Source organism: Rhinoraja longicauda, chromosome 1 (assembly GCF_053455715.1).
Source record: "Rhinoraja longicauda isolate Sanriku21f chromosome 1, sRhiLon1.1, whole genome shotgun sequence".
Classification (NCBI taxonomy): Eukaryota; Metazoa; Chordata; class Chondrichthyes; order Rajiformes; family Arhynchobatidae; genus Rhinoraja; species Rhinoraja longicauda.
The window spans coordinates 51935978-52080156 of NC_135953.1; the positions used below are offsets into that span (position 1 = coordinate 51935978).

A 144179-nucleotide genomic window follows, 5' to 3' on the forward strand; every position below is an offset into this window, starting at 1 on the left:
AGTTAGGTCAGCCATGATTGAATGGCAGAGTATACTTGATGGGCCGAATTACCTTATTATGCTCCTATCACTCATGAACTTATGAACTTACAGGTGTGTTTCCTAAAAGTGACAAGTCACGTGAACAGTGTGATGAAGAAGGCATTTGGCACACTTGCCTTCATTGGAAAGGGTATTGAGTACAATAGTTGGGACATCATCGTACAAGGCATTGATAAGACCACACCTGGAGTACTGTGTGTAGATCTGGTCACCCAACTATAGGAAGGATATCATTCAGTTGGAAAGGGCACACAAGTGATTCATCAGGATGTTATGTGGACTTGCGGGCTTGAGTTATATGGAGTGGTTGTAGAGGCTGGGACTTTTTTCTTTGGAATGTAGGAACTCAGGGGTGACCTTATTGAGGTGTATACAACCTTGAGAGACATGGAAAAAGTGATCGCTCACCGTCTTTTTCGCAGGATGGAGGATTCTAAAACTAGAGGGCATCTGCTTAATGTGAGAGGGGAGATATTAAAAAGGAAGCTCAAGGGCAACTTTTTCAATCAGTGGGTGGTCCGTACCAGGAATGAGCTGCCAGAGGAGGCTATAAATGCAGTTACAACTCACAAATTAAAAATACACTTGGACATATATATGGATAGGAAGGTTTAGAGAGGTAAGGGCCAAATGCAGACAAATGGTTGGTATGGAAGAGGTGGCCCAAAGAACCTTGTTTCCTTGCTGTAGAGCTGTAGACTCTATGACACTATTACCATCTGCCCATTCTCAGCCCATTGCACCAACACATTGATATTAGCTTGAGTGGCACGGGAGGACAGTGGTAGAGATGCTGCCTTACAGTGCCGGAAACCCGGGTTCGATCCTGACTACGGGTGCTGTCTGTATGGAGTTTGTATCTTCTCCCCATGACCTGTGTGGGTTTCCTCCGGGATCTTTGGTTTCCTCCCGCACTCCAAAGATGTACAGGTTTGTAAGTTAATGCAAATTGGTATAAATGCAAATTGTCCCGAGCGCGTGTAGGATAGTGTTAATGTGCGCGGATTTGATGGGCTGAAGATGCGCTGTTTTTGCACTGTATCTCTAAACTAAACTAAACTAAAGATAGACACAAAATGCTGGAGTAACTCAGCAGGACAGGCAGCATCTCTGGATAGAAGGAATGGGTGATGTTTCGGGTCAAGGCCTTTCTACAGATTGTCTGAAGAAGGGTCTCCATCCAAAACTTCACATATTCATTCCATACTGAGATACTGCCTGCCCCGCTGAGTTATTCCAGCTTTTTGTGTCTATCTTTGGTGTAAACTAGCATCTTCAATTCCTTCCTACACATACAGTAAACTAAACCAAAAGTAAACTAGTTTGGGGAAATTGGGAGGGGCATGTGGATGAAGTGCTCGTGGATGAGCCTTTTAGGACCAGCGACCACTGTTCTATTAGGTTTAAGATAGTTCTAGAGATAGGGCAGGCCCACAAGTTAAAATTCTAAATTGGGGCATGACCAACTTTGCTCAAGTTGATTAGAACAGGTTGTTTGAAGGGTAAGGAACATTAGGAAAGTGGGATGTTTTTAAAAATGTTCTGACAAGAGTCCAGGATATGTATGTTCCTTTTAGAGTGTAGGGCAAAGCAGGTGAGCTTACAGAAGCTTGGACACGAGAAATTGAGGCTCTGGTCAAGAGTAAGAAGGAGGCATGGGGCAGGTATAAGCAGCTGGGATCAAGGGTATCCCTGGAGGAGTTTCGGGAACAGAGGAGCAAGCTAAAAATGGAAATCAAGAGGGCAAAAAGGGGACAGGATGGGTTTGGCAGATAACATTAAGGAAAATCCCAAAAGATTTTAGGTACCTAAAGGGAAAAAGGGTAACCAGAGAGAGAATGGAACCCTTCAGGAATCAAAGCAGTCAACTCTGTGTTGAGCCACAAGAGATGGGTCAGGTAGTTCTCCCCTGTATTTATTGTGGAAAAAGACCAAGGAACCTGGGGCAGTCAATGGAAGTGTCAAGAGCAGTCAGTATTATGGTCAAGGAGGTGCTGAAGGTCCTGACATGTATGAAGGTAGACAAATCTCTCTGGCCCGATTATATATATCTGAGAATACTGTGGAAAGCTAGAGAGGAAATTGCAGGAGCCCTGGCTGAGATTTACGAAAAGGGAAAAGCCTGGGAACTACAGGCCAGTGATCCTGTAGTTCCCAGTGGTCAGAAAGTTACTAGCATTTACTGAGGGATAAGATATACATGCATTTAGATGAACTAGGGCTGATTAGGGATAGTCAGCATGGTTTTGTATGTGGGAGGTCGTGTCTCATGAATCTAATTGAGTTTTTGAAGATGGGACCAAAAAGGTTAATGAGGCCAGAACTGTAGATACATAAGGATTTCAGTAAGGCATTTGACATGTTTCTGCATGGTAGGCTGCTTTAGAAGGGATCCAAGGAGAGATTGCTGAATGGATATAAAATTGGCTTAATGGAAGGAAGCAGGTAGTGATGGTGGAAGGTTGCTTCTCGGACTGGAGGCTTGTGACTAGTGGTGTGCCTCAGGGTTCGGTGCTGTGCCCAGTGCTGTTTGTCATCTACATCAATGATTTGGATGAGAATGTACAAGGCCTGATTAGCAAGTTTTCAGTTGACACTAAAGTGGGTGATGTTGTAGATAGTGAAGATGGTTGTCAAAAACTACAGCAGGATCTTGATCGGGTGGGACAGGTATGCTGAGGAATGGTTGGTGGAATGCAATACAGAGAAATGTGAGGTTTTGGATGAAGTCTAACAATGGCAGGGCCTACACATTGAATGGTAGGGCTCTGGGAAGTGTTGTAAAGCAGAGGGATCTAGGAGTGCATGTACATAGTTCCTTGAAAGTTGTGTCACAGATAGATAGGGTGGTCAAAAAGGAGTATAGAAGTTGGGAGGTGATCTTACAGTTTTATAAGACAATGGTGAGGATACGTTCAGAGTATTGTGATCAGTTTTGGTCACCATGTTATAGGAAAGATTTGTCAAGTTGGAAAGGGTGCAGAAAATACTTACAAGGATGTTGCCAGGACTCCAGGGGCATGATCTATAGAACGAGGTTGAGCAGGCTGGGACATTATTCCTTGGAGTGCAGGAGGATGAGGGATGATCTTATAGAGGTGTGTAAAATCATAAGAGGAATAGATTGGGTAAATGCACAGACTCTTTTGCCCAAATTAGGGGAATCGAGAAGCAGAGGACTATATAAATGTAATGTATTATTATTATTATTATAGGTTTAAGGTGAGGGGGGAAAGATTTAATAGGAACTGAGGGGTAACTTTTTTACACAAAGGGTGGTGAAACAAGCGTCCAAAAGAGGTGGTTGAGGCAGTTTTTTATTAAATTACCAATATTTAATAAACATTTAGATAGGTACATGGATAGGATTGGTTTAGAGGGATATTGGCTAAATGCAGGCGGGTGGGACTAGTGTAGATGGGGCATGTTGGTCGTAGTGGGAAAGTTGGGCCGAAGGGCCTGTTTCCATGCTGTGTGACTCGATGACTCTATTAGCCTGTAGCCTAAGAGTACTCTCCATACTGACAAGAACTTCACCAATTTAGTATCATCTGTGAACTTATGGAATGGACTACTTTATTGTCACATGTGACAAGACACAGTGAAAATCTTTGCTTGCATACCCAAGGTATGCAAATAGTCGCCACATACAGTGCTGACAAAGTAACAAAGTACGCCCCCCGGCTCCTCCTTTGTTCTCTTCCCCTCCCCCGCTATGGGTCCTCTATGGTTCCCCACACCCCCCTCTCTCCCTCCAGGTCCTCCATTGTTCATTGTTCTTTCCCCCTCCCTCACGGTGGTCCCACCATGCTAGGTCCTCCATTGTTCTTCCCCCTCAAGGTGGTTCCCCCGTGCCCTCACCGACCGCCGGTCGACCCGCGAGACTTCACCGCCGGAGGCTCCGACGGCATTGATTATCTCTTTACTTATGGAGACTTGCACCAGTATTTCACCTTCCCCTTCACTGAACCCTCCCCAACTACAAATTATGTTTCTTTTGTGAATATTCATTTAGGACAAACTTCTACCTTCCGGCTTCAAACACAGATTGCCCCTGTTGTCCCCAATGGGTCCCGGTTATTCTTTTCCTTGGAATATACTTATAAAACACTTTCAGATTTACCTTAATCCTGTCTGCCAGTGATATTTTGTGACTACACTTTGCCTTCCTAATTTCCTTTTTTACCCTTGACTTGCCTTCCCCATTAACTGCCTTATGCTTCCTTTTACTCTTTATTCAATCCTTAATACTCCCTTTCATACAAGGTTCCCTATACCTGTTACCCCATGCTTTTACCCGCACAGGAACATGTTAACCCTGAACTTTCTTCTTTAAGTGTTTACCACTTGCTTTGGTAGTAAATGGTCCCAGTCTACCATTTCCAGGTCCCATTTTATTTTAATGAAATTGGCCTTCCCCCAATTTAAGACCTTTATTCCTAATCTCCCCTTTTGGTTGCAATATCTCTTTTAATTAATTTTTTTAAATGATGATGAGCTCCAACACAGGACACTTTTGGTCCATGTTTCTGATGTAACATTGAAACGTGCAACTGCCATCGTTGATAAAATATCAACTTAGGGATCAAACCTCATATCTTCCTTGTCTTGGTAAGAACGTAACTTAGTGCTGTAGTTAATTATGTTCTATTTGGGAAATTGCCTGTTGTTAAAAAGTGCAGCATTTTACATATAATGTCTCCTTTATATAATTGAAATAGGCTGGCACATTCCGACATCCACTATAGAAATATTTTTGTTGATGCAAATATAATTCAAAAAGCAATTCATAACAATACAAGTTTGATTTTTCTATTTATTAAATTAACTGAAATGGTATTTAACAGAATATATACACTTAATGTGCATAAATTTATATTTCAACCCCAATTGTCAAATCTTTTGAATTGAAAATATTTTTTGTTAAACACTTATGCTTCTTTTGTCATGTAAGATAATCTTTTCCAATAATTTATAGTAATTATGAATTGAACTTTTCAGACTCCTCAATGTCAGTGAACTGCATTTTACCAGCCTTCATTACACAGTTATGAATCTTACTGTAAAATACAACAGACAATAAAGTATCTACTGATAAGTAGCAAATCAAACACTGAAGATCAAACATATATACAGCAATAAACTTCAGTGTTCTTATACTCATCTGTCAAATCCATGTGTTCTTAACAATCATCTGAACACAAATTAGTTGTAACAAATTAAAATAAATTGCAGTTGTTTAAACTGTAGATCAGGTATATACATCTTTGTGCATGTGTTTCTGGGACAGAGGCTACTTGGGAGTGTTCAGTCTTGTTATTAATTCAAACCAAGAATATTCAACCTGGGAATTATACTGTGTTGAGAACCCATTTAAATCATTAAAGATGATCAGTCTCAAAAAAAGTTTAAAATTTAACATAAAAGAAATATTTTTGAGTACTTTGTATGCCAAATTAATTTGAGTTTTTAAATCTTCATCTCTTCACAGCTGATTAAAACCACCTTTACATTTCTATGACCTGTCAGAACTAGTTCTTGTTCCTGTAATATTTAATCAGCTTTCTGTACCTCTATCGTGTGTAAATTTGTATGTGAACTTAGGCAGAGAGCATACTGTTGACTGTGGGTTGACAATTATCTGAACAAAGGCACTTTCTTGTGCGGATATCTGGACAGTGATACCAATTGGAACCAAGCAATTTTTTTTCTGACCTGGTGGACTGATCAAATTGATGGACTCAATGGCCTCCAGATAGGCACAAAATGATGGGGTAACTCAGTGGGTCAGGCAGCAACCCTGGAGAACATGGACAGGTAACGTGTCATGTCGGAACCCATCCGATTGACTCAACCAGTTCCCTGAACTGAGGACAGTTTCATCAGATCAGCCATGTAATTAATCAGGGTCTGCGTATCTTAGCAATATAATAGACAATGCATATATCAAAGAAGTCATTATAAATCTTAGCTCCATCATTTAAACTGTATGTTTTAGCAGTGTAATGAAGATTTTCACCATACTCAATGTTTGGACAATTGTGAACAGTTGTACTGACTGACATGTTGAAATCATTTTCTTTTGTCCCAAAGAACAAAATGAAATTCAGTTTTCATTATCACTGCTGCTCCATTCATCTTGGAAGATGCCAGTTTGAGAAGTTCTGGCTTCACACTGCAAAACATAACATTAATTGTCACTAGAAATTGATATTTTATTTTAAATTGTTCAAATATATTATTTACCAAATAAAATATACATAGGTTAGATCTTTCTAAGTATTAATTAATTGTTACTTTTTTTAAAAGCTTTTGGTCGCATGAAATCAAATCAAATGATCGTAAATCATTATGGAGTTCGATTGGTTAGAGTATACAAATAACAAAAAACTTTCCTTCCCCTTTTACAAAAACCTGTTTCATTCCTTAGTCAGCTGATAGAGCAACTTAAGGATGTCCTAAATTAAACCATATCCAGTATCTATGATGGAGAAGGTGCAGAAGTAATTCCTTCATGTATCGGGCTTTTCTCCATCACAACAAAAACTCAAAATATCGAACCTGACATGAACTATGAACACAAATGCCATGTTGAGCCGGAACATTCAGGAAAGTTTATCCAGGAATGCAATATGTCCTAATTGTAAAATATAGTCCATTTGTAAAAAAGTAGATTGCAGCTTTTCATGAACCAGTGATTCCAACTAAAAATGACTAGCTTTATCTAAACTAGTTATTTTTTGGTATCAAATTTTGCACATTTTTTAATAAAAAGGAGCGATTTTAATACTGGGAATCGAGTACACACAAATGTTTAACAAGTACAGCTTCTTGAATTTAGTCCCAATAATGTGCCTCAGTCCTAACCATAAAATAAGCAGTTCAATGTGACAATTGCATTTCATATTACAGCAATTCTATTCTAGTGCTTTATGAAGAGTGAAGGCCCCATAGCAGAGGCGTCCATGTACTGGAAGTGTCCCGAGCTAATTCTGCTACCACCATCATCTACTGTACAAGTGGTGCTCCCACTGATTGCGCCCTTTTCAGGACGGGTGATGACAGTAATGTAACATTTGAATGATGGACACGAAAGAAGAAGATGAAGAGTGAGCATCAATCGGAAAATTATATTCCTGTGTTTGGAGTCATATTTTCAAACATCCATTCCTTTTCGTAGTTGTAAAGGAAATTGCCAATTACAGGCTAATTTTGCACCATGGCAGTGCCCTGAACTCATCTAGTCTAGAAATGAACCCTGATTTTAAATATGAAAGCCCATAGCCCATGTGCCACCCAAATGTGTCCAGCCCTGTAATATTTATGAGCTCACCAATCTCCGTTTGCTTTAAAATTGAACAAACGACCAAAGTTAAGAGCACAGTAAAAAAAAAATTGTTTAATTTCCTTTTGAGTTGGCTTAGTTGACTCTGTAAAATCCTCGGCACAAACATCCAGGATGTGCCAAAAGTGGGTGGATGATATTTACAGTAGTCAAGCAACAACGTGATATAGTCATACAGTTAAACAATTCAGCTAACATCTCAGAATCTTCCATTACCATCCACAAATGTCCATGTTTCACCAACAAGACAAGAGATTCAACACTGGTTTTGATGGGAGGAAATGATGTTGGAAGATCTCAACATTGACTCCAGACCCCACGAAGTCTCACGGCATCAGATCAAGTACAGCAAGTCAACCTGCCTCCTGGTTCCCACTGTAGCACAACCCACCAGCTGTGGAATGAGTATTAAGGCCCCAATGACCCTCGGCAATGTTGTGCAGACTACTTTAATCGTCTAAACAGCAACAACAGACAGCCGAAACAGCCACCCTATTCTGGGTAAATGGTAGAAAAATCATAATGCTGAATTTATATAAATCAAGACACAAAGTGCTGGAGTAACTCAGCGAGTTAGGCAACATCTCTCTGAAGTATTCTGACAGATAAGATATACATGCATTTAGATCGACAAGGGCTGATCAGGGATAGTCACCATGGTTTTGTATGTGGGAGATTGTGTCTCACGAATCTGATTGAGTTTTTTGAAAATGTGACCATAAAGGTTGATGAGGGGAGCTGTAAATCCATTGTAAATATGGATTTCAGCAAGGTATTTGACAAGGTTCTGCATGGTAGGCTGCCCTGGAAGGTTTGATCGCTTGGGATCCAAGGAGAGATAGCCAACTGGATAGAAAATTGGCTTCGTGGAAGGAAGCAAAGAGTGATGGTGGAAGGATGTTTATCGGACTAGTGGTGTGCCTCAGACTCTGGTATTATACAAAACATTGGCCATGATGCAGATCTATGTATTTTTAGAAAAGGCCAAAGGAAGTGTAAAATTTAGATTCACAGTAATGTGTGGATAGGAGCTTATTGTTTTGAGGTATATTTGAAATAATGGATCTATTTTATTGAACACCTTCGGTAGATGTAATACAGATTTTTGAAATTAAGGTGATGACTTCCTAAAGATAGCCTGCCATTTATGAGAGGAAGCAGTTATATTGAATTGTTACAGAAAAGATGAGTAAACTGTAAAAAACTCTACAGTTCGAGCCAGAAGCAATTAATGTGACCAATGTGCATGAGAAATTTCAATGAAGAATTGAAGATACAAAGCAGAGAAAGCAGCAACTTTAGACGTGATTAGTGATTAGTTTCATTTGATTAGAGAAGACATTACAATATCATGTACTATAGAGATAAGGTATTATGAATAAATTCCTCACCTCATTAGGTTCATCATTTTCCACACCTATCCGACCAAGATCTGGAATCCATGCTAAAATATTAACATCACTGCCACCACTATAGAGCTCCTGCAAATTAAGAAATCCATTTAAAACATATTCGAAGACCAGATCTCAATTGTATCTGGTCTTTCAAAGCACAACATATTTCCCCAACACATTTTTTAAAAAGTAAAAACAAATAGAGAAGAGCAATTTAAATTGAAAGTTATCATTTCATCTTCCTCACACAAAAGAACTGGCATTTTCCTTTCAACAGAGTGTAGATTGCATCGCATTTCTCCCAGTGATGTAATCCATATTCTGTTTAAACGGAAATGCCAGTTCTTTTGTGTAAGGAAATGCCAACTTTAAATTCTAATTGCTCTACTCTATTTGTTTTTAATTTTTTTTAATGTGTTAGCTGAAGATCTTTTAAATGTAGCAATGAAAATAAAGACCCATCAATTTACTTACTTGAAAGTGAGATTGGAATGTGCAGCAGTTTACATAATTATAATGCCCCCTGAGTTCGGTTAGCAGCTGACCTGCGTAGATATCATAAACGGCAATACAGCTATCAACAGGAACAAAGGCAAAATCTGGACTGCAGCCATGGGACACCGCCAACTTGAGATTCTTTCGGCTTCTATTGCATACTCTTCCATAGTTCACCTGTAAAGCATCAATCTGCAGTTACTTATTCAATTATTCCAGTTTTCCTCTGTAATTTTTCTCATTTTAATTATCTTGCACAGTCTAAGTTGCAAAACCTGCTGTTCTAGATAAAGAATACATTCTCCCAAACCAAGATGTGTTATAATTTTGCACACATTTATTTTATGAGACCAGGTCAAAAACCTAAGGAAAGTCCATGGTTATTGAGTCTTCTTATCAATCCTCAAATGTATTTACCCACTATTCTCACCATTATTTATTATGACAATTGTTATCCAGACTGAATTAATTTGTAAAGGACATTGCTAAAATATTGAGACTGAGGCAGACACTGAGGGAACAAAAATAAGGATAAAATCCGATTTGATTTCTTCCAAACTAATCCAGCAGTTGCAATTATATTTAGTCACAGTTATATTTGCAAAAATGACCATTGCAAGGCCCTTGAGAAGATGAACTTATATCTTCATGCTAACAATATCGTTTGTCTAACTATGTGGCACTATTATCAAACTAAATGAGATGGCTCAGAACAAATGTGGCAACTGAACACTGGATGTCCCTTGTGGTCCTATGGACCTTCAGCAACAATGGATCTATGTTCCACCAGAACATTCACTTCATGATTCAGCATTGGCATCAAGCCAGGGCACGTCCTGGTTCAATGAAAACAGTTGAAAAGTATCTCAGGATCAATATTTTAAAACCCAGACATTTGACCACATGCTATCCAGATGAAGCAGTAGTCCATATAAAGAGTTAAGAAATAAGACAAGAATCATCAGGAAAGCAATGGGTTTGCATAGCATTTGAACTATCCTCAATCTGTAGTATCAAGTCATTAAAGCACCTCTGCCTCCTGCTATACTGTCAAGTGGTAGTTACTTACAAATAACCAACTCATGGATGCTCAGTTTGGTTATTTCCAAAATTACTTTAATTCAGACCTCTGAACCTTATGCTTTCGTCTTACAGTGGAATAAAACATTCAACCCATTGGAAAAGAAAATGTCTCCATTGGAACAAAATGAGTCAATGTCATTGCATGGCATCAAGAAGCACCTTAGCCCTGGGCAAGTCACGATGCAGGATCGTTTCCATGGCTGCACAAACTACAGCTGCTGCATCAATAACCTGCCTCATCAGTACCCTCCATAATGTTTGGGAGAAAGACCAATAATTTATTTATTTAACTCTGTACTCTACAATTTGAGATTTGTAATAGAAAAAAATCACATGTGGTTCAAGTGCACATTGTCAGATTTTATTAAAGGCCATTTTTATACATTTTGGTTTCACCATGTAGAACTTACAACAGTGTTTATACATAGTCCTCCCATTTTAGGACACCATAATGTTTGGGACACATGACTTAACAGGAGTTTGTAATTGCTCGGGTGTGTTCAATTGCCTCCTCAATGCAGGTACAAGAGAGCTCTCAACACCTAGTCTTTCCTCCAGTCTTTCCATCACCTTTGGAAACGTTTATTGCTGTTTGTCAACATGAGGACCAACGGTGTGCCAATGAAAGCCAAAGAAGCCAGTATGAGACTGAGAAACAAGAATAAAACTGTTAGAGACATGAGCCACACCTTAGGCTTACCAAAATCAATGATGTTTGGAACATCATTAAGAAGAAAGAGAGCACTGGGGAGCTTACTAATCGCAAAGGGATTGGCAGGCCAAGGAAGACCCCCACAGCTGATGACAGAAGAATTCTCTCGATCATAAAGAAAAATCCCCAAACGCCTGTCCGACAGATCAGAAACACTCTGCAGGAGTCAGGTGTGGAATTGTCAATGACCACTGTCCGCAGAAGACTTCATGAACAGAAATACAGAGGCTACACTCCAAGATGCAGACCACTGGTTAATGGCAAAAATAGGATGGCCAGGTTACAGTTTGCCAAGAAGTACTTAAAAGAGCAACCACAGTTCTGGAAAAAAGATCTTGTGGACAGATGAGACAAAGATTGACTTATATCAGAGTGATGGCAAGGGCAAAGTATGGAGGAGAGAAGGAACTGCCCAAGATCCAAAGCATTCCACCTCATCTGTGAAACACGGTGGTGGGGGTGTTATGGCCTGGGCATGTGTGGCTGCTGAAGGTACTGGCTCATGTATCGTCATAGATGATACAACTGCTGATGGCAGTAGCATAATGAATTCTGAAGTGTATAGACACATCCTATCTGCTCAAGTTCAAACAAATGCCTCAAAACTCATTGGCCGGCGGTTCATTCAACAGCTAGGCAATGATCCCAAACATACTGCTAAAGCAACAAAGGAGTTTTTCCAAGCTAAAAATTGGTAAATTCTTGAGTGGCCGTCAATCACCCGAACTAAACCCAATTGAGCATGCCTTTTATATGCTGAAGAGAAAACTGAAGGGCACCAACCCCCAAAACAAGCATAAGCTAAAGATGGCTACCATAGAGGCCTGGCAGAGCATCACCAGAGAAGACACCCAGCAACTGGTGATGTCCATGAATCGCAGACTTCAAGCAGTCATTGCATGCAAAGGATATGCAACAAAATACCAAGCATGACTAATTTCATTTACATGACATTGCTGTGTCCCAAACATTATGGTGCCCTGAAATGGGGGGACTATGTATAAACACTGCTGTAATTTCTACATGGTGAAACCAAATGTATAAAAATGGCCTTGTGACAATGTGCACTTTGACCACATGTGATTTTTTTTTTACTACAAATCTCAAATTGTGAAGCACAGAGGCAAATAAATAAATGATGAGTCTTTGTCCCAAACATTAACGAGGGCACTGTGTCTCAACTTTAGAAATGGGATGGTTCACTTGTTGTGTATATTTCTATTCATAACTTCTCATATCAAGGTGCAGCATGACCTAGATGGCACTCAGGCTTGAATGATATGTGGCGTAATGTTTGGGTCACACAAGTGCTGAGCAGTAACCATCTCCAGCAAGAGAATATAACCAAAAATAAAAACAGAAATTGCTGTAAATACCATGCAGGTCAGCCAGGCTTTGTGAAGAGATTAACAGAGTTAATATTTCCACTCAATGACCTTCCATTGGAATAGCATTTCAGGAATCTAATCACCTCTCCTTGACAATAGACAATAGGTGCAGGAGTAGGCCATTCGGCCCTTCGAGCCAGCACCGCCATTCAATGTGATCATGGCTGATCATTCTCAATCAGTACCCCGTTCCTGCTTTCTCCCCATACCCCCTGACTCCGCTATCCTTAAGAGCTCTATCTAGCTCTCTCTTGAATGTATTCAGAGAATTGGCCTCCACTGCCCTCTGAGGCAGAGAATTCCACAGATTCACAACTCTCTGACTAAAAAAGTTTTTCCACATCTCTGTTCTAAATGGCCTACTCCTTATTCTTAAACTGTAGCCCCTGGTTCTGGACTCCCCCAACATTGGGAACATGTTTCCTGCCTCTAACATGTCCAACCCCTTAATAATCTTATACGTTTCGATAAGATCCCCTCTCATCCTTCTAAATTCCAGTGTATACAAACCTAGTCGCTCCAGTCTTTCAACATATGACAGTCCCGCCATTCCGGGAATTAACCTAGTAAACCTACGCTGCACGCCCTCAATAGCAAGAATATCCTTCCTCAAATTTGGAGACCAAAACTGCACACAGTACTCCAGGTGCGGTCTCACTAGGGCCCTGTACAACTGCAGAAGGACCTCTTTGCTCTTATACTTAACTCCTCTTGTTATGAATGCCAACATTCCATTTGCTTTCTTCACTGCCTGCTGTACCTGCATGCTTCCTTTCAGTGACTGATGCACTAAGACACCCAGATCACGTTGTACGTCCCCTTTTCCTAACTTGACACCATTCAAATAATAATCTGCCTTCCTATTCTTACCACCAAAGTGGATAACCTCACACTTATCCACATTAAACTGCATCTGCCATGCATCCGCCCACTCACACAACCTGTCCAAGTCACCCTGCAACCTCATAGCATCTTGCTCACAGCTCACACTGCCACCTAGCTTTGTATCATCGGCAAATTTGCTAATGGTACTTTTAATCCCTTCATCCAAGTCATTGATGTATATTGTAAATAGCTGCGGTCCCAACACCGAGCCTTGCGGTACCCCACTAGTCACTGCCTGCCATTGACATTTAATATCTTCACCATTCCTGAGTGTTCCAATGCAAACTCCCTCGTGGTTACCATTAACCAAAGTACTTAACTGGACCAGCCCCATAAATATATTAACTGCAGAGCCAGGTCAGAGGCAGGGTATTTAGTTTAGTTTTGTTAGGTTTAGTTTAGTTATACAGTGCGCCGACCAGAGATCCCCGCACACTAACACTATCTGACACACACTAGGGACAATTTACATTTACACCAAGCCAATTAACGTACAAACCTCTTTGGAGTGTGGTACGAAACCGGAGTTTCCTGGATACCCCCGCAGGTCATGGGGAGAACATACAAACTCCGTACAGACAGCACCCGTAGTCAGGATCGAACCCAGGTCTCTGGAGCTATAAGGCAGCCACTCTACCATGGCACCACCATGCTGCCCGTACTCTTGTAGCAAATTACATATTTCCTGACTTCCCATCAACTTCATTTTCTACAATGTACAAACTAAATGAATGATGGAATTATGCACCACTTTCTAACAATAATCCACAACCTATGTGCCTATCATGCTAATGTCTCCTCTGCCGACTTTACTTTCCTCCAACATATGTACAGTATTTCCCCAATAACTATATATATACTCTGTCCTATTCCCCAGTCAAATTACCACATAACCAGTGACTCATAAGCACAAGCTCAAGGGCACGATTAGGTTGAGCAAAACTGCTGGCCTTGCCTAGAATCCATGAATAAAAATCCATTCAAATTTGATCAAGAGTTCATAATATATCAAATCTTTGCAGATGCAAGTTGACGTGCATTTCTAGCATGCTTTGGTTTCAATAATTTGGCGTTTCGCATTGAAATTTTGTTACTTTACCAGTTATATTACAGCAAAATCCACTAATCCACAATACTCAATAACTAAATTACAATTGAAATCTTTTCAATTTAGGTTTATGATGTGTAGAAAATAGAAAATACCAGTGTATTTTCCCCTGTGGAACTATTCCAGAGTCTCATTCGATCATCTGTACCAATAGTTAAAAGATGAAGCCCATCACTAGTAAAGCAGAGGCCATTAACACGTCCATTATGAGCAGTGTTTGCTGTTAAAGAAGAAAATAAATTAATGAAAATTTATTAATATTTCTCCAATAATTAACAGTAGAAATCATTATAAAATCAGCACCATGTCACATAAGTAAAAAATTGATGAATATCTATAACTGAATCCTTGACACATATTTTTATTTTCAGAAGGGTCTCGACCCGAAACCTCACCCATTCCCTCTCTCCTAGATGCTGCCTGACCTGCTGAGTTACTCCAGCATTTTGTGATGCCTTTTATTTTCAGGAGGAATGATTTTCAGCACCTTTCAATAATTTACCAAATTTACTTGAGATTTCTACCATTTGCAATAATTTTTACTTGTTTATCCAAATGTCCCAAGAGAATTAGGTGATCCCACTTTGAGATGTGATAAGGTTGCTGAAGCAGTGAGGGGGAAATTGAGGCAACCTATCACAACTGACCACGAGTGATCACTAGTGAAAAGTCCATGTGCAAATATTCAGCAAGATATAATAGACTCCAATTATGCTGACTCATGTTATTAGACTGTGAACAGAGTCCAAATCATAAATATAGCATAGCAACATGCAAAAGCCTTTATGTTTACAGTGAGATTTAACAATAAGCAAGAGTGACTCATTACCACAAAGAAAGGGTAGTACAATTTAAAAGTATTGGGATACCATTCGGCCCCACAGATGTAACAAAATATATACTAATTTGTGTTCTAGATTAAGTTTGCAGGGGAAATAAAATTAAATATGAGATGGCTTGTATTAAAATGACAAATATATCTGATGGAGAAAAATGTTATAAGTTTATTACCTGACTCTGAAGATGATTTGGCAATTTCACCATTGTGCTGGTCAAGTACAATTAAACTTCCAGAAGCATTCCGTACATCCCATATCCTAACTTTGCTGTCGGCACTAAGAGAAAGATAATTTGAAAAAAAAAACCTTTAGAAATGTATGTCAACAGTCTCCGTGGAATAATTTGCAGCATGTTAGGAAAGTACATAGGAATACCCATAAAATGGTGCAGTCAAAGTCTCCTGAATATTTCCTGCAAGAAGTTGAATCTACTAAGTTTACACAAGTAAAGAATCTTGTAATCTCTTTCCAAATTTAGGATCAGTGAAGCCAATTACATAATTTCACTGCAGAATCAACCAAAACTGAATAACTCATCATGTCACGTGTTCTGGCTTGCAGGTTTTTTTAATCACTGAATTAAATAACCGAACTGTGATAGGAATTCTCTCCTGCTTTTCAAGACAACGTGTAAATAATTTGAGCCATCCTGGAAATTTCAAGGAGGGTGTGTTAAGTACTTAAGACGGGTCATTAATACGTTTATGAAAACAGGTTAGTATATATTGGAAACTGCAGAGAATATTGTAAATTTTAAGAAAAATCTTAAAAAGGTTAGGATAATTATAGTTTAAAGTAGAAACAAGAAACTGCAGATGCTGGTTTACAAAAAAAGGTACAATATGCTGGAGTAGCTTAGCGGCTTAGGCAGCATCTTTGAAGGATATGGATAGGTGACATTTCGTGTCAGAACCCTTCTTCAGATTGAGAATTATACTTCATCTTTAACTAATCTGTTTGAACTTTAAATGTCACAGGAACAGGTGTAACTATATAACTTATTTTCTAAAGCTCCTTCGAGTGATCAAGGGAATGCTGCTAATAAATCACATGTGGAAAGTTCTGTGCAAAGTTGCAAAGTTTAAGTAGTAACCTATGGTTACAACAAAAGGAGACACCAGAAAGGTCTGGACTGAATTTGTTTTTGGCAACAAGGTTCTTCCCAGGTTAATAAAAGCTGACAATGTTTTAAACACCCAGAAGATCAGGAAGTATCTGTGGAAAGAGAAAATAATTATTGTATTAGGTCGGAAACCCTCATGAGAAATGGAAAGGAAAATAAATTAATTTTAGTTAGAGAAGCTGGAAAAGGGATGAGTAGAAAAAAGGGAACAACTTTCATAGGGTGTGACCAAATGTGTACATATGGTAGTTAGAGGCAGAATCTATTTCATGTATGGCTAATACTAGGGCTGTGGGACATGCCCGGCAGGCCAAGATGTAGTGGTTGTGAGAGGAAAAAAAACTGAGGCAGAATCCCAGAACTCTCTCTCCTTGTATAGTCTGGCAAGCTCGGCACATCCCACAGCACCACACTTCAAAGTACATTATCAAATGCTTTAGGCCCTCCAGAGATGGCGATAGATGCTAAATACCTACATGTCCTTTCCTTTTCTTGGAAGGTGCCAAATTTAATCAATGGTCATGAAGTGTTAAGCAATCTAAACTAAAAGATTTACCATAACATCTGGAAGCTGCAACGGATCGTTCGCTCAGCTGAGAAGGTTGTTGGTTGCAACCTTCCCCCCATTGACGAACTGTACACTGTAAGGGCCAGGAAGCGAGCGGGCAAGATCATCTCTGACCCCTCTCACCCTGGCCACAAAATCTTTGAAGCACTTCCCTCTGGAAGGCGACTCCAGACTGTCAAAGTAGCCACAGCCAGACATATAAACAGCTTTTTTCCACGAGTAGTAGTTCTACTCAGTAACCAAAGTCTGTAGTCTCTTTTTTGCTCTGGTTTATTTTCACCCACACGTTTAGACGGTAATGTTGTATCCTTATTGTTTTGATGTGGTTATGGTTTATTCTTAATTGTTAACTGTATGTTTGTGTTGTCATTTGTGAACGGAGCACCAAGGCACATTCCTTGTATATGCACGTGCTTGGCCAATAAACCTAATCATTCATTCATTCATTTATTCATTCATTCATTCATTCATTCATTCATTCATTCATTCATTCATGACTGGTGTCAGCTCTATTGTTTAAGAGATACAAACAAAATAAAGTCAAAGTTTGCCATTGTATTCCCTGTTTCTCACCATGAACTGTGGTGGTAGTTTGTAGATATCAGCTGATTAGGATAGCTGGTGCTTTGCTCAGATTCTAAGATGAACAATGAAATACCTTTCTTTGGTTCATCATTAAAAATCACAGAACGACTTTGGCCTATTGAACTAAGGTACCGGAGGCTGTTTATGTGAAGAAGGGTCTTGACCCATTCCTTCCAGCATTTTGTGCCTATCTTCTATATATATATATAGAAGTGATACAAAATGATAACAGAGATAACTTTGATGATGGAGTAAAAAGGATGAAGGCCTTTTACATTCCCAGATTTTTTTCATTTAACTCAACTGAAAAAAAAGCAAGAGAATCAAGAATCAAAAATCAAGGTTTGTTTGACATATATATAAATGCAATGGCAAAAAAAATCTGGGAGATATAAAAGGCCTTCACCCTTTTTACATTACTGCACCATCAAAGTTATCTCTGTTATCATTTCGAGAAAATTGGAATGGAGAAAGTTGTCCGAGAAGCTGGAAAAACATGAGTTATTAATTTTGAGAATTTACTCATAACTTTAAGGAATTTTTCACACAATATCAGGAATAGGTGGGAATGCTAGATATAAACAGATAATGAATAAGAAAATTTACCTTGCTGTTACTAGTATATGTTCATGACGTGGTGACCATTTCACAGATAACACCTCACCTCTGTGGCCTAAGGGAGAACATGGGTTTGGTAGTTGGGGGAGAAAATAATTAAGGAGCACATAAATCACTCATATGGTCAAATAGATACAGTACAAAAACAATCTCTTCTCCTCATTGGGTCGATGCGAACAATCCATTTACACTGATCCTACATTAACCTCATTTTTTATCCTCCCCATATTCTAATCAACTATTCCGTGATTCTACCACTCACTTACACACTATCGAGAATTTACAATGCCAATTAGCCTACCAACCCACAGGTTTTGGGGATATGGGAAGAAACTAGTGCGTCCAGTTGAAATCAATGCGGACACAGAGAGAACATGCAAACTCCACACACACAGCACCCGATGTCAGGATTGACGTCAACTGGCAGTGACTCTACTAGGTACACCACTGTGCTGCCTTACAGAAGTACTTATTTTTAATGTTGATGTTTATTAAATAAAATAAGACGTTCTATGTTGCAATCTGAAAGAAAACCAATGAATTATTTTGTGTAGGAAAGAACTGCAGATGCAGGTTTACACTGTAGACACAAAATGCTGCAGTAACTCAGTGGGATAGGCAGCATCTCTGGACAGAAGGAATGGGTGCCATTTTGGGTTAAGACCCTTCTTCAGACTGAGAATAAGGGGAGAGGGAGACATAGGGAAATAAAAGGTAAGGTGTGAAAACACAGATCAAAGGATGATCAAGAAAATGTAGAATGGTACAATGTAGGCTATGGGGAAGGTGGCAACGAGGCACACAATCAATATTATTTAATCAGGACAACAAGGAGACGAGTCAGAGAACTAGGATGGGGGAGGGACAGAGAGATAGGGAAAGCAAGGGTTACTTGAAGTTAGAGAAATCAATATTCATGGGTTGTAAGCTGCCCAAGCGAAATATGAGGTGTTGTTCCTCCACTTTGCATTGGGCCTCACTTTGAAAGTGGAGGAGGCCCTGAACAGAAATGGGAGAGGGAATTAAAGTGTTTAGCAACCGGGAGATCGGATAGGCCTAGGCGGACTGAACGGAGGAGTTCAGCGAAACGATCACCAAGCCTGCGGTTAGTCTCGTCGATATATAGGAGTCCACGCCTGGATGAGGTGCGTGAATCTCAGCCTCACCTGAAAGGACTAGAGGGGTCGGAACCTTGGACGGAAACGAGGGAGGAGGTATAGGGACAGGTGTTACATCTCCTGCGGTTGCAGCGGAAAGTACCTAGGTAGGAAGCGGTTTGAGTGGGAAGGGATGAGTTAACCAGGGAGTTGTGCAGGGAACGGTGTCTGGAGAAAGCAGAAAGGGGTGGAGATAGGATGATGGATCCCGTAGGAGGTGGTGATTTATTTTGATTTGATAATTAACTGCCTCTTCAATTTTATCATTACATTCATCTTTGTTTAATACTTTGTAGAACCATGGCCTTCACCCAAAGAGTTTGCCGCTACCTTATGTCCTACTAGCATTTGGTTTTTACTGCATCAAAATATTGTTGCAATTTGATTTTCAGGCTGTGGCATTAAACATTTCGGATAAAGAACTATGCTTTAATTTTCAGACTCCTTTTTCTTCAGTGCCAGAAGCATATAAATCCTAATGCCAAAAGCATTTTGTCAAAAATATTTTGCTAGTATCTACCTTATGTTATGAACTTTTACTTTTACTGGTTTCAGTAAATCTTGCGAATAGGCTACAATAATAAAGTGCATTGAAATCACGTGCAACATTAACTCTTTCTCTCTCTCCACAGATGCTCCCCGACATGAGAAATATTTTTAGCGTTTGGTTTTTGTAAACGACAAAAGTCAGATTTCATTAACTCTGTATAAGGAACTAATTTAAATCTGATTATCAATTCTTAGATTTCTGGTCAAATACTTACCCTGCAGAATGTGTGTGCAGGATCCAGATTTAAGATCACACAGCTGTACTTTAGGATTCTTGGTACCAACTGAAACAAAGAAAGCTATAAGCCATTTGTTTAAAAGAGAGTAATCATATATTAATTCTTGTCACCGAATATTTCAAGTCCAATATCAATTAATAAATACATGACCTGAATGTTCTCTTCAATATCTCCCTTGTCTCCCTTTAATATCTCCCACGATTGAATGGCGGAGTAGACTTGATGGGCCGAATGGCTAATTCTGCTCCTATTACTTATGAACTTATAACATGATTCACTCTTCAGAATGAATGTCTGAGCATTATTTAATTTCCGATCAAGTCATTGGTGAGTAAATGTCACTTGATAGCACCCTCGACGACAAAATCAATCATTTTTGATATTGATTCAAAGACAACAAATGGTACAACTGACCAGATTTATTTGTTATGGCAAGGCCAACCTGGCCAAGTTTCCATTTTGTCAGGTAGATGTCTGTGTCATAACTGTAATGCAACGACTTAGTTACAGTGAAAAAGGGAGTTCTCTGGTTAGGATGTTGACAATGTACTGCTAGTTCTTTCCCAGCTGTCTCATCCCACAATTCCATTGACTCCATCTACACTTCTCACTGCCTCGGCAAGGCCACTAGCATAATCAAGTACCAGTCTCACCCCGGTCACTCCCTCTTCTCCCCTCTCCCATCCGGCAAGAGGTACAGGAGTTTGAAAACACATACCATCAGATTCAGGGACAGCTTCTTCCCTGCTGTTATCAGGCAACAGAACTATCCTCTCACCAACTAAAGAGCAGTCCTGACTTTCCATCTAACTTATTGGAGACCTTCGAACTATCTTTCATCAGACATTACTGGACTTATTGCACTAAATGTTATTCCCTTTATCCTGTATCTGTACACGGTGATCAGCTTGATTGTAATCATGTATAATCTTTCCGTTGACTGGATAGCACGAAACACAAATATTTTTACTGTACCTCGGTACACGTGACAATAAAAAACTAAACTAAACTAAAGTTCCATCATAGCTTTCATCCTAGCTTGAGGTTCCTCAATAAATCTCTGGGGAGCACTTAGTAGATTATTTTAATTGAAAAAAACTAACATTGCAAACTACCTTGCTGTATTATCCAACAACATTTTCTTCCCAGGCAAATGAAATTCCTCCGATGAAGCAAAACATACTTGGCTAATAAAATATGATTATGATTATGATAATTATACTAACCAGCTATCAGACAGTGTTTGGTTGCAATTGGTGACATATGATGACAGTAGACTGTTCCTTCAAAGGTAAACACTTCAGCAGGCTGTAAAATAAAAGGTGTTTTTTAAATTTTCTCTCAACAAATTCACTCAACTCTTCACAAAGGGCATTGAAGCAATTTTAGATTATGTGAAAAAAATTGCAGTTGTTGCAAACAGTATTTCACAATTTCATTTAATTATCATACAAAACAGTACTGAGATACTTCTATAATGGGAAACAAGTTCCATGCTTTAAAAACCGAATAGGATTTTGTGATTTTAAGGGCTGCAATACTGTCAGAGTTTGCCTTCAATTCACCATTAAAGTGAAAGCAACTTCTAGACTATTGATGTGCTATGGAAATGTGGGAATCCAGAGCTTGCTGTAGTTCACTGCTTCTCTGCAGAACCTGCTGCATTGCCAATCCATTACATTTAAAATCCAATATTCCAAAATCAGTGACAACATTTGTTTACAAATTATTATTAGAATAAAATTCTCCAACTACATTATGGCTTACAATATGATGTCTAAATAAGCTTTTCATCAAAGTGCATAAAACATTGCTATTTCAGAAAAACTACTTTTATAAGTACTTAATATTTCATTAAATAATATGAAAAGAATGATGGTGATGAACACTGTGCTGTAGTTGATAAATAACAGCCTGGTGTATGCATTGCTGATGTCCTAGTGGTCCAGTACAGATTGGAGAAGCAGTTAGGCTGCATCTGCTAGAATTGTGCCGATAGGCAAATTGAAGTGGATCCATGTCAATATTGAAGCAGGAGCTGATTTGTACCATAACCAACTCTCGAAGCACTTCATCATAATGTTCGTGAGTGCTAGTGGTCGGTAGTCGTTAAAGCCTGTCACCTGGTTCTCCAGTATTGAGAACATAGCCAGGTAAACCATTAAGGTTCACCCTCGAGAAGGATCTTTTTACATCGACCTCGGGGACTGAGATCACAGGGTCGTTAGGTTCTGTGGAGGCCTCATGTTACATTGTTGTTCTTCTTTTCGAACCAAGCGTAGAAAGTATTGAGCTCATCTGGGAGTGATGCTTTGCTGTCACTTGAGCTGCTTGGTTTCACCTCAAGCAAGTCCTGCCACAGTTGTCGAGCTCGAATTGCCTGAACCTCCAGTTTAATCCGAAAGTGTCTCTTTGCATTTTTGATGGCCTTCTGGAGATTGTACCTGGACATGTTGTATGACTCTGGATTGCCTGACTTGAAAGCTGCAGATCTGGTCCTCAGTACAGTAGGTCCACAGAACCTAACGGATCTCCTGGGTCAACCAAGGCTAAAAACTCTGGAACAATCACATGGTTTTGGTACCAACGCACTCCTCCACACATTTCTTTATGAAGTCGGTAATAGTGTGGCATCTACTACCCACTGATTCTCCTGCCGTACACCCACTACCCACCATTAGACTTGAAGTTCTGTTTATCTGTTAATTACATGATCAATCTGTACTCAGTATATTGATGGAGACAACATAATAGAACAACAAATCAAAAAGACAGAATTAAGATTTATCACCATATATTCTTGTTCATAGAATATCCTTGTAGAAAATTAAATGGAAATTTTGCCTGTAAAGAGCAAAGACGAAGGAAATAAGACAGTTAATCACAACCTTTGGATGGGCTAGCACTTTTCCTGTTTAATAGCTACAAATGAATGGTCTGACTGGAAACAAATAATCTGAAATTGCTTTGTACTGGATAGATTTCCTGTATGTTCTCCCACATTCTCTCAAACAACACCAAAATACAGAAGCTTTCAACAGTCACATAGAATTATATCACTATCATTGCACTGAATGCTATGGAAGTCATCATAAGGGCCTCCAAGTGGGTGGTGGGAGGCGAGCGGCTGAAGTCTGGAGTCCGTCTACCACCCATCAGGGCCTACATGGATGACATGACAATCATAACAACAACAGCACTTTGCACCAGGCGCCTTTTAGGGAAGCTTCAAGAGAACATCACTGGGGTTAGAATGAAATTTAAGCCATCCAAATCAAGAAGCATTTCGATAATCAAAGGCAAACTGACGGATCAAAGGTTTTTCATTGATCAAGAACCAATCCCAACTGTGTCAGAGAAGCCAATCAAAAGTCTGGGGAGATGGTATGACTCTAAACTGAAGGACACTGATCAGGCAAATGAGCTGAGGCAAGAAATCATCAAAGGTCTAGTAAACATCGACCGATCCATGTTGCCTGGAAAGCTGAAAATCTGGTGCCTGCAGTTTGGGTTACTACCTCGCCTTATGTGGCCACTAACCATGTATGACATCACCCTCACAAGAGTCGAGAAGATGGAAAGAACAATCAGCTCTTTTGTGAGAAAGTGGTTAGGTGTTCCTCGATGCCTGAGCAACGTAGGCCTGTACGGTCAGGGGGTACTTCAGCTGCCTCTCTCTAGCCTCACAGAGGAGTTCAAGTGCACTAAAGTTAGACTAGAGATGACCCTGGCAGAATCGAGGGACACTGTCATCCGAGCTGCTGCCCCAACCCTGGCAACAGGAAGGAAGTGGACGGCTAAGAATGCGACACAGCAGGCAAAATCTGCTCTCCACCAAGGCGACATGATTGGGCAAGTCCAACACAGACGAAGTGGCTTGGGGCTTGGTGAAAAGCGACCTTGCTGGAACAAGGCATCCTCACTGGAGCGCCGGAAGTTGGTCACGGCCGAAGTCCGCCGACAGGAGGAGTCGAGTAGGTGTGCCAAGGCTGTGTCGCAAGCTAAACAGGGCCAGTGGATGAGATGGGAGAGTGTGGAAAAGCGGAAGATCAGCTGGAAGGACATGTGGGAGATGGAGGCGAGCAGGATAAGCTTCCTCATTCGGGCAACCTATGATGTCCTTCCTAGCCCAAAAAATCTCAACCAATGGCTGGGCGAAGATCCATCATGCCCCCTGTGTTCAACACCAGCCACGCTTAAGCACATCCTCACTGGGTGTAAAGTAAGCCTCTCCCAAGGACGGTACACCTGGAGACATAATCAAGTGCTCAAATGCCTGGCAGCGACTCTGGAAAGCAGGAGAACAACCAACAATGCCCTGCCGCCCAGAACAACCAACCCAGTTATGCCAATTGCCTTTGTTCGGGAGGGAGAACAAAAGCAACGGAAAATTCCACCAAGGACAAGGTTTGGACAGCTGGAGGCAGCCCGGGACTGGCAGATGCTGGTGGATGTGGACCAACGGCTTACAGTTCCACCAGAGATAGCCATCACCAACTTGAGGCCTGATCTTGTCCTCTGGTTCAACTCTCAGCGCATGGTGTATTTTGTGGCGCTCACAGTCCCTTGGGAGGATGCTGTGCAGGAAGCCTTTGAAAGAAAGAAACTGCGCTACACAGACCTTGCAGCGGAGGCAGAACAGCGGGGCTGGAGAGCAAAGATCTGCCCGGTAGAAGTTGGATGTCGAGGATTTGTGGCAACATCTACCGTAAGACTGATGAAGGACTTGGGGATCAGCGGACAAGCCCTACGCCAGGCTATCAAGGAAACATCACAGGTGGCAGAGCGGAGTAGCCAGTGGCTCTGGCTGAAGAGGAAAGACCCAATCTGGTCTCCCAAATAAGCCGGCTAGGCAGATGCCGATGGGGGTGGTTCTGGGACGCCAGAATGCACTGCTGAGCCTACTGGAGACGTCGTGGGTCCAATCAGCGAAACGTCGATGAAAGTGGGTGCCCACTTGATAACCCCAATGACGTGTCTGCCTAGCCTTTCTCAACATCGGAGGAGAATAGGTGAGTGCATAAGCCTCCCATCACCACCGGGAGCAAATTGACATTTGGCACTTTGGATTTCTAACATCTTGTCCTGTGTATTTGGAAACAGCCAACTAGCATGGAGCAGAGGCCAAATCTGAGTTCTACCTGATTTGAATATCTCAGTACGAGATGGAGTGTATACAAACAAGATCTTTCTGGGGTGATGTTACATGCAAATTGCTGTGTGTGTAGAACACAAAGATCATTTCTTGTTTTTTCATTCCTCCCTCTTCACCAATTTCAACATCCCTTTGTATATTAGACCCAACATACAACCTCTTTTCTTCACAATTTGGTTGGATGATGTGCAATTGTCTCATTCAATTCATTCGCTGCTACAGAATCTTTAAAAATGGCTCGTTTTCCTACTCCTCCATTGTGTCTTTGGAATCCTCCACTGATTTATTCCTGCCCTCCTACCTACTCACTACTCGATAGTAATGAGAATGAAAATACATGTTTTATGACGTCATTCAGCTCCACCATAACAGCCCTTGATTCTTCCATGGAGCCTAAATTGTCAGACTCTAACATCCAATAGTTCCCTAGTAAAAATTTTAGGAAGATCAAAGCTAATAACCTCATTCCCCATCATAAACTCCATTCTCAAATGCCTTTTCCAATGCATCTCTGTCACCTCGTATGGCTGTTTGAGATCTCTGTGACATTTAATGCATCTCTAATTTTAGTTGCTCCATCTTTGACAACTATGCTCACTGCTGGCAAAGCCCCAAGATCAGGAATTCCATCTCCTGCTCCCCCTTTCCCCATTGTTCCTAATTTAAATGGTGCTTTAGAATGACTCCCTTGACCAAGAGTTTGCTCATCTGCTCCGTTATTTCCTTCTTTTGTTTGATAACATTAGAACAAAACGCCTTGGGATGTTCAATAACAATGAAAGATGCTTAGTAAATACAATTTACTGGTGTTGCTGTTTTATTTTCAAGACTTGAAAATCACTCATTTCCTGTACTTCCAAAAATCTCTCCAGTTTATTGTATCTCTGATATGTAACTTCTGAATGCAGAATCCCTGAAAGCTCTCCTTCCTCATTGGTATCTGATGACCCCTACTGGTTCTATTTGTATTGACAATGCATATCAACAGGGAAAATATCACACCTATCATACCAACCAAATCCACCTGTAGTTCATTGCACCACATAATCTAATACCCACTGGCTTGGGGGGCCGACATACCAGAAACCTATCGGCAATCATGAAAGGAATCGGGTAGATGCACAGAATCTCTGGTCCAGAGTAGGGGAATCAAGGACCAGAGGACATAGAAACCTAGAAACATAGAAAATAGGTGCAGAAGGCCATTCGGCCCTTCGAGCCAGTACCGCTATTTATTGTGATCGTGGCTGATCATCCCCAATCAGTAACCCATGCCTGCCTTCTCCCCATACCCCTTGATTCTGCTAGCCCCAAGAGCTCTATCTAACTCTCTTTTAAATTCATCTAGTGAATTGGCCTCCACTGCTTTCCGTGGCCTCCACTGCCTTCCGTGACATAGGTTCAAGGTGAAGGGGAAAAGATTTAATAGGAATCTGAGGGGTAGCTTTTTCACACAAAGGGTGGTGGGTGTATGGAACAAGCTGCCAGAGGAGGTAGTTGAGGCTGGAACTATCCCAACATCTAAGAAACAGTTGGACAGGTACATGGATAGGACAAGTTTGGAGGGATATGGACCAAACGCAGGCAGGTGGGACTAATGTAGCTGGGACGTGTTGGCCGGTGTGGACAAGTTGGGCCAAAGGGCCTGTTTCCACACTATATCATTCTATGACTCTAATCAGAATACTGCACTGCAAATTGGCAATTATAGAGTATTTAAACTAAATCTATTGCATAAATCCAAAACAATCAGATAGTATATCTGGCCTTTGGAAATAATTTTATTATATATCTTGAGAATTACTTTCTATTTATACTTACCAGCAGCCTATTTGTATCCCATATTTTCAAGGTTTTATCGAAAGAGCTTGATGTAAACATGCCGGTATCGCAAGGATACCACTGAACAGTCTCCACGCTAAATTTGTGCGCATGACCATGGGACCTTTTAACATATAATTGCATATGTATTATTTTTATATCAACAGTCACATTTAAAATGGCAAGGTTAGCACATTATTGATAAAATGAAAAAATGTTCTTACCTGCCCACTGTACAGATTGCCTTGCAGGTATACTGTAGCTTTTTTGTGGCATTCTCCAAATCATATATTGCAATAACACCATCTGATCCACCAGACAACATGCTAAAAGTGGAGAGAAAAATTAGTGATGCATTTTCAATGGACTCTTTTTGAGTTCTTCATGCTTTTTCCACGATTTAATGTAACAGGGGGAGAAAAGAGTTTTAAAAATTGTAGTTTAGTTTAGTTTAGAGATGCAGCGCGGAAACAGGCTCTTCGGCCCACCGGGTCCATGCCGACCAACGATCCCCGCCTATTAACACTATCATACACCCACTAGGGACAATTTTTACATTTACCAAACCAATTAACCTACAAACCTGTACATCTTTGGAGTGTGGGAAGAAACTGAAAATGTCAGAGAAAACCCACGCAGGTCTTGGGGAGAACGTACAAACTCCGTACCGACAGCACCCATATCCGGCGCTGCATTCGCTGTAAACAGCAACTCTACCGCTGCGCCACTGTGCCGCCGTCAAAGGTTAAGAAATTAAGTTATGCTTATATTCTTTAATAAATTAAAAAGGGCTTTGAATACACAATTATTTCTACTCTCCGATAGGAGAGAAGCAAAAAATTTTCAAAGATTAAGGTTTGATAGTTACTCATAACTCCATTGAAGTCAATGCTTAAAGGAATTTGTGCCTATTGATTCCTGAGCAGTAAATAGAAATTATGAAGAAATTTTAATTTTATTAGAGATATGCAGTACATCGATAGTTATACTCACTACTTTTGCTCAACAGGATCAATATCAAGACTATTAATTCCACTTCCATGGATTCGCTGTACATCCCTGTCGTTGTTTAATTCCAGATTTAACACTCTGGATAATAAAATAAAGAAATAAATATTTACACATTATGTTTTCAAAATAAATATATATTTTCGTTCACGTAAGTTTAAAAGGAAAATCACTGGGCCTCTCAGTCTTGAGTTGCACTGGACATCTCCACTTTCTAGTTGCACTTTTCCAATTCTAACATATCACTTTGCCAGAGAACGGACATTTACCACAAATCCTCTCATGCATTCATAATCCTGAGGGAGGACCGAAGCTCTCTTTTCAGATGCAACATGCCTCAAGCGATTAACTCCAATCAAGCCCCAAATGAAAAGAAAATCTAATCTCAAGAAAATCAATATTCAGAAAGTTTGTGTTTACCTTCATCAACACTGATTTATTTTTAACAATATTCATTTTCAATTAATTCTTTTTGTTTGAATTATTTGTTGCCTTGTGAACAAATTACCAAATGTATAAATAATTATAACAATAAAGTGATGCAAAACAATACTGAGATTAAATGACAGTGCGGAATACATAAATATTTCTCCTCTAAGAGAAAGAAACTCAGGAATTGGCAGGATTGAGCTATGACAATTAATGATAACTCCTTAGAACTTCAGTGTCCTTTGTTTCCTCCATCACCCAGTTGGACGAGACTGCCCTCTCTTGGTTTCATTAATATCTCTATAATTGTAGCCAGATTCAGTTCTGTAATGATCTCTTTTCCTGCCATGATATTGTTAACTCCTGAGTTGTCAAATCTCTTCAATCTCTTCCTCTTCTTCCTCTTCTTCCTTTACACGTGTCTCGTGGTTAGATTAACAGTAAACAATGTGAGATAACACATATACACTAATAACACTGCAGGTCTATCTCATCTAAGTACATTTTGTTTGTCACACTGCTTGATTGATATGCAATGCTTGATGAGCTGAAAATTTGGGATTGAATATTGGGAAGTTATAAACCAATATATTTAGTCTCTATCACCTAGTTAATCCCTCTCCCCTACTTCATCCCTCTCCCCATACTCTGTAAATAAATTAGAACATTTGTAACTTTGGCCTCTAACCTCACTTTTTTTTTTGCATCATCCAGTCAGAAGAGTGAACCAGGGAGTTGCCAAGGGAATGGTCCCTTCAAAATGCTGAATGGAGGGGTGGAAAGGTGAAGAGCTCAGAATTCTGGACACAGAATGAACAACTCCTTCAATGCTCACCATCTCCAGACCAAAGACATAGCTATGGAAATTTGCCAAGTTTCCCAAGCTACTCCTGTCTTTTTGTGGGATGCATGCAAAGTATTTTTTTCAGTTAGGCCCACTCCCTTAACTCTTCCTCCAGTACATTGATGACTGCAGTAATATTGCTTCTTGCACACAAACAGGACTCGAAAATGTTGTTTGTTCTGCTGCCAATTTCCACTCTGCTCGAACCTACACATGGCCCATTTCTGACTCTTCTCTTCCTTTGACTTAATTTCTTCCCACCCTGCTTCCTGTAGGAACTCCATTCCACTTGCCCAGCTCTTACATTACAGTTGAATTTGCTTCAATAATGACACTTCCTGAAAAGTGCCTCTGAAATGTCTTCCTTCTTCCTGAACCATGGCCTCCCTTCCACCAGCAGACACATATTACTGATATATTAGTTATCCCAACAGCATTGTGGGAGCATCTTCACAAGCAAGACTGCAGCATTTCAAGAAGATGACTCAACACCACATTTTCAAGAGCAGTAGAGCATGGGCAATAAATGCTGGCTTTACTTGGGGTTGCCCAAATTCCAGAAAATGTAAAAGGGGGAAAAAAGACCATAAACTAAGCACCATAGCAGAATCTGAAGCATGATAATCCATGTTGATATTCCGATGCAGTACTGTGGAATTGAAAGGAGGGATTAGATGAGATATTAATCAAATGTCTATGTCTGTCCACCAGGGGGTGCCACACGATGGCTGCCTCGCCTCACCTACAGTCTGTCTGTCCTTTTCAAAATTATTTTTGTTATTTTTGGTACGTTTTTAAAGTTTGAGTAAATGTTCTCTGGTTTGTTTTATGTGGAGGGTGGGAGAGGGGGTCGGGGGAAACTTTTTTTCAATCTCTTACGTTGCCGGAGATGCGATTGTTTTCCAGATCGTATCTCTGGTCGCTCTGCGGCCTAACATCACGGAGCTGGAGGTCTTGCCTGGGACTGACCTTGAGTCCCTGCGGGGGCAGGGGCGTGGACTTATCATCTGAGCCTGCGATCCCTTGCCTGGGATCGACGCTCCAATGCAGCCTGCGGACTTTAACGTCAGGAGCTCGCAGTCTCGGGATGAGACTGGTCGGGAGCTCCAAAAGCTGCACGAGATTCGACTGGTCCCGACCCGGGGTAGATCGCCGGTGCGGGGGAGCTGAGATCCCCCCCCGATGAAGGAGCTTGATCGCCCCGACAAGGAAGGCTCACTGCCGGCTACGGGATTAAGATCATCCCGTCAACGGAAGGTTAGACCTCCCGATCGCTGGAGGACAAAGAAGGGAGAGATTGATCTTTTTTTTCACCTTCTATCACAGTGAGGAATGTGGAGGAGTCACTGTGGTGGATGTTCAAGTTAAAATGTATTTTGTGTGTCTTGTTGCTTTTCATTGTTATGACTGTATGGCAAATGAAGTTCTTCGTATGTTGCAAAACATACTTGGCTAATAAAGTTTTATTGTGATTGTGATTGTGCGATTGTGATGTTATTTTGGGCTATTTACCATCTTAAATTATATTAAAAATAATGCTGATGCTGGAAATTTCAACTAAAAACGGAAAATCTTGGAAATACGAGAAAGTTACCTGTAGAAGGAGAAAATGAGAATTTGTTTTAGGTGAAGCAGCCAAGACTAAGCATAGACTAGGAGACCATTTTGCCGAACACGTGCTCTGTCCGCCAAGGCTTGCTGGAGCTCCCAGTTGCAGAAGGGTCTCGACCTGAAACGTCATCCATTCCTTCTCTCCAAAGATGCTGCCTGCCCCACTGAGTTACTCCAGCTTTTTGTATCTATTCACAGTTGCTGATCATTTTTAACTACCCTTCCCATTCCCCTTCTGAGCTTCTTGCTCTGGGCTTTCTCCATTGTCAGAGTGAGGCCAGAAGCAAACTGGAAAAACAGCATCTCATATCCCACCTGGGTGGCTTGCAACCTAATGGCTTGAACACTGAATTTTAAGTAGTACCTGTCCCCCACCCCCCCCCCAACAACCCCTCCCTTTCCTGTTTCCTCACCCCATGCCCACCCATCCCTTTCACCATCCCCCACCACCCCAGTCACTTTGTTTATTTTTCTCTTTGGCACTCCTCTCCCATCCTCTAGTCACATATATATTTTTACCCCTCTTTCCCCTCCCACTTCCATCATATTCCTCATTCCAGCTTTCCACTTCACTGCTCCATTTCTTTCCATATTACATACACCCTTTTGTATCTTTTCCACCTCCAGCCCTATTCACTATCTCCACCCATCTGCCAATTACCCACCTCATCCATATCCACATGTAATTTGTCTGGGTTTGCTTCACTCCACCTCTCTTTTCCAGCTTTCTCTCCCCTGCTCCATATGTCTGAAGAAAGCTTGACACAAAATGTTGTCTGTCCATTCCCTCCACAAATGCTGACTAGCTGTGTTCCACCAACAGTTTGTGTTTTGCTTACCCATTAAGCATTTAATTTATTTTGCGTAGAAGACAGAGCTTTCCATAAGTTAGGGTACTGCCCAATTCACCTCTAACTTATTGAAGATATTGGACGTTATCTGATACTTTACTATACTTTACTATACTTTACTTTACTCTGATACTTTACTATGCGCTACAATGCTGAGGGCAATATTCTGCACTTTGTATCTTCGCATTTGCTCTATCCATCGTACTTTAGTTTAATTTGATTGTATTTGGATAGTATCTCTGATCTGTTTGGCAAGCATACAGAACAAAGCTTTCCATTGTACCTCAGTACACGTGAAAATAATAAACCTAAACCGAACCTAAACATAAGACAGACACAAAAACCTGGAGTAACACAGCGGGACAGGCAGCATCTCTGGAGAGAAGGAATAGGTGACGTTTCGGGTCAACACCCTTCTTCAGACAGAAAGTCATGGGAAAGGGAAACGAGTGATATAGGCGATGATGTAGAGAGATAAAGAACAATGAATGAAAGATAAGCAAAAAAGTAACGATGATAAAGGAAACAGGCCATTGTTAGCTGTTTGTTGGGTGAAAACGAGAAGTTGGTGCGACTTGGGTAGGGGAGGGATAGAGAGTGAGAGGGAATGCCAGGGTTACTTGAAGTTAGAGAAATCAATAATCATACCACTGGGCTGTAAGCTGCCCAAGCGAAATATGAGATACTGTTCCTCCAATTTGCATTTAGCCTCACTCTGACAATGGAGGAGACCTAGGACAGAAAGGTCAGTGTGGGAATGGGTAAGAGAATTAAAGTGTTTAGCAACCGGGAGATCAGGTAGGTTCAGGCGGACTGAATGAAGGTGTTCAGCGAAACGATCGCCCAGTCTACTTTTGGTCTTGCCGATGTATAATAGTCTACATCTGAACAACGGATACAGTGGGTGAGGTTGGAGAAGGTGCAAGTGAACCTCTGCCTAACCTGAAAGGACTGTCGGGGTCCCTGGACAGAGTCGAGGGAGGAGGTATAGGGACAAGTGTTAGGGAGTCATAGAGTGACGATATGGAAACAGGCCCTTTGGCCCAACTTGCCAACATCGGCCAATATGTCCCAGCTACACTAGTCCCACCTACCTGCGCTTGGTCCATATCCCTCCAAACCTGTCCTATCCCTGTACCTGTCTAACTGTTTCTTAAACATTGGGATAGTCCCAGCCTCAACTACTTCATCTGGCAGCTTGTTCCATACTCCTATCACCCTTTGTGTGAAAAAGTTACCCCTCAGATTCCTATTAAATCTTTTCCCCTTCACCTTGAACCTATGTTCCCTGGTCCTCGGTTCCCCTACTCTGGGCAAGAGACTCTGTGCACTTACCCGATCTATTCCTCTCTTGATTTTGTACACATCTTTAAGATCACCCCTCATCCTCCTACGCTCCAAGGAATAGAGACCCAGCCTACTCAACCTCTCCCTATAGCTCACACCCTCTAGTCCTGGCAATATCCTCACAAATCTTCTTTGAACCCTTTCAAGCTTGACAATATCTTTCCTTTAACATGGTGCCCAGAACTGAATACAATATTCTAAATGTGGTCTCACCAACGTCTTATACAATTGCAACATGACCTCCCAACTTCTATACTCTGTACTCTGACTGATGAAGGTTAATGTGCCAAAAGCTTGTTTGACCACTTTATCTACCTGCAACTCGACCTTCAAGGAACCATGCACCTGCACACCAAGATCCCTCTGCTCTACAACACTCCGCAGTGGCCTACCATTCACTGTGTAGGTCCTGCCCTTGTTAGACGTCCCACAATGCAACACCTCACACTTCTCTGTTTTAAATTGCATCAACCATTCCACAGCGCATCTGGCCAATCGATCCAGATCCTGCTGCAATCTTTCACAACCATCTTCACTATCTCCAAACCACCTACTTTTGTATCATCAGCAAACTTGCTAATCTTGCCGTGTATGGCATCATCCAAATTATTGTTGTAGATGACTGTGACGGGCCCAGCACCGAACTCTGAGGTACACCACTAATCACATTCCTCCAGTCTAAGAAGCAACCTTCCTTCCATGGTGCCAATTTGCTATCCATTCAGCTATCTCTCCTTGGATCGTGTTGTATGCGACAGCTGGGGGTGAAAGGTAAGGACGAGGGGAACTCTATCTCTGTTATGACTAGGGGGAGGGGTAGCTTGGGCGGAGCTGCGGGGTACCAAGGAGACACAAGTGAGGGCCTCATCTATGATGGGAGAGGGGAACCCCCATTCCTTGAAGAATGAGGACATCTCGGATGTCCTGGTATGGAACACCTCATCTTGGGTGCAAATGGGGTATGGACGGAGGAATTGGGAGGAGGGGATAGAGTCTTTGCAGGAAGCATTGTGGGAAGAAGTGTAAACCTAAGAGAGACACAAAAAGCTGGAGTAACTCAGCGGGACAGGCAGCATCTCTGGAGAGAAAGAATGGGTGACGTTTCAGGTCGAGACCCTTCTTCAAACCGAAGAGACTACATTGCGAATGCTGAATGCAAAACGTAACAGTGGAAGAAGTGCCAGTGAATTGTTGGTTCACACAGAAGGACTATTTGGATCTCCGGATCTTTCGACTAAAATAATCTTTATTGACTCTGGTGAAAACGTTTTGATTTGTAACTCTCTCTGTCTCCACTGTCGCTACTTCATCAGCTGCGCGTTTCCAACATTATCCGTTTAGTTTACATCAAAAGCAAACTGCTGATGTTACAGTCGTTCACTCATGGAAGAAAACGGTTGCAGAGATGTTCCTGCGTGGTGCCAGGTGATGATTGCAAGAGCGAGCGCTCACTCCATCACTAACCTTCGGGTGGACTCGGCTCGCTTCACTCTCAGCGGCTCATCGCAGCCGCTCCGCCGAGCTGCCAAAAGGGCGAGCATCCCCGTGAAGCCCCGACCAACCGCATCGAACCTGAGCCCGTTTTATTGGCCAACCGAAGGATGCGAGGGTGGCGACCAGAAACCGGGGATCCCCCGCCAGCAATGCAAGGCCGAGTGCGGGGCGTTCACATGACAACGGCCTCCACAGCCGCCATGTTGAGAGAGGCGGGCGGGCGGGCGGGCGGGGGCAAAGAGAGAGGAGGCCGTTGGCTGCCGCCGCGCAGCGCACCAATGGGCGGCTTCAATGCTGAGCGGGTGCAGGGAAAGTGCCAGACTGTGAAGAGTCTGCGTTGTGGCGCTGCTCCGGCTATGAATCCAATCCGGACTCTACTAACACGCATGTTTGGGCTTGTGAAGCATCATGTGGGCACCGATCAGTTCGGGAACAAGTATTATTACGTGCCCCAGCAGAAGACGTGGACGGGTGAGTGGACGTTGACATAACTTATGTCATAAGTCATAATAAGGAATAGGAGTAGAATTAGCCCATTCGGCCCTTCAAGTCTACTCCGCCATTCACTCATGGCTGATCTATCTCTCCATCCTAACCCAATTCTCCTGCCTCCTCCCCATAACCTCTGTTCTGAAATCTCTACTGTACTGTACTGTACTGTGGGCGCCGCCTCTCCCCGAGACTTTGGGCTGGAGGAGAAAGAGCGAATATGTCGCCCCAATACAGCGTTGTGACAGCCGGCGTTAACTTGCTTGTAATGTTCAGCATCTCGGTTTCTGGTATTCGGCACCACCAGCCAAGAACCGATGACGTTTGAACTTTAGAAGGTTAAAATGTCAGTCACATATTTAACTGACAAGCCGAGGTCCTTGAATTTTAGATAGACACAAAATGCTGGAGTAACTCAGCGGGTCAGGCAGCATCTCTGGAGAGAAGGAATGGGTGACCCTTCTTCAGACTGATTATTTTACTTCTGCAAACCCGAGATTATCAAGAGAGTTTTAATTGTCATATGTACCGAAACTGAACTATTAAATTCTTCCTTGCAGCAGCACAATAGGGTTGTAAACACAGTACTCAATGGATAACATAATAAACAAACAAAAACGTTCAATAAATTTTAAAAAGCATAGTACAAATCAAAGTAAAGCCGAAGTCTTAAGTGCAACCAGGACAGTTTGGAGTTTAGTTGTTCATCGTGTTCATTATCTGATGATTGTTGGGAAGAAACTGTTCCTGAACCTGGACTTCACAGTTTTCAGATTCCCATGCAGTAAACCCTCACGATTACGGACCTCTAAATAACGAATTTCAGTTATACCGGACAGAGGCGCCCATATGTGGCAGTAGTTGGTGGGCAGTGTTGTAATGCAGCGTTGGGTGGTGGAACAGCTGGAGGCACAGAGAGAGAGCGAGCATTAAAACACTCTCAAGAGCATTGCATTGGGCATTGGTTTGCAGCAACTGCCACAAAGTGTGAATCTGTGGAATTCTCTGCCTCAGAAGGCAGTGGAGGCCAATTCTCTGAATGCATTCAAGAGAGAGCTAGATAGAGCTCTTAAGGATAGCGGAGTCAGGGGGTATGGGGAGAAGGCAGGAACGGGGTACTGATAGAGAATGATCAGCCATGATCACATTGAATGGCGGTGCTGGCTCGAAGGGCCGAATGGCCTACTCCACCTATTGTCTATTGTCTATAAAGTGAGGTCCTGGGATGTTAGATGCAAAAGCAGCGTGCGCCACTACACCTATGTTACCCTGGCAACGTGTGCCTCAGTTGCCTGGTGATGGCGCGAGGCTGCTGTTGCACCGCCCTCACTTTGGTGTTGGGGAAGATGCTGGAGTCAATTATTAAAGACGTAATAACGGCACGTTTGGATTGCGGTAAAAGGATTGGTCCAAGTCAGCATGGATTTATGAAGAGGAAATCCTGCTTGACTAATCTTCTGGAATTTTTTGAGGATGTGACAAGTAAAATGGATGAAGGAGAGCCAGTGGATGTAGTGTATCTAGACTTTCAGAAAGCCTTTGATAAGGTCCCGCACGGGAGGTTGGTGAGCAAAATTAGAGCACATGGTATTGGGGGTAGGGTATTGACATGGATAGAGAATTGGTTGGCAGACAGGAAGCAAAGAGTAGGAATAAACGGGTCCTTTTCAGAATGGCAGGCAGTGGAGAGTGGAGTACCGCAATGCTCAGTGCTGGGGCCGCAACTATTTACAATATATATTAATGATTTGGATGATGGAATTAGAAGTAACACTAGCAAGTTTGCAGATGACACAAAGCTGGGTGGCAGTGTGAACTGTGAAGAGGATGTTAGGAGGTTGCAGGGTGACCTGGACAGGTTGAGTGAGTGGGCAGATGCATGGCAGATGCAGTCTTATGTAGATAACTGTGATGTTATCCACTTTGGCGGCAAAAATAACGAGGCAGATTATTATCTCAATGGTCAGATTCGGTAAAGGGGAAGTGCAACGAGACCTTGGTGTCTGAAGTCCGCCATAATCATCCCACTGCCGAAAAAGTCTGTCATCAGCGGTCTTAACGACTACCGTCCGGTAGCACTCACACCGGTCATCACAAAGTGCTTCGAGAGACTGGTCCTGCAGCACATCAAAGCCAGCCTCCCACCCACCTTCGACCCACACCAGTTTGCCTACAGAGCAAATAGGTCTACAGGGGATGCCATCGACACTGCTCTTCACACTGCACTGACCCACCTTGAACACCAGGGGAGCTATGTGAGGATGCTCTTCCTCGACTTCAGCTCTGCCTTTAACACGGTCATCCCGAGCAGACTGGTCACCAAACTTTCAGACCTTGGATTTTCCCAAACCATCTGCCAATGGATCAAGGACTTCCTGACCAACCGCCCCCAGACCGTCAAAATAGGCCCTCACCTCTCCTCCACCATTACACTGAGCACCGGCTCACCACAGGGCTGTGTGTTGAGCCCCATCCTTTACTCCCTCTACACTCACGACTGCGCCCCCACCCATCCCACCAACACCATCATCAAGTTCCCGGATGACACGACTGTGGTTGGACTCATCTCAGAAGGAGATGAGACAGCCTATAGGGATGAAATCCAAAGGCTGGCAGCATGGTGTTCAGTGAACAATCTGGTCCTGAACTCCTCCAAAACAAAGGAACTTATAATTGACTTTAGAAAAACCAGTGGAGATTACGACCCACTCTACATCAATGGGGTCTGTGTGGAAAGGGTACCAGCTTTCAGGTTCCTGGGTACGCACATCGCAGAGGATCTTACCTGGTCTACCAACACCATCACCACAGTAAAGAAGGCACAGCAGAGACTCCACTTCCTGAGGATCCTCAGGAAAACCAACCTGCAGGAGAAGCTCATGTTGTCCTTCTATCGCTGCTCCATCGAGAGTGTGCTGGCATACTGTATAACCACATGGTATGCCAGCTGCTCAGAAAAGGACAGGAAGGCCCTTCAGAGGGTCATCACGACGGCCCAGAAGATCATCGGCTGCTCACTGCCCTCCCTGGAGCACCTGTTCAGCCTACGCTGCCTCAGTAGAGCAGGCAAAATAATAAAAGATCCATCCCACCCCGGCCACCGTCTGTTTGTTCATCTGCCCTCTGGTCGACGTTACAGGTCGATCAAATCCCGAACAAACAGACTTAAAAACAGTTTTTACCCCAGGGCCATACGAGAACTGAACACTACCTTTGCACTAGGCAACACCGTTAAAAAATCTTGTACTTAATATAATTGTATTTAATTGTATTTATGTATTTATTTGTTTTTGCATTTATTGCATATATGTTTGTACGCACCGTCAGGATTGGCTATTTTTTAATTTCGTTGTACTCGTTGCAATGACAATAAATGAATATTATTATTATTATTATTATTATTATTGTACACCAGTCACTGAAAGTAAGCGTGCAGGTACAGCAGGCCGTGAAGAAAGCTAATGTCATGTTGGCCTTCATAACGAGAGGATTTGAGTACAGGAGCAAAGAGGTTGTATAGGGCCCTGATGAGACCACATCTGGAGTATTGTGTGCAGTTTTGGTCTCCTAATTTGAGGAAGGACATCCTTGCTATTGAGGCAGTGCAGCGTAGGTTCACGAGGTTAATCCCTGGGATGGAGGGACTGTCATATGAGGAAAGATTGGAAAGACTGGGCTTGTAATCACTGAGGTTTAGAAGGGTGAGAGGGGATCTTATAGAGACATATAAAATTATAAAAGGACTAGATAAGCTAGATGCTGGAAAAATGTTCCCAATGTTGGGGGAGTCCAGAACCAGGGGACACAATCTAAGAATAAAGGGGAGGCCATTTAAAACTGAGGTGAGAAGAAACTTTTTCACCCAGAGAGTTGTGAATTTGTGGAATTCTCTGTCACAGAGGCAGTGGAGGCCAATTCACTGGATGAATTTAAAAGAGAGTTAGATAGAGCTCTCGGGACTAGTGGAATCAAGGGATATGGGGAGAAGGCAGGCACAGGTTACTGATTGTAGATGATCAGCCATGATCACAATGAATAGCGCTGCTGGCTCAAAGGGCCAAATGGCCTCCTCCTGCAGCTATTTTCTATGTTTCGCTGTTACCCAACGAGCTGGCGCCACATGGCATGCTTCCGGGTTGTATGAGTGTAGAGAGCGAGCAACGTGAAGTTGGTTTGACTACCAGGCCCATCACTGGAGCACCACATGTGGGGCCAGAGTCTGTAGGGGAAGTCACAGTGAAGTGTGAATTCCCGCTGGTTTAATCCTCCTCCCCCTCTTGCTCCGTGTTTCTTCCTACTCGGCCTTGAGTTAAACTACTTAATATTTCCCCCCCTGACTCGGTTTTAGTGGACAATCAACAATAAAGGACACCATTCCTTCCCCCCTGTGGTCCATTATAGCAAGGGTTTACTGTGCCTTTTTCCCGATCACAGGGATGAAATGTGAATGTTCTTGAGAATGCTGGCTGTCTTTTTGGGACAGTGTCTCCTATCGATTCCCTCATGGTTGGGGAGGTCAGCACTCGTGATGGACGGTAGAGTTCACCATTTTGTTGGAATCTCCTTTGTTCCTGGGCATTTGACTTGCTGAACTAAGCTGTAATGCAACCAGTCAATATGCTCTCTACCTGGAGAAGTTCAAGAGAGTATTTGTCGAGATAGTGAATCTCTTCAATCTTCTAATGAAGAAGAGGCGTTGATGGGCTTTCTTTATGATTGCATCAGTATGCTGTGTCGAGGATATCTGCACTGTTTGGCTCGTTGTAATTGCTTCCGATGAGATGCATGGTCAGTCAGGTCTGTTGCACACAGCGTCCCAATTTTAAAATGGACAGTGTGCTCCAAGCACAAGATATCCACCTGTCAATCTGTGTCCATCATATTCTCCGTTACCAGTATAAAAGCAGTGTAATTTGCTCCAAGTAGGAATGGAATTTGAAAGCTTCCACCTTAACAGCCTCAAGAAACATTCAGGCATCATTCAGAACAAATAGATTTCTATCGTCAAGTTTCATGAGAAATTTATCTTGCAGTCAATGTAAGTTCTGCTGGATGCTTTTTTTTGTCAGAGAAGAGTGGAGTGCACACTTCAAAGGCTGTGTTCAATGACCAACTTAAGGATTGCATGTAAATTAGTGAAAGGCCAAAATTTTGATATGACAACATGATTCAAGAAATTCAGTCGTCTTATCGTTATCTACAAGAAATGTACACCTGTTCAGCTTAGAGTAACAGGCCAAAGCTGGTGCATTTCTTGCAGAGTCCAGGATGAGATCATCAAGAAACAATGTGTGCTGTAAACTTCATCTGGCCAAACAGTTTTTATGCACTCACAGGAAGGTTTGCGGCTTATGCATGAGACACTCTTCCCAGATTCCTGCCACTGATTGACTAAATCAAAATATGGTTATGAAAAGTAGTCATTATTGTAATGTGGTAAATACAGCAGCCATTGTGCCCACAATAACCAGATTTTTTTTAAAAATTGTATTAGTTTAATGATAAATATTAGCCTGTTCTCTTTTTTGATAGTGTCATAGGATCTTGAACACCCATCAAGAGGGCAAATGGGGATCAGTTTGGTGTTTCATTCAAAATACATCACTGGACAGTATTCAGTTGTTATTGAGGCATGCACTCCACGTATCTTTGACAAAAAAACATTAAAAAAAACAAAAAATTACATTGCACGTAGACTAGGTTTCTCATGAAACTTGCTGATTTTTTTTTGATAACATTTACTTTTTTTCTAATCAAAGAGTCTTGATACTAATTGTAAAGAAAACAGATATATTTAAGTTATTTGGCATTTTTCATGACCTCAGGATTTTAATCCTGTCTGAACCAAGTGATTAATCCATACTTTATTTTATAGTTCCTCATGCGGTATCCTTTTACACCAAGGCAGTACAGTTCCTCAACGAAGTCTTAACCAATTGAATACGTAATGAATACTTTTTTTATTCTAAAGAGTGTGTTGCTAGTATTATTATGCCATGAGTAATAATGTTGTGGCAAGGAGTAGAGGGGAATATTTTTCAGTAATTATTTAATTGCAGCTTTCTTTTTCTCCAGGATAGGAAATGGTAGAAGAGTAATGAACCTGAGTACTGTTTCACTACAGCAGACTGGCCAGGAGATGGCAGAATTTAAAAAAATCCAAAACCACGTTAAAAAGTATGTACAGTAAACCAAGACAAAATATTTGATGCTGGGAATTGGAAGCATATTAGAAAAAGTTGGTTATTTCCTTTTAAGGTAGCTTTTCACTGTTTGACACTGCTGTAGACCTTCTGGCGAGGGTGCCACAGCAATGCTACTAGATAGAATGTTTCAAATTCATACCCAGCAAAGATTTTGATTTTAGAGATACAGCGCAGAAACAGGCCCTTCGGCCCACCGAGTCCGCGCCGCCCAGCGATCCCCGCACATTAACACTATCCTACACACACTAGGGACAATTTTTACATTTACCCAGTCAATTAACCTACATACCTGTACGTCTTTGGAGTGTGGGAGGAAACCGAAGATCTCGGAGAAAACCCACGCAGGTCAGGAGAACCTGAGTCTCCGGCGCTTCATTCGCTGTAAGGCAGCAACTCTACCGCTGTGTCACCGTGCCCCGATAATGGAACAACAATCTATATTTCTATTAGTATAAGAAAATAACTGCAGATGCTGGTACAAATCGATTTATTCACAAAATGCTGGAGTAACTCAGCAGGTCAGGCAGCATCTCGGGAGAGAAGGAATGGGTGACGTTTTGGGTCGAGACCCTTCTTCAGACTGATGTCGGGGGTGGGACAAAGGAAGGATATAGGTGGAGACAGGAAGATAGAGGGAGATCTGGGAAGGAGGAGGGGAAGGGAGGGACAGAGGAGCTATCTGAAGTTGGAGAAGTCGACGTTCATACCACCGGGCTGCAAACTGCCCAGGCGAAATATGAGGTGCTGCTCCTCCAATTTCCGGCGGGCCTCACTATGGCACTGGAGGAGGCCCATGACAGAGAGGTCAGACTGGGAATGGGAGGGGGAGTTAAAGTGCTGGGCCACCGGGAGATCAGTTGCGTTAATGCGGACCGAGCGCAGGTGTTCAGCGAAGCGATCGCCGAGCCTGCGCTTGGTTTCGCCGATATAAATAAGTTGACATCTAGAGCAGCGGATGCAATAGATGAGGTTGGAGGAGGTGCAGGTGAACCTCTGTCTCACCTGGAAAGACTGTTTGGGTCCTTTGATGGAGTTGAGGGGGGAGGTAAAGGGACAGGTGTTGCATCTCGTGCGGTTGCAAGGGAAAGTGCCCGGGGTTGGGGTGGTTTGGGTAGGAAGGGACGAGTGGACCAGGGAGTTACGGAGGGAACGGTCTGCGGAACGCAGAGAGGGGAGGGGATGGGAAGATATGGCCAGTGGTGGGGTCCCGTTGTAGGTGACGGAAATGTTGGTGGATGATATGTTGGATCCGCTGGCTGGTGGGGTGGAAGGTGAGAACGAGGGGGATCCTGTCCTTGTTGCGAGTGGGGGGAGGGGGAGCAAGAGCGGAGCTGCGGGATGTAGAAGAGACCCTAGTGAGAGCCTCATCTATAATGGAGGAGGGGAAGCCCCGTTTTCTGAAGAACGAGGACATCTCGGAAGCCCTAGTCTGAAACACCTCATCCCGGGCGCAGATGCGGCGTAGACGGAGGAATTGGGAGTAGGGGATAGACTTTTTGCAGGGGACCGGGTGGGAAGAAGTGTAGTCCAGATAGCTGTGCGAGTCGGTGGGCTTGTAGTAAATGTCCGTCACTAGTCTGTCTCCTGTGATGGAGATGGTGAGGTCCAGAAACGGGAGGGAGATGTCAGAGATAGTCCAGGTATATTTAAGGGTGTATCCAGGTGTATCTATATTTCTAAGTCAGAATGGTATATTATTTGGAATGAACCAACATGCGGTGATATTTTAATGAGCCTTAGCTTTGGGGTGATGTCTGCGGAGCTGATGCGCTGCAATGCCGAGAACTAAATTCTGCACTGTGTATCCTCCCCTTTGCTCTACCTATTGTAGCTTGGCTTGATTGTATTTATGTATTGTGTTATCTGATTAGATAGCATGCATAACAAAGCTTTTCACTGTACCTCAGTACACGTGACAATAATAAACCTAAATCTAATAACAAAAGAGATGCTGTTGTCATAATGGCCTTGGTGAGTAACTGCAGAATGGATTGTCGGTGGTGCAAGCAGCAATCGTGGGGTGACAATGGTGGAGGGAGTAAATGTTTAGAATTGTGACAGAGGTAACAATAAATGGACTGCTTTGCCTTGGATGATGCTGGGCTTCTTGAATTGTTGCAGCCAAATTATTCCAGTACAGATTATGAACACCTGACATTAGGACACCCCTACATGCAAACATGCTCGCATAAATATTTTTTAAATTCAAATGAGAAACCAGTCTTTAAAAAAAGAACTGTTAACATGTAACATCCCTTCAGTAATCACTTCCCATTGTCTCTTAACAACGCAGGCTGCTAGTTTGACTGTGGCAGGCCACTTCTGAGAGTTGTTCTGGAAATTGACAAGCTATCTCTTCGATTGATGTTTGGACAACAATACATTGTCACCAAACAGCTTTTGATACTTCACACCCATCGAAGCAAGACATTGACCACTGGATAATCCTGAATCTGTACCATTGTAACCAGACAGTGGAGATCATTAAATAAATGTTCATATTAATTGGCCCTCATCAAAACCATTCATTACAATGCCATGGAGGTATGGTTGCCGTATTGAGTGATTTTGTATATTTTCTGACTTGTGGACAAGGTCACCTTATGGATGCCTGTAAAAATGGAATCCATTTGTAAAGTGGAAATTCCAGACGTTGTGGAAAAGCTATGGGGAATTAGTAACTGATTCACCTGCCACAAGATACCCAGCCTGTGTTAAGATAACTGGCTCATCGAGTAATATTGCAGGGAAATAGGCTCTTTGCTCACCCGGGTCCATGCCGACCATCGAGTATCCATTTATACTAATCCCACTTTATTCTCCCCACATTTACACCCACTCTTCACCACCCTACCTCTTATCACTTCTATCACTCACTATAAAAATCAAATAATTTTAAAATTATTTATAAATCATATAAATCTGGTACATTTAAGCCAGAGTTTGTCCAATTTGTCTACATATGAAAATATACAATAATAGAAGTTACAGAGCCAGCAATCATGTAAAAAAAATGATAGAGTTCAAATCTCATCTTAGCAGCTTGTGAATTTAAATTATTTTTAATTAAATATATCATGGAACTAGTCTCTGTAATGGTGAACAAAAATTCCTTCAAATACTTGAGGGTAGGGCTTTATCTGATTCAAGATCCACAACATGGCAATCAACTTTTTTATTACTTTCTGAAATAACCACAGTTCCAAGATAATAAAAAGAGAAAAAAATCAAATTCCTACTGACAAATCTATCTAGCACCTGACCCGAAGGGCTGTAATAGTTCACATCCCGTTATTGAGGTGTGATAGGGGTGGGCAGTAAATGCTGATCTTGTCAATACTCACATGAAAGATGGATATGTAGATTTTTTTGTTCTTTGTTATTCACGGAAGAAAATCATTTGAAGTTGTACTGCGACACATTATTTGAGCAGAAATATATATGATTGACTTTTCTGTTTGCATGCAGTGAAGAAAGCCAATGGAATGTTGGCCTTCATAACAAGAGGAGTTGCGTATAGGAGCAAAGAGGTCCTTCTGCAGTTGTACAGGGCCCAAGTGAGACCGCACCTGGAGTACTGTGTGCAGTTTTGGTCTCCAAATTTGAGGAAGGATATTCTTGCTATTGAGGGCGTGCAGCGTAGGTTCACTAGGTTAATTCCCGGAATGGCGGGACTGTCGTATGTTGAAAGACTGGAGCGACTAGGCTTGTATACACTGGAATTTAGAAGGATGAGAGGGGATCTTATTGAAACATATAAGATTATTAAGGGATTGGACACGTTAGAGGCAGGAAACATGTTCCCAATGTTGGGGGAGTCCAGAACCAGGGGCCACAGTTTAAGAATAAGGGGGAGGAAAACTTTTTCAGTCAGAGACTTGTAAATCTGTGGAATTTGCTGCCTCAGAAGGCAGTGGAGGCCAATTCTCTGGATGTTTTCAAGAGAGAGTTAGATAGAGTTCTTAATGATAGCGGAGTCAGGGGGTATGGGGAGAGGGCAGGAACAGGGTACTGATTGTAGATGATCAGCCATGATCACATTGATCCCTCAATTCCCTTCATTTATCTCAATCTATAACCCTTTCTTTGAATGAATGACGACTGAGCCTACAGAGGCATGTGACGTAGGGAGTTTCAAAGATTCTCCACCTTGACAGTGAAGAAGTTTCTCTTCTTCAATTTCTTCATGGCGTACCCCTAATTGTGAGGTTGTGACCTCTGGTTCAAGGTTACTCAACATCGGAAACATGCTCCCTGCATTCACACTGCAAGAATTTTGAAAATCTCAATAAAATCATCGCACTCTTCTAAACCCAAGAGAATACTGGCTAAGTCTTGTGGCATTTAAAAGACTTTTGAATAGGCATATTGATATGGAGGGCCTTGGCATCCTGTTCGGCACATTCATTGTGGGCCGAAGGACACATTCTTGAACAGTACTGTTCTATTTTATAATCTCTCCTTTTATCGTTCAGTTCTATTCAGTTTAGTTTATTGTCATGTATACCGAGGTACAATGAAAAGCTGATGTTGCGTGCTAACCAGTCAGTGGAAAGACAATACATGATTGCAATCGAGTCATTCACAGTGTACAGGTACATGATAAGGGAATAATGTTTAATGCAAGATAAAGCCAGTAAAGTCTGATCAGAGATCGTCCGCGGGTCACTAATGACGTAGATAGTAGTTCAGGACTGCTTTCATATTGCGGTAGGATGGTTCAGTTGCCTGGTAACAGCTGGAAAGAAACTGTACCTGAATCTGGAGGTGTGCGTTTCATACTTCTATATCTTTTGCCCGATGGAAGAGGAGAGAAGAGGCAGTGTGTGACTCGTCCTTGATTAGGCCGCTGTCCTTGGCGAGGCAGAGAGAGGTATAAATGGAGTCAATGGAAGGGAGGTTGGTTTGTGTGATGGCCTGGGCTGCGTCCACAATTTGCTGTAATTTCTTGCTGTATTGGATGGAGCTGTTCCCAAATCAAGTCGTGCTGCATCCCGATAAATTCCCGGAACTGGAGGTAAGAAAAGGTCGGAACAAAGCAGGACCAGCAACAAATGACCAAGGAAGGGTGAAGCCTATAATGACCCTCTGCTGGCTGGGGAAGAGGTGATAATGAAGGGATACAAGGATGGGAACAGTGGAAGTAGTAAGATTGGGGGGGGGGGGGGGGGGGGGGGTGTTGGGGGTAGGGAATGCAAGGGTTATAAAAATTAGTAAAATCAACATTCATTACACTGGGTTGTAAGTCACTTACCTTAAAGCATTGAAAGGAAATGAAATTACAATAATTAGAAAGGAGTGATGCTGATGGATGTCATTGTTTTCTGCTTTTTTTAATTTCCCCATTATGACAATTTGTTTCCATTAATTTCAATTTAATTCCATTAATTGCACTCTTATTAAATTTTGCAGTCAAAGCGGTTATCTTCAGCAATGACCTTACAAATTCTATGATATGGCTCATAATGGATTATTTGAAGAGATAAAATAATATTATTTTATGTACATTTCTGTGATATATTGTGGAAAAACATTCAGAAAATTACAATGTATGTTCCATATTTTGTGACAGAATAAACATTACTGCCAAGACCAGCAGTTGTTGTTCCTTCTGAATTCCCTCACTGCGCACTAATGTACTCTGGAGTCAGCCATATTGGAACAGGAAGTGTAAAAATGAAGGAGTTTCTTCCCCAAAGGACATCAGTGAACCAGAAAGATTTTCACCATCACCATTATTAATACTTCTTTTCATGATCATCATTATTTATACTTCTTCTCATTTCAGACTTAATACCTAAATTTAAGTTCCTGAGTGTTATGGAGGGAATGGAATTAATATCACCCAATCATTGATCTGGTTTCTGGATTATTGTTTTTATTTTAATCAGTTGTTTGGACAGATCAACTAAAATTTGATACATATGGATTATTTAGCATATTTTCAACTGAAAACTCAAAATAGTTTTTCGTAAGTTGTTCGGCAGTTTTCATGAATAAAACTGATTTAATTCTGAATCATATCTGATATGAAGATGAAACTAGAAACACAGGAAACTACAGAGCAAAAAACAAATTGATGGAAGAATTCAGCAGGTGAGACAGCATCTATTGAGGTAATGGACAGATTATGTTTTGGGTTGGAACCTTTCTTAAGAGTTATTGGAATAGAGGGGAGAAAGCTTGGAAAGAGAGGTGGTATAAAGTCTGGCAAGTTTTAGGTGAGCTATTGTTAAATCTTTTTTTTAAATAAATGTGTGGCTGATAGAGGATTAGATAAAGCTTAAGCAATGGAAAGGATAACACAACACTACAATTGTTTGCAATGCTAAATTACATGCTCAGGGTGATTTCTAAAAACAGTCAATTATTATTATTTTTTTGCAAAAACCTTGAACTAAAAATGGTAATTGTGCTTCTAGTGTATATAATGTTAAATGGAACCTTATAACTGAATACTAGAATGATATGATTTGTGTCCTGGAGATGGCATGTCAAAGTGCACATAAATTTTGACCAACACATGCTGACACAGTCAACAGTCAAAAGGCATTCCAAAACACAAGCAGGACAAGATAAGGAAAAGGCCTTCACAGCAAAGTTCTGGGAAAAGCGCATATGTGTGCAGTTGATGCATTGGTCAACACAAAGGCAAGACTTTGTAGTTGCCAATAGTTGTCGCAAGTTATGTCAATAGGCCAACGTTGATGGGCAAAAAATTGGCTCCTGTGGTGGGCTGAGCCACTTTGGTACGAACCTTCGTTTGTCGGACTCGAACTCGCGTGTGGACCGGGCGTGATCTGGGCCGACCAATCACGCGGTCAGGGGGGTGGCCGTCGTGTGCCAGGAGAACAAAGGATTTGGCAGTTGGGATTTGAACTCGGGCACGCGTGGGTGAGCGACGTAACTGTATTCGGTTATTGATTAAACAGAGTGTTTACACGACGTGTGGACCTCCTCACTCCGCTTATTGAAACTGGATTGGAAATCTGTATTCCAAGTCGAAGCATAAACACAACTGGATCAGTTGTCGCAGAAATCATACCATTCTAGTACTCAGTTCTTAAAGTTACAGTTACCATTATGTACACTACAGTGCTTTAACGGCGTTTGAATGGGTTTATGATTGGATATATGCTAAATAGACTTGTTCTACTCAATCATCCCTAAATTGAAATCTTGAAATGTTAATGAAAAACAAAAAAGCTGCAGATGCAGGAAATCTAAAATGAAAACCAAAATTATTGGGAATACTCAGCAGGTTAGGAAACATTTATGGAGAGAGTTCATATTTCAGTTCAATGGTCTTTCATCCAAACTTTGATCACTTCAAGTCATCTGCCGAGTGAGTATCTTCAGCATTTTCTATTTTCATTTTACCTTTCAGCAAAATTTTTACTACCTTTTGGAAAATTATATTCCTAGCTCAGTTCAAGCAGAACAGTTAAGCTCAGACATCTTAAAGTTTCTTAAGATTTAATCAGATAACATGTTCAGAATGAAACCTATTATTCATAATGCTGCTTTAAACAGAAGAGTATTTCTGAAATATAGTAGGTTGTGCAGTTTGCAAAGGTGCAACATTCTGACCAGATCTCTTTCAGTTTTATATGTGAACTATTTATGGGGAAGTAGTGCTATGATTGCTTCAAATTGAATGTACTGTATTTGGTGTTCACAATGCAGTCTCCTCTATGTTGAAGAAACCAAATGCAGATTGGGCATCACTTTATGGAACACTTGCGTTCAGACAGCAGGAGTAATCCTGAGTGATTCTGAGCTTGTCTGTTGTCGACCAGTCTATTTCTCCGATCCCACTCTGATCTATCACTCACAGTTCTATACCTCTGCATCTTCCTGCTCAGCACTTTATAGCTCCTACATTCATTTTTCTCTGTTATTTTGTCAATGTTCACCCATTGACCAGATATTTTTTTTACAGTTTATCCCCATGGTCACCCTAGTTTTACCTTATCAGTGAAATTTCTCCCCTCCCCTGCCTTTTCTGCAGTTTTACCAGCTTATTTTTTTTCTCCTCTTTATTCTGTCAAAGGATCTTTGAGCTGCTAAGTATTCTCATTTTTTCTTTTTTTTAAATTTAGATTTCCAGTGTCTGCAGTTTTTTTTCACTGTCCTTATTCTGAACAAACTGAATATTTTTAGTAACATTTCACAGCTACTCTACCTTCCCTGTTAGCTTGATTACACCACGTTGTGGCATGTGGTTTGATGATTCAAGCACAGCAGTGATCCTTAATGGTCACAGTGTGAAGCATTTTGTTTGATGTAGCAGTGTCTGTTTATTTCCTTCATTCCAGGTCCCCTCAGTTGAAATTCAAATGTTAGAGGAATTGTGGAAATTTGCAATTCAATATGTATTTTATCAGAGGAGAATTCATGACTTGCTTTGACACATTGATGGAAATTCAGCATGAAGATAGACATCTCGTGAAATTTGCAATTGCTGATTGAATTTATATTTTCATCATCAAATGCCATTGCCTGCAGGGGAGGCGAAATGATAAAATCTGTGGTTCTTCCATCTTTTGAGGTACTGCCGTTACCATTTCTTTTTAAATGTTCTGCGATATAAATGGATAAATGTACAATTCCCAGAGGGATAAAAGCTTATCACTGCATTTGGCAAAAGGAAATTGATTTAAGATCAAATTATGAAAACTATATTATAAACTATGTTTTAGTAACTTACTCATACTGCATAATTTTTAGGCAAATCTGTAACGAGACTTTCCCATCATGAATAAAAGAAACTGAAAACCAATGAAACAAACCTTCATGCTCCATCACCATCCTAGTTTTAATTTTCAATGTAGTCTAGAACTGTTTATTTTTATGTAGAGTAAGGTTGTGCATTAGTTTCTTAAATATGCAAAAATTTCAGCGTAATTACTGCTGACCATATACATAACATAACTAAAATGTAATGTACACGACCACTGGTGTCTAGATAAGATAATATACAGCACCTAGCAATAAATTTACTGATTGTAAATTAATACTGTGGAAATAAACAGAGATTGAGATTGGGATGGTCAGAGAGGCCATTGATCGAAGAAGTGGTCAGAGACCAAGACGGGGAAGAAGGAACAGTCCTAAGAGAGGGTGTGTGTTTGTGAGCGAGAGTTAGAGAGAGAAAGAGAGACAGAGAATCACAAATGATACAGTTACATGGTGATAATCTGGATAATTTTGAATACTAAGGTTCTACAAAGCATGCTACAAAGGATTAAATGTAATTGTGAAAAAGTTAATTTAATTAAGTTTTTATCTTCACTGATATTGGAGGACAAGAGTCATACAGCATGGAAACAGGCCTTATGGCCCAACGTCCTTGCCAATGAAGAAGCCTCATATAAGCTAGTTTTGTTTATCTGCGTTTGGACCATATCCATCTAAACCTTTCCTATCCATAGACTTGAGCAAATATCTTTTAAATCTACCTGCCTCAACTACTTCCTCTGGCAATTCATTTCATATACCCACCACCCTCTGTGTGAAGAAATTGCCTCTCAGGTTCCTATTACATCTTTCTCCTATCACCTTAAACTATGCCCTCTAGTTCTCGAATTCCCCATCCTGGGAAATAAAACTATATTCACCCTATCTATTATCCTCATCATTTACACCTCTATAAGATCACCCTCAGCTTTTGCACTCCTAAGAATCAAGTCCCAGCCTGCTCAACCTTTCCCTATAGCTCAGACCTTCAAGTCCTGCCAACATCCTAATATATTGTATTTGTACCTTTTCTAGTTCTTGTAATTTAATGTAGACAATTTACATTTTCTTTCTGCATGTTCCCCTGAATCCTAGTGACATTCTACATGTAGTATGTTATGTTTCAATCTCTCTAGTTGCTTTCTCATCTGAGCTTCTGAAGCATTAAATAAATAAGATTTAAGCCCTGAAAAAGCAAAACTGGATGAAAATCAGAGAACTTTTTGTCGTGGCTGGAATTTTACCTTGCATAAAGAACAGTGCTTTGGGGTCAATCGTTTCAGCTCCAGTATATCACTTGAGGAATTCCCTGGGGTATTTCTAACTTCTTCAGTTATCTTTCTTTCATCATAAGGGCAGATGTAAGGATCTATGATGATTGGAAAATGTTCAGTACATCTGCCTTTCAATAAATGAGCCAGTCCTTGCTGGCAAGCATCTAGATTGGACAACATTCAGGCATGAATAAATGGCACATAACATTCATTCTCGACAAGTGCGGGGCAGTGACTGTCTCTAACAATGGTGAGTGTTACTAACTACTCTTGACATCCAAAGGCATTACGACTGTGAAGTCCACCATTATGTTTGGCGGTCTGCATTGACCAGAAGTTTAGCAAACATAGTATTGACACCAGAAGCAGGAGTTGAAGCAGCTCCAACAAACTTGAAGCTTAACACTGTGCATGTTATATTGGTACCTTATGCATCAGCCAAAATAAATATTCTTTCCACCTTTAGTGTACTCAATGTTGAGTTAGAAATGTTTCAGTTTAGTTTATTGTCACGAATCCATTATCACTAAGTCGATAATACAATAAATTAATAATCAGAAACACTAGGTAACTAGGCCACAGTAATGCAGAACCGAAGTGTGCAATACAACCAAAAACAAAGTCTATACTAGATTGTTGTTGAAGCACGGTTGTGTTTGGGTTGTGCACAGTGGTTCAAAATACGGATGGTTTGTGGGAAGCAGCTGTTCTTGAACATTAGTGGTCATGGTTTTCGGGCTCCTATGTTGCCTTCCTCAGATGAGAGCATGTTCCAAGGTGGTGTGTGTCTATGATGTGAAAGGCTGACTTTTTGAGGCAATACTTCCTGCAGATTCTTTCTATGGTGGGGAAGTCAGTACCTGTGATGGACTGGGCAGTGTTTACCATGCTTTGCAATCTTTTTCACTCCTGGGCATTCAAGTTGCCGAACCATGCTGAGATGCTACCAGTTGATATGTTCCCTACTGTATACCTATAGAAGTTCAAGAGAGTATTCGTTGACATACTGAATCTCGTCAATCTTTTGAAGAAGTAGAGGCATTGATGGACTTTCATTATGATTGCATCAATGTACTGGGTCCAGGACAGATCTTCAGAGATCTGTACGCCCAGGAATTTGATGTTTTTCACTCTCCACCACCATCCCATCGATGAAGACAGGTTTGTGCATCTTGTACTTTCCTCTTTTAAAGTCAACGATCAGTTCTTGGTTTTACTGACGTTGAAAGCTAGGTTGATATTTTGCCTCTGTTCGGCCAGTCGATCGATCTCTCTCCTATCCTCTGACTCGTCGTCATCCGTAATTCGTCCAACATTTATGGTGTCGTCAGCAACTTTGAAGATGGAGTTAGAAATTTGTCCGGCTACACCATCATGGATGTAGAGTAAGTAGAGCAGGGGATTGAGCACACAGCCTTGAGATGCTCCTGTGCTGATAGTTTTCGAGGGGCAAGTGCTGCTGCCAATTGGTACTGATTGTGTTCTGTGGATGAGGAAGTCAAGGATCCAATTGCAGAGGGATGCACAGAGACCCGGTTCCATGTGCTTGGTAACCAGTTTGGAAGGGATGATGGTGTTGAACGCCGAGCTGTAGTCTTTGAACAAGAGCCTGTCCAAGTGGTCCAGTGCAGAGTGGAAGAACCTTCTTAGATTGCATCCTCCGTTGACTTGTGGTGGTGGGCAAAAAGTAGCGGATCCATCTTGTTGAGGAAGGAGTTGATACCCACCATAACCTTTACTGCAAAGGAACTCGTGTATAGTTTTTTTGTACTTACAGGTGAAACAATTAATCTTGATTCCTTGATAAATGTTTAATGTCAGTGTGAGATAATAGGATTTTTTATATCTTGTGTCAATTGTCTATATGGAACACCAAACAAAATCAACAGTAGGATAGGACACACAATCCCTTACTTTTTCATTTAATAAGATCATGGTCTGATCTTTGACCAATTTCCTGCTCTACAACCCTTAATTATAGTAATCCAGAAATTCAGGGTGGTCTTGAATATATTTAATGACACAGGTCCCTCAGGTGGAGAATTCTACCAAATCCTTCTTATCTCATAATTAGGTGGTTGATCACTTTTCCTCAGACCCTATCCCCTGGAACCAACCAGTTTTTACAATGAAAGCAAAGCATTTATTGTGCCAAGCCCTTGCAAAATCATGTACGTCTCAATGAATTCACCTCTAGCTTGTATAGGCTTGGTCTACTTAAGTGTTCTTGATGAGACAAAGCCCTCATCCCTGGAATCAGTCGAGTGAACTTTCTAGAAAGCAAATGCATCCTTCCTTAAACAAGGAGACCAAAACATACAATATGATATGCTGGGAAATTGGTCTGCCAACAGGCATAAAACACAACATATACATGAAACGTGAAATTAAAGTGACGAGTGGAAATTCCAGGATTGGTAATGTGCAAAGATTAGGGAAGGGGGTAGGGGAAGGGGAGTCAGTCTACCCCACGACAGAAGAGGGAGGAGTTGTACAGCTTGATAGCTGTACAGTTGTACAGCTTGATAGAAAAAAGATTTCCTGTGTGTTCTGTGCTGCATCTTGGTGGAACCAATCTGTTGCTGAAGATGCTCCACAGGTTGACCAGTGTTCAAGATGCTCTGCAGTTTGAGGAGCATCCTCCCCTCCAAGACCATCTCCAGTGAATCCAACTCCACCCCCAGGACGGAGCCAGCTTTCCTGATGAGCTTGTTAATTCTGTTGCCACCAGCGGCCTTCGCTACCAAGCACACGACAGCGAAGAAGATGGCACTGGCCACCACCGATTGATAGAACATCTGAAGCATCTTACTGTAGACGTTGAAAGGGTGTAGCCTCCTCAGAAAGTACAGACAGCTTTGTCCCTTCTTATACAGTGCCTCAGCGTTCCTGAGCCAGTCCAGTTTACTGTCCAGATAAACTTCAAGGTACTTATACTCCTTGGTAAACTGCACATCCACACCCATGATGAGACGGGATAAATGATGTTCCTCTCCTCCTAAAGTCCACCACTAACTCCTTAGTCTTGTCGGTGTTGAACTGCAGGTGATTTAGCCCAATAGTATCTAGGTGTGCTCCCTCCAAAGCCCAGCCCAAGATTCCTATGTTATTGCACTTCTGTACAATTAAGACCAACGGTAGCGCAGCGGTAGAGTTGCTGCTTTACAGCGAATGCAGCGCCGGAGACTCAGGTTCGATCCTGACTACGGGTGCTGCACTGTAAGGAGTTTGTACGTTCTCCCCGTGACCTGCGTGGGTTTTCTCCGAGATCTTCGGTTTCCTCCCACACTCCAAAGACGTACAGGTATGTAGGTTAATTGACTGGGTAGATGTAAAAAATTGTCCCTAGTGGGTGTAGGATAGTGTTAATGTACGGGGATCACTGGGCGGCACGGACTTGGAGGGCCGAAAAGGCCTGTTTCCGGCTGTATATATATGATATGATATGATTTCATTTAGCAGTAGAAGTAAGGAGCTGCCGATGCTGGTATATACAAAAGGACACAAAGTACTGGGGTAACTCAATGATAGACACAACGTACTGGAGTAACTCAGCGGGTCAGGTGGCATCTCTGGAGAAAAAGGAAGGATGACATTTCGGGTTGGGGCCTTTCTTCAGACTGAAAGTATAGGGGAGGGAACTGGAGGTAAGAAAAGGTGAGAACAAAGCAAGGCTGGCAACAAATGACCAAGGAAGGGTGCAGACCATAATGTCCCATTGTTGGCTGTGGAAGAGGTGATAATGCAGGAATACAAGGATATGAACTAGCAGGACAACTTAGGGGGGGGAGGGAATGCAATGGTTACTTGAAATTCAAGATATCAACGTTCACTGGGCTGTAAGCAAAATATGAGATGCTGTTCCTCCAATTTGTGTGTGGCTTCACTGACAGTGGAGGAGACCCAGGACAAAAAGTTCAGCCTGGGAAAGGGAAGGATTGTTAAAATGTATGGCAAACATGTGTAGGCTTAGGAGGACTCAGCGTAAGTGTTCACCTAAACAATCATCCCGTCTGCGCTTGGTCTCACTGGTATATAGGAACCCACACCGAGAACAACGGCTACAGTAGATGGGATTGGAGGAGGTGCAAGTGAACCTTTGCCTCACCTGAAAGGACTGTCGGGGTCACTGGACAGATTTGAAGGAGGAGGTATAGGGACAGGTGTTGCATCTCCTGCGTTTACAGGGGAAGGTACCTGGGAGGGGGTGGTTTGGGTGGGAAGGGATGAGTGAACCAGGGAGTTGCAGAGGGAATGGCCTGCGAGGAAAGCAGAAAGAGGTGGAGATGGGAAGATGTGACTAGTGGTGGGATCTCGTTGGAGGTGGTGAAACTGTCGGAGGATGATGTGTTGTATGCAATGGCTGATGTGGTGAAAAGTGAGGACTATGGCTACTCTGTTCCTGTTGCCACTGGGGGGAGGGGGAGCAAGAGCGGAACTACGGGATACTGAGGAGACGTGTGAGGGCCTCATCTGTGATAAACTCAGTTGGTCTGACAGAATCTCTGGAGGACATGGAAAGGTGACATTTCAGGGCAAGACCCTTCTTCAGATTTGGGGGGGGGGGGCGGAAGAAAGCTGGAAGAACTCATCACTACTTGCAGTACCTGCACACTAACCTTGTGTCTTGTTATTTAAATAATACTTTCTATTATTCCTACTGCAATGGATAACATGTATTTCTCCTCCTTTGTGTCATTTGCACATTCACTTACTGTTCATATAAATTTGCAGACCCTTTAACTTAGTTACCCACATATCATTGTAGTATGGCGAGTCCGGAAACTTGTTGGTTGTAGAAGAAGTTTATTGCGACAGCAATATTCGAATACAAAGGTTAAACAACAAGGTAAAGGACAACCATCAAAAACTCACTGTCTTCTTCGAAGACTTCTCTGAACTGAACCTTTTCGGGCGCCAAAAGCGCACATGACCATGCTGTCCAATCAGCGATGTCGCTCTCTGGACCAATCCCTACGGTCGCGCTCACACGTGACCTTGCTGGCCAATCTGAGGGTTCGACGACCCGGACCATTCTCTATGGTCGCTACATGACCCCCCCCCAGAACCCGAGGTACGGAACCTAGCAGGGAGCCGCATTTCGCGACCATAACGAGTAAGGAGAGGGGCAGCCTGAACCACAGGAGCAGGGGATTCCGGACTTGGAGGAACTGCCGGAACGGGGGGTCCTGGACTGAGCGGAACTGACGGAGGCCGGCCTCTCCTAGGGGTTTGGCCGACCAGGACTGGTTGATCCGGATCCAAGTGTGCAGGTTTAAGCCGGGACACCGAGACGAGCTCACTCCTGCCGCACACGTCTAAGGTGAAGGTAGCCGTCCCCTTACGCAAAACCCGGAACGGCCCTTGATAGACCCTCTGCAACGGGGCACGATGGGAATCTTTTCGCAAAAACACAAACTCACAGTCCTTCAGGGAAGGCGGTTCATGTACCATGGGACACCCATGACGTGAAGTCGGAACTGGAGCCAGGGAACCAACCCGTGCCCGGAGCGATGCTAAGACTGATGGGACTGGAGGCAGCTGATCTGAGGGCTCCGGAAACAAATCCCCGGGTACTCGAAGTGGCGAGCCATACACTAGCTCCGCGGACGACGCACCGAGATCTTGCTTAGGAGCAGTCCGGATGCCCAGAAGGACCCAGGGGAGTTGGTCTACCCAGTCCGGGCCTTCAAGCCTTGCACTGAGGGACGCCTTGAGTTGACGGTGGAACCTTTCTACAAGTCCATTTGCCTGGGGGTGGTATGCAGTAGTGGGTTGTAACTTGGAACCGTACAGTTCTGCGAGCGCGGCCCAGAGGGACGAAGTGAACTGCGGCCCCCTGTCAGTGGTAATAACTGCCGGGACCCCGAAACGTGCTACCCAATGGAGGGCCAAAGTCCTGGCACAAGAGGCTGCCGAGATATCAGACAATGGGAAAGCCTCCGGCCACCGGGTGAACCGATCCACCACCGTGAGGAGGTGGGTGTAGCCCCGGGAGGAAGGCAAAGGCCCGACTAAATCCACGTGGATGTGGAAAAAACGAACTGCTGGGATCTCGAACTCCTGTACGGGGGGCTGGACATGGCGCTGGACTTTAGCGGTCTGACAGGGAACGCAGGAACGTGCCCAACCCGCTACCTGTTTCCGTAGGCCATGCCAGACAAACCGAGCTGCTACTAAAGCAGAGGTGGAGCGGATGGACGGGTGCGCCAGCCCGTGAATGGCATCAAAAACCCGGCGCTGAAGGGAGGGCGGTACTACCGGCCTGGGACGGGGAAGGGAAACATCACACCAGACTTTTGTGCCTTCCGACCCGCAGGCTACCTGAGCCAACTTCAATCCCGAAGTGGTGGACTGGTATGCCGAGGCGGTATCCGCTAGAAGCTGTGCCTCCGCAAGCTCCTGGGGATCCACCTCGCAGTCCACCGCCGAAATAGGGGAAAAAGCAGGTCTAGACAGGGCGTCAGCAACGGCATTAAGCTTACCCGCGACATGACGGACATCGGTGGTAAATTCGGAGATGGCAGTCAGGTGCCGCTACTGGCGGGCCGACCATGGGTCAGACAATTTGAAAAATGCAAATGTTAATGGTTTGTGGTCCGTAAAGGCCACAAATGGGCGGCCCTCAAGGAAGTACCTGAAATGACGAACAGCTAAATAGAGGGCCAGAAGCTCTCGGTCAAATGCGCTATACTTCAGCTCAGCCGAATTTAGTTGCCGGCTGAAAAACGCCAAGGGCTGCCAACGGCCACCGACCTGCTGCTCCAAGACCCCGCCCACCGCCACGTCAGAGGCGTCAACCGCCAGGGCCGTGGGGGCGGAGGGGCTCGGGTGGACCAACATGGTGGCATCTGCCAAGGCTGCCTTAGCTGCTGTAAAAGCCGACTCTGCGGCCGGGGACCATATCAACTCTACCGGTTTTCCCGCAAGGCACTGGAAGAGCGGGCGCATGACCCGCGCAGCTGCTGGAACGAACCTATGGTAGAAGTTAACCATACCTACGAACTCCTGTAGTCCTTTTACTGTGGTGGGCCTGGGAAATGCCCGGATAGCCTCCACCTTCTCGGGCAAAGGGGAGGCGCCGGCAGGGGTAATTCTGTGCCCTAGAAAATCAAGAGAAGGGAGGCCGAATTGTTCCTTAAATGAAATTGGGCTTCGGTGTGGACAAACCAAGATTGCGGTTGATGTGTCCAAAACGACGGAAGGTGAACGCTTACTGCGCTTAACTCCGGTGTGCCGGGCGCGGCATCCAACAACGGGGCGTCGTGTTCCTGATCGTCCAGATCACGTCGGGGTCACCAATATGGCGAGTCCGGAAACTTGTTGGTTGTAGAAGAAGTTTATTGCGACAGCAATATTCGAATACAAAGGTTAAACAACAAGGTAAAGGACAACCATCAAAAACTCACTGTCTTCTTCGAAGACTTCTCTGAACTGAACCTTTTCGGGCGCCAAAGCGCACATGACCACGCTGTCCAATCAGCGATGTCGCTCTCTGGACCAATCCCTACGGTCGCGCTCACACGTGACCTTGCTGGCCAATCTGAGGGTTCGACGACCCGGACCATTCTCTATGGTCGCTACAGTAGAATTAATAAACTTGGATAGCCTGCATTCAGTTGCTTCATCAGAGACATTAGTATGCATTGTAAATTGAGGCCCCAACATTGAACCTTGCCGCTCCCCACCAGCTGCAGTTTAACGACTTGAAAATGACCTACATTTTCTGTCCATTGTAATGTGTTGCCTTTGGGTCCTTGGGCAGTAATCTCCTATGTTGCACTTTATGGAATGCTTTTGGAAATCTGAATACACTGCATTTCTCTATCTATAGTGCTACTTCAATCCTGAAAATATGCTAACAATCTTGTTAGAAAGAAAAGAAAATGATTATCTTTTACAAATATTCCTCATTGAATGTTCAGTTTATAGATTTTTGCCATAGAACTATTGACTCCAAGGATTGTGGACTGAATGAACAAATCTGCCTTTCACGTTAATAAACAACACCTCACTCTCTCCCCTTATGAATACACTGTATCAAAATGCCCAAAATGCATTTGCAAAATTTTGCTCAACAAAACCTTTTTCAGGAAATATTCTCTTTATCAGTTGAGAAATGGCTGTGGTGAAAATGGAACAGTTTTCCAGTGGCTGATGTTCAAACGACAAATGATCTGTGTAATAAAGACACTTCTTTCCTTTCACTAATGAGTTCCCCTTTTTAAAAAAATTCAAAACATTATTTAGATTATTGCTGTAGCCTAGATAAAATTGCAACCTCTTTAAGAATTGTCACGTGATCAATTACTCTTTCCATGTGAACTGGGCAGAAACAGTTTGTCTGCGGTGTTGCAGGCTCAGTTCTTTTGTATCTAAATTATTTTATTTATAAAAACACCCAATTTATATTACTGGTTATCATCCAATGTCTCCATGAAAGAACGAGAGAGGGTGATACTAAGACAGTTACTTATTTACACTTTAATTTGAAAATGTAAGAGAAAGCAAAGAATAGGGAGCAATTGTGAGTTGCACAGCAGACAAGATGAGCGAGATGCACAAATGGTTTACTTCATTGTTGAACTAACTTTCCCAAAAAAATTACATGCTTGAAGTCTGAAAATTCCTAATTACTAACTGAATGACCAACTCCTCCTTCCACATGGCTATCCACATTCACTACCAGAAAATGCTTGCAGCGTTTTAGATGAGTTCAAGTTTATGGTTCACAAACCTGTATTTCCCCAGCAAGTTTAATTACTCCAATAGCTCTTTCAAATTATTGCAAATTGAATAACTTCTTCACATAAACCTTTGTTTCATTTCCTACAACCAGTGAGTTAACAGATGACCTGTTTATGAAATGCCAGTCCATGCACCATTGCATCTAATGTGATATTATTGATGGAGAAAAGTCACTGGAAAAATAATTGAAAATATTTTCTCCCCTGATGATTTCTATGGATAGATGAGATGAAATAAATTTCCCTAAGTGCAATAGTGAGAAAGAAATATTCTGGTTTTATCTTTCTATGAAATCTTTAAATGTAGATATGGCTGTTTCATGCCGGCAGTACGGAAAATTACATTTGGGTACCTGTCACAGCTGGTGGCTTCACTCATTCTTATAATGGAAAAGTAAGCTACTGCCTTAAGGCCTGTTGTATTGGTTTTGAGTGTTTTGGTGTCAATGGAATAAGCATTTATTGATTTGACTGCAAAGAGTTCCCAGTTATCTAGATAACAGTAAAATTTAGGAGCTAAACAGAAGTGCATGTTGAATAAACAAATCATTTGGATGCTTTGTTCGTAGGCTAACTGAGGTTTTCACGAGACCAAATATTCTGTTTGTTTATAGCAATGGTATTTGATTTCCGAGCAATAAACTTAAAAACCACAATTTCATAATCGACCTTCAGTAAGTTTCTACATTAGCGTAATCAAATCTATGTATACATATGCACTGTTTATCATTATTTCCCCTTCTTCAATTGTTCTGATTGCAATAAATAGAAAAAAGGTAGCCAGTAAACCTCAAGTTGTTAAGAGCTTAAACGTGCAGGAAATGGGGCTGCATCCATCAGAGGTTGCAGTAATCTAAGGAAATGGAATATTGAATACAATTGGAGACACAAAGAAGTGCAGATGCTGGAATCTTGAACAAAATGCAAAGTGTTGGAGGACAGATGAGTCAGGCAACATCTGTGGAGGGAATGGACAGACAGTGTGTTGGATCTGAAAATGGGTCCTGACCGTTACGTTACCTGTCCATTTTCTCCACAGATGCTGGCTGACTTGCTGGGTTCCTCCAGCACTTTGTGTTTTGCAGCATCAAGGAAGAGAGACACAGAGTTGGCATTTAAAAATGATAATGATTCACCAATGCTCAGTGATAAAACAAGCTTGCTTTAAGTCACAGAGTGGGGATGGAAGGGGACAAAGGTGGACAGGGTAGTGACCAAGATTGTCCAGGTGCATGCTTTTGGAGCTGTCTAAGATAGAATGATAAATGCTGTTAATTGTTGTTGGTCTGTCAGGGGGAGTGTAAATAGATATTAGTCTCCAATCTATATTTTTAGATAAGTCAAGATGGGAAGGAGTCAGATGCAGATCACCCAAAGTGAGAGCAGAGTGGAAATTGACAGTAACGATAATGAAATTTCCAAGTTCTTAGAGCATAGGAAGCAGCACCAATGTAGATATCAATTTTCTGAGAAAAGGAGAGGGCCTGAGTAGCACTGAAGCAAGAACTGTTCCACAAAGTCACAAACAAACTGACATAGCAATGGAAACTCGTGGATCTAAGCTATGAGTTGGATAAGGTGAGTGAGTTGAAGGCAAAGTTGTTTAATATAAAAACATATTCAGCCAGGTAAATGAGGGTAGTGGTTGGCAAGGGAGACTGATTGAGCCTTTGTTTGTGAAGAGCAATTGAGCTATCCTGGTAGGTGGATTGTCATTTTAAGACTTAGTGTCCATAGTGAAGTTGAAGTGGCTGGAATCATGAAACTAGAAACTGTCAAAGTGGCAGAGGGATACAGAGATGCTGTGGAAAAGGGAAGATATTGGATAAGAAATTAAAGAAAAGAGTGAAGGTTGGGACAAATTAGATCTGTTCACCAAGATTGAAACAATATCTCCTAGAATGGGAGGCCTCTTTTTCTCATCTACCCAACTCCTCCCTCCACAACACACACACCCTACTTTCCACTTCCTCTGCCCCACCTCACCCAAATTTCCCCCCTCCGCTCATCCCCCATCCCTTTCTAGTCTGGGTCTCTCATTTTTCTTTGGGGGTTGGGTCCTTGACTTTGTCAGATGGCAACGTTGGTTGCTGCTAGTCAGAAGGGTTGTAGGTTAGACTGAGTGAGGGAGAGCAGAAAAGATAATTATTAAGTCCCAAAGGATCAGTTAATATATATGAACAATTACATGCAGGAACACTGTACTAGCCAGCAAGACACCGTAAAATAATTCCAAGAGGTCTTCTCTAGCTATGATCCCTTTTTATGTAGGCAATTATGTATCGTAGGTAGCAAGTTATCAGAATGCAGTCGTGCTGGACCTATTTTTTGTTTTAACAATTCCAGCATTCCCGTGAGGTAAACCAGAGATGCAGAGAGTCATGCCAAATGTCACATTCCAAAAATATGAAAATAGGCTTGGAGTTCCCAACAAGAGTGCCACCGACAAGTGGACAGAAAGTGCTTTGAAGAAGGGTCCCGACCCAAAACATCACCCATCCTTTTTCTCCAGAGATACTGCCTGACCCGCTGAGTTATTCCAACACTTTGTCTATCTTTGGTATAAACCAGCATCTCTAGTTATTCGTTTTTACATTTTAGCTTTTCGCAAGTCACCTCTAAGAAGAGCTACGTTGGAAAATTGAATGAAAAAATAAAGTCCTAAGTCCTTTTCAATTTCCATGCAAGTGCAAATAAGGGAAATAAATGTTTATTCCAGCCACTTTCCTTGTAGAGCACTGTGTTTAGTCTGGGGGTAATGGGTTCCGTAAATTAATTGGCATTCTTCCTCCGTTTTCTTAGAGATACTTTGGGTTTAGTGCTGCAGTTATCAGTCTGTAAAATACATTTTATCTACTTTGTTAAAAGTGAACTTCAAAGTCACATCATCAAGATAATATATGAATTTTAATAATCAAATAAAAAAGAGAATTCCTACTGCATTAAAGAGCAAGTTGCCTTAAAAGATAAAATACTATGAGAAGATTGGGAGGAAATGTTGACGAGCCATATGAAAATCAAGTCCCATTAAGATCAGCCTCCCCTCCATTGAATAAGTCGACATTGTCTAAACTTGGGAAAGCAGCCAATGTAATCAAGGACCCCTCCCACCCTGCTCATATTATTTTCATCTCTCTCCGGTCAGGCAGAAGAAACAAAAGTGTGAAAGCATGTAAGCACTTGACTCAAGAACAGCTTCCTTCATCCTTTTATTGGACTCTCGAATGGATTCTGTAATCCAAGATATTACAATAATTATTTTTATGTATGGTATGATCTGCCTGGATGGAACGCAAAAAAAATGTTTTTTTTAACACCATATCTCAATACTGTGACAATAGTAGTAAACAAAACTTGGTTACATTGTTCTTCAAGGTGAAGAATTAATGGATATTCGATGTTCCTGGTTATTAATTAGAATAGACTTTTTCTTATTGCACATTGCTGATGCTTAGGGCATAGAAATGCACCAGAATCTAGTCTTAAGGACAAATATATTAACATATTATTATCCAATAATTTTGTTAATCCAAGATATTACAATAATTATTTTAAATTGTATTTTATATAAATGACCTAAATTAAATGTAGATGGGTTGATGAGTGAGTTTGCCTACGACCCCAAAATTGGAGGAGTTGCAGACAGTGAGGAAAGCTGTTGGAAGATACAGCGAGTTTAGATCAGTTGCAGAAATGGGCAGAAAAATGGCAGATGGAGTTTAACCTAAGCAAGTGTCTGGTGCTGCACATTGGGAGGTTGAATATAAGGAGATGGCAAGGCCCCTAACAGGATTGAGGTGCAGAAGGATCTTAAGTGTCCAAGTTCATAGCTCATTAAAGGTGGCAATATAAGTAGATAGGGTGGTAAATAAGGCGAATGGTATAATTGCTTTCATTGCTAGGTGCATTGAATATAAATGTCTTAATGCAGCTCTAAAGGACTTTGGTCAGGCCGCATTTGGAGTGCAGTTCTGGTCGCCCCATTACAGGAAAGATGTGGAAGCTTTGGAGCGGGTGCAGAGGAGATTTATCAGAATGCTGCTTGGATTAGAGGGTTTCAGCTACAGGGAAAGGTTGGATAGACTTGGATTGTTTTCTCTGGAACATCAGAGGTTGAGGGGAGACAAGATAGAATTATATAAAATTATGAGTGGCATAGATAAGGTAGACAATCAGAGCCTTTTTTGTCAGAGCCTTTTTTACCAGAGGACATAGCTATAAGTTGAGAGGGGGAAAATATGGTGGAGATGAGCAGGGCAAGTTTTTTTTATACGGATGCCTGGAATGCATTGCCAGAGGAGGTGGTGGAGGCAGATATGATAGTGGTGTTTAAGAAGCTTTTAGGTAGACATGTGGATTTGCAAGGAATAGAGGAATATGGATTGCATTCAGGCAGATGAGATCAGTTCAGCTGGGCATCATGTTCGGCATAAACATTGTCGTCCGATGGGCCCGTTCCTGTGTTGTACTGTTCAATGTTCTAAGAATACCACCAATTAAAATTTAATTTCTGCATCTAGGTCTGCAAAGAAAAACCTATATTTTCATTGCAGCTGCAACTTTTTAACATTAAATCTGTAATGCAAGTTTCTCCTTTCATTACCCTCCATAGAGCGCCTCATTTTGTTTGCTTTTTAGGTTAGATTTTATTGTTTTTAAAAATCGGATGAGTAATTACTTAGTCTGGAATGAACTCCTATGTGTTTGGCAAATGTTTTTATTTTTCACCATGCTGTACTTCACCAGATTTCTTCAGAGTGAAAAATGCTGGATCTACTTACAAAATGCTAGTATTTTTCTGCTACATAGAAATGGATATATATTCATGAAATAGTTATGTATTCTAGAAGTAAGAAAAAAAATAATTAATAGTATAATCTAGCTTGTCCTTTATTCTCTTTCCAGCAATATGGGATAAGGCAACTCAAGAAATCCGATTCCCATTTTCATTCCACGCTGCTGTTAAAATTTAACAAAACTATATTGAGAAGAATTAATTTCTAAATTTCTCCATATGAATCTGAGCTACATTACCTTTTCTATTAAAAAAATAATGTCCCTTGGACATTGGGAGGGTAAACTTAAATGAGTAAAGGCATGAATGTAATGTTCATTAATTTAAATATTGGAACAATTTAGACGTATAATCTGTACTGTGCCTATTTGGCATGTTCATCTAAACTGTTCAAATCCAATCAATAACTAACAACAAAAATAGACACAAATAGCTGGAATAACTCAGCCGGTCAGTCTGCATTTCCAGCTTGTTTTATTATATACATATGGATGTTTTCGTAAATGCATCTCTCAGTTGTGAAACTGAGGTCTCCAAACTTCCAGGTTATTTTCCTGTTTTTTATGTAATATTCCCATTGTTTCATATCGTGTATTTTAAGTAGTATAGATCGTGGTGTATAGCCAAAATAATGAGATGAAGCAAAAATAAATAAATCTGTTTCTACAAAGAAAAATATCAGATATGTCCCAGTGTTTTCTTGCTTTTTTTGTGACATTTTGCAAGCAGGATTTCATCAAATCAGGCTAATTTATACCAGAAAGATTACATTAATTTTGCAATTAAACAACTCTAATAACGTCAAATTCTAAATTCTAAATAACGCCAAATTCTTTTTATGCTTATGATTTTTATGATTTATCACCCGATTAGATGGTTTTCTGATGCCCCAAGTTTTTGCAGCACAACGTGAGTAGCAGTGTCCATTTGGTCACGTGTGAAATGTGTGAATTAAAAGCAGAGCAATCTAGTTGAGAATGGAATATCATTGAAGAGAAGTCAGTAAAAAGATAAAGTGTGCTTGTAGGTGCCTTTTTATTAAATATCCAATATTGTTCATTTTAGTACTGTTGGTTTCTAGCTGCATTTTGCTTTTTGAATAGCGACTACTGCTGCTACAGGCCTTTCAGACCATGGGAATACGTTAACTATAATTGAAAATAAAGAAAGTAATGGTTCGTGATAAGTACATTTTTGGTGCACCGACCAGAATAACACTGTAAAGGAGGATGAACAAGGAAATTTAGGAATGTTGATCCAATATAAAATTTGACTTTTTCTTGTTTTGTGACAGGATCCAGAGTGGAAGCTACTATTAAATGGAGCATTAGTGGATTGATTGTCGTACAATTGAACCTACAACAGGCAGCTTTAAAGCATGAGTAATGCCAATTTGATCAAATTGAAAAGTTTGAAGTGTAGACTTTATTCAGTGGGCTACATTAAATAAACTCATAAATCCAGAATTAGTATCAGAATTCTCCCAGGCTGCTGCAGCAAGCAAGGGAAGAAATTGCTCGGGCTGTGACCGAGAATTTTCAATCTTTGATAGCTGTGAGTGAAGGACCAGATGACTGGAAAACTGCAAAAGTGGTTCCCCTTTTCGAGAAGGGCAGCAGGAAAAGGCCTGGTAATCACCGAACTACAGGCTTAACATCAGTAATAGGATAGTTGTTGGATAAAAAGTTCTGAGGGACATGATTAATGATTACTAGGAAAAACAGGGACAAATCAGAGACTTATTAAAGGACTGAAAGATTCTATGTTTGGTCTAATTGGTGGTTCCAGTTTGGATTGTGTAATGAAAAGACCAAATTGTATTTATATAATGCCTCAATAGTTTGGTTGTCACAAAGTGTAATTAATGAAGTACTTTTAAAATGTAGAAAAGATAGCAGCCATTTAATGCTCAGCAGGTTCCCACATGGAACTGTGTGTCAAAGGCATAATAATTTGATTTAGTGACAAAGTATTGTCTAGGTAATGAATTTTGGCTAGGTCATATGGGATAATCACTGTGATCTTTAAATTAGTAGCATTTCAATCAAATGCTGGAGTCAAAGATAATCACAATCACCTCACCTCTGGAATTCAGCAGAAGAGTACAATGAATGTAGTGTAAAAACAGTAGATTTATTTTGCGGTAGTCCATAGTCCATCACATTTCCGGCACTTTGAAGTGTCAAGTTCTTAAAAACTCATCCTGGCCTGAAAGGCCTGTTGTCTTGGCAGCGGTATTGCCGCAGGAGACGGCCTAGCCTGTCGATGCCGTCAGTTTCAACAGCCGCTCTGTTCTGCTGCAGGCCGATTTGCATGCTCGTCCGACTTCTGTGGGGCCTCCAGCAGTGCCTCATCAATGCAATCCCCCGGCTGCTGCAAGGCCTCCAGCGGCCCATTGCCAGAAGGTAGCAGTAAAGAAGCTATTCCTGGCACCAGGAGCCGAATTCTGGACAGGAAGGAGAAATTTGGGGTTTGATAAAGAGACCAAGAATTATTGAAACACATTTTGTGAAGAATTGTGATGTTTTCATGTGATTATTTAGCATTTTTCTTTCTGTGAAAGATCTAGGTCTGCAATTTAGTATACCTCCTACGTTGGGTGTTTTTTTATGATAACAACAGCAGTGCAGAAAGACAGTGAATGTTGAATATTTATTCTGCAGTGAATCATCATTTATCACTTTGGACAAATGTAAAAAATGGAGGAATATTACTGTGTTGAATATTACATAATATATCATTGTTTTATAATTTGTGACACTTGTGTGCCCTTGGCATCTTTATCAATCTTCCAGCTATCCTGTAATAACATTGTGGATCATGTATACTGATGCATATTCTTAAATTGCTCTATCTAGATGTACTTTAACCAAATTGCAGTGAACTAGAATATGAAATAACTGATGATATAAGTTGATAGTTATATTTTTCATTCATCAGATAATAGTGGTAGATTATGTGTTATATTGTTCATTGAGGAAAACAAATGTTAATAGGATGTATTTCTTAGTTTTAATGATTCAGGCGACCTCCACATTACATGGAAATTCGTCCCTATGGTATTCACAATTCACGACTAAAAATTTGAGATACAGAATAAAATTGACTCACTGAATTTGTGTAAGAAACAGTAAATAAATCAACACAATTTTGTTTTTCTGATTTGTGTTTCTTGACAGCTTTACATTACAGAAAATTGCAAAGAGATTAGTTTTCTTGGAATGTGCATTTTTTTGGAACGTACGTCAGTATACACGATCCACCCCATCCCCAATAACGTGGGGATTTCATATACTAGTCTTTGTTAATCAGTTTGGGCAACTGAATTTATTCTTTTTTTTAATTGCTTTATATTCAGGCTATCCAGTGTCTTGAAAAAGTATAAGTCCAACCATCGTGCAGTAAACCCTCATTACTTTTTATTCCAGAATGCTGGAATAACACAGCTGGTACTTGTATTGCCGTTTTCAGGGAGCCATGGACTAGAACCCAAAGGTTTCAAATGTTTCAAAGCTCTTTTATTGTCACGTGTACCAATTAAGGTACAGTAATATTCGTACAGCCATACTAAAAAAAAGCAACAAGACACACAACTACATAAAGGTCAACATAAACTTCCACCACAGCGGATTCCCCACATTTCTCACTGTGGTGGAAGGCAATAAAGTCCAATCTTCTTCCCTCTTCGGGGCAGTCGAACCATTGGGGCGATCGAAGCTCCCGCAACCGGCGGTCGAAGCCCCCGCGTTGGGGCAATCGAAGCTCCCACACCCGGCGATCGAGACCCTCGCGTTGGGGCGATTGAAGCTCCCGCGTCGGGGCGGTCAAAGCTCCTGCGGCTTGGAGCTCCGGAAGTCGGTCTCTAACCAGGGACCGCGAAGTCCACGTTGTTAAAGTCCACAAGCTCCTGTGGTTGGAGCTCAGAGATCGATCGCTGGCAAAGGGATGGCGAGCTCTGCGATGTTAAAGTCCGCAGGCTCCCACTCCCAAATCGATCTCCAACAAGAGGCCGGAAACTTCTCGATGTTAGGCCGCAATGCAGACGGAGATATGATACGGGAAAAAAATCGCATCTCCGTCAAGGTAAAAGATTTTTTTAAGTTTCCCCAAACCCCCCACCCCCCACATAAAACAAAGCTAAAGAACTGTAAAACATACATTTAACACATACTATTAAAACAACAAAGAAGGAAGGGTCAGACAGACTGTTGGCGAGCCAGCACCCCAAGATCTCTCTGTACATTAATGCTGTTAAGGGTCTTGTTCTTAGTTGTATACTTTCCACTAACATTCGACCTTCCAAAGTGCAATACCTCACATCTGCTTGGGTTGAACTCTATCTGCCATTTTGCGGAAGAGTGTGTGATCCACTGCATGCTCATTTGACCTTGTTCCGCTAATAAGTTCATATGTTCTAGGAGTAGATTTAGGGCACTCGGCCCAATAAGTCTACTCCACCATTCAATCATGGCAGATCTAACTTTCCCTGTCAATCCCATTCTCCTGCCTTCGCTCCATAACCCCTGACTCCCTTACTAATCAAGAATCTGTCAAACTCCGTCTTAAAAATATCCATTGCCGTCCCACTACAGCCGTTTGTGGCAATTAAATCCACAAAATGATATATTTAAGTCAGAAACTGAGGTTTTCAGTAGAAACAAAAGACACCCTGCATAAGTGACAGGTTGCCTGTAATAGATTGGGAAGCCATATTGAAGGTATGGCAGTGGACAGGCATTGGCAAATATTTAAAATAAAACATGATTTTATTTAAGATGCTGCATTGTGGTTTAATAATTGATCCATGAAAACCTTGTTTGATGCTATTGGGAGTGAGTTCCAGATCATGATCACTCTGGGTTTTTTATTGTTAAATAAAATGTCCTTGCAGCTTTCCTGAATCTTTTCCTCATGTCTCCAAAGTTGTGTTCCTTGATCCTTCAAACTTACATTTTTAAAAGAACCTCCTCTTTTTTTAACTGAATGAAAATTACTCCCTTTTCTTTGATATTATTCCATTCAAAATCGACATAGTTGAAGTTCCCTGATGTCACCTCTTTATAGTCTGTACACATTTCTGTAATTTACTATTGATTTGTTCTTCCTCCCTATATGTTAACCCATATAATACTCATAGCCTGGAAGCTCCCTTCTTCTAACTTCAATTGATTCTTTATTTTATCACATTCAAGAGAGAGCTGGATAGAGCTCTTAAGGATAGCGGAGTCTGGGGGTATGGGGAGAAGGCAGGAACGGGGTACTGATTGAGAATGATCAGCCATGATCACATTGAATGGCGGTGCTGGCTCGAAGGGCCGAATAGCCTCCTCCTGCACCTATTGTCTATTGTGGCAACCTCTCTCACCTGCATCATAATTTCTTCCTTGGTCAGTATGGCGACTCTGCCAATTTTCTTTCCTTCCGCCCCTTTGCAATTCACCGAGTAATCAAGAAATTATTTGCTAAATTCTGTCCTGGTCTTTGACCTGTGTTCCAGTTATCATCACTACATCATAATTGTATGTGGCTATTTGCTCCTGCAGGTTACCAACCCTATTCACCACACTTTCTGCTTGGTTTTAGGACAGACTTTTCGCTCAAGAAGAATAATAGAAGCAGTCATTCCAAAGGAAATTGACTATGAAGTAGGAAACATTCCCATCGAATGGGAAGGTAAGAATGTTTTTTCAACATGTCAACTCAGATTGCATAAAGACTCTGCCTGCTCTGTGCTCTGTGTGTAGTGTGTCCTGTTTACAAAGTGCATTTACAAAATGTTTCACGCCCACAATTTCAACGAGATGAACCAAGATAACAAGTATATGGGAACATCATCACCTACAAATGGTCTCAATGTCACATACTATTGTTACTGGGTCGGCATACTGGTACTCCCGACTGAAAAAAAACTGTAGTCCTACCTTCATTCAAATGGTGAGCAGCAGCAGCTGCTGTAAGTTGTAGCTTACCACCTACCACTTTCTCAGGGGAAATTATGATGCGCAATAAATTTACTTTGCCATGATGCCCAATGCTACCAAATGAAATAAAAAAGGAAGGAATTGTCTATTGTGACATGCTCTTTTGGTTTACTTTATATATATGACTGTTTCATGCTGTCTTGAAATATTAAAAAGAAGTCTTGAAAATACAAATATTTAATAAAATAAGAATATTTTAAACTCTGCCAACTGTCATCCTTTCCTTGAATCCATATGTTCACATTAGACAGACTTCCTCCAACCAGAACAAGTGAAGCAGCTGCTCCTGATCAACACAATTAACATAACGTATACGTATATAAAGATTGACTCCTGCTAAATGACAAAGTGTTTTCTGCAGAACAAATACATTTCACATGGCACCACACTTCATTGGTCATGTGTATGACCTTCAATTCAGAGGCCTTTGTTACACTGTGGTGTACGCTAATTTCTTTCACATCAATTATGTATTCTCTGTATAACAGTTGCATCCCTAAAGAAATAGTGAAGTTCTGAGAAGGCTTTTACTTGCCTTTTCAAAGGGGCGATCCATTAGCTGAATCATATGTAACCAAGATTTTTTTTTTGAGGTGGAGGAGGCTAGGTATCATCACAATGTGATGTTGCAGGTAAGCACGTCTTGATATATTTTCATCATTGCTGCTTGTTTCAACAGCTATTTATTTCAAAAATGCATTTCTAAAACTCAAACCTAATGCCCGTTGATGAAATTCTGATTGAAGCAATTATTTTTTGCGTTTCATGAATATGAAGGAATTGAGAGCTTTTATATTAGAACTCGAGTACGGGTGCTGTCTGTATGGAATTTGTACGTTCTCCCCGTGATTGCGTGGGTTTTCTTCGAGATCTTTGGTTTCCTCCCACACTCCAAAGACATACAGGTTGGTAGGTTAATTGGCTTGGTATAAGTGTTATAGCCTAGTGTGTGTAGGATAGTGTTAATGTGCGGGGATTGCTGGTCGGCATGGACTCGGTGGGCCAAAGGGCCTGTTTCCGCACTGTATCTGAATTAAATTAAACTAAACTAGACTTACCTCCTTTTCCTACCTTTAGACTGAACAGACTATAGCCACACTTCACATCAAAAGTTTAGGTTTATTATTATTGTCACGTACCAAGGTACAATTACTAGGTTTTACTGCGTGCTATCCAATCACATCATATAATACTATGCATTAATACACTCAAGCCAAATGCATGTCCAATAGGTAGAGCGAAGGGAAAGATACAGAGAACAGAATATAGTTCAGCATTTTAGTGCAACAGTTCCAGAGAAAAGGTCCAATGTCCGCATTGAGGTAGAAGAGAATAGGGACTGCAGTCTGGCTTATTGAAGGACCGTTCAGAAGCCTGGTAACAGAGGGGGGAAAACTGTTCCCAGCTTTGGTGGTACAAGCATCCAATCTTCTGTAATCTCTACCCGATGGAGAGATCCAGGTGCTCAGATGCTCACAGCTGCCTTTGCCAAAACACAAGATGGAACTTTGAGTTAGACCACAGACATGGTTCCACATTTCTATCTTGAAGTCTTCAAATATCAGTCATCACAGAAGTCTGCAGCCTGAGTTCCAGGTTTCTGTCGGTGCCTCGACTGTTCTGTCAGCTGAGGTCGATCTCATTATCTTACTCAACCTCCTGGCTTCAAATCATTCTATTTGGCTATCGTCGATCTGTGCTATATCTGATAATCTGCTGCTCCACGCCTGTGGTCCAGTCAAAGTAATCTAGGAACACCAGTGGGAGCACAACACAACCCCTCAATAGAATCTTCCTAGTTTTGAAATGACAGTGCAGTTAGTGATGATTGAGAACAGGTTTCAGAATGAACACTGCTGTAGAACATAAGATTATCAGTAATAGAAGCAGACGTAGGCCATTTGACCCCTCATGCCAGTGAGGATCAATGATGGCATGGACCAGCTAAATATAAAGCTTTGGACAATTGAGGTTTATGTGACTCTATATTAGACCTCAGTGTTTTTGTTTTTTGTCCTTTTACACTTTCATTTTTTTATTTTATATTTTTATATAAATCTGTGCTTTCTATGTTATTAACTGTTTATGTCCTTCCTGTTTTAAATTGTATTTTTGTTTAGACCTGTGTTTTTGTGAAAAGCACTTTGGGTTGCATTCAATTGTATGAAAAGTGCTAAACAAATAGTTTATTATTATTATTACAAATAAAGTTATTATTATTATTATTATTATTAGGTTGGAAAGAGAGAGAGGCCATGTAAGTCTGGTCTGAAAGTGACAAATAATTGTAAACATGTTTAAATAGATAATAGGCGGCATGGTGGCGCAGCGGTAGAGTTGCTGCCTTACAGCGCTTGCAGCGCCGGACACCTGGGTTCAATCCTGACTACGGGTGCTGTCTTTACAGACTTTGTACGTTCTCCCCGTCACTGCGTGGGTTTTCTCCGAGATCTTCGGTTTCCTCCCACATTCCAAAGACGTACAGGTTTGTAGGTTAATTGGCTTGGCGAATGTGTAAATTGTCTCTACTGTGTGTGATAGTGTTAATGTGCGGGGATCGCTGGTCAGCGAGAATTCGGTGGGCCAAATGGCCTGTTTCCACGGAGTATCTCTAAACTAAACTGAACTAAACAAGTTGTGTTGTAATTAAACTATTTTATAGATAGATCATTGCGTTAAAAAACTTTACAATCGGCTACATTGCCATACAATGTAGCCGATGGCTTAGCTTGGTTCAGCCTGGGTAATTAGAAATCTACAAAATTTCCAGAAAGTTTACAAAATAATTAAAAAGGTATTTCAGATGCCAGAACGCTGGAAATCATCTGGAAATGCTTGATATCTCCAACAGGTCTGACACTCTCCATGGAAAGAGAAAAAGAGAGTCAATGGTCATCATCTTGAAATGTTAACTCTGTTGGGATACCATCTCTCGAGATACTGTCTGAGTATCTTCAGCATTTTCAGTCACTATTTTTCTAATCATTGAAATGGAACACAAAATAACATTCAAACGGATGAACTAAGTAATCGTTTCGAAAATGGCTTGAAGCCCATTGAGCCTAAATAATAGTTGTGCCAAAAAAATCAGGATTTAAAAAAAACCTGAAACTACTCTAATAGAAGAGACAAACCCTGGAGTCAGGAAGGCTTTCTGCGTGACTCTCCACACACGATGAGGGTTGCAAGATTTGCATTGATGAATTCTTCATCTTAACTAAAAATGACTGGGGAAAATGCTATGCGTAAGTTCTATGGACATGGTATTCCTCAATCTTAAAGCATCTTCCACTTGAAGAAGCTGTTCAGAATTGCCTAAATTGGTTGGTCAGGAGTTGCATGTTTCGACATGAATTGTAAATTTAATTCTTTGAAAGATATTAACGAATCAATCAGTACAGCACTCTAATAGTTTCATGCTTACCATTACTTATTTCAGCTTTTCATTCAAGATTTATTTGATTACTTGAATTAGATTGATGAACATGACATTTAATTTAACAATAATTGCAAATTCAGTGAGTGAATACCTATTTTAAACTCTGGAGGAAAAAGTGGGAGGTTGCAGGACGATGAATAGTTTGATTTTACCCACAATGGAAATGACTGTACTGGGAGATGGACAGATTTGGCAAAACTATGAGGAAAAGGGATCGCTGGGCATTTGAAGGTGTGATAAAAGAAAAATGCTTTTTTTTCCAAACTGTTAGACCAATTGTTATTTATTATTATTTTTTTCTCCAGTTATGAAGGACTGCACTTCAAATGTACTTCACGGTCTGTAAAGGATGATATTAGATCGTGAAAGACACAAGATACATAATAAATGAAAGTCAGTTTTGCCACATTTCTTTATCTAGATATCTGCCTCACGAGATTTAGATTTTTCTTTAACTTATCCTCTTGACGTGAAAATTAGTGGAAGCTGCAGAGCATGGTTTGCTTTGGGAATTCTCTTCCTCAGGGGTAATTCAAGTCAGTATCCCAACTAGCCATCAGCTATTTACAATTACATTTTGGAAGAGAGGCACTCCCCGATTTACGTAACAGGCAACGTACGTAAACACGCAGTTACTTAAGCAATTCTTTAAGCTCGGTAGTTTTGGTAGTGTACCACTGCGTATGCGGCCGTCTCCTTAAGCCAGTCAGCTGTTCTCGTGGATGCTCTCACATTGTCTCTGTATTGGAACTCCCACGTGGTCTCTGCATCGCATAGTAAATTTACGCATGCCCAGTAGCACTTCCATTTCCGACATACATAACATCTGACTTACGCTAGGGTCCCTGGGACGTAACCCTTACGTAAGTCAGGGAGTATCAGTACTTGGTCAGATCCTCACAGATTTGCCGTCCCTTTAATCCTCTGTTCATTTCTTGTCTCCGGAATTCAGCCAGACGTGTATGTGTGGATTCACATTCCCAATAGGGGTCTAACAAATTTATTTGATTTTCTTGAATCATTGGAGCAGAATCCCAAACAGATGCATCACAAAAGCATGATTAAGTTGAGGTAACAAATTTTCTCTCGAGGCTTGCCTTTTGCATTCCGGTTTCAATACGATCCATCTTTGTCACTTTCGTATACAAAACCCCCTTTTAGATCAGAAACAAGAGGATGTATTGTCCAATAAAATTGTTCACTATTATGAAGGATTTAACTACTTTTGGCCACAAATTAAAAATTAAGAAGTGAGGGTGAATTTAAGGTTATTCCTAAAGTTTTTCTATAACATTGCCACCATTTATCAAGAAAATCAGACAGCTCCTTTCATCGGAAGGATTGTAGTGGTTCAAGTGATATACCAATGGTAATGTCCCGTTCCCCAAAAGTGAATAAAATGCTTCAAAATAGCCCAGTAATGATGTTAGCCTAGATACTGTTAAAGCAAAGGCTCTGGAGGTTTCTACAGAGCATAACCTGGGTGATATCTGAAATCTTGGAGTCAGTAAATATTTGAATGAAGGCTCATTATTCCATATATTATATACTGTGTATGTAACTATGGGGAAACACCTACAAAACTAGCACTAATTCAATCTTTATATTGCAAAAAAGAGCTATAAGAATTGCCAATAAGGCTGGTTATAATGACCCAACCAACCCATTATTTATAAAAATCATATGCCCTAAAATTTATGGACCTAGTAGACTTTAAAACTCTACAAATAATGTTTAGAGCAAAAGAAAGAACACTTCCTGACTGTATCCAAGGTTTGTTTTCAGTGAGGGAGAGCAGGTATCCACTCAGGGGTAATTATATATTTGAAAAAATGAGGGTAAGAACAAATGTGAAAAATAGATGTGTGACTGTTAAATGGGTCAATTTATGGAATAGTTGCAACAATGAATTAAAAGTAATATGTGTAAATTCAAGAAAATGTTCAAATATATTATATTTGAAAGATACAAAATATGTGATCAGCACTGAGAAATGACATGATAGAAATGATGGTTCTTGACTATATTTGTGTTTCTTTCTATGTTTTGTTTATCTGCTTCTGATCTATGATGTTGTGTTTTTTTCAATTCTATTTTGTTAAGTATCAAGGGTAGGCATAATAAGCTTTGGCTTCTGCCTACACCTATATGTGTGATTATATATATATATTTTTTTGATACAATGTTTTTTGCACTATTTAACTTTCACAACTGTATGGTCAATCTGCTGTATTGTATTGACCGGAAAAAAATAAAAATAAATAATAAATAAAATAAAATAATAAAATAAGCCAAAGTCGGCATGGTTTTGTGATGGGGATCTTGCCTGCCATACCTGTTGGAATTCTTTGAGGATGTAAATAGTAGAATAGACAAAGGAGAGTCCGAAGATATTGTTTACCTGGATTTTCAGAAAGCCTTTGATAAGGCGCCGCACATGAGGCTGCTAAAGAAGATAGCCCATGGTATCAGAGGGAAGATACTAGCGTGGATAGCAAGTTGGCTGGATGGCAGAAGGCAAGGAGTGGCAATAAAGAGAGCATTTTCTGGTTGGCTGCCAGTGACTATCGGTGTTCAGCAGGGGTCAGTACTGGGACCACTACTCGTCACGTAGTATATAATTTATTTGGAATTGAAGGCTTTGTGGTTAAGTTTGCAGATGATACAAAGATAGGTGGAGGGGCAGGTAGTGTAGAGAAAGCAGAGACTCTGCAGAAGGACTTGAACAGGTTGGGATAGTGGGCCAAGAAGTGGCAGATGGAATACTGGAGCAAAGTGTGGAGTCATGCATTTAGGTAGTAGGGATAAAGCCATAGACTATTTTTTAAACGGGGAGAGAATTCAGAAATTGGAGGTGCAATGGGAAAAGGAGTGCTGTTGCAGAATTCCCAAAAAGTTAATTTGCAAGTCTAATCGGTAATTTCTAAGGATGGATGTGCCGGCATCGGAGAGGGTCCAGAGGAGTTTTACGAGAATGATCCCAGGGATGATTAGATTAACATATCATGAGCATTTCATGGCACTGGGCCTGTACTCACTTGAGTTTAGAAGAATGAGGGGGGACCTCATTGAAATTTACCGAGTGAAAGGCCTGGATAGAGTGGATGTAGAGAGGATGTTTCCACTAGTGGAAGAGTCTAGGACCAGAGGCCTTAGCCTCAGAATACAAGTATGTACCTTTAGAAAAGAGGTGAGGGAGAATTTATTTTGTCGGAAGGTGGTGAATCTGTGGAATTCATTGCCATAGAAATCTGTGGAGGCCAAGTTAAAGTTAATAGACATTTTTAAGGTTGAGATTGATAGATCCTTGATTAGTATGGGTTTCGGGGGTTATGGGGAAAAGGCAGGAGAATTGGGTTGACAGGAAAAGATAGATGAGCCATGATTGAATGGCAGAGTAGACTTGATGGGTCAAATGGCCTAATTCTGCTCTTGCAACTTATGGATTTATGAACTTATAAAAGGGTGTTTGAAGTGGGTGGGTTCCAGAGAAAAGTAAAATGACAGGAGGTAAAAAAAAAAAAAGGAAGGGCTGTTTACATTCTATCTTTTGTATTGCATATAAGGATTATGCTTATAGTGTGGGGCATTCTTACTTTATATGTCAATATAGGTCATCTTTTGTCAGTGCATGTTTTTTTCCTAAACAGGTGACCCCCATTACAGCTGTTATAAAGTTATGGAAATTCACCCTTACAGAATGGGCAAATCACATCCCAAAAATTTGAAATTCGGAATAAAATTCGCTCTCATAGAATTTTGACGTGGAAAACATTATAAATAATTTTTTTAATATTCTCAACTATTTCTTGATGCAGGTAAAAATGACGTGGCTTTGCGTTATGGAAGGTTGCAATATGGCCAATTTTCTGCAAATGCAACTCCAAGAAATGCAAAGGTTCCCTGTATTTTTGTTCTTGCATGTGGTGTAGTTTGTTACAGAAGGTCTCTTGTATATTTGTGTACATGGATTACATTTCTGTGCATTTTTGGTGACTTTTGGTACGTGTATCTGACCTTTAACTGACCAGTGGGAGTAGCAGATGGAGTTACATTTCAGCATTGTTTCTAACTGAAACATAATAGTGTCGAGAACTGAGTTAAAGTTCACTAATCCCAATTAATGTCCACATCTTATCTGTGACAACTTGTTAAAAGGTGGTTAATTCCAGAGTATTATGCTTCCAACTTATCGGCGAAGTTTAGATTTAGATGAGCAGCACTTTTTTTTGTTTTAAAGAAAAATAAAAATATTCTTTAATTTAATATGGATTCTGAAGTATTGAATTAAAATGCATTCACGTAGATTGAGTTTTTGCATTTAACAGGGTTTTGTTTTATTATTAATCACACTGACATTCTCTAACCTTGCTTGAACCTCAGTAAAGGCTATGTACAGATTTTATCAGTTAAGAAAAAGGTCCAGCAGAGGATGTATTTCCTGCGGCAGCTGAGAAAACACTGCCACAGGCAATGAAGGTCCAGTTTTATACTGCCATCAAAGAGTCTGTCCTCACCTTCTCTATCATGGTCTGGTTTGGCTCAGCCACCAAGCATGACATCTGGAGGCTGTAGTGCATCGTTCGATCAGCCGAAAAGGTTGGTGGCTGCAACCTTCCCCCAATCGATGAACTAACCATATAACCTGCACTCAGACCATAACCCTCTAATCCCCTCCTATCCATATACCTATCCAATTTACTCTTAAATAATAAAATCGAGCCAGCCTCCACCACTTCCACCGGAAGCCCATTCCATACAGCCACCACCCTCTGAGTAAAGAAGTTCCCCCTCATGTTACCCCTAAACCTTTGTCCCTCAATTCTGAAGCTATGTCCCCTTGTTGGAATCTTCCCCACTCTCAAAGGGAAAAGCCTACCCACGTCAACTCTGTCCGTCCCTCTCAAAATTTTAAAAACCTCTATCAAGTCCCCCCTCAACCTTCTACGCTCCAAAGAATAAAGACCCAACCTGTTCAACCTCTCTCTGTAGCCTAAGTGCTGAAACCCAGGCAACATTCTAGTAAATCTCCTCTGTACCCTCTCCATTTTGTCGACATCCTTCCTATAACTGTGCACTGCAAGGGCCAGGAAGCGAGCGGGTAAGATCATCTCTGACCCCTTTCACCCTGGCCACAAACTCTTTGAAGCACTTACCTCTGGAAGGCGACTCCGGACTGCCAAAGCCACGACAGCTTTTTCCCATGAGCAGTACCTCTACTCAACAGCCAAAAGTCTGTAGCCTCCTTTTGCTCTGGTATTTTATTTCATTCTTCACATGTTTAAAATTATAATGTTTCATTCTTAATTGTTTTCTGTATATCGTGTTGTTACTTGCGAGCAAAGCACCAAGGCAAATTCCTTGTATGTATACATACTTGGCTAATAAAATTTATTCAATTCAATTCAAATAGAGGTGGAAGTAGGGCATTCCACCCCTGCTCTGCCATTCATTAAAATCACGTCTGATCTTTTATTGTCCTGCACCTATTTCTTTAATGTACAGAATATTGAGGATATCAAAGATAGGGTTATCAAAATGCTATTATTTAAAAGACAATTATTAAAAACCTATTTTCCAATGAATTTCAAACTTCCTGTTAATATAAATGTATCCTGGAATATTAATTAATTTGCTTTTAACTGTATTATACTAAAATAAAATATCAAAATAAAATTAGACTATAAGAATAAGGGGAGTCCGTCCAGAATGTCTAAAATCAAATTGTTGTTTAATCTGCTATTGACAACTATGAAAAATGATATGAATCAGAATAATGTCAACAGAATAATGTCAAGTAATTATGATTTAGAATTGTCATTTACAAATTTAGGCAGCATAGAGTTTGTTTATAAAGACAACATCATTCTGCATTAATTCACTGTTTGGAGCTAATAATATCTTTTTTGACAATAGGATCCATAAAAATACTTTTGACTTATAATTGACATTTTATGTACAAAATGTAAGCAACCAAGCCATTGCAAACCCCCCCAGTCAGGATAAATCATCAATGAATCTGCTTCAGTAACATTTCTTAACTATATTTTGTGGCGAGGGTGGAAGGAACCATTCTCCACAGCATTTTCTACTAAGGGGATCTTCGTTTCATGTGTTATTCAGTGAATAGCATTCTCTAAAATGCAGCTCGTGTTATGCCAGAGTATGTATTCCATGCGTTCAAGAATCCACATCCTTTCTGATTTAGATGTAAGAGTACTTCACTGGGTCAGAGCTGAAATTATTTGCACCACCGGTTTATGTCAAATAGGTTTTTAAAAGCGAATTCTCCATCATGCCCATGGAAATTCTGTAATTGCATGGTGCTCCCAGAATGTTAGTGTCACCTTGTCTCTTCAGAGTAACAACTTGATTACAATGCTGTTTAATTGGAGCACTCAATTTTATGATCATTATAGTGTATTCACCACTCGTCATTGCATTTAATCGACAAAAAGCTCATACATACTAATGAGCATATAAATTAAAAAGTGAACAAAGACTATTGAAGTCTGGAGGTATGCTGATGGGGTGACCTACAGAAAGCTTATTATGTGATTTAAAAAAAACATAATTTACAAACGGCTTATATGCCACTTTGACCTACAAATGCATCTTTCATTGAATTGCTTGTAGGTACATTGTTATCCTTTCCAGAAAGTACTTTTTCAGTGTTCTGCTAATTTTTATAATTAAAGCATTTACAATGTCTTATGTCGTTTTTTATGTCGTAAAATATAGCTTCGGCCACTAGATAATGCATGCAGTCAATAATAAAAGGTATTCCTTTTTGAAACTTGAAATTCTGCAAGTAAGAAATCCTTCAACAGCATATTTTACATATATGATTTGTAATTTCATTGCTCCGGACAAATATTGAGTCACATTTTTTCTTTTATACCTTCCCTTTTTTTTCATTTATGGCATGACCTCAGTATTATATACTATGCCTACACCTTCTTGGATTTATTTCTATGCTTTTTTGCCTAGAATTGTACTAATGCCTTTTTCCTGACTGGAAAACCATAAAAAAATAAGATTCCTTTAAAGGAAAAAGAACTTCATCTTTATTTTTCTTCTTTGAGTGGCAGCACCATAATAATTGGGTGGATCGTTTTCTTCTGACCTTAGTTTGGCTAGAAGTGGACCAAAGATATAGCACTTTTGAATAAACCAAAAAAATTGTGCCATGCATCCCAATAACTAGAAATAAATGAATAAGAAAACTATCAAAGTATGGAAGATGATAAAAAATCTTGTCAGATTTATTCTTTTTAAAGGCCTTTCCCAGTAGATTTATTGGGAACTCAGTATTTCAAATCTTGAGAAAGATTCCGTGAAACTTGCATTTACTTTAATATGGGAGACCTGACAAGTAAAGCGGATGCACTAGGGGTGTTATGGAATCCTGTCTAAATGAAAGACAGGACTGGTAGCTAAATATTCCAGGGTATAGGTGCTGCAGGAGATAGAGGTGGGGGTAAAAGAGGAGTTGAGAAATAAAAAGGGAATGATTACCTTGCTGGGAGTGTACTACAGGCCCCCAAATAATCAACAGAGGAACAGATCAATTAGAACAAATATGTCAGGAGATTGCAGGCAGTTGCAAGATTAATAGGGTTGTTATGGTAGTGGATTTTAACCTTCCCAATATAAATTGGGACTGCCATAGTGCCAAGGGCTTAGATGGAATGGAAGTTGTCAAATGTGCCAAGGAAGGTTTCCTCGTGCAATTTGTTGAGGGTCCTACAAGGGAGAGGACAAAGCTTGATCCACTTGGGAAGGGCAAGTGACTGAAGTGTCGGTGGGCAAGCCTTTTGGGACCAGCAACCACAGTTCAAAGACCTATAAAATAGTAATGGAAAAGGACAGGGTGCGCCCACAAGTTAAAATTCTGAATTGGGGGCAAGGCAAACTTTGACGGTATTAGACAGGAATTTGCTAAAGTTGATTACATTAGGTTGTTTGCGTGTAAAGAAATGTCTGGAAAGTGGATGCTTTTAAAAGTGGGATAACAAGAGTTCAGGGCTTGCATTTTCCTGTTAGAGCGAAGGCCAAGGCAGGTGGGAACAAGGATGCCTGGATGACGAGGTTCTGGTCAGGAAAAAGAAGCTGGCCTGGAACAGGTTTAGGCAACCCTTTAGGTGTATCCCTGGAGGAATTTTGAGATCAGTAAAGCATACTTAAGACGGAAATCATGAGGGTGAAAAGAGGGCAGGAGATAGCTGGCAGTAAGTATTAAACAAAATCCAAAGATATTTTATAAATACATTAAGGGATCGAAGGTAACTAGAGAGTGAAAAGAGGACCACCAGAAGCCAAATCGGTCATCTCTGTGTAGAACAGCAGGAAATAGGTAAAGTCCTCAAAGAGTATTTCTCCTCAGTTTTTACCATGGAGAAAGACTTGCTGAAGAAGTTAGGACGGTTAATGGAGGGTGGCTAATGTTATGCCTCAATTTAAGGAGGGTTGCAAGGAAAAGCCTGGGAACTATAGACTAGTGAGCCTAATATCTGTGGTAGACAAGTTACTGAATAGGATTCTGAGGGATAAGATATAGACAATAGGTGCAGGAGCAGACCATTCGGCCCTTCGAGCCAGCACCGCTATTCAATGTGATCATGGCTGCTCATCCACAATCAGTACCCCATTCCTGCCCTCTCCCCATACCCCCTGACTCCGCTATCCTTAAGAGCTCTATCTAACTCTCTCTTGAAAGCATCCAGAGAATTGGCCTCCACTGCCTTCTGAGGCAGAGAATTCCACAGATTTAAACTCTCTGAGTGAAAGTTTTTCCTCATCTCCGTTCTAAATGGCCTACCCCTTATTCATAAACTGTGGCCCCTGGTTCTGGACTCCCCCAACATTGGGAACATGTTTCCTGCCTCTAGTGTGTCCAATCCCTTAATAATCTTATATGTTTCAATAAGATCCCCTCTCATCCTTCTAAATTCCAGTCTATACAAGCCCAGTCGCTCCAGTCTTTCAACATACGACAATCCCGCCATTCCTGGAATTAACCTAGTGAACTTAGGCTGCCTCAATAGCAAGAATGTCCTTCCTCAAATTTGGAGACCAAAACTGCACACAGTTCTCCAGGTGTGGTCTCACTAGGGCCCTGTACAACTGCCGAAGGACCTCTTTGCTTCTTTACTCAACTCCTCTTGTCATGAAGGCCAACATGCCATCAGCTTTCTTCACTGCCTGCTGTACCTCTCATGATTTTGTATATCTCTATAAGATCTCCCCTCATCCTCCATGGAATAGAGACCTAGCCTACTCAACCTCTCCCTATAGCTCACACCCTCTAGTCCTGGCAACATCCTCGTAAAGCAAATTTTAAAGCAAATTGCATGGCTATAAGTCAACCCCTTTTCCGTACACGCCCTTGCTTTAATTTCTTCAAATTCCTGCTGGTACTGTTCCATAATCATTTTAACGCTTCAAACACCAGTTCTGTAATTATCAGGATGTCTATTGGTAGCAGAACATCCTTATCTGTGCGCAGTGTGCTCAGGGTCAGCTCACAGAGCTGTGTCAGCACAACTGACTTTCTCACTTTGATGCTAACCAGATGTCCTGGCGTACATGATGATACCATGCCCCACTGTGCTTCCTTCGTTCCGCTTCTCATTACATTGCCTTCAGTCCACATTTGCACATTGTTTTGTGGACAGTTAAAGGCCTTGAATGCTAAAGAGGACAAAATCTGGAGTCAATAAAAATTTGTACTTAGAAGTGAAAGCCAAAAGAGGACAGAGAGAAATTCATTAGTTTGCTTTCTATATTTCCATTTAATACTTTTATCTTAAATGTCCATTCATCGTAAAATGTTCTATTATGCATCCTAATTCATTTACATTCCTTTCTTGAAAGGAACCTGGTGAATAGATACACTGGACATTTAAGTGATAGTGCAAATGTAAAAGAATAGGTATAAAGAAATAACTTTGTTCTTTACATCTATATATTAGACCGTAATGGTGTATCCTTATTGTTTTGATGTGTTTATGCTTTATTCTTAATTGTTAACTGTGTGTTTGTGTTGTCATTTGTGAGCGGAGCACCAAGGCACATTCCTTGTATATGCATACTTGGCTAATAAACTTATTCATTCATTCATTACTAAAACTCTCAACCTGTATGTGGGTTTGTGTGTTGGTAGATATATTTGTTCTGGAAATACAGCCAAAACGGTACATGACAGCACGACAATGCCCACCTCACTCACCATTGTCCTGTGGCTCAAATGTTTGTTATATTTTAAAAGTTTTTCACGTTTTAAACTTTAAAAACCACTTTTTAAAGTTAAAAAAATCACTTTTCCATTTCGCCTGGCCGTCAGCCGCATTGGACGTCACAATGGGAACCCAACAGCCGCCCGGCCAATGAGGGTCGAGGGCAGGACGGGATCTAACCAATGGGAGCTCGGAGGGAGGCGGGACCCACCCAAGTTCCCCTCCGTCTCCTCCAGCACCCGTTTCAACCGATGGCGTCGACGAGTCCCCGCTCCTGCTCAGCCCCAGCGCCCCCGACCATCACTGGACTACAACCCCCAGTGGGCAGCTTCTCCTCCTCCTTCCGCGTCTCCTCCAACGCCCGCTTCAACCGACGGCGCCGTCGACGACTCCAACAACAATGGTGGCCACTCTCCTCCTCCTCTTCCCGCTCTCCCATCTTGTACGCGCCTTCCGCCGCCGCATTGCCCGCCGGGAGGTGTACTCCAAATTCCCGTCCGGCCGCAGCGCCCCGGACCACGACCCCCAGCAGGGCAGCGTGCCACACAAACACACATCTCCAGGGTAATAGCAGCTTCTTCTCCTCCTCCTCCCTTGTCTTCTCCAGCGCCTGCTTCAACCGACAGCGTCGTCACAATTTGCACGCGTGCACAGTTGGGAGCTCGGAAGGGGGCCGGACCTGCCCGAGTGACGGGAGTGGCGACCAATCAGGGGGGGTGGGGAGGAGAGCTCTTCTGCTGCTGGGGTGAATGTCGCTATCTCCCCTTTCCTCTTGCCCGGCCCCGGGGGATTTTTAAGGGGAGATGGAATGGGTGGGGGGGGGGGAGGATGGGGGGGTTGAGGGGGATGGAGTGGGTGTGGGGGGATGGAGTGGGGGGGAGGGGGGATAAGAGGGAATGGAGTGGGTGAGGGGAGATGGGGGGATGGAGTGGGAAGAGGGGGGGATAAGGTGGGATGGAGTAGGTGAGTGGGGAGGGGATATGGGGGATGGAGTGGGTGAGTGGGGGGGTACTGGAGGGGTGGAGGGGAAGGGGATGCAGTGGGGAGAATGTGGGAGGGGAAGGTGCTAGACCAATGCAGGAGAGGTTTTGGGGGTTGAGAGGGATGGAGTGGCTGAGGGGGGAGGGGGGGATAAGGGGGGTTGAGGGGAAATGCAGTAGGTGAGTGTGAGGGGGGGAGAATGGGGGGTTGAGGGGGGATGGAGTGGATGAGTGGGGGGGGGGAGTGGGGCAGGGGAGGGTGCTTGACCAATGCAGGAGAACTTTGGGCCCAATGGGTCCACCCTTTTCTGGTTTGATATAAAATTACAGGCAGAAATAGAATGTGAACATTCTTAGAAGGGCTCTAGTCAGATAATCATACTCTGCTTTGGGCACCCTTTATGTTATTGTAGGAAGGACAGAAAAGTTGTGGACACAGTTGCATAGTGAATTTTTGGACATGCTAAAAGGTTGGGGATTTTGGAGTTTTGTAAAATTGGGTCTCTCACGAGCGAGCAAATTGGTGACCGCTTGAGACTTAAGGGAGGTCTAGAGGGGAAGTATTATTTTGGCTGGTGAAATGATAACGATAAATCGCAAAATTAAGAATGAAAGCAAATTATGACCGCATATACAGTATTTTGTGTAGAGTTTTTTTAAATAGACACTGAGAAGAAGAGTTGGATTTGGTTAGTAGGGGGAAACAAACAATGCTGCGGATTCAATAATGGCTATCTTGTCAGTTTAATACCAGTTTGCAATTTTGATGCAAGTATTTTCTGAAGTTTGGGAAATAGATATGCAATTTCAGCACGAGAAATAGATATGCAATTTCAGCACTAGATCTGGATCTACCCTAGTATGAAGTTGTGGTTTCAATTTCTGTGACAGGACAATTCAGCTGGCTGTTGAGTCATGGTCAGATAGCATCAAAACAGACCCTTCGGACCGACTCATCCGTTCCGACCAATTTATTTGTTACAAGTATCCATGTCCATTCAATATCAAGAATGACATAAGCTAGAATTGGTTATACAAGCTTTTACATTTAAAGTAATCTCCTGATTTACATTTGCGCCAGGTTTGTCATTTGCTACATGAATGTTCATATCCTTGATAAGCATCACACTAGTAACTTTATATTAAGGTAATTGAGGGATGTGTGGTTAGCTCAAGTTTAGTTTAGTGTAGAGTTTAGAGATTCAAGGTGGAAACAAGCCCTTCAGCCCATTGAGTCCACACTGACCATTGATCACCCATACACGAGTTCCATGTTCAACCCACCAGGGGCAATTTGGAGAAGTCAATTAATCTACAAAACCTGCACATCTTTAGATTGTGGGAGGAAAGCGGAGCACCCAAAGAAAACCCACACGGTCACAGGGAGAACGTATAAACTCTGAGCAGACAGTCAGGATCGTACCCAGATCTCTGGCACTGTGAGGCAGCAGCTCTACTACTGCGCCACTGTGCTGCTCAGGAAAATGGTAAAAGATCAGCAGTGACCTTTTTTGACTGGCAATACAATCATAAGGGGCCAAGTAGTCTACCCCTACTTCTATTGTTCACGTTCATCAAATGCCTCCAAAATCACACATTGTTAATTCTATTGTTTTATTTGGCAAATGATTTAGTTACAAGTAAAACAATTGTATACTTAAGTGTAAAGCATTCTTATGGCTGGCTTTATTTTGAATAAGCAGCAAAAGTCTCATAAACTATATTTTAGCTACTGATGACAACTGAACTGGCCCATAAATTATAGGTTTATAGTTTTAAATAGGATGTCGTCTGCTTTAATTTGAGCATATAGCATTTGTTCTGTTACCCCTGGAGATATTTTAAATATCAGCATGGCTCATTGGTCACGTTTTTGCCTTTGAAAATTGTAGATTCAAGACTCAATTTCCATAATATTATGTGTTAAATGTTGAATAAAATCTCTTGCCTGCTCAAATGCATGTGGTGCACCATTCAACGAGCAGGGAACTATTATCAGAGTCTTGAGTGGACCTCTCGCAAATTAAGGGATGTATTCCTGACCCCCCCCCCCCCCCCCAATCTACCTCATTGTGGACCCTGCACTTCACATCATAGTTTATTTTGTTATGTGAAAATTATGTACATAGGCAAACGACAGATAGGTAAAGGACTAATAGGATTGTTAGAGCAAGTGATTTTAACTTTCCTAATATTGAAAGGGACTGCCTCAATGCTCAGGGATTAATTGGGGCAGAATTTGTTAAGACTTATCCAGAAAAGTTTTCTGAAGCAATATGTAAATGGCCCTACTGGAGAAAGGGCTACATTTGACCTCTTTGGAAACGAGGCTGGACATGCATTTGGGAGCATTTTGGCACCAGTGACCATAATTCTATTAGTCATGGAAAAAAATAAGATTGGTCCTCAAGTTGAAGTCCTATTTAGGGGAAGTTGCAATTGGGGCCCTGAGGAGTGCTGTTGAACAGAGAAGCATAGGGGTGCAAGTGCATAATCATAATCATACTTAATTAGCCAAGTATGTTTTGCAACATACGAGGAATTTGGTTTGCCATACAGTCTTACCAATAAAAAGCAACAAAACACACAAAATACATTTTAATATAAACATCCACCACAGTGACTCCTCCACAATCCTCACTGTGATGGAAGGCGAAAAACAGTTCAATCTTCATCCCTTCTTTGTTCTCCCGCGATCGGGGGCCTCGAGCCTTCCGTTGATGGGACGATCTTGGCTCCCGTATCTGGCAGTTGGGCCCTCCATGTCGGGGTGGTCAAGCTCCTGCATCGGGAGGAATCTCAGTTCCCCCGCGCAGGGCGATCTGACCCCGAGTCGGGGCTGGTCGAACCTCCTGCGACTTTGGAGCTTCCCGACATCGGTCTCTACCTGAGAAAATGGGATGTTGGAATCCGCAGGCCGCGGATTTAGCGTCGGTCCCAGGCAAGGGATCGCAGGCTCCGATGGTAAGTCCACGGCCCCATGGTGGGGCTCAAAGTCAGTCTCGAGCAAGGCCTCCAGCTCCATGATGTTAGGCCGCAGAGTGACCGGAGATACGATCCGGAAAACAATCGCATCTCTGGCAAGGTAAGAGATTGAAATAAAGATAATTCTTTTGAAACTGACACACAGTGGTGAAGACAGCATATGAAATGCTAGCCCTCATAGACCAAGGCATTGACTGCAAGAGTCAGGGTGTCATGTTGCTGTTGTACAAAACACTGCTGGTAGGAAGGAACTGCAGATGTTGGTTTAAACCGAAGATAGACACAAAAATGCTGCAGTAACAGCGGGACAGGCAGCATTTCTGGAGAGAAGGAATGGGTGACGTTTCGGGTCGAGACTCTTCTTCAGGTCTGAAGAAGGTACTCGATCCAAAACGTCACCCATTCCTCCAGTATTTTGTGTCTATCTTATGTACAAAACACTAGTTGGACTGCATTTCGACTGTTGAGCAGTTCTGGTCACCACAGCTCAGGAAAGATGTGATTAAACTGGAGAGGGTGCTTGTCTGCATTATTTCAGTTAAGGTTGGATCTCCTCTCATTCTTCAAAGCTCCAGTGCAGAAAAAAAACGTTGTCAACAACTGTACCCCTAAACCCTATGCCTGGAACCCTGTGTTGAACCTTCACTGCACTTCCCTATAGTATTTCCTTTATTAGGTAAGGAGGACATAACCTAGCACAGACATTCTCTATGTTCCCTCACTTATCTGTTTGCTAGATTGCTTTCTAAATCTCCATAGTTCTGCTGCAAGGTCATCAATCCAAAACATTAACTGTTTCACTAAACAACTAATCTCATCTATGGAAGAATTCTAAACTTCTGTTTTATTTCAGATTTTCAGCATCTGCAGTTTTTTTGAATATAGATGAATTTATGGGGAGGCTAAATAACCATGTACTACAGAAGGAAATGGAGGGTTTTAATTTTAGTTAGATAAGTCAGAATGAGTTGCATCTCCAGAGTCTCCTGTGCTGACATTAACTGTTTGTGCTAAATGGCTTGTTTCACAACTGTATATTCAAGAGAGAGCTAGATAGAGCTCTTAAGGATAGCGGAGTCAGGGGGTATGGGGAGAAGGCAGGAACAGGGTACTGATTGAGAATGATCAGCCATGATCACATTGAATGGCGGTGCTGGCTCGAAGGGCCGAATAGGCTCCTCCTGCACCTATTGTCTATTGCATACTATACTCTGTGTAATTCTATGTGAGCAGGCTCTCCTTGGGTGCTGAGCTGTACTCCTTTAACTGACAACAAACCAATCAAACTGTATGTCTTCTCATTTTTGTGCATGCATCAATGCAGCTGCAGAACGGATGATAGCTTTCTTCCAAAGCTCTGTGCAGTTTAAAGCATTGCACTATCACAGTTTTTCCAGAAATCTTATTGCCCTGAAATATTAACATTTCTCTCTCTCTCCACATGTTATCTAATCTGTTGACTTTATGCACAATTGTCTGCTTTTGTTTCAAATTTCCAGCATTTGCAATTTTTGTTTCATTATATGAGCTCTTTGAGTTGAGCAAGTTTTTAAACAATAGCATATCAACTAACGTTATCCCATTGTTTCTTCACTTCAGCTCTAACATGTCCCGAGTTAAAATGCAAATCTAGTTTTTTTATCTTGTGGTGGGGTAGCTTATAGGTAATAATCCTTTCCTTTCTTGGCACATGAGAAAATGTGATGGTATTGGTTTTTAGTAAATAACAATTTTTTTGCCTTGTTAATAGCTTGGATACGAGGAACCAGAAAAGACCCACCCACCACAGAGGTAGGTATCTTCTTATTGAAAATATTTACAAAGTTTTAAATTAATTGCCCAACAATGTACAACTGCAAGATCAGCATCATATCAAACTCAAGAATTGTCTCCCTGATTTAAAATTAAATATTGTTTGATACACTATAGTTTGCTGGTTCCTCTTATTCACAGAAATGTTCATCCGAATAATGAAGAAAAATCCAGTCTTCAGAAGAACAACGAGAATTGTTTGCATTTAAACCTATCAATTAATGACATGCTGATATTTAATAAGTATTCAATTAACACTACATTTTATTTAATATAGTGTAAACTATAAAAGGGCGGCACGGTAGCGCAGCGGTAGAGTTGCTGCTTTACAGCGAATGCAGCGCCGGAGACTCAGATTCGATCCTGACTACGGGTGCTGCACTGTAAGGAGTTTGTACGTTCTCCCCGTGACCTGCATGGGGGTTTCTCCGAGATCTTCGGTTTCCTCCCACACTCCAAAGACGTACAGGTTTGTAGGTTAATTGGCTGGGTAAATGTAAAAAATTGTCCCTAGTGGGTGTAGGATAGTGTTAATGTACGGGGATCGCTGGGCGGCACGGACTTGGTGGGCCGAAAAGGCCTGTTTCCGCGCTGTATATATATGATATGATATGATATAAATATCCACATATTTGACTAAACATCGCTGTTTGGAAAAAAACAACAGAATTTGCTTAAAATGGTGCACAAACGTTAGAGGCAGGAAACATGTTCCCAATGTTGAGGGAGTCCAGAACCAGGGGCCACAGTTTAAGAATAAGGGGTAGGGGATTTAGAACGGAGATGAGGAAAAACTTTTTCAGTCAGAGAGTTGTAAATCTGTGGAATTCTCTGCCTCAGAAGGCAGTGGAGACCAATTCTCTGGATGCTTTCAAGAGAAAGCTAGATAGAGCTCTTAAAGATAGCGGAGTCAGGGGGTATGGGGAGAAGGCAGGAAAGGGGTACTGATTGTGAATGATCAGCCATGATCACATTGAATGGCGGTGCTGGCTCGAAGGGCTGAATGGCCTACTCCTGCACCTATTGTCTATTATCTATTGTCAAACTATTTCTCTCATGCATATATATTTCAGTGCAAAAACCAAAACAATTTATTGATATCGTTAAAATGTAACAATAGAGTCTAAATGGGTTGGGAAAATTGCAGTTGTGCTCAGGCAAATGAATTAGAATGAATTTGACAAATCTTAGAGTTTGGTCACAAATCCAGAAATTAAGGAGCAAGTGAAATAGCCTCTGTATCACAAAATAATAAATAGTCACACCATTATATTAGGATTCAGTTAATGAAATAAGTAATTATATATTTTGCTTGAAGTCATGTAGTACAATATTGTTAGAATCTAATAGCAATCTATAATATCTTATCTGGCAATGGAGTTGTTCTTAAAAGCTGTACAAAAATGCCTGCAATGATTGCTTCACGAAATCTGCCAATTCATTTTTTATTATATCTTTTAATTGTCAACTTTACAAATTAACAATTACTTTTATTAAAAAAACATTCTCTGAGCATGACCATTTCCTGCTCATGGCATTTATTGCACATCCTTTATTGCCCATGAGAAGATCCTAATGGGGTTTCTTAGACATTTGCAGACCTTGTTATGTAGCAAATACCAGGATTTTACCAAGAAATGAAGGGAGGACAAGTCAGGATACTGTGAAACTCCAACTGAATGTGACAGTATTTCCTTACACCTTTACCATCATCTTATATGTGGTGAGATTATTGGTTTGGAAGTAACCAGTATATAGTATGCCCTATCCTCTCCCTGTGGTAAAAATATCCAGAATGCCCTGGTTATGACAATGCTCACCAAAGGTACATGAGAATAAACACTGAATAGCAGAAATTGTAATGTATACAACTGGATTATGTAGTCTTGGCTCCATCATATAGACTCTGACAGAAAATAAGCAGTTGACCAGATCATGCATAGACTTTGGCAAATATACTTCATTATTAGTTTGGCAGATATTCAGAGTCTGTGAAAGGCTTTCATATGAAGCCGAATCTGTAAAGAATGACAAAACAGATGAAGTGATCTCCCAAAACAGATCAAGTGCGATTAGAATAACTATAGCTTTATATCAGTAATATCTCATATTTAGCTAAAAAAATCCAAATCACAGGCAATTAAAGCAATTGAACATGTACCATTTTGTGGTTTAACAGTTGGAACATTTTAATGGTTCCATTATTATTAGTGCACCAAGGTACAGTGAGATTTTGCATACAGATCAGGAAGATTGGTGCCATACATAAAGACAATACTAGGTTAAGCACATAATGCAGAGAAACAGCCTACTGAGTCCATATGCAATAGTTGCCAGGTTTTGGAACCATTTATGCCCCAAATTCCATGAAATGCAGCAATTTATAAAATGAGGCAAGTAAATTTATGTTAGGGGCAACAAGTTAAAAGGGAACTTTTAAGAGGGGAGTAGTGACTATAGGCACAGTGGTGCAGAAGTAGAGTTGCTGCCTTACAGCGCCACAGTCTCGGGTTTGATCCTGTCTACGGGTACTGTCTATATGAAGTTTGTACATTCTGCCCGTGGTCGTGTGGGTTTTCTCCAGGTGCTCCGATTTGTAGATTAATTGGCTTCGGTAGAAATTGTAAATTGTCCCTTGTGTGTAGGATACTGTTAGTGTACAGAGTGATCGTTGGCAGCCGTAGACTCAGTGGGCCAAAGAGCCTGTTTATCACTGTATCTCTCTAAAGTCTAAATGACAGAAGCTAGAAAATTCAGAAAAACGCAATCTCCACCAATCGTATGCATGTGGTCAAACATTATCAGAGGCCATCTACTGATGTATTCCATTTTAGCATTTTAAATCTTTTCTCCCTCCTAACAGAGAACTTATGTAAGTGTGAAACTGCGCAGGCATTTTCATATTTGAAATCAAACTGTGATATTAAGAAATGAAAAGCTTCACTTTTTATATCTCCTCATCAAATATCTTGATGGAAATTTTATTTGTGTTTAAAAAAAAGTTAATTTGTTCCAAAAATCATAACTTGTTTTCTTTTGTATCAAAAAATAATTCTCAGTATTAGATTTTAAATAATGGATTTTCTGAATTTCTTGAGGCCGCACTCTTCTTATTTAAACCACGATGTCGGACTCCCCTGCCTTACTGCTTCTGTAATCCAATCACTTATCTGGGAACTGGGGCATCAGATAGTTTAGACTCCTGATTTCCCACTTGATTAGCACTTGGTCCATAGCCACCTACACGTTGAAAATGTTGGCAGTTCAAGTGTTTATCGAGATAATGTTCCGAGAGTCTTTGTTTCCATGATTATCTCAGTGTGTTCCAAATTTTAACCACATCTGGGTCAATAAGTTCTTACGCAGTTTCCATTTAAACCTTTTACTCTTTACCCTAAACCCATCCCCTATAGTCATTGTCCAATCAAAAACACAATTTTTATAATCTGCTGGCAAATTTGGAATCCATCAGTTTTAAAAAACTATTCTCAGATGTGCCGTGGTGTCAATTTATTTCAAATGTCTTTCATATCAAACAACACTTGCATGTTGCTCTAGATTCCAGCATCCCTTATTTTATATGCTTGCCAGGGTTAACAATGAAATGGGAGGATGAATGTTTAAGCTGTTTTGCTCTATTTTAACGTTTTTAACTAGTTTCAATTATATGTATGTTTTTTTTAAATCTCCCTGATCTCGTCATCATCCATTTCCTTCTCCTCAGTGAATGCAGATGTAAAGTACTTATATTGGACCTTGCCCACTTCCACATTCCTCTGGCTCCAAGTGGATCTACCATTTCTCCACCTATTTTCTTTGAATATATATTTAAATGCCATGGGGTTCTCCTTGATCCTACTTGCCAAGGACATTTCATGGCCCATTTTGGCTCTTTTAATTTCTTGTTTAAGTTTTTTTCCTACGTCCTTTATATTCTTTAAGATCCTTGTCAGATTTCTGCTTCCTAAATCTTAGACATGCTTCCTTTTTTGTAAACTGACAACATTTCTTGTCATCTAAAGTCCCAGACCCTTGCACTCCCTATCTTTCATCTTCACAGTACTTTTCACAGAACATTTCTGACTGTAGATAGTTGTTACAACTTTTAGTCAATGTTTCATCATAACAAAAATTCTCAAGCCCTCACAACCAAGCAGTACTGGAAGCAACTGTGGCCTACCTAGTATTTCATACATTATAACACAATTTCCTCCCCACTCCCTCTCCCTGAGATTTTGGGCCTTGCCTTGGCCATTAAAGAAAATGCATTCTTACCCACCATACCTGCTGCAGCGGAGGCATACTCCGACCTTTCGTCTACTACTCTTACCAGTAGTTCTATACTAGTTCTGTATTCCCATGGCCTTGGATACCCTTCCGCAAAACACTCCCATGCACACTTCTGCAGATTAAATTTCAATTCCCACTTTTCTGCTGACCTGACCACTCTGTTTAGGAAAATAGCTGCAGATGCTAGTACAAATCGAAGGTATCACAAAATGCTGGAGTAACTCAGCAGGTCAGGCAGCATCTAGGAGTGAGGGAACGGGTGACCTCACAGAGGGGGAGCAGCGAGAGAGCATGTTGCTAAACTCTCGTCGAAGAGAGGAGGAGAACTTCTTCAAAGTAGGCATACCTTGAGGAGAAATCACAGTGGAACGGCAAGTAGTGTTGGAAAATAACTGCAGATGCTGGTACAAATCGACAGTATCACAAAATGCTGGAGTAACTCAGCAGGGCAGGCAGCATCTAGGAGAGAGGGAATGGTTCACCCATTCCCTCTCTCCTAGATGCTGCCTGACCTGCTGAGTTACTCCAACATTTTGTGATACCTGACCACTCTGTTTGCATTCATTCTTTCATGGGATTGAATGGGCTTCATCGGGTAAGATCAGCTTTTAATGCCTTGAACTAAATGGCTTATTTGACAACCAGATAGATTTTTGCGGCAATCACTATTACCAATACCAGTGGATGATGTGGTCCAACCACACTGGAACTGGTTGATCAGAATCTGTACACTGAGAATTTTGCCCTGGAAGTACCAATGGTGCTTCTCCAGTGCATTGAGGCGCCAACTCTAAGTTATCCATATATCTGAACCATACGGGAGACCGGGGTCACTGCCGTTCTGAAGACAAAGGGTTTGGTGCCAGGTTTGACGTCTTGGCCTTTGAATACACTTTTCTGCAGTGTACTGAAAATAATGCCGAAGCAGTGGTGGATTTCATAATTCATGAAATGTAGGTCCACAGGTAAGGAAGATGGTCCCGGTGTTCCAGGGTCTGTTGCTGTCTTGATTGGCAGTGGCCGGTGGTTTATGATGGGGGCACATTGGTAGAGTGCTTTGCTCTTTGGAAGATTATCTAGAAAGTAACATAATGGCATTGTTATACGGCATTGGAAAATGGCACACGAATAGTGAACGAAAACCTGAGCCTCAAAGAGAGGAAGCACTATGCTGGAAATTTTTGAGATATAGTAGTTGATTCCGTTTCATCAGTTATATTGTTTCAGATATATCCTTTAGGATTTTAAAATTGTTCGTAAAATAAGTTCAATGTAAAACTGAATTTCTTACTGGTTCATCTAAATAAAATATTTGCATATTTTTGTATTTTTAAAAGGAAATTCTGCAGAATGAAGAATATCGACAAATGATTAAATTGCGTGCCTGTGAACTTCAGCGAGATGAAGAGATAAGGAAAGAGAAAGAATATGAGGAAGGTCTCGTTGCTCGACCAGTTCAAACTCAAAGTAAAGGGCATGCCTCTGCAAATTACTTTGGAAAGGATAAACAATCTTCAGAACCGAGTAGTACTGCAAATACTTTCCAACCTGGAAGCTGGTTATCGCCAGAAAGCTCCAGCAAGAAAAAATAGATTTTATTGGCCTTGCAATTAAAGAACATTTTATCATCACTTTTTGAATTGTAAATAAAAATCTGAATGCATGTCCAATGATTATTTTATTTGGGAAGCACTTAAGTATACTCTCTATTTTTTAATCTATAGGTTTTCAAATGTCTTGAGTTAGTTACAATTTAATCTGTTGTTGGATCCTCTTTTTTAATTGGCTTTCTTCAGGTTGCTTACTGACAGTTTTCAGAAATTAAGACTGGTCCACTGAAGTATATCATATTGATACTTTTCCTTGTGCAGCAGGTTTGAAAATCATTGTTTTAGTTTAAGTTGCAATGAAATTATGAGGATAGTTTAAAAAATACAATGCAAAAGTTCCTTACAAAAGTGGAGGGAAAGTAATGCCAAGTGAATAAGCAAAGCATGCTTGACGACCGATAAGTGAATAGAGGATATGGTTTTACATAAAATTAATCATTATGTTGCACTAATTTGTGAATTGACCTGATGTCATAGAGCTGTACAGCATGGGAACAGGTCCTTTGACGCAATATGCCTTTCGTTCATGTCCCATTTGCTTGCATTTGGTCCATACCCCATTAAACTTTAGAGACCTAAAACTGCAGGTGCTGGACTCAGAGAAAGGGTCTTGACTCATTTGGTGATCCTGATGTAGCCTCCTCAATTCGGCGAGGCCAGGCAAACGTTCTGCTTAACATATCGGATCTCCCAGTTGCTAACCATTTTAACTCCCCATTCCCATACTGACCTTTCTGTCCTGGGTCTTTGCCATTGCCAGCATAAGACTAAACACAAACTGGAGGAACAGCACTCCATATGGGTAGCTTACAACTTATTGGGTAGCTTACAACTTAACAGCATGAACATTGAATTCTGTCATTTTTGATAAACAACCCCTCCTTTCCCATCCCACCTGCATATGCACCCACTTCTCCCCTTTCCATTCCACCTATATTCCTTCCTCTAGTTTCACATTTCAGACCTCACACTTTTTGATTTTTCATCTCTGGCCTTTGTCTAACCATCTGCCAATCATACCGCCCCCCCCCCCCTCACTCGTATCCACCTATCACTTATCAGCTATCCCGGCCCCACTTTTCTTCCAGCTTTCTCCCCCCTACTGCAATCAGTCTGAAGAAAGGTCCAAACCTGAAACATCACCGATCCATGTTCTCCAGAGATGCTGTCTGATCTGCTGTTACTCTGTCACTGCTCACTAATTACATCTGCTGAGTTACTCCGTCACTGCTTACTAATCACATCTGCTGAGTTACTCCGTCTTTCCTGATGTAAAACATCAATAGTCCATTTCCTTCCACAAATGCTGCTGATACGCTGAGGTCTTGCAGCGATTAAATTTTTTTTTTTGCTTTTTCTTAACCCTTCATATCACGTACCTGAGCAAATGTCTTCAAAACATTGTAATTATACTCACTTTTATCACTTCCTTTAGCAGCTTGTTCAATGTATCCACAACCCTTTGTATCATTGACCATCTACCTTGTCTATGCTCTCTAGACTTTGGATACCTCTTTCAGGTCACTCTGCAGCCTCCCGTCCACCGGGGAAAACAGACCCTGCCTATATCCTTATGCGTTAAGACCTTCAGTCAAGGCAACACCCTTTGAATCTTTTCTGCACTCTCAGTTAATCACATTGCATCTTCTAAAGCTTCAACAAGTGGTTCCAAGATTTGTCTTCATTCCATTGCTCCTGAGCAGTGTTTTCCAGTTTATTAATGCCAATCTAATTTACTGATCTGAATGTAATGCATTACTGCAAAAAGTTAAAAATTGCAGCATCTTGTCAAATGACAATAGACACAATTGAAAAAGAAGCCTGAATTGAAGCTGATTTTTGAAAAAGTAACTAAAACATATTAAAGCATATTAATATCTGAATTAAATGGGTTTTTCCAAGAGTATTATCTTGTGCTTATTGTGCACTTCCTACAATGACCTGAGAGGTTAAATTGTCGACAAATACAAGAACAAGAATATAATCAATGGGCATCTGGCAGTCCTTTAGGTTTCATTCAGTCCCCTCTACTATTCATCAAGTTCATGGCTGATCGTTTACCTCAGCCCCTTGGTTTCCTGAAATGTCCAAAAATAAATGGACCTGTGTCCGGCCTGAGAGAATGCACAACCGAGCTTCCACAGCCCTTCAGTGTAGAGAACACCAATGGTTCACCATTCTGGGGAAGAAAACTCATCTCAATCTGACTTGGCCTTGCCCTCATTCTAAGCTGTGCCCCCTATTCATAGACTAAGGATCCTTAACTCTACATTTGTCAAGCCCTCTAGGAATTCTTTCAATAAGATCACATCTAATTTTCCTAAACCATAGGGAAGATGGTACCAGTCTACTCAATCTGTTCTTCTTCAACCAACCTACTATCCCAGAAACTGCAGCATAGGTTTACTAGGTTAATTCCCGGAATGGCGGGACTGTCATATGTTGAAAGACTGGAGCGGCTAGGCTTGTATAGACTGGAATTTAGAAGGATGAGAGGGGATCTTATCGAAACATATAAGATTATTAAGGGGTTGGACACGTTAGAGACAGGAAACATGTTCCCAATGTTGGGGGAGTCCAGAACCAGGGACCACAGTTTAAGAATAAGGGGTAGGTCATTTAGAACGGAGATGCGGAAAAACATTTTCAGTCAGGGAGTTATAAATCTGTGGAATTCACTGCCTCAGAAGGCAGTGGATGCCATTTCTCTGAATGCATTCAAGAGAGAGCTAGATAGAGCTCTTAAGGATAGCGGAGTTAGGGGGTATGGGGAGAAGGAACGGAGTACTGATTGAGAATGATCAGCCATGATCACATTGAATGGTGGTGCTGGCTCGAAGGGCCGAATGGCCTACTCCTGCACCTATTGTCTAAACTGTTACAGTAATTGAAGGCCAAGCACTCGGGTTTCAATAGAAGTCCCACGAGAGAAATGCCAAATATAAATGCCATTTATATAGTATATAAATGCCAATATTTTATACTGCAGGACGTATAAACGGTGTCATGCGATCCGCAATGCTCCTCCACTTTGAGCACTCATGGAACTTATGGATTTGATGTTGAGCACATCCTTTATTCTTTTCTATCCACGGATAACTTTGGAAAGACTGAGTATATTCTCAAAGAATTGTAATAGCCTTTTTTTGCAGTGAGGTATTACTTATAAATGAGGATGGTTTGGAAAAAGGAAATCACTAAAGATTAAAGGCAAATGTAATGTCACTGTTTGCACACTTACCTCTGGATCTAGATGTTCAGATGCCAGTTCGGAGGCTGGAATTCTTACTTCCAGACAGACTTCTTATTGAGGGTGTGCCAGAATGTAGGATGTTGTGTCTTTTATCTGAAATACTATGTTCCACTGGACCTCATCAGAAGAAGCAAACGATTACAAGGCAGTTCTTTGAAGAAAGGCAGGCAAGTTCTCCAGCTAATGTTATTTCCTCGCTCATCATCTGACGAGTATTCTCAAGGATTTTCAATCTGGAGGTACGTTCAAATCTCATGAATTTTGAAGTGAACCTTGATACTGGATTATGATGTATCTGAAGTGCTCTCAACTCTGTTTTCCAAAGTTCTCTCACAAACACCAGAAGACTAATATCTAAATTGTAATGGCCATCTTGCAGACTACTTAAGCTTAGTACACTGAAAATTATAACTCACAATCAACATCCCTGCCTCTGTGTTATAATTTCTGAGAATGTCTTATCCAACCCATGAGAGGTGGAGAGACTGTGGTATATTGCCATCAGATAAAATCACATGGATCAAAGAATCCAGCCACCCACAGTTAAACTAAAAGCAAATCAAACTTTCACTTGTAAGTACAAAGGGAACACCAAAGTGACATAGAATGCAGCAGTGACTGGGGTAAATAACCTTGTAGCTCTTCAAATCACACACCACCGCATTTTCAAAAAACCCATATGAAGCTGGAAAAATGAACAATGCAGTATTTGCAGAAGAATCTTGCAGAACCCCATTGCAACCATAACTGAGAATGTTGTGATTGAATCCTCTATGGTCCATTTTGATGTTTGCTCTGTTCATTAAATCATTCCCTGTTTTTTATCGCACAATATTTATGGACTTTTACCCAGCAATGATGTTCAGTTTCCTTTATTAGAGCTGATGACTTTCACAGAAAGCATTTACGTTCTTCCTAATAGTACTGGGCAATGTACTTCACAACACCACAGGGTCAATCAGAATAATTATGGACTTTTAGAATATTTAAACCTTTATGATTGATTTTTTTAAATATATTGCGAGGAGTAATGATAATGCTGAATTTAACAAGGATAGTTCACTAGTAAAATTGACCATACTAGTTAATGGTAGTTCAGGGCATAAATAAAATGTTCTGGATAGCCTATTTTTCTTTCAGAGATGTATTGTACTGCAAACAATCCACCAGTCTTCAATTTCTTAAAAGTAATGAAGCATGATTATGGATAATAATTTTATACTCAAGTCATATACCCAGACAATACAATTTGAATTGTTTCTTGCTGATAGTACTGCTGCACCTCAGTGTTCACTGCCTTTCTTTCCTCATTCATTTAGTCTCTTCCAAAATTATTTAAGTGAACATATAACCAACAAGATATTCATCAATGATACCAATGAAAATATGCACCACAGTTCTTTTATTAGTTAAAACTTCATTCAACTAGGACACAATGCAAAACAGATCATAGAGAAAAACAAGTGTGAAGAAGGGTCCTGACCTGAAACCTCACCTATCCATGTTCTCCAGGGATGTTGCTACCATTGGGCAGGAGGTCCCACACCACCTCGTTCAGGAATAACTACTTTCCAACCAACAGCAGGTTCCTGAACTGACTACCCAAACCGTAATCCCACCTCGGCAACGGAGTACTATGGACCACCTCTTCCACTAACATGGACATGTTTTTCCAACTGCACTAATGTCTTGTTTTTTGTTTTTTTCTTTACACTGGCTTGCATGATTTATATATTATTTATGGTTTGTTAGGTCTGAGTTCCACAGCTGCTGCCTAACCTGCTGAGTAATTCCAGCATGTTCTGTTCTTATTTCAATTTTCCACTGCCTGTAATTTTTTTGTGTGGCTTTTATCTAAATCTGCAAATTACATTGCATAAGACACGAACAAGGCTGCAAGGCTTGCAGTCTGCCAATTCTAAATATCTTGTTTGTCCTACCTGCACTTCTTGTAAAACATTCATAACCGTCAGGAATGAAAATGTACATATGATAGGCACATCATAATTTAGAGGGACAGGTGAGGAATAAATAGAGAGACAGAGGATCTATGCAATATTGTTGCCCCCAGGCAGTAAATGTTCAATAAACTCATTATTACTCACATACTTTTTGTTTGAATGATATGGATATTCTTACACTAATAACATTGTCTTTGTATCTCTACAAGGCAATCAAGTCTGCAGACCTAGTAATAGTTCTTCCATTTCTCCATTGAAAGATTTTTCCAAGAGCAGTCTGAACCAGCTGGGAGCATCCAAAAACAAAACAGCTCAGTAGGTTGCTTAAGATACTCCATCTACTGAGTATACTATCACTAAACCGAGCACTGTCGGAAATTTATTGTATGACCACTCCCCATTTTTAAAGAAATACCTCTTCCCAACCAACATTTCTCATTAGGTAGCTTATTAATTTTATTCCAACGTCGCTTTGCTAATCCACACCAAATTCTAACAATGAAATATGATTCATGAATTAATACAAATGCGAGATGGTGCTGTTGCTGGACATCTTCAATAAAAACAGAAAATGTTTGACATAATCACGTCAGTCAGCTTCCAAGGAGAGAAACAGAATGAAAGTTTCAAACTGATTAGCTTTCTTCACAATGGGAAAAATTAAATATAAATCAAGCCATAACCTGTGGGGAAAGAAAGATTACAGATCTGCGATGTAGAGTACCTTCTGCCTTCCAATTCGATGGAAGGTTACCAAGCTGAAACATCTTTTAGTTTTCTCTCTCAATAATCTGTGATTAGTTTTTCCAGTATTTTCCAATCATAAACTATAAATAATCCAAAAGTATAATTTTTCTTACTCAAGATATATGGATAGGACAGGTTTGGAGGGATATGGGCCAAATGCAGGCAGGTGGTACTAGTGTAGCTGGGACATGTTGGCTGGTATGTGCAAGTTGGGCCAAAGGGCCAGTTTCCACGCTGTATTACTCTCTCAAGACTTCAATCAGAAATTCCAGGAAGATGGACTTTTTTGTTCAAGGAAATGGAATATTAACTATTTTCCACTTTTCTGGTATTCTGAGAAATACAGCTTGAAAACAGGCCCTTCAGCCCACCTAGTCCGTGCTGGCCCAAAGGGCCGAATGGTCTTCTCCTGCACCTATTTTCTATTGAGCCATGAACAATTTCAGCCACAGCTGCTTCTACTCTTAACTTTTTAGCTGTTATTGTGTGCAATCCATCTGAACCATTTTCCAATGAATATTCAAATGTCATTTGGTTTTTTAAAATTGTAAATTGATTGCTACAAATGATTTCTGGCCATTTGCTGGAGCACAAGTTTACAAAACGTATACATTATTCCTTTATTATGATTTTATTAAATTTGACTAAAAATTTGACTCAGATGAACTTAATTTCTACACGATTGAAAGGGAGGGTGGAATGCCATCATAATAAATATAACAGATTTAATAAAATAATGTTCACAAAATGCAAGACTTTGTAGTTAAGTTAGACCATCCCAAAAAATAATTTACTTCATGACCAATGTTGACAATAAATGCTGAACTGCAATTTTGGGTCTCCCAAAACTTCCCCAGACCCTATAGTTTTTGATGAACCTTAAAAATTGTGGACTGAGGTGTGGGTAAGACCAGCGTAATTGAAGAAAAGTTTAATTGATTGTGGATAATTTGTAAATGTCAGTTGACATATTTCACGAGACTAGGAAAGAAAACTGCTTAAATTATACAACAGCTTTAAAGTCGAAGAGTTTAAATTATGCTAATAAATCCTCTCTCAAGACGCCACTTGAGGGAGGTATCATTTGCAGGCAGCGTGCAGCATGCAGGGAACGCAGATACTTGTGTTCTGGTTTTTTTAAAGCTGAAATCTGCAGCCAGAATGCAGCGGTAAGAAATGGACTTTTAAGCGATTTAAATGCATTCGCAATCTTACAATGTAGTCTCGTGAAATATGTCAACTGACATTTACAAATCAGACAAATCCGACTCCGGGGAACACAAATACAACACCTCAGGTACTAGACAATGTGGGTGCCTGGGATGCCTCAGGAATGACACGAGTGTTCGAGAATGTGACCACCCCCACTGCCCGAACATCCTCCTGGTCACTGGAGAACGAGAGAGAAGACGCAAAGAGCAAGACTGCTGTATCAGAGGGACATTTCTACCCAGCTGCTATCAAGCAACTGAACCGTCCTCTCACCAGCTAGAGTGCGATCTTGACCACAGGATCACTTCAGGTTGCATTGTGAGAAGACTGAAAAACAACCTGCTAGAGGAACCTAGTTGGCCAAACAGCATCTGTGGAGGCAAAGGGATAGTCAATGTTTTCTCTTTGGCCTAGGAGAATGGGCATACATCTTTAATTGGACTTTATTTTGCACTAAATGTTGTACCCGTTATCCTATCTGTACACCGTGGATGGCTTGATTGTACTCGTGTCTAATTTTTTGTTTGACTGGATCACAGGCAACAAAAAGGTTTGCACTGTGCCTCGGTGCATGTAACAATACACCAAGCTAAACATGAAGCCGTGTACCCTGCCTTACAGAGACATAACACATAGTTTCTCTCGAACACGGTGCTCCAGCCAGAGGGTTTTACCATCCACCGTACAGAATGGACGCGACATCAGAAAAAGATGCAGCGTCATCTGCTTCATGATAAACTCATGATCTTCGAATACGGTGGTCTTGTCGCGTTCCCACTCCTCCATCCTAGAACATCTCAATGGTACTTTGTCATGCACCGAGGTACAGACATTTTTATGTTGCATACAGTTAATTAACAATTTTACTGTATATTAGGCACAATCATACTTAACTACAAGAGTGTAAGGAAATAGATTACACTGAGAAAGTACACGAGTCACCATGTTTCTGGCACCATCTTGTACATTTCAAGTTCAGAGTTGTTAAAAATGCTAAGTCTTAATTTGGCCATAAAGGTCCATTGTCCTTGTGGCGGAACTGGGTTGGAGTTGCAGGGGTTGGCCTGGTTAGGTGAAGTGTTGATGTCCTCCAATGTTGCTGTAACATCCAGTGCCGCAGCAGGCCATGTCTGTTCCTGCAAGCTTGGCCACTTGAAGCAGCACCAGATCTAACTGAACTCAATCCAGACAAATCGCACATCGACCTGTGAATGCCCATCCCTTCCCTTGGGCAGCCGCCGCTCAGCTTCCATGCCCCCCCCCACATTTGACCTCAAACCATCGCAAGAAGCAAGACCCCAGCCCACTCACCGGCATCGTTGTTTTCCTCTGTCTGCTGCCATCTTGAAAGTGCCAAAGGGTCTGGCAGTTATGTGCCCACTGTTCTACCTACCGTTAAAGTACTCAGCCATCATCCTGACTGCAGCCTGCCCCAGGCAGACGTCAAGCTGGCACTCGGGGAATGACATAAGCATGAAATAACATATCCCAATACCTTCCAAATAATTGCTGGGGACTTCAACCAGGCTTACTTGTCTGCAAAACCACCTTAAATATGTCATCTTCAACACCTTACATTCGACCACTGCTATACCACCATCAGGTCTCCCATACTTTGGAAAGTCTGACCACCTGGCTGTGGTTGTTTTTGTGTCGACAGGCAGATTGAAGAATATGGTAACGGCAAAGATGATTACAAAGAACTGGTTAGGGCAGGCAGAGGAGCATGTTGGCTTTGAATCAGTGGATGGATTGGGCCAAGTTCAAGGATTCCATAGAAGTCCTCAATGGATATGTCAGTCGGTCACTGACTTCATACCGAAATATGTGGACAAGTGTATACTGATAAAAACATTCCCAAGTCTGCTCCAACCAGAAGCACTGAATTAACCAGGTGCTTTGTAATCTGCTGAGGGCTAGATCTGTGACGTTTAGGACTGGTGAACCATTACCATGCAAATACTCCAGGAAAGACCTCCTGAAGACCATTATGAGCATAAAGACAATACTGGACTGAGCTAGGTTCACTGACTCTCTTAATGTGGCAGGGCTTGCACACGATCACATTCCACAAGGCAAAACCAGGTAGCATTAATGACAATGATGCATCATTTCCAGATGAGCTTATTGCCGTTAATGCAGACTTTGAACGAGAGAACAATATCACAATGACACACTTATACGATCCCTGAAGCCCCTGTGATCAGATCTTTAAGGCTGATGTCAGAATACGATTCAAAAGGGTGAATACATGCAAACATCCAGTCTAGACTGTTCAATGTAACAAAGAACTCGAGATTTGCTAAAGACTATGCAAATTAAACCTTGCCATTCGAAGACTTTAATGTGCACCATGTCACCAAAGAAAATTATCTCAGGTGTTACCCTTCTCTCATCACTTTGCAATTATTAATTGAATTCAGTCAGTAACATCAGGCCTTTAAGCAAAAATAGAACAAGTTATAAATTACGTTATTTATAATTTAGAAATAGTAAGCAGATATTGCATCAATGTAATGATTTCAGTGCAATTTCTCAGAATGTTTTCAGTCACAAGATTATGGAACAGATACTTGAGGAATTAGAAATGTATATACTCAATTCAAATAGTAAACAAAGTAGAAAAATTAGCTGTAGCATACTAGTGATTATCCCAATAACTAATGAACATTATAAAAATTACAACAAATTATTACAAGACAGAAACACAGATCTAATGAAGCAACCATTTGAAATATGGTGTCACTCTTGAAGTTATTACCAAATATAATTGCAATTGTTAAATATGCAAAACAAGCTATATTTTAGTTCAAGAAAGGGAATGTTTCTTGGTTACGGGTTCAATCCTTCTTTGGTCTCTTGGCTTTGTTAATATTTTCTTGACGCTTTTGTTTTTTCTTCTGTTCTCGATCTCTTGCTTCAATCATTTTTGCCAGTTTCCATGACAGTATTGCACTAGCTATGAACAGTGGAGTTAGTGCCAAGATAACAGCCGAAAGGAAACCATAAGGGTCTTTTGCAGCCCATTCCACAATGTACTCTGCCCAACCTCTTAGGTCCAACATTCTTGTTGACACTAAGACCTGTAAAAATAAAGATAAATCATTAGGACTACAATTACTCATTTTGCTGGAAGCATTCTTTGTATCATCCCTCGTTTTCTTCTTGGTCATATCCTTCATCTTTACTGTTCTCAGTCATGATATTGAGAACAGTAAAGTCAGTCAGACTAACTCATGAATATTTTCTAGTCTACACCTTCAAAGTTGTACTGCAGGGCAGAAGAGGAAGGATCTGCAAAATACCATTTGCTGCTTACCCTGCTGATGCTGGAGAATTTCAGTGTAACTATCAATGGGCAGCACGGTAATGCAGCGGTAGAGTTGCTGCCTTACAGCACTTGCAGTGCCAGAGACCCGGGCTCGATCCCGACGGGTGATGTCTGTACGGAGTTTGTATGTTCTCCCCGTGACCGCGAGAGGTTTCTCCGAGATCTTCCGTTTCCTCCCACACTCCACAGATGTACAGGTAGATTGGCTCGGTAAATGTAAAAAATGTCCCTAGTGTGTGTAGGATAGTGTTAATATGCGGGGATAGCTGGTCGGCGTGGACCCGGTGGGCCGAAGGACCTGTTTCCGCGCTGTATCTCTAAACTAAACTAAAACTCAGGATAGCTTCACCATTCTACGTTCTTGTTCCTCCAATTAAGCAATGAAGCTATTCCTTCTAAGAATGAAACTCCTTACCCTAATTAGTGACTTCAATGAAAAAGGCCGATAACCAGATTATACTGGAAATGCACGGTAAAACGAAATACAATCAAAGCAAGACTTCCTTTTGTTCATTTCAGCCTGCAATAGAAGACAAATTGGAGATGACATGTATATCTAGGGTTCTGTTGATGGACCTCACACACATTCACATCAAAAGTACAATACTTATAACATTGTGTGAAATATAATAATATTACCTTATGTTTTGAAGATGAGATTATAAGGAAACTAAAATAAAGAATCACCAAGGACTGTAACTTAAACCTTTCAGGTAGAATTCCTTTGCAAGGCTCTTAAGGATCAGCTAAACACTTTTCAACAGCTTTTCAGAGACCTCATATCTGGTATTAATCAAACACTTTGAGTCAGAAATCTGGAAACCAATGTCTACCAGGGTCAGTAATATTGTTGTGCTATCTGTAATGTGAACCTAATCTACAGATTATTTGATAATATCTTGGCAATTCCCTGGTTGACTTGTCATGCCCATTATTATCCAGCAGCATTTGCTCATCATTTATTATTTCTAGCTGAAAATCTGAGCAACACAGCCTCAAACAGCATAATTTGTACATCAAAAATGCTCACCTTTCATTTCAATGTAACTATGAAGATTAGAATAAACTGTTCCATATATCGACTATCGAAGTAAATTTTGACCCAGACATGTAATTTAATAAGATTGAAACTGAAAATAGGAAAGTGTACTCATGTCGTCTCAATTACGCTGAATAATATCAGAATTATAAGGAATTGCAGGTTCTTCAATGCTCAGTTTGAAAACGACCACTTGGTATCAGTTTATTATCGTCACATGTACCGAGATACATTGAACAGCTTTTTGCATGCCATCCAATCAAATTATACTGAACATGGGTACAATCAAGCCACACATTAGTACAAGGGGTGCAACGAGAAAAATACCAGAGCACAGAATAGTGTTACAGTATTATAGTGTGACAATTACAGAGAAAGATTTTTAAAATGTGCAAGGTCTGCAATGAGATAGGTTGGAGATCGGGACTGTATCCTAGCTTATGGAGGGGACTTTTAGTAGTCTGTTAACAGCAGGGAAGAAGCTGCTCCTGAATCAGGTGGTAAGTGCTTTCAAGATTTTGTATCGTCTGCCCAACGGGAGCGGGGAGAAGGAGGATGATCAGGGTGAAGATCAGGGTGAAAATGGTCCTTGATTATGTTAGCTCCTTTCCTAAAACAGCATGGTGTAGATTGGGGGAAGACAGATTTATGTGATGGAATGGGCTATTTCCACAATCCTCTGCAATTTCTTATGGTCTCAGGTCAAGCTGTTGTCAAACCAAGCTGCGATGCATCCCAAATGGATGCTTCTGTAGAATTGATTAAGAGTCATTGGGGACATTAGTCTGCTGAGGAAGTGGAGGTGTGCTTTCTTGGCCATGACTGCAATGTGGTTTGTCCAGGAGAAATTGTTCCCAATATTCAACTTTGCTCCAGAAGTACAAAATTAGTGGCTTTCCTTGGACTTGAGTCTTCGTGGTGCACAGGAACAAATATTGAGTTTCCTTTCAGTCCCATAAAGTTAACTTTAATCACAAAAAAAAAAAAAATTCTCTAATCAATTTAATTTGCTTAAAAGACTGGAGTAACTCAGCAGGGAGCACCTCTGGAGAACATTGATAAGCAACATTTCAGGACAGGACCCTTCTGATCTACTGAACTTTCCAAACAATCCTACATTGTGCTCACAGAACAAAAGCAGACATTGTCTTAAATCAGGCAGTTGTTATCTTCCCCCTGAGATAAGCAGCTTAGTTGTTTTGAGTTGTGCTTAGTGGAGAGTGAATCAGGCTTCGTTTTTTCTTCCCAGAGAGATGGGATTTTTAACTCTCATTCATAACATCTTTACAATAGATCATTTTGGCTCATTGTTGTAGAAACTATAGTTTAGAAAGCTCAAATCACTACAGCACTGATGAAGTTTCTGAACATTTTATAATTATTTGAGTACATAAACAAAGGAATCAATTTAGCCCTCGATACCCATCATAAGGAGCCACACACTCAGCTGCATTGTATCACTCTTCAACCATGCGTTTTCTTCTTTTAAATATATTTTTTAATATTGCCCTTTCAGACTATTCTGTCCTCTGCCTCTACCACAGTTTTGTCCAGTTTTATACACAAGATAATTTACCCGAATACTCCTTCCTTTTTCTGATGATCTTAAATTTAATCTCTCTGGTTATCCGAAAAATAAACTGCTGGTGGAGCTCAGAGGGTCTTAGTTTAAAATTCTTATGGTCAGCATCTCTTTCCTTCCCACTAGGACATTGGTTTAATTAGAGCCCAACCTCATAGTGCAGATTCCTATCCTGGGACCGGTGCCACATACGTGAGATGCACGCCCTCTTTCCTTCATCACCCCTTCAGTGACATTTTCCATCTTGCTGATCAGTTTGGCTCACTTCAAAACACTGTTCTTTAATTTAGCTCCATGTGCTCAAAACAGGATTTCCATGGATAACCACCACCAAATCCCCCACTCCATTTCATTTATGCTTTCAAGTTAGTGTGAGAATCCCTCATGTTGACATGAGGATGGAAAACACCAGTTGGGACCCAATCCCGCCCATTCTGGATTCCACCTGTGCCTCTAATTGTGAAGTTGTACTCAGGATGGTCGGCACTGTGGCGTAGCGGTAGAGTTGATGTCTTACAGCACCAGAGACCCAGTCTGATCCTGACTGTGGGTGCTGTCTGTATGGAGTTTGTACGTTCTCTCTGTGACTGTGTGGGATTTCCCCGCGTGCTCTGGTTTCCTCTCACAACCAAAGATGTACAGGTTTGTAGGTTAATTGTCTTTGATAAAGATTGTAAATTGTCCCTAGTATGTAGGATAGTGCTTGTGTACAGGGATCGCTGGTCGGCAGCCTCGGTGGGCCGAAGTGCCTGTTTCTGCGCTATGTCTCTAAACCAAACTAATAGGTAAAAATACATGCATTATACTTTTAAAAAAGTAGTTGGGGATTGCTTTCAAAATAGTTAATGTGGTTAATCCTTCATGAGGTTATCTAAGAAATAGCAAACGTCGGCCATTCAGTTTTTCTACCTGCTTCGCCATTCATTAGTTGCAAAATAATTTACCGCATGCTAACTTCCTGCACTATACAGCATTCAATTCTCATTACACGTTAAAAACCCAAAGTTTTAGTCCACTTTACAGTCTTTACAGAAGTCATAGATTTTATAATACTTGTTAGGCAACTTCATACAAATTTTGCAAATGGCATTTTCCTATTCCCCTTATTATTCACAATCTGATAAATCCCAGCCACACGTTTGTCACCCTAATCAGATCCAATCAATCACTATGATACCCAAGCCAGTCTCCCGTCACATACCAACATCTCCATCTCACCCAATGCACTCTCTTATGTTCATCTCACTTCACTTCACCTAGGACTCCACTCAACTCAAACCCTGCCTTACCCCCAGCCTTTCCCCACTCCATCACTTCTTCTCCACATATTCACCTCATCTAGTCCTATCCCACTTCACATCCTATTCTAATCCAATCCACTCCAAACCAACTTAAAGCATCCTCTCCTATTCACTGCCAACCCACCGTCCACCTCCGTGGAATCTTCCTTTCCCCAGGATCTCCCTTTCTTCCCCTCACCCTGGGATGTCCCCTGAATCTCTCTTTGTCCCTCTCCCTCCCCCTCGACTCTCCCTCTCACCCCACTCCCTTCCTCCCTCTTTCCCAGGATTTCTCCCTGCCCTGGGATCTCCCTTTGCCTCTCTAAACTTCCCTCTCCCCTTCTGACTCTCCTCTCAAACATTCCCCCTCGTCATCTGAACCCCCCCCCCTCCCACCCCACTCCCTTTGTATTTGTCCCTCTTCTCCCCCCCACCCCACTCCCTTTGTATTTGTCCCTCTTCTCCCCCCCACCCCTCTTCCTAACGCTTTCCCTCTTCCTTCCCCTTTTCACTCCCTCCCCCTGTAACCCCCTCCCTCTCTGGGATTCCCCACTCTCTCAATCACTCTCTTAATCTCTCCCTCCCCCTCTCCCTCTCTCTTCCCCCCTCCCTCTCTCTTCCCCCCTCCCTCCCTCCCTCTTCCCCCCTCCCTCCCTCTTCCCCCCCTCCCTCCCTCTTCCCCCCCTCCCTCCCTCTTCCCCCCTCCCTCCCCTCTCTCTTCCCCCCTCCCTCCCCTCTCTCTTCCCCCTCTCCCTCTTCCCCCCTCTCTCCCTCTTCCCCCCTCCCTCTTCCCCTCCCCTTCCCCTCCCTCTTCCCCCTTCCCCTCCCTCTTCCATCTTCCCCTCCCTCTTCCCTCTTCCCCTCCCTCTTCCCCCCTCCCTCTTCCCTCTTCCCCTCCCTCTTCCCTCTTCTTCCTTTCCCCTCCCTCTCGCGCGCGTTTTCTCACCTGAACCGCACGGACCGGAAGTGGCCCGTCCTTTGCGGAAACTGCGCCTGCACCGGAAGAGGAAGTGCGCCCGGTGCAACGATCTGAGGGAGAGAGGGAGGTGCAGAGGGGATGAATGTGAGGAAGTAAAGGAGGAGGGAGAGGAGATGTGAGGAAGAGAGGGAGAGGGGCTGAGTGAGGAAGAAGCTGTGGGAGAGGACGGAGAGAGAGGGGATGAGTGTGAGGAGGGAGGGAGGGAATTAGTGTGAGAGGAAGAGGAGGGAGGGAGAGGGGATTGAGGAGTGGTGTCGCTGCCGCCAAAACAGGTCAGTGCGAGAAATGACACGAGTGAAATGCCTGTGTGCCGCCAGTGAAGCTGTGCCGCAGCAAATACTGAAACCAAACCAGCAGTCCACAGTCAAGTCAAGTCAATAGACAATAGACAATAGGTGCAGGAGTAGGCCATTCAGCCCTTCGAGCCAGCACCGCCATTCAATGCGATCATGGCTGATCACTATCAATCAGTACCCCGTTCCTGCCTTCTCCCCATACCCCCTCACTCCGCTATCCTTAAGAGCTCTATCCAGCTCTCTCTTGAAAGCATCCAACGAACTGGCCTCCACTGCCTTCTGAGGCAGAGAATTCCACACCTTCACCACCCTCTGACTGAAAAAGTTCTTCCTCATCTCCGTTCTAAATGGCCTACCCCTTATTCTCAAACTGTGGCCCCTTGTTCTGGACTCCCCCAACATTGGGAACATGTTATCTGCCTCTAATGTGTCCAATCCCCTAATTATCTTATATGTTTCAATAAGATCCCCCCTCATCCTTCTAAATTCCAGTGTATACAAGCCCAATCGCTCCAGCCTTTCAACATACGACAGTCCCGCCATTCCGGGAATTAATCTAGTGAACCTACGCTGCACGCCCTCCATAGCAAGAATATCCTTCCTCAAATTTGGAGACCAAAACTGCACACAGTACTCCAGGTGCTGTCAAGTCAATTTTATTTGTATAGCACATTTAAAAACAACCCACGTTGACCAAAGTGCTGCACATCTGAACGTTCCCCTCCCCGCCGGCGCAGGCGGTGCAAATATGAGAAGAGGACACCTATGATTGAAAAAGATGGATGGGAGTGGCGAAGGGGCGGAGAAGCGTTGCCTCCTCTTCCGTGCCAATTGCCCGCAGCCCTCAATTCCCTGACCATTGAAAATAATATCTATTTAGTCATGAAGTGATTGAGCCACCGCAACCCACCAGAAATCCAGAAGTTTATCTGCGATTCCCACGCACCACAATTCTAAATCACCATAGATCTTCAGCAGCTTGTGATAGGATGAAAATCTCACATGGAATTGGCCTTATGAATCTCTTAGATGTCAAAATATAATTTCTTAAATAAGATTGACACAACACATTTTTTCCAGATGTGGCTTCTTCGGTGCCTTGTAATATTAAGGCAACTGTTTCCTTATTTCTAAACAATTCTCATGCATGGCCTATATCATGTTGGCCTTCCCAACTACTTGTTGCATCTGCCAGCTAACCTTTTTCTATTTGCAAACAAGATCATCAAGATCTATCTGGGCCTTTGCACATCTGCAATCTTTCCTGATTTCGATAATAGTATGCCTTTAGAAGTCTTAGAGTCATGCAGTGGGGACACAGGCCCTTAGCGCAACTTGTACATGCAACCAACATGCCCCATCTATATTAGTCCCATCTGGCTGCTTTTGGCCCATATCCTTCTGAACTTATCCTATCCATGTCATAGAGTCATGGAAACTGATCCTTCGACCCTACTTGCTCACATTGGCCAACATGTCCCAGATACACTAATCCCACCAGCCTGCATTTGGCCCATATCCCTTCAAATCTGTCCTATCCATGTACCTGTCTAACGTTTGGATAGTCCCTGCCTCAACTACCTCGTTTTATATACCCACCACTCTTTATGTAAAAAAGTTACCCCTCAGATTCCTATTAAATCTTTTCACCTTCAATCTATGTCCTTGATTCCTCTACTCTGGGCATCTACCCGATCTATTCCTCTCATGATTTTGTAAATCTCTATAAGATCACCCCTCACCCACCTACGCTCCATGGCGTAGAGATCCAGCCTACTCAACCTCTCTCTGAAGCTCAGAGCCTCTAGTCCTGGCAACTTGTTTCGGTCTCACCAACGTCTTCTATAATTGCAACATGACCTCCCAACTTAAATACTCAATACTCTGACTGATGAAGGCCAATGTGCCAAAAGCCTCTTTGGCCATCCAACCTGTGACTCCACCTTCAATGAACTATGCACCTGCACTCCTAGATCCCTCTGTTTTACAACACTCCCCAAAGCACATGCATTCATTATGTAGGACCTGCCCATGTTAGACTTCCCAAGATGCTACACCTCACATTTCTCTGTATTAAATTCCATCACCATTCCTCAGCCCACCTGGCCAACCAATCAAGATCCTGTTGCAATTTTTCACAACCATCTTCACTGTCTGCAAAACCACCTACTTTTGTATCATCTGCAAACTTGCTAATCGTTCCATGTACATTCTCATCCAAATCATTGATAAAGATGACAAACGATAACGGGTCAGCACCACACCACCTGAGTCACAGGTGTACCTCTCCACATTTATTTTAAACATTGTGAAAGTACCTCCCTCAACAGCCTCCTCTTCAGCTTGTTCCACACACCCATCACCCTTTGTCTAAAAAATGTGCCCCTCAGATTCTTATTAAATCTTTCCCCCCCGCCCCCCTCCCATGAAACATACAGTATGTCCCCTGGTTCTTAATTCCCCTCCTCTGGCTAAAATATTCTGTGCATTTACACTATCTATTCCTCTCATGATCTTATGCACCTCTATAAGATCACCCCTTTTCCTGTGTTATAAAGAATAGAATCCTAGCCTGCTCAACCTCTCAAGTCCTGGCAACATCCTCCTAAATCTTTCCTGCACCCTTTCCAGCTTAACAACATCTTTCCTCTAATACGGTGACCAAAACTGAGCATAATACTCTACAAGTGGTCTTACTAATGTCTTATGCAACTGTAACATGACCTCCCAACTTCTATACTCAATGCTCTGACTGGTGAAGGCCACTATGGTGGCATTTGCAAGGGACTATGTACCTGCACTCCTCGATCCCTCTGCTCAACAACACTCCCCAAAGCCCTGTCATTCACTCTGAACGTCCTGCTCTTGCTTGACTTCCCAAAATGCAACACCTTGCACTTATCTGTATTAAACTCCATTGACCATTTCTCAGCCCACCTGCCCAACTGATCAGATCCTGCTGCAATTTTTGATAACATTCTTCACCATCTACAATGCCTCCCATTTTCGTGTCACCTGCAAACTTGCGAATCGTGCCTTGTACATTCACAAGTTTCTTACTATGGTACATGGTATAAGAAGGAACTGCAGATGTTGGTTTTAACTGAAGATAGACACAAAAAGCTGGAGTAACTCAGCGGGACAGGCTGCATTTTTGGAGAGAAGCGATGGGTGACATTTCGGGTCAAGACCTTCAGGCTGGTTAAGGATAAGGGAAACGAGAGATATAGACTGTGATATGGAGAGAAAGAACAATGAATGAAGGAGATGCAAAAAAGTAACGATGATAAAGAAAACAGAATTAGGTGTTCCGCGAACCGATCGCCCAGTCTGCGTTTGGTCTCGCAGATCTATACGAATCCACATCTTGAACAACAGATACAGTAAATGAGGTTGGAGATGCAAGTAAACCTCTGCCTAACCTGAAAGAACTGTTGGGGTCCCAGACAGAGTTGAGGAAGGAGGCACAGCGACAGCGAATGATCAGCCATGATCACATTGAATGGCGGTGCTGGCTCGAAGGGCCGAATGGCCTCCTCCTGCACCTATTGTCTATTGACAGGTGTTGCATCTTCTGCGGTTGCAGGAGAAGGTACCTGTGGAGGGGGTGGTTTGTATGGGATGAGATAAGTTAACCAGGGAGTTGCGGAGGGAACGTTCTTTAGATTTAGATTTAGAGATACAGCGCAGAAACAGGCCCTTCGGTCCACCGGGTCCGCGCCGCCCAGCGATCCCCGCACACTAACACTATCCTACACCCACTAGGGACAATTTTTACATTTGCCCAGCCAATTAACCTACATACCTGTACGTCTTTGGAGTGTGGGAGGAAACCGAAGATCTCAGAGAAAACCCACGCATGTCACGGGGAGAACGCACAAACTCCGTACATACGGCGCCCGTAGTCAGGATCGAACCTGAGTCTCCGGCGCTGCATTCGCTGTAAGGCAGCAACTCTACCGCTGCGCCACCTTGCCGCCACCGTGCTTTGTTACAGATCTGCTCAGTATCAACTGTGACAAGGAGCTTTACATCATTTTCCAGACACTCTTCAGAAATCCACACTCTGCAAAAAGGTGGGCAACCACCTCCACTCTGTAGCAGCCGAGGGTGGCGTGCAATGGTAGTTTTGATTGCTGAATATATTTGGGTATTAGGGGAATCGAGGGACATGGGGTTATTGAAAGAAGGTGGTAAAAGATTGACCAATGTCTTCTTGACTTGTAGTCATGACGGCCAAATGATTTACTCCTGCTCCTCTTGTAGTCCAATGCAGTGCAATGACTGGGATTTTAATATGCTTAATGGTGGAATAGTGGATCTAGGAATGCAGGTAGATAGGGTGGTCAAAAAGGCATTTGGCACATTGGCCATCAGTCAAGAGTATTGAGTATGGAAGTTGGGAGGTCATGTTGCAGTTGTATAAGATGTTGGTGAGGCCGCATTTAGAGTATTGTGTTCAGTTCTGGGCACCATGTTATAAAAAATATGTTGTCAAGCTAGAAAGGGTACAGAGAAGATTTACAAGGATGTTGCCAGGATTCCTTGGAGCACAGGTTGATCTTACTGAGGTGTATAAAATCATGAGAGATATAGATTGGATAGATGCACAGAGTCTCTTGCCCAGAGTAGGTGAATTGAATTGAGTTGAGGACCAGAGGACATAGGTGTAAGGTGAAGTGGAATTGATTTAATAGGAATCTGAGCGGTAACTTTTTCACACAAAGGGTTGTGGGTGTATGGAACAAGCTGCCAGAGGAGGTAGTTGAGGCATGGACTATCCCAGCATTTACGAAACAGTTAGACAGGTACATGGATAGGATAGGTTTGAAGGGATATGGACCAAATGCGACAGGTGGGACTAATGTAGCTGGGACAAGTTGGCCGGTGTGGGCTAGTGTAATGAGAGAATAGGGCTGATGAGGTTGTTTTGAAACTGGCATAGACCCAATGGGCTAAATGACCTAAACTGGATGCAAATATGAGACATGTGACATTTATAGAATTCAACTTGTCATTATAACACACATCAGTGCAATCTTAGATTCTATCCGTACAAATTAGGCTTGGGATATTAGGAGAGCACCTTCAGTTTCACAACACATGATAAACAAGGACCTTTGGTTTACATTTCTCAGACTCTTCAGCATTTGAGCTTCAGGTTATATTGGCATGCTCATACATGACCCATTGTGCTTGGCTGAGAAAGGTGATGACAACTTGTCAAAATTATTCGATAACAGCATAACTATTTCTTAAAATGGTAAACAGGAATATAACAAAACAGATGAAAAATGTGGGAGAACTGGTTCCTGCCTGACTCTAACCTGAGTTTCAAACTTCACATTCATTCCATTGCCCATTAACAAATGTTGTCATTATTTTTAATCCAAAAGCTTAGGGCAACAGGTGTGGAGAAAGTGGGACAAACATTTGCTGGACTTCTTTAGCTGATGCTCTGGGCTGGAAAAGGACCCGGAGTGATTATAGGAAGTGAAATTTAGGTCAGTTTTGGCTTCCATGTAAGTTGAGAAGAGGAAGTTTTTGACATCTCTCACATGAAAATTGTAGGAACAATTCTGGGCAGGGAAATCTGATTTATTGGATCACATGAATACTCTTCATTTCTCTGGCCTCTCATAGAAAGGTTTGTGTTTTACTGGAGAACTTAAATACCCTTACCCTAGCCGCCAAGTCATTTAATCTTCGTAAGATGCTGCTGTTTCCCAGTTAAAATGCCAGTATTTATATGTGTACAGAAATGGCTTACAATATTTAAGTGCAATGAAGCATCCCCACTACACTGGAGAACTCAGACATAGAGTCATACAGCATGGAAACAGGCCCTTCAGCCCAACTTGCCCACACTGACCAAGATGCTCCATCTACTCAGGTCCATCGAGTTCCATCTCCCCTTGCTTGTGCCATGTCTCTCCAAACATTTCCTATCCATGTACCTTTCCAAATGTCTTAAATATTGTAGAACCTATCTCAACTACATCCTCTGGCAGGTTGTTCCAGATAACCACCACCCTGTGAGGTGATAGGAATAAAATGACAGAAGGTGGAAGTGCTTTAAAAAAGATTGAGAAAGGCAAATTATCACCATTTTCAGCATATGCCCATGCAGTACCATAACTTTGTCAAGCCGTTTTTAAATGTTGTTGGACGAATGACAACGAGTCAGTGTATAGGAGGGAGATCGATCGACTGACCGAATGGTGCTAGAACAACAGCCTTGCTCTCAATGTCAGTAAAACCAAGGAACCAATTGTTGACTTTAAAAAAAGCAGGCAGAGGAACCCCAAACCTGCCTTCGTCAATGGCACAGTGGTGGAGAGAGTCAGAAACTTCAAATTCCTGGGTGTACATATCTCTGAAGATCTGTCCTGGACCCAGCATAATGATGCAATCATAAAGAATGCCCGTCAATGCCTTTACTTCCTTAGAAGACTGAGGAGATTCAGTATGTCGACATATACTCTGTTGAACTTCTACAAGTGTACAGTAAAGAGCATATAGACTGGTTGCAACAAGGCCCGGTTCGGCAACTCGAATGCCCAGGAACAAAGAAGACTGCAAAAAGTGGTGAACACTGGCCAATTCATCACGGGTTCTGACCTCTCCACCCTTGAAGGGACCTACAAGAATCACTCAGAAAGGCAGCAAGCATTATCAGAAGCCCACACCACCCGGCCACACTCTAATTTCACTCCTGTCATCGGGAAGAAGGTACAGAAGCTTGAAAATTGTAACGTCCAGGTTCAGGAGCTGTTTCTTCCCAACAACCATCAGACCATTAAATACATCAACCTCCAAATAAGATCCAAATTACGTGGACTTGAGGGGGGAATTGTTTTTGTCTTTGCATTATTATTATTTGCTTGATATTTATATCTATATATATATCAAACGTTTTTGTTTTTTTATCATAGTGTTTGCAGAATACTATGTTTACATATCTGTTGTGCTACTGCCAGTATGAATTTCATTGTTCCCGTTTCAGGACATATAACAGTAAAACACTCTTGACTTTTGACTTCTTATCTAAAAGCTTGAACCATTCCTGCAATACGTTTTTAACATTCCCTTCTACCTGGAGAGTGTTACTACTTTCTCATCATAAAGAATATTAGTTGCAACTCATCAAAGGTCTCACATTTCTCAATAAAATTGCATTAGGTAATGCAAGCATAAACATAGTCACCAATATATTTTATCATTTCAATGTAAATCAGAAAAAAATGCTCCAAAGTGCATGCTAACAATATATCAGTTTAACCAACAACGGATCAGAATACCATTGCTGCTGAAGCACAGGAATTGCAACTGTGCACGAGCAGTTGAGGCCCAATATTCCATGGAAGGGGGAGCACCAGTTCAGAGCAAAACCTTGCTTTTTAGCTTCCATTAATACCGTCATAAGTTGTACTTGTGAGCTCTAGGGAAGTTTCCCGACACCTGCTAATCCGTCCCCACCATTGTGGCATCCCCACAACAGTCAGGTTGCAGACTCTTCTCAAGGGAGATACGCATCTCACGCAGGAATACCTTCTGAAACCAGGTGGACATTCCGTTCTTAAGGCCTGACAAATAATTCCCAGTATAATGAATTATTGATTGCAGTTGCAACGAGCCTTGAGGGAAAAGTTAATACATTTCTGATTTTTTTAGCATCTGAAAATGGCGGGTAACACACCTGGTCCTCAGTCTGACACAGATAATCATGGTACAATTCTGCACAGAGGTTCACCAAACCGTACCATTCACCAGCAGAGATGATGCGCAGAACAGGGGAAAAACAAAAGAAAAAAAAACATCAGAAATTCAGGAAATTCTTCTGACAAACCAAAAGGTGTCAGGACACATTTTGATATTGTGATCGTTATTCTTTTCATGAAAGACTTTGAGAGTGATGTGAGTCTTTAAAAAAACACGTGTAGCCACGCAAATTTAATCAAAATGTCACAGGCTTTAAAAGTGTGCATTGAAGGTCGATGTGCCAGGCTAAGAAATGGTCAGCTTACAGTGAGCTGCAGTCTTTTCTTTCCGCTGTGACACTCATTTATGATGATGGATATTTCTTCTTGACATGCAGCTGAAGGTGAAAATATTGGAAAGGCTGTGGGGGTGTACGTGACTGGTCGTCAGTCAGAGTTAAATGAGGCAAGCTGGCAAATCACTGAGTGAGAAAGGAACTAGCAGTCAGTCTTCTCACCGGCTCTATACACAAAGGGAGCATAGCTATACGCCAAGAATCAGCCAGCCTGCTGATTAGTAACAGGCGGCCTGTTCTATCAAGGAGAAGACAGCTGCCGAGAACCACACCAATCCCAAAAGGAATTTTCCTTTTAATTTATTAATCCACAGGATATTGTGTACACAGAATCCTTGGACCATGATCCCACAGACCAGCACCAGGCTTTAATATCACACAAGAAACATCACCTCATATTTCGCTTGGGTAGCTTACACCCCAGCAGAATGAACATTGACTTCTCTAACTTCAAGTAGCCCTTACTTTCCCTCTCTCCCATCCCCCTTCCCAGTTCTCCTACCAGTCCTACTGTCTCCAACTCCATTTTATCTGTACTGCCCACTCCCTGACATCAGTCTGAAGAAGGGTCTCGACCCGAAATGTCACCCATTCCTTCTCTCCAGAGATGCTGCCTGACCCGCTGAGTTACTCCAGCATTTTGTGTCTATCTTCGATTTAAACCAGCATCTGCAGTTCTTTCCTACACATATTGGCATCACTGGTGAGCCCAGGATTTATTCCTCAGACCTATATGTATCAAAGCTTAAAGTATCTGGTGAGCCACTTCCCTGCATTGTTGTGGTGAAAGTATTTTAAAAGTGCTGTTAAATAGAGAACGCCAGGACATTTATTCAGTGACGATGAATGAGTTGGACTGTGGTTCCATGTCAATATTTTGTAAGATTTTGAGTGAGTGGTGCTTCTAGTCTTCTACCTTCTAGCTGATATATGTTGGTGAGTTAGGTAGACGCTGTAAAGAGGTTTTGAGTGAATTGCTGTACTCCTCTGTACAGCCCTGTTGGCCCAGTGATAGAGTAAGTGAATGTTCAAATTGGCAGTACTGAGATTTTTGCAGGCTAATTAAGCTTCACTTAGTTTAGTTTAAAGATACAGCGCGGAAACAGGCCCTTCGGCCCACCGAGTCTGCGCCGACCTGCGATCTCCGCGCACCAACACTATCCTACACACACGAGGGACAATTTACAATTATACCCAGCTAATTAACCTACAAACCTGTACGTCTTTGGCATGTGGGAGGAAGCCGGAGATCCCGAAGAAAACCCACGTCAGTCACGGGGAAAACATACAAACTCCGTACAGACAGCACCTGTACTCAGGATCGAACACGGATCTCTGGCGCTGTAAGGTAGCAGTCTACCGTTGTGCCATCATGCCACCACTTTAACATGCAAGCGGAAGGAATTCATTATAGTCTTGCCTTGTATCTTGTCAATAGTGAAGAGTCCTTTGGAAACCAGGGATTGAGTCAATATTAGAAAAAAAGGCTTCTGAGCAGCTCTTGTGGCTGTAATATTGATGTGAAGGGTCCAATTACAAAGTTAGTTATTGATGCCCCCCGGCGCCTTAAACGTCCTTTAATTCTGAGGTTATGACCTCTAGTCCTAGACTCTCCCACTTGTGGAAACATCCTCTCCACATCCACACTATCCAAGTCTTTCACTATTCTGTGTTTCAATGAGATCCCCCCTCATTCTTCTAAACTCCAGCGAGTACAGGCCCTGTGCCAACACTCATCATAGGTTAACCTACTCATTCCTGGGATCATTCTTGTAAACCTCCTCTGGACCCTCTCCAGAGTCAGCACATCCTTCCTCAGATATGGTGCCCAAAATTGCTCACAATATTCCAAATGCAGCCTTACCAGCGCCTTATAGAGCCTCAGCATTACATCCCTATTTTTGTATACAATCCTTCTTGAAGTAAATGCTAACATTGAGTTTGCTTTCTTTACTACCGATTTGACTTACAGATTAACTATTTGGGAATCCTGCACCAGCACTCCCAAATCCCTTTGCACCTCGAATTTCTGGATTCTCTCCCCATTTAGAAAATAGTCAACACCTTTATTCCTACTACCAAAATGAATGACTCCACACTTTGCTACACTATATTCCATCTGCCACTTTTCTGCCCACTCTTCCAACCTATCGAAGTCCTTCTGCAGAGTCCCTGCTTTCTCTACACTACCCGCCCCTCCACCTATTTTTATATCATCCGGAAACTTGACCACAAACCCTTCAATCTCCTCGTCCAAATCATTAATATACAACGTGAAGAGTAGTGGCCCCAGCTCCAACCCTTGCGGAACTCTGCTAGTCACTGGCAGCCAACCAGAAAAAGCCCCCTTTATTGCCACTCTTTGTCTTCTGCCATCCAGCCAACTTGATATGAATGAATGAATGAATGAATGAATGAAGATGAATGAATGTTTATTGGCAAAGTATGTACATATACAAGGAATGTGCCTTGGTGCTCCGCTCGCAAGTAACAACACGGACATACAGTAAATAATTAAGAATAAAGCATAAAACATTAAAACATTAAGAATACAACATTATGGTTTGAACATGTGAGTGAAATAAACCAGAGCAAAAAGAGACTACAGACTTTTGGTTATTGAGTAGAGCTACTACTACTCGCTGGTTTTATGTCTGGCTGTGGCTGCTTTGACAGTCACAGAGGGAAGTGCTTCAAAGAGTTTGTGGCCAGGGTGAGGGGTCAGAGATGATCTTACCCGCTCACTTCCTGGCCCTTGCAGTGTACAGTTCATCAATGGGGGGAAGGTTGCAGCCAACAACCCCATGAGCTGATCGAACGATTCGTTGCAGCCTCCGGATGTCGTGCTTGGTGGCTGAGCCAAACCAGACCATGATGGAGAAGGTGAGGATGGACTCAATGATGCTATTATCCATGCTAGTATCTGTCCTTTGATACCGTGGGCACTCATCTTCCTTTGCAGCTTTACATGTGACACCTCATCAAAGGCTTTCTGAAAATCTAAGTAAACAACATCTACTGACTCCTTTGTCTGTTCTGCTATTTACTTCTTCAAAGAATTCCAGCAAATTTGTAAAGCAAGACCTCCCCTTCACAAAGCCATGCTGACTTTGGCCTATTTTATCGTGAACTTCTAAGTACACCGTAACCTCATCCTTTATAATGACAATGAGATGCAGAGTGAGGAGATATTTTTTTAGAAAAGTCATGGTTTTGAAATTTTAATTATTTTTCTCTGTCCGCAGATCCACCTGAACTCCGAAGTAATTCCAACAATTTCAGTTTTCAGTTATTCAACATATTGCTTAATTTCTATATCAGGGAGGGAGCCCTTTTAACATGACACATAACATTAATCTGCTGCGCTGATGCCATCCTTTCACAGCCCTCACAAAGGAATTTGGCCTACACAGCCAAAAATGGCAAACTTCCAATCCCCAAACTCCTTTAGCATGACACCTGGGATTATTGAAATAAAGAAATCTTTCCCTCCCCTCGCAGATGTGATTTTGCATCTCCAGGATCATTTTCTATTATGTAGTAATCCAAAAATTGAAATTCCTCCGCCTGATCCAAATCCATGTGTAACGCATTTGCTTCCTTCAGGAGCTGCTGCACCAATTTTATCCCCCTGATCTGCATTTCTATCCATTGATATCCACCTTTCCTTAATTTGACCAAATCAGTGCTTGGGGCTCCACCGTCCCAAAAGTCCATGACATTCAACATCCTAGAGTTAGTTCTGTATGTGTCGTCACATGCAGTCGATAGCAAATCAACCATTTATTTTCTCTCATTAATTTAAAAGATCTAGATTTAACTTTAAAATCTTAGTTAACTTTCACAATTTGTCGGACATACACTGTTCATACTCACTGACAGTAAACCGTGCATGCCTTGTTTTCAAAGTTAGAACTAATCTGGCAAACTTCTCAATATTCTTTCTACAATGAAGTGTCTGATTTCAGAGAGACAAGAGGTTTCCATTTGCAGAGCCAACTCCTGATTCAGTATCTTCAAAAGATTTCTCATGGAATGGCTTGGTGCAGTGTCACTGAATGCAGCATTGTTCAGTTGCATCAAACATCTGTAATAAAAATGATTCAATTCTTCATCCTTTTTAAGTGATAGGTTCTCTTTGCTGAATTTGTTCGCTTAGTAACACTTCAGTGGCCTTTATTACTGGGGGCACATTCCTGGACATGCGGTACTGTAGATTATGGGCAATATCCATTCGGTCCTTCACTTGGTAATTTCTTTGGAGTCTCTTGTCACATCTATATTCTGGAGAAGTGGTGTGAACATTAGGGGAAGCAAAATGCACCATGGCCAAGGTAATTGAGAATTAGAGCTCCAAATAATTACAGCGGTAATTATCAAGATTGGATTGGATCTGGAAATTAAGTCTAAAAAGATATGTTTTTGATTTAATCACTCTGCCAAGTGGAGAAGACCTGTGTAGGTCACCTTTAACTGGACGACTACTGATTTTGTCATGAATCCTAGTCCCCAGCCGGAAAAGAAAGGCTTCTGGGATTCCCGAATCTCTATCACAGCTCATAGAAATATCAGGAAGAAACAAAGAACAGCAGATGCTGGTTTATACCACAGATAGACACAAAGTGCTGGAGTAACTTAGTTGGTCTGGCAGCATCTCCGGAGAAAAACGATAGAAGACGTTATGGGTTGGGAGCCTTAGAAGAGCCCCGACCACAAACGTCACCTATCGTTTTTCTCCGAAGATGCTGCATGACCCGCTGAGTTGCTCCAGCACTTTGTGTCTACCTTCCATATAAATATCAGCCTGGACAAGCCCGTGACCAGGATTAGTGGTCCAGTGATCATAACAAACTGACTCTGGACAGCTATTCCCATGGCAAAAAAATTAGTGATGATACAGAATGTGATGAACCTGCTTCCTTGGACCATTAAAGAACCTAGTTGAGAAACAGCTGCAAAAGATTGAAGCAATTTAAAATACAGTTGCAGCAGCAGACGGGGAAAGCAGCGGTGAAAGAATGGGAAAGAATGACAACCGAGGGTCAGTTTGACAATAGACAATAGACAATAGGTGCAGGAGTAGGCCATTCAGCCCTTCGAGCCAGCACCGCCATTCAATGCGATCATGGCTGATCACTCTCAATCAGTACCCCGTTCCTGCCTTCTCCCCATACCCCCTCACTCCGCTATCCTTAAGAGCTCTATCCAGCTCTCTCTTGAAAGCATCCAACGAACTGGCCTCCACTGCCTTCTGAGGCAGAGAATTCCACACCTTCACCACTCTCTGACTGAAAAAGTTCTTCCTCATCTCCGTTCTAAATGGCCTAGCCCTTATTCTTAAACTGTGGCCCCTTGTTCTGGATTCCCCCAACATTGGGAACATGTTTCCTGCCTCTAATGTGTCCAATCCCCTAATTATCTTATATGTTTCAATAAGATCCCCCCTCATCCTTCTAAATTCCAGTGTATACAAGCCTAATTGCTCCAGCCTTTCAACATACGACAGTCCCGCCATTCCGGGAATTAACCTAGTGAACCTACGCTGCACGCCCTCAATAGCAAGAATATCCTTCCTTGGTTTGTAACACACCACCAGTAGAACACCTGCCAAATTATGTCAAGTTGAAGAATTTGATAAGTTGTAGACACACTGTGTACCTGAAACCCTGCAAAATCCCACTATGAAGGATCAAGGTACATGTTCACAGTGGGAGTTGATAACCTGAACAAGAATGAGAGATTTGGAAACCTGAAGGAAGCATTGAAAGCAAATAATTTGCAGGTTTAGCTGTCAGAATTGCAGCCAACAAAAGCTGTGCCTATTTTGGAATCAAAGAAGCAGTTGTTAATAGAGGCCGTACAGCATGCAGTGGAAGCAAGGCTTTCGAATGGAAAGTCATTATAAACTCAGGTATCAACAGAAGCAATCTGGTTTTGGAAGATGGAAACACAGGCAAACAAGCCCAGATGACCAAAAAGTGCGACCCTGTTTAATGGAAGGAACGCAACAGCAGGAAGGCAAAGATTGTGTACGGACAACAGAATGTAGAAATAAGGAACTGCAGATGCTGGCTACCCCTCTTCAGACTGCAGTCTCCTTCTCCAGTCATGCAGGACTCTTTTCCAGCCTGAAGAATAGTCCCAACCCAAAACATCACCTATCCATGTTCTCTATGGATGCCGCCTGACCTGCTGAGTTAATCCAGCATTTTGTGCCTTTACCTAGTATACAGATGAGTAGAAGAGTTTTTTGAATTGAATTGAATAGTTTATTGTCACATGTGACAAGTTACAGCACATTCTTTGCTTATAATGGGCAAATAGTCACCCATGAAGGACACTTACAAAATTACAAATCCCCCCTTCCCCCACCCCCCTGTTCCAGTTCCCCCTTTGTTCTTCCCCCCTCCTCACGTCGCCCCCCCCACGCCAGGTACCCATTGTTCTACCCCCCCCCCCCCCTTAGGGCGGTTTCCCCATACCGGGTTCCCATTGTTCTACCCCCCCCCCCCTCACGGCGGTCTCCTCACGGCGGCCGCCTACGCCAGGTCCCCATTGTTCTACCCCCCCCCCTCAGGGCGGTCTCCCCATACCGGGTTCCCATTGTTCTACTCCCCCCCCCTCACGGCGGTCTCCTCACGGCGCCCCCCACGCCAGGTCCCCATTGTTCTACCCTCCCCAGAGATCATGACTGGAGGTACATACAGGCATACAACACTGAATGAGACCCTTCATAGCACTGCATCTGTGCAGCTTGTTAAACGTATCAATATTGAAATCTCATTTTCCTGCATTAGGTCTGTACCCCCACACTTGGGTCCTAAGGTGCTATAAACAGAATTCAGTTATGGCAAGATTTTACAGCCAAAAAGATTGAAGAATATTTTCAAAACTTCGTTGATAAAGTGCACAATCCTCTCTGACTCATGGGAATCCCTGGCCCAGAAACACGAAAAACAATATCTACTGACTCTCCTTTGTCCATCCTGCTATTTACTTCTTCAAAGTGGATTTGTCAGCTAAGGTCTTCTCTTCACAAAACCACGCTGTCTCTGGCCTATTTTATGATGTGCTTCTAAATACTCGAAACCTCATCATTAATAATAGACTCTAAAATTTCACCAACCCCTGAAGTCAGGCTTTCTGGCATATAATATTTCCGCTTTTGCCTTGCCCCCCTCTTGAATAGCAATTTTCCAGTCCTCTGGGACCACTCCTGACTCCAGTGATCATCCAGCGGGTGATCAATGATTGGCGTGTGCCCAAGGGATGTTTCCATGCGGTATCTCTAAACTATAAAACTAAACTTTAATAGGAATAAGCATGTGTGTATATTTGCATTGCGTATGGCTGTTATTTTAAAGATGTTCAAGAGTTGCTTCTGGCTGCATGTCAGATTTGCACAAAACCTGCTGTGGAGCTCTCCCCTGCCCTTGACTCTCTGTCCTTTGTTTACTGACACTGATCTACTGCGTTGCCAAACATATCATTCCACTGATTCTTCAAATCTTTCATGATTGACCTTTCTCTGCCTCCTGTGACTAGTGGTGTGCTTCAGGGTTCGGTGCTAGGGCCCGTTACTGTTTGTCATCTATATCAATAATTTGGACGAGAACATACACGGCAAGATTAGCAAGTTTGCAGATGATACAAAAGTGAGTGGTTTTGCAGATAGTGAAGATGGTTGTGAAAGATTGCAGCAGGACCTGGATCAATTGACCAAGTGGGCGGAGGAATGGTGGATGGAATTTAATGCAGAAAAATGTGAGGTGTTGCATTTGGGAAGTCTAACAAAGGCAGGACCTACATGGTGAATGGTAGAGCTCTGGGTAGTGTTGTAGAGCAGAGGGATCGAGACGTGCTGGTGCTTAGTTCCCTGAAGGTGGAGTTGCAGGTAGATCGGGTGGTCAAAAAGGCTTTTGGCACATTGGTCTTCATCAGCCAGAGTATTAAGCATAGAAATTAGGAGGTCATGTTGCAGTTGTATAAGATGTTGGTGAGACCGCATTTAGAGTATTGTGTTCAGTTCTGGGCACCGTGTTATAGGAAAGATGTTGTCAAGCTGGAAAGGGTACAGAGAAGATTTACAAAGATGTTGTCAGGACTAACATAACATAACATAACATAACAACACTTTATTGCCACTCGGCACAACACCGAACGAAATTTCAGCAGTCACAGCAAAAAAAGAAAAGAACACAGGACACCCGACCCCAACACAAACATCCATCACAGTGACTCCAAACACCCCCTCACTGTGATGGAGGCAACAAAACTTCCCCTCTCCTCCCCCCGCACCCACAGACAGACAACTCGACCCCTACCGAGGCAACCGACACCCACAGCCCCCGCAAGGGGATGGAAGGCCCCCCGGCCGAGCCGCCCCGGGCACCGAAACGTCCCGCGGCCGCACTGGGCGATGTTAAGTCCAGCGGCCGAGCCGCACCGGGCACCGAAACGTCCCGCGGCCGAGCCGCGCCGGCGATGTTAAGTCCCGCAGCCGAGCCGCGCCGGGCACTGAAACGTCCCGCAGCCGAGCCGCACCGGGCACTGAAACGTCCCGCAGCTATGCCGCACCGGGCACTGAAACGTCCCGCAGCCGAGCCGCGCCGGGCACTGAAACGTCCCGCAGCCGAGCCGCGCCGGTGATGTTAAGTCCCACAGCCGAGCCGCACCGGGCACTGAAACGTCCCGCGGCCGAGCCGCACCGGGCACTGAAACGTCCCGCAGCCGAGCCGCCCCGGCGATGTTAAGTCCAGCGGCCAAGCCGCGCCGGGCGATGGAAGGCCCCGCGGGCGAGCTGCGCCCCGGGGAAGAGACCTAATAGGGAGAGGTTGAGTAGGCTGGGACACTCTTCCTTAGGGTGCAGGAGGATGAGGGGTGTTCTTATAGAGGTGTATAAGATCATGAGAGGAATAGATCGGGTAGATGCACAGATTCTCTTGCCCAGAGTAGGTGAATCGAGGACCGGATGACATAGTTTTAAGGTGAAGGGGAACAGATTTAACAGGAATCTGTGGGGTACCTTTTCACACAAAGGGTGGTGGATGCATGGAACAAGCTGCCAGAGGAGGTAGTTGAGGCAGGGACTATCCCAACATTTAAGAAGCAGTTAGACAGGTATCATATCATATATATACAGCCGGAAACAGGCCTTTTCGGCCCTCCAAGTCCGTGCCGCCCAGTGATCCCCGTACATTAACACTATCCTACACCCACTAGGGACAATTTTTACATTTACCCAGCCAATTAACCTACATACCTGTACGTCTTTGGAGTGTGGGAGGAAACCGAAGATCTCGGAGTAAACCCACGCAGGTCACGGGGAGAACGTACAAACTCCTTACAGTGCAGCCCCCGTAGTCAGGATCGAACCTGAGTCTCCGGCGCTGCATTCGCTGTAAAGCAGCAACTCTACCACTGCGCTACCGTGGTACATGGATAGGACAGGTTTGGAAGAATATGGACCAAATGCTGGCAAGTGGGACAAGTGTAGCTGGGACATGTTGGCTAGTGTGAGCAAGTTGGGGCGAAGGGCCTGTTTCAACACTGTATCACTCTATGCCTCGATGTGTGGTGTAGACTGTTTGTTAAAGAAACCTGGTCAGCCCTTGCAAAATTGTACACACACACTTCTGAACTCAGTTGTATATTAACTGCCACAAATGAAAATGTTGTTTACCTGAAGCTCTGTGTCTGAGTGGATGAATGAGTGACAGCAATATTCAGCTCTAGAGGCCGATTGAGAGGAGCCAACAACAAACCATTGAGGGTGGCAGAGAAAGATCAGTCATGAAAGATTTGAAGAATCAGTGGAATGACATGTTTGGCAACAAAGTAGATCAGTGTCAGTAAACAAAGGACAGAGAGTCGAGGGCAGGGGAGAGCTCCACTGCACGTTTTGGGCAAATCTGACATGTAGCCAGAAGCAACTCATGAACAGTGCTTTAATTGTCCTTTGCATCAAAGGAATGTTGTAATAATACACAAACAATTCAGAAACTAGAAGAACTGCCAATAGCCATTTTTCAAGGGGCTGTTACAAGGCCTGTTTTTCTTGGTTTTTTTGAAAAAAAATTTAAGCAGTGCCTTCATGATGAGAATCTTGATACTTTTGAGTACATCAACCTGTCTGGACATTGCTCATGTAACAACAACATAATCCTAATAATCCTTCTGATAAATGGTTTCCGAACTGAAGCATTGACTGTTTCTGTCCTACCGATATGGCCTGACCTGCTGAGTATTTCTAGCATTTCCGGTTTTTGTTTTAGATTCCAGTATACCCAGCCTTTGATAATCAATAGACAATAAGTGCAGGAGTAGGCCATTCGGCCCTTCGAGCCAGCACCACCATTCAATGTGATCATCGCTGATCATTCACAATCAGTACCTCTGTTCCTGCCTTCTCCCCAAACCCCCTGACTCCGCTATCTTTAAGAGCTCTATCTAGCTTTCTCTTGAAAGCATCCAAAGAATTGGATTCCACTGCCTTCTGAGGCAGAGAATTCCACAGATTTACAACTCTCTGACTGAAAAAGTTTTTCCTCATCTCCCTTCTAAACGGCCTACCCCTTATTCTTAAATGGTAGCACTTGGTTTTGGACTCTCCCAACATTGGGAACATGTTTCCTGCCTCTAACGTGTCCAACCCCTTAATAATCTTATATGTTTCAATAAGATCCCCTCTCATCCTTCTAAATTCCAGTGTATACAAGCCTAGTCGCTCCAGTCTTTCAGCATATGACAGTCGTGCCATTCCGGGAATTAACCTAGTGAACCTACGCTGCACGCCCTCAATAGCAAGAATATCCTTCCTCAAATTTGGAGACCAAAACTGCACCCAGTACTCCATGAGCGGTCTCACTAGGGCCCTGTACAACTGCAGAAGGACCTCTTTGCTCCTATACTCAACTCCTCATGTTATGAAGGCCAACATTCCATTGGCTTTCTAATCATGCTTGTTTTACCAAGTGTGTCCATTGTGTTTCCTACATTGAACCGAAAGAAATTGCAGATACTGGAACTTATATCAAAACACAAAGTGCTGCCGTAAACTCAGCAGGCAGTATCTGTGGAGGGAATGGACCGGTGACGTATTCAGGCACCTTCAGTCTGATGTTTGCAGGAGAGTCCCAACCTGAAGTATTGGGTGTCCATTCCTTCCCCACATGCTGCCTGACTTGTTGAGTTCCTCCAAGACTCTGTATTTTGTTCATGCTTCCAACATTACAAAGATGATACTTCAAGAGTATTTAAAGAGCTACACAATATATTGGGATGTTCTGAAAGGATTATGAAAGACATCATAAATTCTATATGCTGAAAAAATACAAAGTTTGTTCCTTCTAAAAGAACATAGAGTGATACAGTGTGGAAACAGGCCCTTCGGCCCAACTCTCCCACACTGGCCAACAATGTCCTGGCTACACTAGTCCCACTTGCCTGCGCTTGGTTCATATTCCTCCAAACCTGTCCTAACCATGTACCCGTCTAACTGTTTCTTAAACGTTGGAACAGTCCCAGCCTCAACTACCTCCTCTGGCAGCTTGTTCCATACACCCTCCACACACCACCCATTCAGCTATCTCTCCTCTCCCCATACAATCTAACCTTCCAGAGCAGCCTACCATGTGGAACCTTGTCGAATGCCTTACTGAAGTCCATGTACACAACATCTACAGCTCTGCCCTCATCAACCTTTTAGGTCTCGTCTTCAAAAAAATAATTACATTTGTGAGACACGACCTCCCACATACAAAACCATGCTGACTATCCCTAATCAGCCCTTGCCCATCCAAATGCCTGTCTATCCTATCCCTCAGAATACTCTCCAGTAACTTACCAACTACAGATGTTAAGCTCACCGGCCTATAGTTTCCAGCATTTTCCCTGCAGCCCTTCTTGAAAAGAGGCACAACATTTGCCACCCTCCAGTCTTCCAGCACCTCTCCTGTATTTAAGGACGACTTGTAAATTTCAACCAGGGCTCCCACAATTTCCTCTCTAGTTTCCTGCAATGTCCTTGGATATATCTGATCAGGCCCTGGAGATATGTCTACCTTCAAACATTACCTTCAATAATCTTTGTAGGTTGAAATAAGCATTACATATCTCATGTATTTCTTCTCGGGGTGAATGAAATTAACTTTAGATCTTGAAAGGACACAAAGTGCTGGAGGAACGTGGATAGGTGATGTTTTGGGTCAAGACCTGCTGAGTTACTCCAGCAGGACACTTTGTGTCCTTTTGTGTATTAACCAGCATCGACAGTTCTAGGTTTTTATCTTTCCATCTTTATTGGGACTTGTTACATTCCAGTGTCAGTGATCTGAGAAAAGAAATCAGTGTAACGGATAAACCCAGTGGGTTTAATTGCTGTAGATTAAACATTCATGCTGGTTTGGTGATAACCACATAGTTACTACTGACCGGTAATAATGTACATTTCGCAATCATATTCATACCGGCACCATGTAATGTTCTGGGTATGACAATTAGGGGCTTAATTGATTTTGCAGGCCTCAGCAGCAAATCTTAAACAATTTGCCTCCACCTTTCTCCTGTAGCTTGATCCAGATTTCTGTTGTCACTGCATTAAAACACTGTACACCTCATATGGACACCAGTGTTTAGAAGATGGGAAAATTGTAGTACACTGTAAGGGTCACAAGGTGAACAGAGCTGTCGGCTGAAAATATAACTGCACATTGTACATGTAATCGTGTCAACAGCATGAAAATGTCGGGGGGTGGGGGGGGGCAGTTGCAATGTAGGGAGGATATCCTGTGAATTCACCTTGGATGTCCATGGAGATCCATAGATATCTCTTGGCTCTTTAGATTTAGAAATTGGTTTTATGACCTCACACCATTTAATTTATTCTGCTTCCTCATTACTATGTGTTTCGCCACTTCCTACTTCTCAGCACTTCTTCCCACACATTGAGAGCACCAGAAAAACTAGCCCAGCAAGCTTACTATCCATAATGCATAGGGTGAAGGGTGACACAACGGCACAGCGATAGATCTGCTGCCTTACAGCGCCAGAGATCTGGGTTCAATCTTGACTACGGCTGATGTCTGTATGGAGTTTGCACGTTTTACCTGTGGGTTTTCTCTGGGCGCTCCAGTTTCCCCCCACATCCCAAAGACGAGCAAGTTTGTAGGTTGAATGGCTTCCATTCAAAACTGTCCCTAGTGTGTAGGATAGAACTAGTGTACTGGTGACCGATGGTCAGCATGGACTCGGTGGACTGAAGGGTCTGTTTCCCCTACTGTATCTCTTAACTAAACTAAAAAGACCACTAACTGAAAGGGACCAAACTTCCCTCTGAGTCGTTACGCCATTTAAGGAATGGATTTAGAAATAGGGTGGAGATAAGGAAGCGGTATAGACTGCTCCAGAAAAGGGTTGACATGTTAAAGTTTCTCCCTTCACAATATTCTTCCTTGCACAATATTCTTCCTTTCGTACCTGGACTCCACACTTCCTTTCATACCTGGACTCCACACTCACTGCTCCCTTCACAATATATCCTCCATCTTCCCATCACATGCCCCACACAACCTTTTATCCTGGAGGTAAAAGAGAGTCATCGCAAGTGTAGCACAAAGATGCAAAGTGCACACTAAATGTGCTGGAGCAGTTGGCTGTGTAAGGAAGGAACAGTCTTCTCTCATCAGTGGGTGAAGTCATCTGCCTCCACACCGACTGAAGGGTTGGGACATGCAGTGGAGTGATTGAGCCAGGAATCACAGAGGAAATGTGGAAACTGACCCAGTTCTTTGGATAGCAGCAATAAAGGGCATGACGAGAAGCCAATGCCAAAGATGCTGGGACTGCCATTAGATCCCAAGAAATAAATGATGCTGAGCTGAAAATGAGGAGAGTTAGTGGAGGAAGATGGTGCAGATAACTGCATTAAAGATTCCAAAAAGATGAAGGGGGATGAGGAAAATACACTTGTTTCAAGATATGGGAAGGCCATTTGTGACTTTGATTAAGGTCATTTCAGTGTGGTGGAAAAAACAGAAGGGTTGCTGATTTTTGAGAAGAGTAATAATACTTTGAAAGGATAGAGGGCAGTACTGAAGACTTTTAGACTTTAGAAATACAGCGCGGAAACAGGCCCTTCGGCCCACCGAGTCCACACTATCTAGTGATAATCCCATATATTACCACTATTTTACACACTAGGGACATTTTACAATTTTTACTGAAGCTAATTAACCTACAAACTTGTACGTCTTTGGAGTGTGGGTGGAAACTGGAGCACCTGGTGAAAACGCACATGATCACAAGGAGAATATACAAACTCTGTACAGACAGCACCCATAGTCAGGATCAAACCTAGGTCTCTGGAGCTATAAGGCAGCAACTCTACCGCTGCTCCACTGTACTTCAGGAGACAAGTTAGTTTACTATGCCAATTAATCTGCAGGCCTGGCAATGAATTTGTAATTGCATCAGTTTAGATGAGCATATGGACCTCTTGCTGGGATTAGGTTGCGTAGCTCTTTTCAACCAATGCAGTCACAATGGGCCATGAGCTCTCTTCTGTGTCATAAATATTTTATGTTTCTCTGGTCCTTTAAATATTTTACTTGTGAAAGGACTGCTCCGTATGTCCAAACTGAATACAAATTAGTTAATTCCCTTGGAAACAACCCAAAGTCATGTCAGTGTTTATGTAACATAACATCGGTCTCCACAAGTTTTTTTATGGAGTTCACCTGTTGCAGATATAGGCTTTCAAACCCATGCAAGAAGAAATTCTGAAGCTGCACAGAATAACACGAAACCAGCCTGGACTGAACACAAGCCAGATTACAGTGGAGCCGTTACCTAACCCCTTTGTTAGATTTTACAAGTCAGAACTTATTCAAACCTAGAACCAAGGAAAAGCAGAAGCTGGTTAATACACAAAAAGACACAAAGTGCTGGAGTAACTCAGCAGGTCAGGCAGCATCTCTGGAGAACTTGGATAAGTGACGTTTTGGGTCAAGACACTTCTTCTGATTCATTTTATGGGAGTGGAGGTAGAAGCAGGCAGCGGGGGGCTATGAAACAATAAAGTGGAAGGATGTGGAGGGGAGATGGCCAGAGGTGGCGAGATCAGAAATGGTTTGGGAGATGACGGCCTGGTGTTCATCTGTGGGGTCATGGTCAAAAGGTAGGCATGAGCAGGTGTCCAAGAGCTGGCACTTGGCCTCAGCACCATTAGTCCAGCACTTTGTCATCCATTCAAACCTTTTGAGACTTACAAGTATTATGACAGGGGACCTTCAGATTTCTAGAACCACCGGGTGGTGCTGCAGCGGCTGTCTCACCAACAGTCTGTCTCATCCTTTTCTTCTTTTTTGTTTTTTTAGTATGTGTTAAATGTAAGTTTTAGTGTTCTTTAGCTTTGTTTTATGTGACATCCGCAGGAGCCTGCAGGACTTAACATCGTGAAGCTCGCGGTCCTTGGTTATGGACCGACTTCGGGAGTTCCAGGCCTCAAGTGTTTCGACCGCCCCGAACACGGGAGCTTTGATCGCCCCGAACACGGGAGCTTTTATCGCCCCGACTGCAGATGGTTCGACTGCCCCGACCACGGGAGAATAAAGAGTGAAGAAGATTAGACTTTATTGCCTTCCATCACAGTGAGGAATGTGGGGAATCCGCTGTGGTGGATGTTTATGTTAACTTTTATGTAGTTGTGTGTTTTGTTGCTTTTTTTGGTATGACTGTATGGTAAATCGACTTTCACAATACCTTAATTGGTACATGTGACAATAAAATACCCTTTGAACCCTTTGAACTTTTCTGCCTTCCTGTTTTTGACAAAATGCTATACAGTGATCTATCAAAATGGATTTTTAAAAATCACGTTTATGCATAAAATTTATGGTTTGTTAACTTTTCTCACCTTTCTAATTCCGTGCTACAGTTCAGGTTTAGAAAGTTACCACAGGCATGTTTGAATCACTTTATTTTTTAGGTTTGATTACTTCCTTGTTCAAGATTTTTTGGAATAAATTTACCTTCCACCTGAGAAAGGCAGAAATGCCTTATTTATCAACTCCATAGTTGTTTTCTATAGTTTGCCTATCCACATTGGAGTTAATATGGGAGATTCAGAGAATTTTTAGTCAATTCTATGGCTGTTTTCTCACTGGGAAACAATTCAACATATATTTCAGAAACAATTTGCTCAAATTTGTACTTACTGCAGAAAGAGAGAAACGTTAAGACAAGTGATGGAATTCATAATTAGATTGGGGAGCGTAATGGTTCTTCCCAACAATGTAATTAACCAAACAATGTTAGCTAGTTTTCTGTTTTCTCTGTTTCATTTTCCTTCATCCACTGTGAATTAGATTGCTTATTTGGCGGCAACTTAGGGCAGGCTCACACCAAACATAGTACAGATCTCTGAGGCAAAATCTGCAACCTCGTGTGTGCCTGCAGTATGTATTTAAAAACATTGATTTGATGAGTGATCAAGGTTCATAATTATGTTTGCACTCTGCTGTAAAAAAAAAAGGAGATAGATATTAGTTATGGCCAAGTATCCGACTACATGGGTGATATCAATTAAGCCTAATGTAGATGTAAATGATTAGCTATATGTTTGGGAGATAAAATATACACAAACTGCCAGTTTGGTTAATTTTACAGAACCATCCCATAATTATATATTGTGTACAAATGCAAACATCTAAAATATCACAAAGAAAGCATTGGCTCCAGTGGAGACATCCCATATAAATGTGCACTGAATAATTCTGACAAGAAAGGCTCTTTCTCTTTCCCGGACCTTCATTGGTTCTCAACTTCGCTCATGAAATAGACATTTTGTTGCTTATTGCAATTCTTCCAATCTTACCAGTCTAGACTTGTAAACCAACAAGTAACAAGTAAAAGTTTTTTCCCCAAACAATACTGTGAATAGTAAATAATGTTATCATTTCAATCTGTTGTGGAATGTTTGACTTCCTGTGGTTTCACTGATTTATTTTTTTCATTTTGTGTTGTAATTTGGTGGAGATTTTAATTCAAACAGTTCAGTCCCAATATCCGGGTCAAGGACCTGGGACCTATATTAGCTCCTTGATAGGTGACATTTTGGGTCCCGACCCAAAACGTTACCTATCCATTTTCTCCAGAGATGCTGCCTGACCTGCTGAGTCACTCCAGCATTTTGTGTCTATCTTTGGTATAAACGATTATAGGCAGTTCCTTTACATTCTCATTACATCTGTTGTTGACACTGCAATGGTAAATATATGAAACTGTAATGGGTCTGGACCTCGGCCTGGCCAAACCAGATATCAGGCTCGTCGGTCCAAAGGGGAGACAGCTTCAGCGCCACGGCGTGGAGAGCGGCGCAGCCGGCAGGGTCCAAGGGGTGTGGTCTGGCAGGGTCCAGAGGTGGCTGACCGGCAGGGTCCAAGGGGTGTGGTCTGGCAGGGTCCAGAGGGTGTGGTCCGGCAGGGTCCAAGGGGTGTGGTCTGGCAGGGTCCAGAGGTGGCTGACCGGCAGGGTCCAAGGGGTGTGGTCTGGCAGGGTCCAGAGGGTGTGGTCCGGCAGGGTCCAAGGGGTGTGATCTGGCAGGGTCCAGAGGTGGCTGACCGGTAGGGTCCAGGGGTAGTTGACCGGCAGGGTCCAGGGGTAGTTGACCGGCAGGGTCCAGGGGTAGTTGACCGGCAGGGTCCAAGGGGTGTGGTCCGGCAGGGTCCAAAGGTGGCTGACCGGCAGGGTCCAGGGGTAGTTGACCGGCAGGGCCCAGGGGCGGTTGACCAGGTTGTGCGTGTTGAGGAACGTTCGGGTCCATCGCGACTTGCGATGAAATGCCGAGGGTCACCAGTGTAGTGGGTCTGGACGCGATCGGAATAAGGCAAGACGCCAGGTAACTATTAACAGTAATTTAATCAAGCAACAGAACATCCACTCTCTCCTGAGTCTAATGCATGAGTCCCTCTAACGAGCCCCTTCGGGCAAACCCCGTAGCAACAGTCCCTCCCCCAGCCCAGTCCAGTCCAACCCGTGCTGAGGGGAATGATCCAGGGAGTGGCCTAGTCCCCGGGTACCGCCACAAAACCACTACTTTGTGTCATTTACTCCACTTTCAGATTTTTTTCTGTTTCATGTTAAATATTACAATTACACTATTATATTTTAGATGGTTATACAGTATAAACAAAATATTAGGCAACGGTATGGACACTTCCACTCCCTGATTGAACGGTTACTTTATTTTTATCATTAAAATATCAAAATCTTTGACATGAATGTTCCAAAATAACACTGTAAATAGCAATGAAGATTCACGACCTGTGCTCAATAAGAAGACCATTCTTTGTGATTTTTCTTCATTTTAAGCAACTGACTGAAAATCCCTTCTGGTACATTTAAGGTAAAAGAGAACTGGTGACCAATGTACATTGAAAATATGAAGTCCTTTCCTTATTTTACTAGTTCGCTTGATTTGATTTGAGCCAACAACTCTTGCACATGATGGTTGATTTATTATCCCCAAATTATCAACCTCGTATCAAAGAATTTGAGAAGATTAAATCTACCAAGAATCTGCATAAATGTACGTTCCACCATATGTATATGATTTAGAAGAGTTATTTTCACAGATTAACAAATAGGAGTATGGAATAGCTAAGAGCTATTTTTTTAACTTCCGAATACTGTATGTTTTGATAAACTTTAGATATTTTAGTTATTATTTCAAGGTGTTCATTGTGTGCTAACCATAATAAAATCATGAAGTTATGCAGGTGCAGTAGACCTGACAAAACATATTGGTGCATATAGATAAAAATATAATTGAACAAATATATTCTATTTCAAGATATAGCCTGTAAGTAAACAAAATTATTTGAATTATTGGGTGTTTATGTTTTGTGTCTATTACATGCGTTTTTCTAATTGCATGTGTATTCATGTGTTGGGTCTGCCTAACCTTAACAATGGATGTGAGTATGTCTTTCTGTCAATATATGTCTTGTCTATTTGAAGGCCTATGTATGTCAATCCGTTTGTGTATCGAAGACACAGTGACTGGTAGAGTTGCTGTCTTTCATTTGAAAACTTAAACTAGGCTCCATCTGATTTCAAAGCATTATTTTGAAGAAGAACGGGGAAGATATTGGGAAGAACCACTGAACCATTGATCTTTGGTGTTTAGGCCAATATCTCCCATTCAACGTAACAGAAACAGATTGTCCAGTCATTATCACAGTTCAATCATATTGGCTGCTTCCTTCCAGACATTACAAGAATGCCAATTCAAGAGGAATAATTTCATTGGATGAATAGCACTTTGTATCAACGAGTGAGGTATTATATTGATGAAGCTCTTAATTTCAAAATGATGTTAGTTTAAAATCATCAGCAGCAAAAAGGCAATGTTTGTTTTCGAATTGGAAATGATATTGAGGCCAGAATTCACAAAAGCTCATAATATTATGATGAATATCTGAATGAGAGAAAATGAAAGATGACTAGAATGGGACATGTGAGTGACTAGGTTAGAGTGAATAGTTCTTTCACCCCAATGCAGTGTCCAAAAGCTGTAAGAATCCAAAATCTAACTTAGGTCTGGGTGTAAGTGGCAGAGGATAAACATTGGTATCTGTGGAAAGGGCAATTGTACAAGGTTCATAATCAATGGCAAAATCTACCACATGCATGTTGCACCAAAACTGATATCTAGCTTTGACTATATGGTGGAAGTTTATCCACATGTGATCAGGAAATAGCATGCACATTTGACGTTGTGTAATGGCAGTTAGATATGAAGAATTTCAGGAGTTCTCCAAGACTGAAGTAGGAAGTGGGATGTCTTATGTTGGTGTTCTGCTTCCACTGCCATATTGATGTACGTTCAGTGCTCCAGCCAGAATGATAATTCAGCTTGTGTTATGATGAGGAAACATTAACTCTGTCAAACCTTTGAGGACTTTTGTACATTTCAATAATCTTGTTGAAATAGCCCTTGACTTAAGATGAAAGAGTTGGTTGTTGACTACCTAAGGAGGCGGGGGGAGGGGGGGGGGAGGAAAGTGCACCAGTATATTTACTTTCTTGAGCACCTGAGAATATTCATATCATATCATATCATATATATACAGCCGGAAACAGGCCTTTTCGGCCCACCAAGTCCGTGCCGCCCAGCGATCCCTGTACATTAACACTATCCTACACCCACTAGGGACAATTTTTACATTTACCCAGCCAATTAACCTACATACCTGTACGTCTTTGGAGTGTGGGAGGAAACCGAAGATCTCGGAGAAAACCCACGCAGGTCACGGGGAGAACGTACAAACTCCTTACAGTGCAGCACCCGTAGTCAGGATCGAACCTGAGTCTCCGGCGCTGCATTCCCTGTAAAGCAGCATCTCTACCGCTGCGCTACCGTGCCGCCCAGCATGTTCTTAAGGGTTGTCTCAAACCACTACAGATGCACTGTAGAAATCACTATGACGGGTTTATCACAGCCTAGTATGGCAGGTACTCTGCTCTTGACCACCTGAACCTGCAGAATGTGATGAACACAGTCCAGTTTATCCGAGGCTCGTCACTTATTTTCCGCCAGTCCGTCTTCATGGTGCATTGCATTTAGAAGGCTGAATATATGATCACGGATACCTGTCATACTGGTTCCTTTTTTTTCTCTGTTCTACCCACTGGCAGAAGAAAAAGGAGCTCGAAAGCCCTTATATCCAGACTTGAAGAACAGCTTCATTCCCATTGTAGACTTCAACTCAAAACATTACCAAAACATGTTTTCCAGAGATGCTGAGTTACTCCAGCCATTTGTGTCTTTTTCTTCAACCAGTTGCCTCTTGCACACCCCCTTCCTGGAATGCTGCCAGATACTTTTAATTCTACCTAATTCAATTATTGTGTTATTGTACTTTAGGATTCTTTTGCAGAACTTCAGATTGAACTGCAATCTTTGCACCATTCTGCTGTTTTGAACTCACTATTGTATTTATTGTTGTGTTTATCATTATTATATGTTTAATGTTTATTCTATGAACTTCACATAAACAAGGAATTTAATTGTTCCCATGTGTACATGACCATAAACTAACCTTAAACTGAATCTGAGATCATCCATCATTCTTCTAACCTGGAGTACAGTTCCAATCTGATGCGAAAAAAAACTTGTCATCCCAGGTATCACCTAATAGTTGGCAAAGGCATCAATTTAAATAAAATAAGAATTCTTCTTTGAATACTTCAATCATTTCATTGGTATCACATAATGGGCCCCAGATCTTTATCAGACAAACATAAAACCAATATTTTTATTTTTTGAAACTTTTGAATGAGATTTTAACCTGTGAAAGTACTTGTAAGGTTGTTTTTTTCCCAACATGACTATTCTTGCTTTGTTTTGCCTGAATGCACATCACAAACCTCTGACTCCCACACACAGCCATTAAGAAACCATGGTTTGTGAGCAGGAATACTTTCGCTGCAGTCAATCAGTTGCATCTACGTAAATCTCTTGTAAATAAGATTGACTTCTCAAGCCATCTCAATGATTTCAAGCAACTCTTACAGAGCTGGCATGTTGAATGGCCTGTAATGCAAATCAATCTCCTCTGTACAGTAATCTGTTTTTGTTATCCATCCTACTGCTGCATATTAGTTCATTGTTATTTCCGTCTATTTTTAACAGGAACTTTGGAAGAAACCATTTTTAGAATTCTCTGGATGGTAATCCTTCAGTGCAGAAAGTAACCAGCTGAGTGTCACTCCTTCTCCTCACGCCAGGCTGTAGCCGTGAAGTCCATGTCTGTGTATACAAAGGCCTGGTTTCTGTCACTTGGTTGATGTTGCCATTCCTGCAGACACTGTTTCTGCACTAGCTGATAAGCCTCTGTTCACAGGGCTGCTTTTTAAACTGTCCACAATGTTAAAATGTTGATTGATCTTTGCACAAATGCCACACGGCCACAATTTCAATGCCACACGCCTTCAGGCATTGATATACCTTTACATTTTCTGAGAAGGTTCTCAAGGGAAAGTCACGTGTACTTTGAGTTTGTCTGTAATTCCGTTCAGAGAGGAGTAGATATCTGGAACTCTGTCCCTTGAGAATAGATCAGTTGGTGCTCTCAGCATTACATGGGTAATATTTTGCTAAGCAAGAGGATCAAGAGTTATTGAACCAAGGTAGAAAAGCAGAGATCAAGCAGAATTCAGTGAAATCTCATCTAATCTCATTAATAGTGACCATGAAACTATCAAGAGTCAATTTGTCATCTGTAATGAACAATGGAACAATGGAATTCTGACGCAGCAGCTTAACAGGCCAGCAGACACAATGCACATAGATAATATATAATGCACAAAAATTCAGTAGATTAATAACTACAATGCTGGTGCAAAAAAATCCTAAAGTCCTCAGTGAAATCAAAGACAGACTATTGAAGTTCATACTTGAGGTTAATGTTGTATAGTGTTCAAGAGCCTGATGGGTGTTGGGAAGAAGCTATTCTTGAACTTGGTAGTCATGGTTTTCAGACTCCTTTACCTACTTCCAATGGAAGGAGTGAAATGAAAGCATGGCTGGGGTGATATGAATTTTGAAGATATTGGCTGCCTTATTGAGGCAGCACATCCTATAGATCCTTTCGATGGTGAGGAGGTCAGCACCCATAATAGACCAGGCATCACAGGTTTACAACCATGTTTACCACTCCCTGCAATCTCTTTCATTCCTGGGCGTTCGAGTTGCCAAACCAGCCTGTGAATCAACCAGTCAATATGCCCTCTACCTTACGCCTGTTCAAGGGAGTATTCATTGATATACCTAATCTTTCAATCTTCGAAGGAAGTAGAGGCATTGATGGACTTTCTTTATGATTGCATCTATGTGCTGGGCCCAGGACAGATCTTCAGAGATATGCACGCCAACGAGCTTGAAGTTATTGAAACCCCTGTCCCACTTAGGCGATTTTTTAGGGGACTACAGGTGACTAGGCTGTTGCCACATTGCCATACCGCCTGTATGGTCGTGAGTATTCTCCAAACAGTCGTAGAGTCTTTCTGGTCGCCGCTGGATTTTTAGAATGTTGAAAAAATTTTGGCGACCGTGCGTTTGACGCCAATGAGCGTAGCTTGACGTATCCTGACGTAGATGCTGCCATAGGTTTTCACCAGGTGACATAGGTTGTCGCCGGTGCTGATTTCAGTGAATTCCATTGGCGACTACCTACGTCAAGCTATGTCAACCGGTGACAGGTACCTACCGGTGTCAAAACCGGAGGCCAAAATGACGTGAATTGTCTTCAGTTGTCGCCGACAGGACCGTAGCTTGTCTCGGGTGGACGTAGGTTGACTTCGGTTGTCGTAGGTTGTAGCCTGTGTGGTCGTAGGTTGTCGTAGGTGCGTCCATAGGTGGACGTCCTACTCGGGACGATTGGGTCGCCGGTTGTCGGTAGCTTGCCGTAGCTAGACTAGGTGGTAGGTTGTTGTAGCTTGTCGTAGACATTGTCGTAGGGGGGTCCAGTCGCCGTTTTTTTGCCGATCTGCTACGACTATGACAGTCGCCAGCTGTTGCCGAATAAATCGCCTAAGTGGGACAGGCCCTTGACTCTCTCCACCGCCAAGGTTCATGGATCCCTAAATTCCCCTTTTACATTCAACAATCCATTTCTTAGTCTTGCTGACATTAAGACCAAGATTGTTGGTCTGGAATCATTCGATCAGATTCTCAATCTACCCTCCAACACTCTGACATCATTATCTGTTATTCGTCCAACAATGATGACATTGTTGGCCAATTTAAGGAGAGTATTGGATCCGTGTTTGGCTATGCAGTCATGGTAAAGAGTGAATAGAGCAGAGGACTATCAACTATCACTAAATCTTGAGGTGCTCCCGTGCTAATGGTTATCGAGGAGAAAGTGTTGAGTTAACTTAGTTTATTATTGTCATGAGTATTGAGGTAAAGTGAAAAGCTTTTTTGTTGCTTGTGATCCAGTCAAAGAAAAGGCTTTTCATGATTACAATCAAGCTATCCACGGTGTACAAAGAAAGGATAAAGGGTACAACAATTAGTATAAGATAAAGTCCAATAAAGTCAAATTAATGATAGTTCAAAGGTCTCCAGTGAGATAGATGGATCAGGACCGCACTCCAGCCGGT

General features: G+C 41.9%; 3 protein-coding genes across 5 annotated transcripts; 1 reads left to right on the forward strand and 2 right to left on the reverse strand.

The window, feature by feature from the left end:
- Window positions 1-4658: 4658 nt before the first annotated feature.
- On the reverse strand, window positions 4659-34905 carry ercc8 (excision repair cross-complementation group 8). 2 transcript variants are annotated; one of them, XM_078397245.1, is made up of 12 exons: window positions 34661-34905; window positions 28100-28195; window positions 27331-27432; window positions 27107-27230; window positions 21357-21438; window positions 20107-20175; window positions 18174-18240; window positions 15464-15567; window positions 14548-14672; window positions 9256-9453; window positions 8779-8868; window positions 4659-6217 (listed from the first exon to the last, which is right to left on the reverse strand). In XM_078397245.1, the coding sequence occupies exons 1-12, from the start codon at window positions 34735-34737 to the stop codon at window positions 6149-6151; spliced, it is 1203 nt and encodes a 400-aa protein (XP_078253371.1). In that variant the 5' UTR covers window positions 34738-34905; the 3' UTR covers window positions 4659-6148. The 2 variants fall into 2 exon arrangements, with proteins under 2 accessions (XP_078253371.1, XP_078253380.1); XM_078397254.1 differs by lacking the exons at window positions 4659-6217; window positions 8779-8868; window positions 9256-9453 and adding an exon at window positions 10712-11007.
- Window positions 34684-96322, forward strand: ndufaf2 (NADH:ubiquinone oxidoreductase complex assembly factor 2). 2 transcript variants are annotated; one of them, XM_078397267.1, is made up of 4 exons: window positions 34723-35161; window positions 70524-70613; window positions 90314-90354; window positions 96003-96322. In XM_078397267.1, exons 1-4 carry the CDS (start codon window positions 34798-34800, stop codon window positions 96255-96257), a joined length of 750 nt encoding a protein of 249 aa, XP_078253393.1. In that variant the 5' UTR covers window positions 34723-34797; the 3' UTR covers window positions 96258-96322. The 2 variants fall into 2 exon arrangements, with proteins under 2 accessions (XP_078253403.1, XP_078253393.1); XM_078397277.1 differs by lacking the exons at window positions 90314-90354; window positions 96003-96322 and adding an exon at window positions 78179-79102 and having other exon boundaries at window positions 34684-35161.
- A 9440-nt stretch (window positions 96323-105762) lies between these two features.
- Window positions 105763-111709, reverse strand: smim15 (small integral membrane protein 15). Its single transcript, XM_078397290.1, has 3 exons — window positions 111627-111709; window positions 107195-107299; window positions 105763-106531 (listed from the first exon to the last, which is right to left on the reverse strand). The coding sequence occupies exon 3, from the start codon at window positions 106511-106513 to the stop codon at window positions 106289-106291; it is 225 nt and encodes a 74-aa protein (XP_078253416.1). The 5' UTR covers window positions 106514-106531; window positions 107195-107299; window positions 111627-111709; the 3' UTR covers window positions 105763-106288.
- Window positions 111710-144179: the final 32470 nt, after the last annotated feature.

Excerpts from the sequence above, each read along its gene's own strand:
- ercc8 (XM_078397245.1), bottom strand. The coding sequence starts at position 34,737 with ATGCTCGCCCTTTTGGCAGCTCGGCGGAGCGGCTGCGATGAGCCGCTG. Across the intron at positions 27,433-28,099 it reads GATCCTGTTGAGCAAAAGTA|CATGTTGTCTGGTGGATCAG; the intron begins GTGAGTATAACT and ends CTCCACTTTTAG. Across the intron at positions 9,454-14,547 it reads CCACAGGGGAAAATACACTG|GTGAACTATGGAAGAGTATG; the intron begins GTATTTTCTATT and ends GATGCTTTACAG.
- ndufaf2 (XM_078397267.1), top strand. The coding sequence starts at position 34,798 with ATGCGAGGGTGGCGACCAGAAACCGGGGATCCCCCGCCAGCAATGCAA. Across the intron at positions 35,162-70,523 it reads CCAGCAGAAGACGTGGACGG|GACAGACTTTTCGCTCAAGA; the intron begins GTGAGTGGACGT and ends GCTTGGTTTTAG. Across the intron at positions 70,614-90,313 it reads CATTCCCATCGAATGGGAAG|CTTGGATACGAGGAACCAGA; the intron begins GTAAGAATGTTT and ends CCTTGTTAATAG.
- smim15 (XM_078397290.1), bottom strand. The coding sequence starts at position 106,513 with ATGTTGGACCTAAGAGGTTGGGCAGAGTACATTGTGGAATGGGCTGCA.